Below are 121,896 nucleotides of genomic sequence, written 5' to 3' on the forward strand. Positions count from 1 at the left end.
TTATCCAAAAGGCTCCTATAAAAAAATGCATTCTCCCACAGAAATAACACTAAATCTCAGTTGCTGCTTAGAGCAGACAAAATAAACAATGAAATATCATCATATATTTAAAAGCATTGTGGAAATACTATGTAGCTCTGTATTGCAGCTATGAGGTATAGTGACTTGGTTTGCCTGTTTGGTTTGATGCCATGGGACGAGTTAACCAAAGTAAATAATTTGTTTCAACAGACACTGCCTGCAAGTGGCAAACAGCATGCACAGGTCTGTACACCGTATCATCATATCTGTTCAGGCTGAGAAGATTGTGAGGACTCGCTGTTACGACCCGGTTTAAACCCAGAAAAGCAAAGCAAGTTAAGTCTGTGCATAAACCAGAAAGAATTTAGAAGGTTCAAAATATTCCCAGAAACGAGATTAAAACCAAGCGAGGTTAGATGTTAATGCCAAAAAATGGATGTGTTTTATTTAATAGTAGAGAGGCAAAGAGAAGGAAAGAGAAAAGAATGAAATTGAGAAAGAAGTGGGTGCGGGGGGTGGGGAGAAGGACAGGGGTTAGGTGGAAGCAGATCACCCATCCCAGGGTCCCAACGATGTCTCGTTGCTCCCCTCCATCTGACCTGCTGGTGGTGAGGGTCCCCTGTCACTGCCGTGGCCACGCCACCACACGCCACCAAACACCAGAGAGTGCAGAATCCCGTGGATTAATATACCCTGCGGGCCAGGTGGGAACACCCACGTGTCTCTCCTTGTGGGGGCTGGCTTGACACTGTCCCTTGCAACACTGAGGGTCTGTTGCATCATCTCTGGTGCTCTGGTGCAGGGTCTGGGGACCCCTTTGAGGGGGGCCCCTGTGATGGGCCATGTCACCCCCTTCTGCTGTGGATAAGCTTCCCCCACAGTGAGGACCCCTCAGCTGGGCTCCTCTGCACAGTGGAGGATGGGCAGTCACTGCACCTCTGACCAGAGGCATTTCCAACACACACCCAAAGCCTCTCCTCCCCCTCCCCTTTGGTGGAGGGTCTGTGTGAGCCTGGCATCTGATAGCCCTGGGACTGTGATCTCCACCTTGGAGGTGTTAAGCCTGTGCTTTGTGACTGTCCCCAGCCCTGAGTTGTTACTTTACCTTACCTTCATCAGCGAGCAGTGTCAGGCCTCAGGGCCCCATTCAGGGTGTGTTGGTCTTCTCTGCAGTTTTTGTAATACAGTTTTAGAAGTCCTTTAAGAAAATGTTTAAGCCATAGACTTTAATAGTTCAGTCTCTGACACTAGCACATGTTTCAATATGCCTATCTGTGTAAAACTAGTATATACAAATAAGTAAAGCCAATTCCACTGTTCTTGTCTAAATTTGACTAAAAGATTAAAAGCAGATGAGCTGTGGTAAAATTAAGATCACAGATAATCCACAACACATATTGCATCTGTGTACTAACATATTCTTTTTCTCATTTGAGTAAATTAGTCCTCATTTAGTGATGTGTTTTGCTGCCAAACCACTTCCAAGCAGTTTGTTTTATGTCTACGTAATCCCACAATTTAGACATCCAATAAAAACTAAATATGAGTGCAGACTTTGAAACCACAGAACTGGGAAAGGAATCATAAGAGCCTGCTCTTGTGGCAGAGAGAGTTTGTTTCTATTATTCATTCAGCTAGGAATGAACAAACACAAGGGGACAAATAGGAAAAAAACAAAATAGGGGGGAGGAGGCACTCTGTGAGTTTATACCAGAAAAATAGGGCACACTTAGGAAAAGACACTCCAGAAGTCTTAGACCATATGCCATAGATTATTTCTAAGAGTTGGGTATAACAAGCAATATATATAAGTGGTTTATTTCTTTTTTTACAGACCTACACACTATTTGTGCCATCAAAATTAAAGAGTAATTGTCCTATAAACCTTTTGGCAGTCCTTCTGTTTTGTTGCTGTACTACAAATTGACCATGAAAAGGTTTGCTTGATGACAGATACCCACAGAGCAGCCAGGGTGAGCATTGGAACCAGGCAGTAGGGTAGCTGGATCACAAACTAGAGTGCTGAGAAGACCAGATTTGGAGCCTACAGAGCATGACAGTGAGACCAAAGAAAGGTGAAGTTATGGAACCCACTGGGACCACAGGAACCATGGCAGTCCTCCACAGAGAGAATTACAGCAGACTTGTACATGTTGGAAATTGGGGGATTGCAATTTTAAACAAATCTGTCTGGTTGTGTGAAAGATAAGCTGCAGGGACAAGAATGTTCAGTATACATTTTTCTATACAGATACACAAATACACAGGAACAAATATATTTCTAAAATTAAACCCTCAGGAAAATCAGTGGTCTGTGGGAATACCTGGCAATCACATGATTTTGGTACAATGGTATCAAACACTGAGGAGCATGAACAGCATTTAGCTCTGATATCAGCTCACAGTCCTAGGAGAGAGGACAGCACAGGACTGAGAGTTTAGCTTGCCATGACTGATCGAAATCAGCATAGAAAATGGCTCAAAAGTCATCCTCATACCTGTATTATCTTTCTTCAAATATTCTTTAAAGATTTTCTTTGCCACAATGGCTACAAGAACCTAGAGTGCATGACACCTATAGATGTTCAGGGCTAGCTGGGATTCTTTCATAGTCTTCTGCAGGCCCAGCTTTTCCTGTCTCTCTGCTGACTCCGAATTTTCAATTCTGCAGCTTAAGGTCCTCTGTTCTGTGCCCTATTTGCACGTAGTATCCATTTCACGCATTTGATTCCTCTATATTACAATATTAATGTATTACAGTAGAAAACTAGTCTTTCTTTTCATAATATGGCATATTGCAAAGATTTTTTTCTTTCAAGAGATTCATAGATTTTTTGTTAACTTATGACTACATTTTCTATACCTCTACAAATCTACAAATTTGCTTTTGATACTGTTGCAAGTTCTGGTTTACCAACACCTGCTTTTTCTGTGGTAGACTTATGTAGTAGGTTTATGTGGTAAATTTTACTGTGGATCTTTACCAGAGTCCAAACCCTTTTATAACAATTGAGGTGAAACTAGGCTGCTCGTTGGTTTATTTTGCCTCTTTTAATTAGCTCCAGGGGGTATTCTCTGAGCAGTTGACATAGATGCAGAGTATCTACCAATCAGTTTAAAAAATTAAACAGTTATTCCCCTAACAATACCAATACAAATATTGCATAATCCAAAAATGCATAATCCAATAAAGAACAGAGGAATTAAAGGGTTTTTTTAAAACAAGGGTTCTGTTTCATTGAACAAATATTATATCTTAATGGAGCCTTGAAAGAATGTTCATATGCTTTCTTTAATTTCATTTTAGGCATGTCTAGTGAAGAGAAGAATTAAAATAATTTTAATTATCCTTTAGGAATAAAAAGTCTGAAAAAACATCCATTAAACTTCTGATACCTTTTGAATGTGTTAATAGCTACAGGAATCAAAGACTGAAAAGAAAAAAAAAATGTGAAAAAGCTGGTTTTATTTTTACCACATTTATGTACAATCACTAGATGTAACCCAAGGCTTTTTTATAATATAGGATATTCTTTTAATTTGTCCTTCAGACAGGAAAATACAATTAATTGTAGACACTTGTTTCTACAGCTGTGATATAAATAAATGTCATGATTGCTGTCTTTTGAACATTTCTATAACCCTAGCAACAAGAAGATATTTAGGTGGTGGTGTTTTGTTCAGTAAAATAGTGTCACGCATTTGTTAATTCCCTATTATTGAGTGTGCTATGTACAAACACAGAATATCTGAGGTTGGAAGAGGCTTTAGAAGGTCACCTAGTGTGCAGGCAGGGTCACCTAGACCTTGTTGCCCAGGACCTCTCTGTCTTCGAGGGAGTCAACAGCTTCTCCCAGTTCAGTATGATCAGCAAACCTACTTCATATACCTTGGAGTTCTGTATCCAGGGCCAGTAGACTGCTATGTATGGCATGTAATGAAGCCTGAACTTAACTGGTGGGCACCAGGAACACAAGTTATTTTCAGTAGAAACCAGTGTAAGAAAAATAAAATCTTGGTCAAGTGTTCAAAATATGCCCTTAAAAACAGAGTAAAGGAACATAATTCCATTGTTTTCAATTTACTTACATGCCCTTGAATAGCAGCTTATTGCTTTCTAATTTGGAAGTGGTGATTTTCTTGAACCAATAGTCTGTGAACAACCTTTTAGTGGAGGAGAGAATGAATTGGATGGAGGCCCACTGCTCCTTTTCCCTTACAGAGAGCAAAGCCCTTCTGCTTTGCAAATAACATCTTGAATAACATCAGCCATGCTAGGTTTATGTGAGTGGGATGACACACATCACTCTAAGGGAATGAAAGGGAACACCAGCAGGCAGCCTAAATGGCAGTGTATTTATTTCTACACTATTCATATATTCATAAATTCACACCAGCTGAGGATCTGGCTCCTGAAGCTCCCTAAAAGTCCAAGAAAGCAAAGTGCCTCATCACAGAGCAACAAACTGCTCACAGTTGGTGCCATTCAAGGTGCAGTTTGCAAAAGCAGAAGTACTTTGGAAAGACTGGAAAAATAGAAAGGACAGTAGTTTCATATCCAGTTCACTGAAATACTCTCTTCCCATATTCAGGTGAATGACCAGAACAATATAAGATTTATTGCTAGTTGATGAACTACTGAGAAAACAAAAACCTGAATAGTTACTCATAATTATGTTTGTAAATTAGTAATTCTTCTGTTAACATTTGTACCATATCATAAATATCATAGAGAGTAGTTTGTGGATATGAGATTTTCTTGTTTTCATAATTCAAGAAAGCTCCCTTTCTCAAGCAGGCAACCCACCCAGTCAAGTAAGCATACAAACCTGAAAGAGGCAGATCCCATTAAGAAGGATGTAGTTCAATAGTGCAGAAAATATGCTTTGTTATAGAAAAAATAATTCTCTAGTAAAGTATGTGAACTAGTGAAGAAATTATATTGGATTTCGACATACTTCTTTATCAGAAATTTATTTAATTTACAAGCTAGGGCTACAAAATGCTTACAGAAGTAACATTGATCAGTTGAATACTGCTCAAATTATGCAGTGTATTATTTTTTCAGGATGAGTTAATTACTTTTGCCTCATTTTCTGTGCATTCTTAACATCATGGTGCTAGAAAAGATATTTTGAGACAGGTTAGATTTTGGAAAGATGGCACTGAACAGGGAGTGACTAACTAGTAATAGTGCCTAACAGCAGTTTTGCTGGCTCGAGGAGCAGCTGCGTTTAAGTAACAGCCTGCCCTTATATTACCTCTGCATGGCACATACATGTGGAAGAGAAAAATATGGAAGAGGAAAGAAATCTAGCTGAGGTAAGTCCACATTTCAGTAATACTTTCCCTTTGTGGCAGGACAGTACAGGGACAGTCAGTGAAGAGCTGCAGTATGTGCTGCTGTGACCTGTGCCAGCAAATATTCCTGAACAGCGGAAATGCAGAAAACCACTGAGGTGGTTGACATGGTGCTTGTAACAGTCTGCAGTGGACCAGTGCTCCCTGACACTGAGAAACTTGCATTTGTCTGCACCTCCTCACCTTCCAGCTCTTCTGTATATAAAAATTTGCACTTGATCTACTCAGTTCCTTGGGAAATAGTCTCATTAGCTCTCCTTTCTTTGGTAGAGAAAACAAAAAAAAAAAAAAAAAAGGAAAGAAACAAAACAAAACAAAAAAAAACCAAAAACAAAAAAGAAAAGGAAGAAAAAAAGGTAAATGGATGCAGAGAGAGACCAAGGCAGAGAGCTAATAAAAAGCAACTGAAAGTGAGAGAAGACAGTATGCTAAGATCAGCATTCATTTAATTAGGGAACTTGGTTGTGCATCCTTCTTGTCAGAGATCTTCCTTCTATTCCTGAAAAAGCTTTTCTACAAGCAGGAGAAATTCTAACCTATAATGAACATGATAGAGCTTAAAATATCCAATGGTTCAAGCTACTCATATTTGACTTTTCCTAAGGTAAATTAACATTCAGGTTAGCAAACTCCTTTTCTAAATCACCATCTCTCAAATGAGGGGCTGAGGATGAGAAGAGTAAAATTTACCCCAAAATGGAGAGACTAGTAACTAGTCTGTTAGAAACAGCACAAGTAACATCTTTACTGCATCATTTTCTCTGGCACCCCTTCTACCAGCTGGCAGGCTGAGCTTTATGAGTGAGCAGTCCCAGACATTGTGCAAAAGTTCATGTTCCTGGGCTGCTGATCTTGACCATTACCCTTCTCCTCCATCATCCCATACGTCATTTTCAGCAAGTGCTTTTGTTCCACCCATTTCCCTTGGGTCTGCTTTCATATAACTCCAGACAAGCTTGTATTGGGTAAGAAATTTCTGCAGAGCACATGGAACCTGTTTTATGTGAGAAAGGTTGGAGTACCAAAGCCTTCCCTGGCTGACCTTGTGTCAGGGTCTGCTTGTGCATGGGAGTGGAAATTCAAACAACAGACTTAAAAGAAGGGGAGCAAGCAGGACCTGGGCAAGGGGGGAGGAAGGGTGCAGTGAGTAGTCAGCATTAGGGGAATAGATGTAGGATATTGAGACAAGCAAGCTGGTTTTTTTTAGAAGGCCATTTTTTGTTCAGACTCTACTCTTACCGTGAGCCTAAATTTTACATGTCACCGTTATTGTTATAGTCTCAGCTCTGCTCTGGAATCACCAGTCTGGATACACTTTCAAAAGCCATCTGTACACGATACAGGCGATCAACATGCTTTCTGCACGGCCAAGATCTTTTCTTTATCAGCTGTAAACAGTGGAAATAAAAGTGATTGAATAGCTTGCACTCATCTCTGTAGCCAAAATACTAGACCACTGCCTGTGCATAGCCCATATATTCGCACTTTAAGGTACAAGCACAAATATGACAGATGAAAACTTTCCATGTTCCTTGTTGCCATATGTTCAAAGTATAAAAATCTAGACAGAATCAATCATTTTTTATATAACCCAAGTATTAATTGGAGTGAGACTAATTAGTTGCCTACCTTTGATGAGAAATTAGAAATGAGATCTCCTCCTCCTCTCTTTTTTAAAGTGAAAGATTTACTGCTCAATTTTAATGGCATTTTAAACAGTTCCTTCTCTTTTAATCTGTGGTACAAATCTGCAGCAGAAAAGCTCTCTGCAAACTCTTTCTGATACATCAGGTGAAGCAAGATCATTTTTCAATAAATTCTAGGAGTCAACAGTAAGCTGAATATAATGCTCTGCTGCTGGACTTAATTAATAAATTAGGACTATGGATTTAAAATGTCAACATCTGATGCAAACGCTAATAAATTGTATTATCATTAGTATCTCTGACTATAAAATCTCCATTCCAAACTCTCTTAAAAGTAAACAAACTAATATACATTGCAATTTGGTGTGCTGACCCAATAAAACCATGCTGATTACCACACAGTAATGAATAAATGTGTCATAAATAGTTTCAGTGTCTCAAAACCGCTGTACTGTATGTAAAGTATATATTAATGGCAAAGAGCCTTTCTAGAAAAAATTTACTTGGTTCTGCTCAATGGAAGAAAAAATATCTATCCTTTTCAGTGTCATTTGAGGAATGATACTCTTTATTCTCACTGTCCATGACACTGGCAGTAGTAGTATAGCTACCCTGTATTGAAAGTATAAAATACTCATTATGAAAGTATTCTTCTTCGCTAGAAGGTAATGTAAATGAGAAAGCTGAACCCCCTGAAAACTTTTCTGTCAAGAAAATAAGTATATGACAGTTTTCCCTTACATCTTAGTGGAGTTGAGAGGTTCTAACACAGCTAGCAGTCTGTTAGTACATCTATTTCATTAGTTAACGGATGAAAAATTCAATATAAAATGCTTAATGAAAGCTTCATGAACTACCCCAGGTCTCCTGAGGCTTATGCAGAACAATTCTAATCTTTCATAGCAGGATTTAATAAACTGCAACAGTTCCATACATTTCTAGCACACAATGATTTAGTGAACAACTTAAAAATGAAACAAGGCATCATTATTTTGGATAAGAACATGATAGATAGAATTTTATCAGCAAAAATTTACCAGGATCCAAATGCATCCTCAGGAACTTATCTTGAATGCTCATTTTCTATTGAGGAATTCTCTCTCCCATAATAATACATTCAAAGTTCATCAACCCTGTGGGGCAAGCTTTCCTTACATAAATTTGTATTTACAAGGAGCAAAAGTAATAGCATTTCTCAATCTTTGTCTTTCTTACTATTTTCAGTTTAAATATTGAATAAAAATTATGTTTTTATATGCATAATTTTATTTAATTGGAAAATTTTATAATGTTACATATGGGATGAAAATACTGCACACTAAAAAATACTTTCAAAATAGAACATTCTTTATGGTGCAAAATTGGACCCTTATGCATATAATGTTTTATTAAGAACTAAAAATATTGATTTATGAATTGCAGTTTTGTTCATAATATCAATACTGTAATTTCTGAAATACTCTACCTGGTATATATTACTGCTTAGGGAAATACTGCAATGCTGAGCTTTCTCAGGGAATGTGGTTTCAATGGAGTTGTGTGGGCCTGCGTTAGCTCTGCACCTGGATCTAGACTGTTTTCACAATGTCTAAGTATCAGCTAATTCCTCATCAATGATCTAGCTGCTGCTGAGCCACCCTAAAATATTTGTGAAGGCTTTGCCTTCACAACATCTATACTTACCTAGTAAAGGTCTGGATTAGTATCCAAAGTTTTTTTCACAAAAGAAATTAATTTTTAAGTCTCTGTATGCACTGATACAATAAAGCATAAATGAACTAGAGATAAAACTGAGCAGTGGGTGTGCTTTAATTTTTCTACAGTTACTACTTCACTCGTGTGTGTTCCCACAAGTAAATAATTTTTTCTGTTTGATTTCCCTATCTCCAAATCAAAGATGGCAATGCAGACCTTGTCCAATTTGCAGGAAACTTGGAATTTACCTTACACACTCAGTACCCAGGACAATGTTTCAGCATATGGAAACTGCATTACAGTGAGGAGACATAAATCCTCCTCCTATTGGACTTAAAGTCTGCAGTAAGAAGTAAATATTGGTTTGGTCTGGTAGGATTTTGCAGCTAGAACATACCACCACACTGAGATTGCAAGCAACAGCTCTCCTGCCAACCACCCTGATCATCTCTGTCATTGGTTCCATCCTCCCCCTTCCTCTGTGGGACCAAATTTCACTGCCTGCATTCTTCCTTAAGTGCCTTTCCTAATGGGAAAAAAATGGCACTGGGGGGAAGGACAGGGAAGACAGGGGCAGAGGTTTCCCTAACTGCAAAGACTGCTCATGGTAGGGAAGCTGAAGAACACTGGTGCACATTTCCTGGTCCAACCGTCAGTCTCTCTTGCCTCTCCTGACAGCTGTTCAGTAAAGGCACATCCAAATTCAACTAAAATGCAAAAAATCAAAATGTTGAAAGAGGAAATGGAGGGAAGATAAGTCTTGTGTGTACTTGGAAAACCAAATGGAAAAAACAGGTTATTGATTGCTGAGAAAAAAAAAAGCTTTGCATGATTAGTAATTTACTTGGGGAAAAAAAAAAAAGTCATTTTGATATATACCTACAATAAAAGGCTAACATAAATTTATCACAAAGAAAATATTTAAAATGCACATTGCATTAAGGTCCAAAGGCCACAGATTATATTATTAATGATAAAATAATCAAATTTATCATAGTTTCATTAATGCTTGGATACAGAAGAGATACATGAATGTCAAGAAATTGTCAATTTGCTGAAATCAAAGAGGTAAGTAAAAGCCTCAAATAATACATACCACGAAAATTTCCACCTTCCTCCTCTCATTTACAAACTATTCATTCCAGTGCAAGCACATACAAACTTACATTTCCCCCTGCATAACACACTGCACAGTTGAAACTAACAACAAATTCTTCTTCTCCCAAGAAAAAGGGGACATAGATCCATAAAATGATTTGCTTAGTAACTTTTGAAATATTAACTTAAAAGGCTACTAAAAAGAGCCTTAAATGACTACTGAACAACAGCGATCCATACTGTGGTCCTTGCATCCACCCCAAATCCTGTCCTGCTCAGCTGGGAGTCCAGCTAAGGCATAACTTGCTGAAAGGTGAGTCAGAGCTAGATTTATGGCTTAATTTAGATGCAATCATTTTAAGAAAGGACAAGTAAATTCTCATAAGTATTAATCAGTCTCAGAACTCATCAGGTGCTTTTTAAATGTTAGCTGGGAGACTGACTAAAGTGAACCAGAGGGCTGTGGTCAAGCAGAGAGATTCAGAGAAAATGTTACACCTGAGTGAGCCTGCTAATACAGGAGAAGCTTAAAGCATTACAGATGAAAAGAAACCCAGTTTGAAAAAACTTTGATTGGTAGCAGAAATCAAGCAACTTCAATTAGACTTGCCCTTAAGGAAATGTCTGGAGCTTCAATATGGGTACAAATCACATTGCATTGAGAAAATACAGAAACTGCCTCCTTCAGAAACACAAAAATCTACTTTGAAAAAACAATAGGCCTACTAACATACCAAGTGGAACAAATTAAAACTGTCAACATCACAGAAACTGTTTAAAATTGGTAACTTAGCATGACCCTAAAGCGGAATAGAAATTAGATGTTCTGATAATGTTCAGAAAAATGAAGGCAGAGATCGGCAGCCTGCCCTAGGGAACAGCAAAGTTGTAACCTGCAGAGCCCTTCAATGAAGTGCCGGCTCACCCACACAAAACACAGCTTTAGAAACTTTTACAGGTTGTACAACAATGTCCAACAGAATAATCATCCAAGGAGAAGAAGTCATTAGCACTGAGCAATCATCAGATGAGTGATTTATCACTAGTCTTCTAAATAATCGTTCATACTGGTTGTGAAAATGTTATCAAAAATATTATGGAATCAATATATAATCTCCACTGTAATGTAATGTGTAATCAGTGAGAGCAGGGAGAGTCTAGTAGCATACACCTCCGCTGTCTTCCTAGTGCTGCTGTTTGGTTAAAACAACATGTATGTGCACATGTATGTAAATTCTAGCAAAGCAAACACCTGTCCCTGGCATATTTTTTTCAAATTGACAAGTTGTCAAATTTTTATAACAGATAAGAAAATTAAGACTTTCAAAATATTTCCTGTCAACAGCAACCAGTCCCAGAAGAATTTAGGAATCAAACTCCTAAGCAGTGTTGCACCTAGCCTTTAGGCATCCCAGTGCAAGACAGCTGGACCCACAAGAAACATTATACCAAGCACAGAGCAGCCTAAAGGGAAGAGGTCCTGAAGAAAGGGCTTACACTGAGTTAGTGCCCCAGCACTACCAGACAGCACAGTCTTCCATTTGGGATTTGCAGCCTGGAGAGTTCTTAGACCCTTTTCCTTCTACCCTCAAAACAAGCCAATCAAACAAGTTCTCTCAAGGTACAGCTTTTTGTAGGTGGAATTGTCTAAGATAAGAATCAGTTCTCTGCAAGTACTTTCTGAGGACACAGGAGGAAAAGGCAGAGTTCAGAAGATGCAAGCTTGTCCCAGAAGCTCCCTGTTCCCGCCACAACTATCGTGCTGCCAGGTAACTGTAATGTTCTATTCTAAGTATTTAGCAAATGTAAATGGTGAAGATTAGAGAGAAGCTGGATGAGGGTTTGAGGATCATGAGTTTGGTGTTAGGTGTTTCCACTCAGTCTAAATCCCCCATCAGACGCCATGACCTTTTTCTAATCTTTGAATGAACAGCTTTAGGATGCCCTACAAAAGCTGCTTCATTCATTCAAAGTCAAGGAAAACAAAGCATGAGGCTGCAGCACATTTAATGCTGGCCAGATAAATGTAATAATGTGGTATTATGCTGAACTTATATGCTTGACTGGTTGCTTGCTGACTGGACCACAATATGCTGGAACTGCAGTCTGTGACCTTTCAGGGGTGAAAGTTGTTCCACGGCACTGACATTTACCCAGGCTTTGTGAGTCTCTGTCTCCTAATATAGTGACTGCTTTATGAGAGGTCTTGGCATATTCCGTGGAAAAAAAAAAAAAAGAGAGGAGGGCAGTGTTAAAAGTACTTCAGCAACCTAGGTTACCAGGTTAAGGAGAGGAGAATGTAAGAAATCTAGACATATAAACTTATTGTCATCCCCAGGGAGTGGCAGTTTACCAAAACTCCATTAACTTTACAGCTGTGGCTTAAAGTAAGTGGGTTTTACTGCACAGATGAACAGTGTCTGTTGCTTGCTAGGTTTGTCCTAGTTTCACATGATTCATTTGCTACCTCCAAACTTCTGTTTGCCAGTGCTCCTGGCTGCAGGTGTTTCTTCCTGTTCTTCCACTAAAATAATGTCTGTTTGTCTGTAAAAATTATCTGCAGATGATAAAACCTGAAAATCTTGAAATATATTCAGAAAACCACAAAACGTACAAGGCTTTGACCAAAATTTCCTGCAATATAATAGATAATACTTATCACTAAAAAGCAGGCAGCAGAGCAGGCAGGCAGCCTTCACATGCACTAATAACATCACACTGTGAAAGCTGTAGAGAGGATGCTGTTGCCCTGACAGATAATTTTGTCAATAGCATTGCTTTTCAGTTACCATTTTTACCCAGGTGAATAGTCATTTGATACTATTAAAAGCATTTTCTTGGATCCAAGATACAATTAAAGCAAAATTAGTGTCCATGCTATTACAATAAAGTAGAATGTAAACCAAAAAAATATGCAAAGCAAGGGAAAGTATATCGCCTTGGCTTGTCTCATGCATTCAAGATGACTTGCAGCATTTTTCTGAATTAAGGGCCAGCAGCAATGGAAAGATTATTCAGGGTAGGATAATTTCCTAGTGGGGCAGAAAAAATGCAGCAGCTCCCAGGTTGCCTTCAACCCTACAGCCAGAGTAAGGAAAGAAAAGGAAAAAAAAGGGGTCTATGCTTCAGCATGACACTGACATTACATGTGCCACAGCAGCCACCCAGGATCACTCACAGCAGCAGTTATATGATTGTAACTTATGCCACCAGTCTGATCTGATACACAGCTGGCCCAGGGTCAGGGCACTGGCATCCAAAGTAATTTACAGCATCTGTGCACCTCCCCCAAGCTACACTGTGTGCCCTGCAGCTGCAATGAAGGGTTTGGATCATTAACTTTACAGGCATTTAACTTATGCCTGCATTGTGACTGCTACCTGATGGCATCCTACTCCTCTCTGTTCTCAGGTTGCCATGACAAACTAAAAATTTTGATGCAACGACAAGTTAGTAAATCAGATGAGTTCCATGAGAATTTAGAAGCTAGTAGCTCTGCCTCCAATATCTTAACAGATAATCATTTTCATGGCCACTTGACAGTGGCAACACTTATGACTTCTGCATACTGCCTCATTAGCATTTCTAGGACTCAGCATTTTCCAAAGATGCAGCCATTCTTTGATTCATGAACACTGCAGCACTGCACAGAGGATACACATGGCCAAATATTCATTGGCCTGGATTTAGGCACCTGTGTACATGATCTGCATTTTTTTCATTACTGGTAACATTTAACACATCTCTGACATCGTGAGAGTGTTTCTACTAATATTCTGATAAGAAATTGGGTCCTTTTTCTCCTTTTTGTCTTCACCCTTAAGCTAAAACAACATTTGTTTCATGAAGTTGTAAATGGTCATTTTAGATGCTGATGAATTGGGGTTTTCACCTGTGTGTATGTGTTAAACTGCTTGACTTATGTATCTTTTTAATGAGCACATCCAGAACTAGATACTTCTAAGACCTTAATTTCCCCCTCTAAACAGTAAATACTAAAGATCAATGTGAATTGAATTCCAGATAATGTTCATTTTTATAAAAGTACTTCAATAACATTGGTTTTTTATTCAAAAACTTTGAAGAAGAATGGTTTGTATTGCTCTTGTCAAGAGCAGTGATATTATGTGACAATTATGTAAATAAGCATATAAAAATTTTCTTTAGAGTAGAAAGCTGCAACAATGAAAAGAACAGCATATTTGGTTGTATAAAGAATTTATTTATGAGTTTATAGCTAAAGATAACAGTTCTGTCATTTGAATCTTACATTGCATTATTGTATATTGCAGTAAGTAGACTATTATGTGAATATGACCAGGAAGGCTTCTAGCACAGATAAGCACATTGCTGTACCTGGAAATCAAACTCCCATATGAAGGATTGTTTTGGCGTTGGTTTTATAGTTTCTTTTCTGATAAATCTTGATCCTCACACTGTTTTAATTTCAGGTGACATAAAAATAACCTCATTGTGTTCATACGTTATTATCTATCAGTCTTCAGGTTTATGATAAAATTACAACCTAGGGATGCTCACCTCATACCCAGTGGGACTTTCTGCAGCCCATGGGAAAAAGGAATCCAGTGTATAGCTGCTTTCAACACCCCTTCTCTTCAACCAGTTCAGCAGCAAACAAGGAGTAGGGGTTGATTGTAATAAATTGATTTGCTTCTGTGATGTCATGAGGGAAGGATCACAAGGGAAAATGGTGGTGAGGAGCAGGTTGCAGGTGTAACAAGGACAGTTAGAGTAGCCAGTCTTTCCTGACTCCATGAGACCTCCAAAGAAAGGCACTCCACAGCACACAGTTTGCTGAGTTGCTCCAGTGGCAGCAGCCAACTCCAGGATGGCTTTTTTGGGTGCATCTGGGGAGACCACACTTGTGAATGATGTGGTTAAAGTGGACAGAATAAGCCCAGTTCTCCTGAGAAGTGTTAAATGCACTTGACTTCCCCCCTGGCGCTGAAGGCCAAACTTTTCTATTTGCTGCCTTTTCTAGTTCGGGTTCTCTAGCTTTTCTGCGCAACAATCACCAGACTAGAATTGAATTATTCTGTTTTAAATTAATACTGAGATATTCGCTTCAGTCTAGGACTTTCCGTCTAAATTATGAGGTGATGCAGTAGAAATTCCAGCCATTGGCAATGTTCCATCTCATTGATGGATCTGAGGTTTTTTTTACATCTTCTAGCACCATTCAGCCATGATTCTTAGCAGAAATTTGAATTTTATTGTAATAAAAAATAACGAACATTTGCATTTTTACTTTGATTTTTGGACAGGTTTTATCTGTCCTTTATCACAAACACCACTTGAAAGATAAACCATCCTGCTACTGAAATGCAAAATGATTTAATGAGACAACTACTGTAAACTCTGTCTTGTTCTCATCAGCCTTTTTCATTATCAAGCAAGTGCAATATCAAATTAGTTTAACTTCTTGACTCACAAGAGAATGCAAAGAGCTCACAAATTAAGATTCACCTGCAAGAATGTTTCAGCACCAGGATTAAATGTGAATGCCTAGTTGATTGATAAGCAGAATTAGCACAGGCGAATAAAGTCCTTGAGGACCAAACCTTCCCAGTGCCCAAGAACATGTCACTCAGTATGACCCCATTTATTTCAATAATATAACAAGCCTGAGACTCAAAATTTCAGCCTGATGATATACAAAGGGTTGCATCCAGCCCAAGGTCTTTAATGATCCCCATTTCTGAATGCAAATACAACTGTACTTGTCACATACTTTTTACAGTGATGAAAGCTTCATTTTGCCTCCCCAGTAAGGGAAGATATGCCTCATTGCTGTTGAGTTGTACACCCTTCATAATAACAGGGTCTCATTCTTTTATTCAAGACCTTGTTCCTAAATCCATGATCTGAAGAAAGAATTAAGGTTTCACTTAATATGGCGAGATTACATGGGACTACTGCAATAGCTTTGTAGATTCTACAGCAGGAAGAAAATCAGTGACCAGCCTGGAAAAAAAACCTGCCAGCCTCCCCCTCCCACCCTAGACAAAAAAAAAACAAACAAGCAAACAAAACTGAAGTTGACTAGCAAGTATTAAATAACTTGTAATTTAACTAATCTGTATCTATTCAGAAAGACCCTCTCTCTCAATTGGTACTGAAGCTATGTCCCACATGTTAATTGAATCTCACTGCTGAAAATTAGCAAGTTGATTCCAATTTGTATTCTGTTGCCCTCAAGGAAGGTTACTTCCTCTTAATACCTGGTGTTGAATGCTTATCCATTAGTCATTTTTCAAGCAACAGAAAGATAGCTGGACTATAGCACTGTGCATATTTTCACACATTGCTTTTTTTGCATGCTTTCATGCATGGTGCATCATATAACACACAGCATCAACTATTTTTCTCTAGAGGTATATGTGCTGTAGCCCCTGTGAAAAACTTATCCCTCCAGGGAAGGATACCCCTGAGGGAAATTGAGATTTTTATGGTGGATTAGCCAGTGTGTAGGAGTGCTCAACTTCTCTCAGTTTTTTCCTTTTAAATTCTTTAATTTAAAATCAATTAGGTTGGAGAGGACCTTCAAGATCACCGATTCCAGTCTTTGATCAATTATCACTTTTTTGACTAGACCATGTCACTGAGTGCCACATCCAGCCACATCTTGAACTCTTCCGGGGATGGTGACTCCACCATCTCCTTAGACAGCTCATTCCAACGCTCAATATCCCTTACCATGAAGAAATTCTATCTGACATCCAACCTAAGCCTCCCCTGGTTCTGCTTGAGGTCATGTTCTCTGGAAGAGGATGATCCCCATCTTGCTACAGCCTCTTTTTCAGGTAGTTGTGCTGAGCCACAGGTGGGACAAGCTACAAAACAGCTATTTTTTTCAAATAGTGCTGTCAGAGTTTCCAACATTTCAACTTGCTAAATTTTACTCCAGGTCACAACCTCAATTTTTCAAGAGCCTTGGTTGCCCATGACATTTCTTTCACAATATTTCTTATTCCTGAAGTGCACCTTTACTCTGCTATCCTATCTTATCTTATCTTATCCTATCCTATCCTATCCTATCCTAGTCTCATAATTTTATTTTTCTGTGAAGAGTTTGAACACTGATATATTAAACTTTTTCATTATAAAATGTACTTCCGGTAAATGATAGCTAAGGTGTTGCCATTCTGAGTTGAATAGGAATACTGCAGCAGTTGTTATCAAGCTTCTCCAATATGTTTCATACTGCAAAAGAGTTTATGCACTCAATAAAATCCTTATTAAAAAAAAAAAAAAAAAAAGATGGAGCAATCATATCCCATCTGGAATTAGCCATCAAAAAAAAAATTTATAAAAAGGAAAATAAGAACTATGTGAAACAGCTTCTCCTTGTCTTTTAAATTAGGTGTAGATTCATCATTGAATCACTTATTATAATTCAAAAAAGCAAAGAAAACAGAGCAGAGTTTAAAACTCAGAAAACGGCAGTTAAAATATGTGCTTTGTTTTTTGCAAAAACAAAGTTGATTTGCTCTATCAGCTGCAATTCTTCACAAAATAGCTTATGGCCCCAATGGCAAGGTAATGAAAACAAAAGAGAACTTTGAAAGCAAAGCACTTCTAGAGGTGAGAAAAATATATGCTGTATTCTTGAGGTTTGTTTTGTACCATGCCAGAAGAGCAAGAGAGACATAAACACTGAGGTTATGGCCACGATGAGTCACTGGAGCTGCATACAGAGAACCAGGGACACATAAGTGAAACTGGCAGGTCATGGGATCCCTTATTGTTTTTGCTATTAAAGATTTTGGCTCTGTAAAACCAAAGGAAAAAGCTGTATGTAGCTTGACAGATGAAATCACTGCAGAGAGATACTGATAGCTGTGCAGTTTCTGGTCTACCATATATGTAATCCATCCCACTGCCAGTCAATCAGAAAAGAACATTGAATCAGGTTATGTAGCCCAAACACAATCTTTATTTTGTGGGAGATCTGTTATTGGTATCTGAACAGCTGGTACAGAGAAGAAGCTCTTCAAGCTAAAGAATTCCCAGCTAGCACCTCCTCAGATAGAAGAGAGTGTCCCACTTCTCATCATGAATAACATATTCAGGTCACCCTATATCTTAAGTTTAGCAGGTCCAGTGCTGCACAGAGATCCTGAGAAGGGGACAGCTACCAGAAAATTTTAGGTAGAGATTTAGTAAGTTTTTCTTGAGGATCTCAAGGACTTTCGTTTGTTTATTTAGAACCATGTAGCTGAGACCCTTAGTGAGTTTGTCAGTGTTCACATTTAGAAGAACAGCTCCATGAGGGGATATATCTGTTGTATCTAAAGGAAAAATTGTTATGGTCATCTGACTAGATTGAACCTTCTTGTGCAGCTCAATCACACTGTTTCTGATGGCAGTATATTCTGCCACCTAACTGAAATTCTAACACTACCACTGCATATATCCTCATATGGCCATGAACATAACCACTATCAATCTCCTCAGCTTGCAAGCTTCACTGAGTGTCTTTCTCTTCCTGTCACTCTATTCTACTGCTTAGATCTTTTGATTCATCTGAGTTTCAGCCCTGGTTACCAGACTCACCTGACATAATCTGCTCACTTAGAAGATGCCACCAACAGTAATTTTGGCTAATCAACGGCGGATTTCATAAAATACTGTTCTCAGATACACAGAAGTGCCTATGATCTCAATCTCTGGAGAGAAATACATGTCATCCAGTCCATGACCTTGTGTTTTTGTTTGTACTGCTTTTGGGCCTTCATATCCAGCTGTATTCTGTTTCACTGTTGCCTTGTCCACTTGTGTATCTGGGCGCTCATCTGAGCTTCCCTGCCCATCCCTTCACTGCAGTCTCTTTCCCCTCCACCTCATGCTTCCCCTTGTACTTTTAAAACTCTCCTCACTCCTTGCTATTGCCCACTTCTGCAACCAAGCCAGTATCCCCAGGATCAGTTGCTCTCTGGAGCTGTCATTTGCTCTATCAGCTGCCTTCCAGCAGATCCATGGTCCCCCTTTCCCTCTACTCCCTGGGCTCCCTCCAATCCCAGGCTTTCCACAATCATCTATCATCATCTGCTCTGCAACAGTATCAGATATCTCCCTCTTCCTACCCTGCCTAAATCCCACAGGGAAGCAGAGGGAAGAAATGCTCTTTACTGCAGCAGTTAGGAAGAAAGAAGGTACTGCCTCTGGCATCCCAGAGGGGTCATCTCAGAAAAAAGGCAAGATGCTGTTGGCTAGACTTTGACCTGTGTGCACAGAACCATCAGACACTTTTACCACTAGGAAATATCTACTCATGTGCAAACTAAAATTTACCAACTTGACACATTTACACAGGTTTTGAAGAGGACAGCAAGAGAAAACTTTCATCTGCAGATCCCCTTTCCTGCTCCTTTCCATTCAACCTGTCATGAATTCAGATTGCTTAAAGAACTGCTGTCAAAGTTATTAGCAAAAGCAGTTTTAATATGATGCTGTAAAACTGGTGTAAAAAAGTTCCATGACAAAGTTCACATTTTTACTGTTGAGTACCATCATTTGAACACTGATTCAGAACATATCAAGTCTAAAATCAAAGTTAGCAATTCGAATCAAAGTTACCATACTGCAAGTTTATGCATGATATTGTTTGCTACCAAAGATCAGTCACTTGTAAAGCTCTCTCTGTCACAAGTAGAAACCTTGAGAGATATCCCAACTCCAGGGGAGATTACCATCAGGCAGCCATGCTACTAAGCAGGGAGAGGTCAAAGAGGCTCATTTAAGGTGTGAATATTATGTGAGGGTCTCCACACTGTGGGTCAAGCTTGTTGACATGAGAACCAGATTCAGGTTACACTGCAAATGATTGCTCCTGCAAGAATGATAAGCAATCCTTCAAAGGCTAGCCCAACCTCTAGGGAAAGTGTGCTGGTATTATTCCCAGTATCATTCCTGAAAGGGTAAAACACTACAGTCTTGGTTGCGGTTTTCTGAATGGGTTACCCCTTAGAGGCTCAACTTGTTAAACTGCTCGGACTAAAGACAAAAGTCCCTTTGGCCACTCAGAATATCCCTGCTGTGTCTCTTTAACATCAAAATACAAGATCATCTGAAAGAATAAAGACAAATACAAGCAAGCTGCCAATCCTGAAATGCCTGTGGAGCATCTTTAATTACAGTCTGAGGCCTCAGGAGGAGACCCGAGAGCACAGTTACTGCAAAGTCATTAGCCCATGGCATTTTCAATTAAAGCCTGTCAGGCCCAACGAGATGTGCTCTGATGGAAGGGGAATTATTAGCTATGTTTTTTGGAATGAAATAGTCCTACATTTGGCATGGGACGGACATGAGGCCTGATCAGAGCACATCAGAATGTATTGTGCAGAGCTTGGAAAGTGATGAAAATTTTGTTTCTGAATCTTTGCTACTGTGAGGTAAGGATAAGTTTCTGAGAAGACAAATCATGGTTGATTAAACAGGTTACAATACAGGTGACTTGATGTCCTGATTTCAGCTGGGATAAAGGTAATTTTCTTCTTAAAAGCTTTGAAGTTCTGTGTTTCAGATTTAGTATGAGAATAATGTTGATAACACACTGATGTTTTAGTTGCTAATAGTACCTACTCTAAATAAAGGACTTTTCAGTGTCTCATGCTCTGCCAGTGAGCCGGTGTACAAGAAGCTGGGAAGGAGTGTAGCCAGGAAAGCAACCTGAACCGGACAAAGGGATATTCCACACCAGCAAATGTCATGCTCAGCACATAAACTGGGGGCAGTTGGCTGGGGGTTGCTGACTGCTGCCCAGGAATGGTCTAGACATTGGTTAGATGTGGTGAGTAATTGTATGGAGCACCGCTTGTTTCTCTTGGATTTTATTCCCCCCTCTCTCACCCCTTTTCATTACAATTAGTAGTAGTAGTAGTAGCGGTATTTATTTATTTTAATTATTCAACTGTAATGATCTGAACCCACAAAGTTTTCTTTTCTTTCCTGTTCTCCTCCCCACCAGGGTGAGGAGCTAGGGAAAGCGAGCAAGAAGCTACATGGTGCTTAGTTGCCAGCTGGTGCCAAACCACAACATTTAATGATGTAGAAGACAGAGAGGTCTGAAAGAGATATTCTCTGATTTGTGGCAGGACACTTCAGGCAGTCACAAAAGGATGGACCACAGACTTACTTCATATGAGTAAGGCTGAACAAATAAGATTCATAGGAAATTGGCTGCCTTTCTAATAGGAGAGCTGTGCATTTAAAGCATTATTGTGTTTAAAGAGAACACAAAAGCAGACTAAGACCTCACGACAAAGTGAAACAGGTTTGCATGTCATGCTTAGAGGAAAAGATGCATCTGAGAAAAATTGGAATCCTGTTGACAAGTCATAAATGCCAGACTGCAACAGCAGGGAGTATGCACCAAGATAAGGAAAAAGATCACACAAAAGCCCAACCTGTCCCTGAAAGGTCAGGACATAACCTTTAACAGCCAAAGCTGGCCCACATGTTTACTGTACATGACCTGGAGGTCTGTCCAAAAGCCAAGAAAATAATGAAGTTTAAGGTTTAAGCCTGCAAAGATCTGCATATCTTGCAGATGAGTTCAAGTACAAATGTGCCATTTAATCATAAGACATTTTTCCCTTAAGTTACCTAAAAATTAGTGGGAACACAATCAGTGGTGAATGATAATAAAAAGGCATCATGAAAGGGTCAACATCCAGAAATGCTGGGTTCAGCCATCAACAGTACAAGATTCATAGGCTGCTGAATCAAATATTTCATTTTCATTAGGACAGGCTTGCTCACTGAAAAGTGGTCATTAGAACAGTAGGCCATGTAGCCCCAATTATTTACTTACTAATAAGTCACTAAGTCTTGATGCTATCATACACATTTCATACAGCTACTGGTGCTTGGACATTTCAGTTACAACCTCTGAGAAAATTAACCAGCGCTAAGGCATCAGCACTGAACTAATGAGCTAGTACTTTTATTTGTTTGGACTGACCTTAGCAAAGTTTTGGTGCAGCTCAGCTTGCACACTCCTAAACACCTCTTGATCTGAAGTGAGGGTGGGTAAGTACTGTCTCCAGTAGGCAGTTCAGGTGACATTGCACCTTGTGGTGGGCACTAGAAGAGGTTAGTGTGATGTGTACAGGGTGTTGATCTAGGGACTAGAAAGGTAAGCCTTGTGCTCTTTCATTTCTTGGGACCAATTCTGCCATTAAAGCAGGATCAAATGACAGCAGATGGAATAACAGAGGAAGACAGATCATACCAAGAAATCACAAAACCTAGAGAGTAACAGAGCTGAACAGAAAGACAACTGGAACTAGTCAAACAGAAGACTAAAGCAGACGGATTCCAGCCAGAAGCAGGAGTATTCAGAGCTTTTGCCAGTTACTGAGCTGCCTTGGGCAGAAGAACTTGGACTTACGAGGAGCACAGAACAGTGCTTCTCCAGCCAGAGGGTGTGCTTTGCCAGCACAACAGAGAAACTGCACAAGGTCCATCTTATGGGCTTCACTAAAGGACAGAAACAGACCATGAAAGGTTTATGGCATCCATTGGCTGAGATGTTGCCACAGAGAGACGGCACTGAGAGAGGCAAAGGCAGAAACAATTCCTACACTAACAGCAGCATCACAGACAATCAAAAAGTGGGATGAAGACCTACACATTTAAGACTTGAAGGCCTAACACAGTGTCTTCATAAAGGCCAAATCCTGAGAGTCAGCTACAAGTTGGGACCAAGTGACTGACGGAAGTCAACAAATGCTTGCACAGAGACTTTGAAATAAGATGGATATCACAAAGAAGGCAGCAAATTACAAGAGTTCAGTAGAGGAAGACAACATGTAAAAACACAGCAAAAACTTCAGATGTTAAGAAGGAGCTCTGTAAATAGATTCTTCAACTAAAGAGCTAAATTAGAGAAAGATGGTGCAGAATTTATCACACCTGGCTTCAAACATCAGCCATGCAGATGTCTCCCATCCAACCAGTTCATACTAAATTTCCTTTACAGTTGGTGGAAAAAATATACGATTCATCTCACTTATTTGAGACACCTGCTTTAGAATGACATGACTTGTGCCCCACTGGTACTTGCTTCTCTCCATTTCCAAGAAGGGAGTTTCAGTGATTAGCTCAGATGGAGGCATCTGCATGTGGCCTCATAACTCCCAGCCAGGGAGTCGTCTTGTGTTTTACCTCCCATTAAGCACCATGCAGGAGGTTGATTGCCATTTTCATATGTGGAAGGAATTTTTTTCCCCGGCAGCTAAAGTGGCACATGACTATATGGGCTTCTTTTTCACATACTATGTTGCAATCAGGAGGGCTGGCTTTGGGTTGATTTAAAATTGGATTGGCTTTTAGTGCACTTCTTCATTCAAAATGGTCCAGTGGAGGTCACTAAGCCAGCAGACTAAAATTTTGATCATCGTTTGTACTGTGATTTAAAATGGTAAAGAGCTGCACCAGCTCTCTCTTGAACAGAAGTTGCAGTTCTTTCCATCTGCCTCTCTTCTCCATGCTGTGTGCACCAATGTCATTGGATGGATAATGGCTTCCCACAGAGGCCCTCAGCAAGGTGGAGGCCAAATTCACTCTTGGGATGTGATGGTGCCTGGTGAAATCTGCATTGGATAACCTTGCTGGATAGTTTAGGATACCATGGGAAAGGCTTCAGCTGCAGCTATAAGCCATTATCACTTCTAACTCCAGTAGGGTGTCTAAGTCTCTTTTGCCTATCAATTGTCAGCTGTACAATATGAATGTAACAGAGGAGAAACAATAACATAAATTGAGGTTACTTTAACCTAAAAAATGGCACATATTTATTACACATTAACAGTCCTTTACTGCACCCACACGAAGTTCAAATGTTCACAAACAAAATGACGTGAAGGCAAGTGCTCTACTTTTAAAATACAAGTCTAATAAACCTTGAGCTACCTGAGGACAAAGGTAGTACTGAGTTACATGCACATTCCAATGAGGAATTAAATATTAATCTAGAAGGCTAGTGGTAGTTTCTTACAGGTCTTGACATCACTGAATCTTGCAGTGGCAGTGCTGAGAGCCAGACCTGTGCTCTTTGCTCACACACCTCACGTTAATTTTAAATGGAATCATCCCTCAGTAAAAACTGAATAAAAATTGCAGGGCACGGGTCTTACAGTGTTGGATACAGTGTTTTGGAAATCTGTGGAAGATGCTAAATCTGAGAGGCTTGCATTCAGAGCTCAAACTCAAATCTTCCTTCATAAATATAGTTGATACACTGGGGGTTTCATATCCTAAGGAGAAATTTGATCTAAAATGAGTCTTGCAATATTTTACAAGGCATGCTTAACCTCTTAATGTGTGTCATGCAAAGATTAAGAGGCAGTGTTATTGCTTGCAAAATCACCTGCTATTTCCAGGAAACAGTCATTTGCTGGACCTGTCCTTGTCACTGGCATAAGTATAATGCTTTTAATAATCTCTCATTGCCTAAGTGATGTGTTTGCATCAAAATGATGGATATCCTCTATCTGGCAGAACTTTTAAAGATCTATTTATTTCTATCTTGTTCTTCTGCTGCCATCTAGAGGTTTTATTCTTAGACTGACAAAAAAGAAAATAAGGTGCTTTATTATATTTCAAAGTTGCTTTTAAAAATTGTCTGCACCTTAACATCACTTAGGGTGCTTTTACCACTGAACCTCTGTCTCCATACAAGAGCAGATTAATGAAGTGTGTAGAAGTTTTTGAGCTGTAGGATGCAGGTGAGACTTATGAACTGGAGTAAGATTTATGCTAGAGGCAAACACCGTCATAAAAAAAATCTTTTCCTCATAAAAAGCACCTGCAAACTGGCCTTCGGAGGAATTTTCATAGAACAGTTTTTTCCAGAAAATAAACAGCAACATATCAAAGCATCCTCAAAGTAAGCAGGTGCTTGGAGAAAAGGCAGCCTTGCCAGCCTTGCAGCAGAATGCCAACATGACAGGCACAGCTAGGACTTTGGCCCATCAGCACAACTGGCTGACATCTTATCTGCCTCCCGTGACAAGTCCGCAATGCTCCATTTCACGCTAGCATTGCCCAGAAAAGCACAACATGAAACTCAGACAAGACAAAACTCACCAGTGAGACAGAAAATCATTCTAATAGAAACATTTCTTCTTAAAGGTAACAGAAACAGCTAATTCACTGTAATGGGCTCCTGGTTTTGTAAAAATAATAGATTCACATGCAGTATAAATGAGTCCATCTCCCTTGACCTTAGTGTGAATAGGTTAATTTGGCATCTGACCTTCTCGAGCAAATCTTAACTTCTTGTTTTGCCCCTTCAAATGTTTATTAATTAAACTAATGCTAACACCAGGTCTGTGGAGGGCATGTGCAAATGCTAATATGCCTCACTATGTATGCCTTCTGAATAGATTACCAGAGCACCGTTTTTGACCCTCTAATACCTGTCCTATTTTATTGCCCCTCTGGGCAACTAGGTGTATGTTGACTCTAAAAAGATAGTCCCTTTTAAACAGAGCTGAACCAATTCATTTCCCAGAACCAATAATAAGATTTTAAAATGTGTACAAAGAAACCAAAGGCACACTGAACACTGAAATATATGAAAGAGTTTTTAGGAAGTCCTTAGCCTTTTGAATACAATGTTCCTGTGAATGATAATTTCTCTACTTCAGCAGAGGATTAACTGTCATAATAAATTATTTCTGTTTGCCTGGAAGGAAATAAGTGAAACTTGCTTAACTAAGAGGGCCAGCAAAAGGTACAGCAGAGATGAGACTAACCTTGTCTCCTGTGCCCAAGGATGCCCCTGATAAAGGCAATAAAATTAACCTGTGTAGTGTAGAAGGAGATAAGAATAATATTAAATTCCTGCTGATACTCACTTTGTATGCTATGGAGACTGGCTCTGATGTTTTGTGAGCCTGCCATAGTAAGATTTTGAAAATCTTAAATATCTTTAATAAGAAAATAGAATAGAAAAGAAGAAAATTTGGTTTATTTCATTGACAGACTTGCTGAAGTTCTCGTGATGACGGATTCCTATAAAATTATATTTTCTTATTTTGACAGATACTCAGATGGTAAATCCTTACTTTTCTTTATGTCCTAAAATCTCCTGACTAAACTACTTATGGTAATACCACGTTCTTCAGTCTTTAACCCTCTTGAACACTTTCATTCAATGACCAGATGCAGAATGTAGATACCTAGCCACAAGTTTTCACCCAAAAAAAGTATTTTTCATCACCATGCAGTATAATTCCTGGATGTTTAGATGTACTTAAACATAAACTCACTGTTGATTTGCTATGGGTACAAAAATCTTTCAAAAAGATTTTTATTTAAAATCACAGCATCTAGGTCTAGTTTCTTTTTCTGTCTGTTTACCCAGCCTGGTAAAGGAAAAAAAAAAAAAGATAAAGAGAAGCAACACTTCCAAATACAAACCAAACTCAGCATTAGTGCACTACCCTTGATAGTCAGAGATACTGGTTCAAATCTCCATGGATGGGAAGGAGGAGGGAGGGGATTTCTGCTCTTCTGTATCCCAGATGTGTGCTCCAACCTGCTGCATCTGACAGCTTGTAAATTGGTTTCTCATTTTGTGTGCTTTTCATCTTTCTCCAAAACAAAAAAATATTTCGGTTCAAATGAATTGGTTGCCAGACAAAACAATGAAAGGTCTATGTCACTTAAACTAAATAAAAAAAAAATAAAATAAAAAAGCCCTGAAATTAAATTTTTTCTAAAACTGTCCATTTTCCTGGACATTTTTTTCGGTTTGTCTGCTGCAGGGAGGAGGAGAGAAGTCATAACAACTGTTTCTACATTTCCCATACTTAAGCTCAGAAGTTGAAACTCGTGAAAGACTCAGCATCAGCTTTCAGCAATGACCCCAAACACAAATTTATAGTCTGTATACTTGTGTCAAGCTCTTTCATTCAGTTTCTCCTGTGATGATTTTGCAGTGCCATTTTTTCATGTGACCCCCTCATCCAAGCTCCCGTCTCCCACAATGCTCCCTTTTCATCTCATTTATCCTGGAGACTGGAAGAAGTCACAAGAGAGGAGGGCTGCATTCAATGTGTACCACTAGTATTACTCACCATTAGAACTCTTCCTGGAAGCTGCTTAGCAAAGAACAAAGGTTTTTCCAGATACATAGGTGGTTTTTTATTGAATGAGGAACCTCATCCAAAAAAGCTATCACTGCAAACTCTGTATTATGTATTGCATGAGAGATAGCTGAACAACTAACGCCCATCCTATTTGAATGTTTCACAATAAGAATATATTTATATTTTTGTCTAGAAGAACATCACTTCACCCATGGAAGAGTTCTCTTGTTCTTTTTGGTGAGAGGAGAATCAAAGACATAATTATCTTAAGTGACTGAATTGTATACATATCTTCTGGTGCCAGTTTAAGCTTGACCTGTATTGTAAAAAGTAAAATGAATGTTGCAAGTGCCACCCAGTGACTGTGATTAACCATAATTTGCATTCTTTATTGAAAGTCAATAGTCTGCATGCTACCAGCTGTGAAATTGTGCAATAAGCAATAATTAAACAATGAAGAAGAGTAAATAGAACTAGTTAGGTGTGATCTGGAGCAGTGAGTAGCAAAGGTGACTTTTAAAGTTTTATTAGCACAAAGCAGGAAAAACAAGGTACAACCATGTGACCTATGGTTCAGTGAGAAAACAGTGAACATTTGTAAAAGTTTACTAAAATCACACTGTTGATAGGACAAGAGTATCTCTACTAAAGCAAGACTATTCACTAAACTTACAGGGCCAAAGGTTTCAAAACCAAAAGGACCATCTCTGAATATCTATCTAACTGCAGTTCACTACCTTTACTGATGGGACGTTTGTTCTCAGAGGCTTTTTGGGTTCCTTGGAGTTTTGAGGTTTTTTTACAGAGGATTGAGAAGTGTGAAAATGAAAGTTTACTGTTGGTTTGTAGGCTTTTGAAACTTGCCACTGCATATGGGAACCTCTGGCAGGAATTTGGCTATACACTGTTTGCAAGTCCTACTCTATTAGATGCACTCAAAATGAGATTGTTGCAGATGTGTACAGCACCACAGCACAGCTACCTCCCTACAGCAAATTTAAAAGCTCAGTTTCCCTTTGGACATTACCAATGAATTTTGTGTGGAAATAGCTCAAATACAGTTTACGTATTCTATTCTGTTTGTCAAACATAGTGTGAAGCTTCACTTGTTACTGGATCTTCACTTTGCCTGAGGTTTGAGGACTTCTTCTGATGGTGGTATTGGCCTGGGTTTAGCAAGTTGGCCAGGCTTAATTTCAGGCATTTTTTCACCATGTCTGTACACACTTACAGTGACATCCACTGTTTCCCCTCCATACTTGTTCTTGACATGGATGCTATATTTGCCTGAATCTTCTGAAGTCACTCCCTTGATTGTTAAACTGGCATATTTCCCTTGTTCCAGTGAAATTGCATAGTGCTCATCAATTTCAAAGGTCTTGTCGTTCTTGAACCAAACCACTTCAGGGTCAGGATTTCCAAACACAGTACAGGTCAGATTCAGTGTCTGAGGGAGGAAAACATAAGTAATTTTGAGATCAGTACAATTTGTTTAACTAGAATATTCTCAGTATTGCTTTCAGGCATTTTTTATTCTTAGATAATTAAACTAAGATATAGTATCATGTTCTTGAAGACTGAAAAGTATACTGAAAAGTAGAGTCTCTAATATTTCTTTTTCCCTTGAGTCAGACTTTCGACCATGTCACCGGTGACTGTGATACAGTAATAGCCTCAGGGTTACAGTGTCTGAAGATGGTAAGTTGGACTGTCATTGCAGTCCTGCCTGCAGGAGACTCCTGACAACCCATTAGTCTGACATGAGGTTCAGGCAATGATAGTTTTAAAAACATCCTTGAAGCTTCCCTGTACACAGCAGGGTGGAAAACTGAGCAAATCTTTTCTGACCAAGGCCTCCTGAGGTTATTGCTTGAAATGATTAAAAAAAAAAATCACTTAAAAATAGAATACACAACATGAATCACTGGACATTGACTCCAGGTGCTGCTGACTGGTAAAGTGGAAATATTTTATGAAGAATGAATAATACATAAGTACTGGAAAAGTGCTCCTAGAATCATGGAATGGTTTGGGTTAGAAGGGACCTGAAAGATCATCTACTTCCCATTCCACTGCCATGGGGAGAGACATCTTCCACAGGCAGGGACACCTTCCACTAGACAGGGTTGCTCACAGTCCTATCCACCCTGGCCATGTGTAGCATACTCAGAAAATAGCTGACATTACGTAATGGACCATCCTGGCAGCCTAGGTGTTTTTCAACCACTGAACTGAGACTTAAGGAGCTCATAAAATTTTGATGAGCATTCTTCCAAATTTTTGTAGATGCACTGCTGAACCCCATTTTGACCACCCTCTATGTATGTGTATGTAAACTTAATGTATTTACGTACAGTGATCACAGAAAAAATGAAAGAAACATCTGAGAAGTTGCATTGATTAGTTCCTACTTTTTTCACCTTTGCTGAAAACTCATTCTGTGCAAAATTTGGCCCTAGATAACTAAGACACCTTAAGAATTTAACATATGCAGCATTGTGTTAAGAAAGAAAAAAGAAAAAAAAAAAACAGGAAAAAGTAAAACAAATTAAAAACCCTACTGTTAACAACCCCAAACTGACAATTTCTACCAGAATTCTTCCTTTTATTGCCTCCTCATTCCCCTTCAGGTTTTACCAAATCCTGATCCAGAGGGAGCTGAGAAAGTCCATCTGTGTTCACACTTGCATGTTTCTGAGCAATGTTTTTTATGATTGATGATAACTGAATAGATGTCATATAATTCAGAGTAAAAATAAAACAGGAAGAAATTTTCAGTGATCAAAATCACCATATGTTCACAAATAGAAGTGATCTTGCACAATTCATGCATCCAAAGTCAGAATGCTGAAGGAAGATTTACTCACTCTGGGTACAATCTAGTGGCAAGCTAAGTCTTTGAGTATTCTGGAAGAAGTGATATTGTGTAGAAGGCAAAGTTAACTAATAGCACAGTAGGAAGCTAGGAATAGCAAAGTTAACTAATAGTCTAGTAGGAACTAGACTTACTACAAAATATTTAAAAGAGTAATTATGCAAGCACAAAAATGAAATTTTGGGAAAATAACCTTCTCTCTAATGCCATGAGTTTTATTCTTTCTGTCCTTTTTGTAAGATGGGCAACTTTTAATTACTATTGCTTTCAAAAGCTACCTCATTTAAAAGCAACTAATAAATCATAATAATTAATCAAGTCTTAATAAGTTAATATTAAGAACTTAGCAGAGAACAGATATATTCCAGTCAATTTAGATAACTTGGGTCTGTTCCAATTTATCAAATTATAGATTTGAACTAAAAATCAAATTATTCTCCTTCTGCTTTCAGTTTCTATGAAATCATCTACCTCCCCTCACCTTTAGACATCAAAGTAAACTGCTCAGCATGACAAAAAGCTGTCCTTACCTTTCCCTCCATTATAGTAACAACATCAGGCAAACCACCAATGACTTTACCACGATCTAGGAGTTAAAGAAAAATATGGTGACTGTGTGCAGTTTAGACTTCAAAATTACTCATTTTTAATGATTTTACAACTTTGTGTCATGACTCACAGTTTTGTTTTTTTGTTTTTTTTTAACTTTACAAAAACTATACATTTTTTGTGATATTTTGGGAGTGTTTTAATGTGTTATATAGTTGCCTTAGATTTTCTTCACAGAGATTGTGCCACAGCATTCTAAACTGATACACATAACAACCCTGAAGCTACTGCTGAGATTGACAGTTTGTGCTTTGGGCCCAGAGCAAAGTAAGGAGGGCATTTTTAGCATCCTGGTGGTATCTAAAAACTAAGGAAAATTTGTTCTGCCACTGTCTTTGTTGGCAGAAGCATCATGTCATCACCAGGGAATAGATATCATTTCCAGTACTCCTACAGTCCCTAACAGTAATGAGCTTCCCCATAGTCTGGGTCTCAGCAAGCAGTGCACAACACACAGCAGTAAGCAATCTTAATGGATAGATTTGGTATCCTCAGCAGCTTTCAGTCTCAACACCCCCTTGTATGACACAATTCACACTTCACCAAATCTCTGCAGACACAAGGTACAGTGGAGGCTTGAAAAATATGTAAAGTGTTTAGTGGGTTTCCATAGCAATTAAAGACAACTAAATCCACAAATTACTATTGTTATTGTGATATTTTGTGCTAAGAGAGGATTTCTGCAGCCACAGAACTCAGTAAATTATGGCAGCATATCATGATGGATGCTTTAAAAAGAACACTAGATCACATTGTTAAACACCTGTGATAAAATGTGAAATAAACTTACTTTTCTCAGCAAAAGCAGCTGCCCTAAAGTTGTTGAAAAAGAAAGAGAAACATAAGGTGTTATTGATGAAATTAATAATAAAATATTTTGTGTAAGCAAAGGCACTGTTGTTATGGCATTAAAACACAAAAGATGCAGCACTTACTTGAGTCGCTGGAACTCTGCATATGCATCATCAAAAGCTGTAACAAAACAATTGAGAGGGTTATTTTCCATGAACATGACTTGCACTTGGGGTTCAATACAAACATTTAAACACATACCCATGTTACAGCTTTTTTAAAACCCATGCAGGGTCACACAGTAGCACAAAGAGAAACCAGACTCCTGAAACCTGTGCTGAAAACAGATACAAGACTAAAAAGATGATAACACTTATAAAACTGTACTATAACTGGTTCTGATCAAAGACTATCTGTTTTTACTATAATTCCTCTATTTCCAGTAAAATCTGCATAGTCTATGAAAAGGCACAATATAAATCTGATCTTAGAAATATACCTTGCCCAGACAGATCAAGTGTACGTTTGTAGGATTCCTTGCTACCAAAGATTTCAAAGGTGTAGTTCCCCTTATCCTTTTCAGTGGGTTCTCTTATCTGCAACCAGGCAACATCCTCTCCACCTCCAATCTTCATCTTTTCACCAGAAGAAATCTTAGATTCCCTGAAAAAAAAAAAAAGATTAATAGAGATGAGTTTGAACATTCTTTTCCTGTATATTGTCCATAGGAAATTATCCATAAAAAGTCACAAATGATAACATACTAAAGCTATATGATAACATACTTAAGCTATAAATAGATTGCAACTAATGGGCTCATTTTCTCAGAATAGTCTTTGCTTCCTGATGGGGAGTATGAAACACTTTGAAAACATTTTAAAAATATTAGCTTGAGTTTTCACTCCAAAGCTCCATTTGTTCACCCTTTTCTCTTTCTCCTTCTCTCCTCACACAGAGCTATGCTTACATCTTTATGCACATACACAGCTCTGTGTGAAAGTGTTTAGAGTTCTGTACACTTCATACACAGAAAAATAGAATACATAAGGATTGTAAATTATAGGCATCTTTTTTTGATGAAGGAAGGATATATTTTGTCTTTCATTAACTTCAAAAATCAATTAACAAAAGATTTTTATAAAGTTATTCTTGCATCAAGTTAAAATACACTTTTGTTTTTTGAAAAACAAAAAGACAACACTTCTTAACTGCAGATAAGCAATAAAAACTCTTTAAAAAACCATGGCATTAGCTTGACTTATCATCACTTCTTGGTTAAGAACAAAAGAAATGCTCTGCAGATTCAGATCAGGTGGTTTGTCTGTCCTGAAGAGAGGAAATAGAAGAAACTATTTAATCAGAGTATGTAAACCAGATCACTTTCAATGGCTCAAAGAGAATTTTCCTCTTTCACTCTAACTAAGGAAATACTTCTTTTCATTCTTCCTCCCCAAGCATCTTTAGCTGGAATTTTAATAAATGAAGTCAGTTATAGCTTTTTCTTGATCACTCATTTTATTTGCCCAGACCGAGCTGATTTGACTCCATAGCTGAAGTTATTTTGATAGGGAAAAGGTATTTTTACCATTTCCCTTTCTTTAGGGCAACTTCATTGTGTTCAGCCTACCAAATTAGATTTCTGAATAGAAACTGCTATATATTAGAAAATATTACATATAATGTTTCCCACTGTGGCCTGAGTGGAGGATGAGTACTAGCTCTAGGACTTGTATTGCACTCCATGCTATGCAAGACAGTGGATAATTCAATGCTAGCTAGAAATTTACCTGGTAAAAAAAAAATAAAAATATGGGTTGTGTAGCCTTTCAATTTTTCCAGGAAAAAATTTTGCTGTAGCCCCATTTAAAGGATCAGGGAATTTTGGAGAGATTGGTGCATTGGTTGGTTGGTTTTGGTCTCTGTTTTGACTTTAAAGCTCTGATTATAGTCATTATATTAATATAAGAATAGAAATCTTATTCATGCATAATCTGTGTTCAATGATCTTCTAGACAAAGTGTAAGACATTATAAAATCTGAAATATTTAGGGAGTCCTGTATGTAAAAGCAAAAGAAAATACAAATGTAAATGTAAATGTAAATGTAGATGTAAATGTAGATGTAAATGTAGATGTAAATGTAGATGTAAATATAAATATATATCAGTGTGCACACTGATATTTCCATATTAGCCATGTAGCATTCTTCAGTTTTATACTTCTATGGGATGGATGGTGGAATAGACTGCCACTTTTAAAACTCAAGCATAAAAGGCAGAGGCAATTTTTTTTTTCCTTTTCCTTACCATCATACTGGTATTACTATCATGAAAGAAGAAGAACTTTATAAATACAATGCTTGAGATATAAATACAGTTACACAGCCTTGCAGAAGTGTTCCTGAGCTCCCTGAACATGATGATAATTAACACTTTGTTTGTGTTTCTGTCTTCATAAAAACCATTGCAAATTTTGGACAACATATTGATATTCCTGTCTAAGTCAGACCAGGTCATTGTGTGTAATCTTTGCAAGCCATCAAGAAATGTGGAAGTTGAAATCACTGGAAGAGTTTTAAAATCCTTTCAAATATTACCTGCAGTTTCAAACAAGCGAGGGCTTGACATAACAAAGCATTTGAACAAATATTTAGCTACATTAATACATTATTAGTAGATACACAGATGATTTGACTGTCTCCAAAGTCAAAGATTAATGTAACAAGAGACTGGAAAACTGTTAGGAACTTTAAAGCTCATTTTTGGCCATATTCTCAGCTCTGAGGGTTATTCTCAAGGTGTTCTGTGCCCCATTGAATATCTTTTCAAAGAGAAGTATCAAAATTAAAATATTTTGGGTTACTTAAGACTGTATCAGTTTGGGAAAAAAATCATTCTGTTCTTAACACAGGCTTTTATTAAACTGTGAGAGCAGATCCTTGATATTCACCTAGAACTGGGGGGAGTTTCATCCACTTTAGAAAAAGGCAGCCCTGAATAGGAAACTATGCCCAAATGTTTTGCTATCTTTTAATCAACCAGATAATACAATGGAAGACAAACAGTCTTGTGTGGAATGAGAGAACACAATACTATAGATTCATTTCTTTCTGTGTGTTACAGCCCTCCTGATGGATGTTGGACTAGCCTTATAATATTTCTTTTACCTTATGTACTTTCTATGTTAAAAGAGAATATATTGTTCTGCAAAGAGAAATTCATTAATGTGGTCCAGTTGTTAAATGAATGCCCCAGAATAGTAAATACTAAATTGCAAAGACAGCATATTTTTCTCAAGTAAAATTGAAAAAAATATTCTCATCTACCTGTGGCACCAGGTGACTTTCATTTCTTCATTGTAGTATTTCAAGAAACACTGGAGCCTTATTCCTTCCTCAGTGCAAAGAATCTTCAGTGGAGAAGCTGACTTACCTATATAAAATAGAGTATATGTGGATCAAATAGGAGAGATAGTGGAATGAACAGGAAATAGAGGAATGGATTATTTGTACTGTCTGGACAAAAGAAAATTCAAGACCTGGGTCATGATTCTCAACTATCATAGAGACAATTGTCATACCTCTCACAGAACATCTGCTGATTTATAACAGATGAAAGTTCAGTATCAGTTTATGACTTTATTTTCATATACAAGCATTATGACTGGCAAGATCCATTGTGAAATAATGATCTAGGCATACAATTGCCATGAAAGAGTATTGTAATGATTCTAGTTACATAAAAATTTTATTCTTGTGCAAACCCTGTTCTTTCAGTGGAAAAAACAGCTTCTCACTGGGAACAGATCCAGAACCTCATTCTCTATATCAAGAGAATATATTCACTTACTAATGGGAAGCAGGAAGAAAATTGTTGCTGCAACATTTTCACTGTATCTAAACCAAACAAACCAGGTGGAATAATACTTTGTTCCCTTTTAATAATGTCAATTAGTAAGGTCAACTGCTTGTTCAGAAACTTAATAACATCCATAATAATGTAAGCATCAGGACTCTCAGAGATTTCCCACTTAAAATAAAAATTCTCTGTCTCACCCTCGCATGACTTCAAAATAAAAAACCACTACATGAATATTCAAGACAGCATTTACTTACCACTCACTCCACTCAATGCCAGAATTATATCATCATAAACTGCAGAGAGAAAGAAGAAAAAGGAAGAAAATGTACCATCAAAATTCAATCAGTATATAGCTTTGTTACGTTCAGTTTAATTAAAGCAATATGGGAAATCTTCATATCCTTAAGCAAAGAAAACCATTAAAATTGCAACAGGTGTACAGGACAAATTGGAAACTCTCTGTGTACAGCATATGAATTCTCTGCTGTGTCACTCAGTATCTCGGCCTTTTGTGGAGACAGCTATCTGCTGCCAAACCTTTGTCTCTCTCCCTTAGGCCAGCAAAAAGAAAAAAGTCATTAAAACTGAATAGTTCACATTCAAAGGAGAGTGCAGGTGAAAAAGAAATTATCTCATTCTTGGTGAGGTTTCACCTTCTCCCTGTAGGATGGCATTTTACAAAAGTAGTCTTTTAACAGCAAGTGAAATAAAGCAGGTATCATATCAAGCTTTTGAAATATCACAGAGCTGATTGGTTTGTAGCAGGAGAGAACCCCAGATACAAGGGTACAAGAGTGAGGAACCCTTTCATAGCAGAAGAATCATATTCGGTGACACCATGTAAGATAGAAAGAAAAAGAAGCACCATAGTCTAAATAATGCATAGTCAAGACTGAAGGATTCTTATTCAGTGCTGATGAATTTTTATGAATATGGAAGACAGAGGAATGAGTGAAGTTCAGAAAATACTACTTATATATTTTTTCTGTTTTGATCTGTATATGCACATTTTTGTCTCTGCTAAAATAAATCATGATTCAGTCCCATATCTCTTTGCAATCTCCAGTACACTTCTGCTGATACCTTGCCATAAGGAAATGAATTGCATATTATATATAGCTTACATTTCACTGTCTGAGATGGTAGGGTTATGTTAACCATACTGTCTAAATGAGGGTGGGTTTTTATTCTGAGAGAACAATGGGCAGAATTTATGCAAAATAAATATGCCTGGGAGATTATCAATTGATAATACAGTCTTCTGCAATAAACCATATCTTAAGAACAGCCAGATACTCATTTTTCCTCTTATTACAGGTACTTCCTCCATCTGCTGAAAAGGAAAGCTAAGATCTTTGGTAAACTGGGTTAATTTTTTAACATGTCTTTCTCCTTCTAGTACAAGCCTGCCAAATATACTCATTATTTGGGTCAAATATCTGTCTACATGCAGGTGGAATTAATCTAGATTCACTTTGGCCTAGTTGGTGGGACCTAGGCAAATAAGCCCAGGAAAGCTCTCTTCACCAAAGTTAAGTAAAATTCATTCATGTTGGCAACAGATCAGTGTTTGTTATGGACTCAGAATATTCTGAGTTGTCAGGAACATACAAGAATCATCAAGTCCAAGTCCTTAGTGAATGGCCCCTACAGGGATCAAACCCACCACCTTGGCATTATTAGCACTACACTTTAACCAACTGAGCTAGTCTCAGGGTCAAAGAAAACTGACAGTTTTGACAGAAAAAAAAAAAACATAATTAGAAATAGAATTACAGTATCTCACTGTCATGCCTGATATCATATGAAACCTATTCTAAATGGCTATCATGGGTGTATTTTAGACTATATTGTCTCATTTGCATTTAAATTCATTTGAATACCAGTGCATACTGAACTTAAAGTAACCTGCCCCATAGAATATGCAGTTTTCCCTGCTCCTGCTAAACTTCTCTTTTTATCCTTTATGTTTCAAGGCTAACTCCACCATTTAGGAACCCATTGTGTGGTATTATAGTGCAGTTTTTATGTGTTGCTGGATGACATTTTCAAAGCCTCCTGGACCCACAGAATTAGATACAGTGAATTCTCTAAATAGGCATTTCACTGTACATTTCAAGCACAACAGTCTGCCATACCTGAAGAATAGTCCCTGGAAGCTGGACCCCCGACCATATGATGGAGACCTACTGTATGTTTTGCTTATTCCAGTGGTCAGGATACACATACACAAATCCATAGACTAAGGGAATGCTATCTGTGTATATATCAAAGGACAGGAAGGGAGGAGGTGATTGATGAGAACATATTGCAAAGTGTGGGACCTGAGCACGACATAAAGAGTATGGAATAAGGGACAGAAATTGCACTGGTTTCGGCTGGGAGAGAGTTATTTTTTTCATAGCAGCTTTCTGGTTCTGTGTTTTGGATTTGTGACTAAACTAGTGTTGATAACACAGGGATGTTTTAGCTATTGTTGAGCACTGCTTGTACAATGTGGAAGTCTTTTATTTCTTCTCTTCAGACTGCATCACCAAGGGGAGGCTGGGGGTGCACAAGAAGTCGGGAGGCAAAACAGCCAAGAGAGTTGACCCCAAATGACCCAAAGGACACTTCATACCATATGACATCATACCCAGTATATAAATCTGAGGGGAAAAGGAGAAAGTAAGGAACATTTGGAGTGATGATTTTTGTCTTCCCAAGTCACTGTTATATGTGACAGAGCCTGGCTTTACTGGAGACAGCTGAACACCTGCCTGCCCATGGGAAACAGTGAGTGAATCCCTTGTTTTGCTTTGCCTGTATATACAGCTTTTGGTCTACTTATTAAGCAGTCTTTAGCTCAACCCAGGAGTTTTCTCACTTCTCCCCATTCAACTCTCTTCCCCCATCTCACGGAAAGAGAGTGAGCAAGTGGCTGTGTGGGGCTGAGATGCCAGCTGTCACTAAGCCACAAAACAGTTTTATGATTTAGAATCAAAATCCCAGTCCCCACTGAGGGTCCCACATCAACATAGCACTTAATTGCTTTAGGGTTTTTTGTAGATATTAAAGCTTAACAAACCTGAGAGAGAGCAATCTCACATAAAATGGATTGTCTGTCTCATTAGAAACATACTTGATCTCTTGCCTGTCAAAGTGCTAGAGATTAATCACAGCAATGCCCAGTGTCGCCCCTCCTAAACTGCTGACCTGCAGTTCAGGTCTCTACAACATAAGAGAAATGAAATGCAAAGAATTCCAAAATATATGCTAATTTGCCATTTACAAGGATAGACCTTTGACATCTCTGGACAACAGGCAGAGATCAGTATTCCATTACAGTAAAATGGAATGTTACCTTTTCCTGATAATTCAAGAGAAGATACATCATGACCTCTATCATCTGATAGTGTCGCCTTATAAACTCCTTCATCTTTGCGAGACAGCTACAAGGAAAACACAAGATGTTTACTGACAAACTTGATACTACTAGATAGTACTGGATTTGCTCAACCCCTGCATGATTTTCTAAATAAAACAACATACATTGTACTGTCTTCTGGATAAATAATTTTACCAGTGTGGAGATGGAAACTATAAATGATTTTTTCGTGTTATTTTTATGGAAATGCATTTAGTTCTTAAGCCTAAAACCTATTCTGATTTCAGTTCAATTTCATCTAGACACCATAAGGTTTTTTGTCTTGTTCCAAAAAGACAGGATTTATCTTGGTCAGTAGAAATTACAAGCACTGTAGTAAGACGTAACAGGGCATAACTTCAACCTACACAAACTTTAGAAATGCAATTTTTCTTCAACCAAAATGATTTTTTTTAAATTATGTAAAGCATAACACAAAATCTATATCCTGCAATATCAGCTCCTTCATGCTGCTTTCATTCAAGCAGCAACTGTAGTCAAATTATATCTATGCTAAGTAAATAATTAATTCATTACCCTTGGAGAGTTTACATTCTGCAATCTATCACAGTGATATTGCATTAAAGTCAGTAGGGGTTTTTGAGTTTTGTGGTCTTATTTTAATTTCTTTTAAAACCTGAAGGAAAATATACAGTTATATATGGATTGGAGATGACTTAATACTCAGACTTACACAGATCCACAAGCACATAAACCATAGCATAAGTATCATATAATTGAATGACAAGCAACAAGAGCAATCCAAGACAAGCAGAAACCACCCTCCCAAAAAAACTCTCCTCAACAAAAATTAAGCCACTGGTAAGACAGTATCCTCTTTCAAGGGAAATGAAGGAAGGAAATTAGAAGAATATGAAGCCAATAAATAAAAAAAAATTAGATGGAATGCACATTACTGAAAGTAGAAAATCTCAATCTGGGAGGTTTTGTCACTTCACAAAGGCAGCTACTATATAAGTTAAGGTTTCAGATAGAAGATGGGTTATCCTGTTTTCATAAAGATAAATCTTAAGAAGCCATAAGCTTCAAACTTATTCATTTTAAGCAATAAAACTGAAACACTGTCAAAAACGAGGTGCTTGAACAAATTGAAAAATTAAGGAGTAGTAAGAAAAAATGAGATAGAGTTCACCCAAGGACTCTGAAGCAACTTAAGCATGAGCTCTGAGCTGATAACAAAACCAGATACTCTTTGCTAGCAATAGTAATTCACCAGCTAATTGAAGGGTAGAAAATATGTTTTTTCTTACAACTGTTCAAAGAAATCATGACAGCTGGTTTACTGCTTTGTCTGAAAATCTATAGTGTGTCAGCAGAAGCTGTAATTTGTAATTGGCAGGTGATACAGTACCTTGGGAATACTGAGGTGACACTCTCCCTTCTGCAGATCAGGCAGCTCCTCAACCTCAACCCCAGAACCATCCTTATACCACTTGAAATCGGTCTCCTTCTTTGTATTCGCAACCTGTACAACAGAAAAGGCACATAAGCCTTTTATAAGGCTATGTCCTGAGGAAAGATATTGAACTGTGGGAAGTAACATAGGTACTTTCAACATATGAAACCATTTTTTTATAACACATGTCAAACAAAGTTAAGTAAAAACCAATTTCAACCAAGTCTTACTAAGCAAATCTTAGTCCTAAAGTATTTCTTTGCAGCACAGTATACAGGTTACAACTTCAGAGTCCTGTAAAATCCTTAAAGAAAATCCTGGCAATCTCTTCACTTAAATGGTTTTGCACCCTAGCTCTGTGCTTGTGGTTTGTCTAGAGATAGCTGTGAGAAGAAGTATCTTTGAAATTAGAGCTTCTGAACTCTCCTTTATCTTTTTGTGTTTGCCTTGTGACTTCAGAGAGTTGTAACACAGAACTTAGGCCCCATCTTAGTCTTCAGCCAATTTGGAGATTTATCCTAGCTACCCAAGCAATGTCTCTCATAGCTAAGCTGCAGAAAGCAGCTGAAATTACTATTCTGACAGCATCCAAGACTTCAAAATTGTGAGCTGCACCAAAAATCCTTTTTTATTTAACCTTCTACATTGACTCCCATGGGGCATACAAAGATCTGAGGAATCCTAGAAATTGCAGTCTCTCCCAGCAAAAAGGGGTTTAACAATGTAGTGCATATGTAGAGCAGTAGTTTGAAAGCATGAATTTTGCTCTAGTAGCAGCAGCTCATGAAAACAATGCATAAATAGAGTACAGCTGTACCTCAAACACTTTTCTAATTTTTATATAAAGATTGTGTATTGTATACACTTAAAATATTGCTGGATAAATTACCCCAAACTGAATTCAAAGAAGCTAAAAGTGCAGCTCTTTTTAGCAACCCTGGCAATATATGCATTTTTTCCACTCGCTTTCAAAAACACTATGGTTTATTTGACATCACTATCCCCACACCCTCCTAAAAGTCATAAAAATGCAATGGTATTTTCATGTGTAGCCTGAATTTCAGTCAGTGTGGCTTTGGTAGAAGGACAGAGCTGGCAAGATATTTCTTAGTCCCCAGGCAGTTGCTTTTAAAAGGCTCCTTAAAAAAAAGCAAAAAACTGAACAAATGGCTAGAGGGCAGCCTGGAACTTAATACAGATCTGCAATAGCTTTCAAGTGGCTTGCTTGGAGGAAAAAGCATGAGCCAATTTCTAATCCTTTTACATTAGAGAAGTCATTCCATAGATGAACAGTTCTATGAAAGCTCTCTGTAGAGATGACAGATAGGAGGGTCTTCTATACTGTTTCCTAGACATCTCTATGAAACATGCTCAAATTAATCATATCTATTGTTGCTTAATAACCAGTGTGGTTGCTATGGATCTCTGAGAGTATTTGAGATCACCGCTTGGCCCTAAGCAATGAATTTCTAGAGAAAAGTGAGCAGCATTTTACATTTAGCAGTAACTACAAAGTGGCTGTTCCTGTAGTCCTATGACATGAGTGGCAATTTTATTTGAGCAAAGCCCGAAGGAACAAGCCTTTAATGCTTTTCAACAATTTTTCATCAAAGACTGTTAGCACTCAATCTGACAATAAATAGACTGAGTTTCAGACACATGCAATTTGCAGTGCGGAAGTTATTTCATGTTGACATTTACTATGAAATGTTACTTTTTTCACTGTTTAGCCACACACCAAGAATCTTGCTTTTAACAGACACAGTACAAATAAAGGCCAAAGTTATGCAAGAGCAAGTAGCTTCTGAATGTTCTGAAATTTAGAATTACTTGAAGAAAAATTACAGTATTTGCTGGCATATGAAGAAAAATAAACACAAAACACAAAAAGCAAACACCATCAAATTATCTTTCAAATGCACAACCATGTTCCACTGGCATTGAGGGGCTACAATATCAAGAACATGGTCATCAATCCCAGCTAATTCAGAACTAAATACTAAGTCAATCAAAATTCAGTCAGGTCCAATCACACAGAAAATAAGCGATATGTGAGGTAACATTTGATATACTCTTTTATAGCACAATCCGTACTTGTCCATCATTACTGTTATGGGCCTGGACCATACAGTCAGTCCTCTGCCCTAGACAAGCTTCCAGTTGATGTGGTTTCCTAGCTACCCTATGTCCTGCCACGGCCTTTAAGAAAGTCAAGGTAAAATGCCCTCTCTTACAGATACTTCCTTCGCATTATCCCAGGCTCTTAGAAGAGGTAAAAACTCCCTTGATTTTCAGAGGAGCACTAAAAATAGCCTGAAAGAGACCTGGGTCAAATGTTACGATATGGCCTGGAATGGCAGAGATGATTCCTTGATTGTTCTTATTACCAAAGAAATAGATCAGAGTCGCCACACTTCTGACTTGTTTGTCAGGTACCTGGAGTTTGAAGGACAAATCCAGGCTTTGTTTTTCAAACTCTTCCTATGTACAAATATAAGTCAAACAGCTATAAACAACAGTACCATGTGGACCTAATGGCCAGTCACATACTAACAGTAACAAACATTATAAGGTCAATAGCATAGTTAAAATGATGAGTGTGCAAGCAGCCCACATCCTAGATTTCATTTACATAAAATGTTCTGACCTTGTGAACAAAAAGCACACTGGTGAAAAGCAAATAATCAGATGCTCAGCCTTTCACATCTTCATTGCTATAAATGGGCTCAAGAGTCAATGAAAGAAGGAAAATTTCAGATTAATTTGTAGAGAATTAACACTAGCATAACTGGTTCAGCAACATTTAATTCCCAGTGTGAATGAAAGGATAAGCAGGGCTCATGCCTGAGGACGTGCATGAAGAGATTATAAAGTACTCAGCAATGCAGCTCAGAACCAGCAAAGGTACTGTGTTAGCTAATGAGTGTTGAGCTCTAACATGGGAGCACATGGAATGGCAGCTTCAGCACCAGGTCAGTTCTGCTGGGAATAACTTGAGGTTAAGGGTCTCTTAGTTAATGAGCAGCAAAAAAACAAAACAAAACAAAACAAAAAAAAAAAAAGAAAAAAAAAAAAAAGAAAAAAAATCCCACAAATGTGCATGTAAATTTCTCATAATGAATCATTCAAGATAGTTTAATTATAAGCCAAAAGTTATTCAAAAGATGAGGAGAAAATTAATACAAAAGAGTCCACATTACAGGAAAAGAGAAAGAAGAAGAGTTTGATGCCTTTTGAATTCAATTTACTTAGTTATTCAGACCTCTAATTAGTCACTCTAGAAGAGCAAAACAAATGAAAATTTATCTGTTCAGAAAGGCATATAAAGATGTTAATAGCAGAAGTTACACTGAAATCAATACACATTATCATTACCTAAAATTCAAAAGTCATTAGCCAAAAATAATTTAAAAATCGTGTTTTATAACATTAATTCTAGAAGTCTTTGCTGCACATTTGATTACAGCTGATTAAACAACAGACACTGTTAGAGAAATCAGAAAATGGTAAAGAAGAAACTCTGGCTTTTTGTAGCTATTTTTTGAGGAAGAAGAAGGACCCTTAAGGGATGTATATTTTGTGTAAATTATTCTTATGACTCTCAATTTTTATAAAGAATTGGACCACCTAATAATACATTTAGAAATGTCCTATTTTTTTTTTGTTTTCATTAACCCTACTGCTGAAGAATAGTAAGTCAGAAATGCCCATATTAAAATTTTCTAAATAATAAAAAAGAGTTTTCATATGAAACTTCAGATTTTAAAGGTATCTAAATCCTTCTCCACTTTACCTACCTCAATTTTTCACCAACACTTTCTAAAAGTATATTTCCTTACCTTACAAGAAAGTAAAACTTCACATTCCTCTGTAACCTTCCAATGCAAAAACTCTGAGAAGTGAGGACCTAAGAAACAAAAAAATCTTAAAGCAAAGTTGTAGGACGAAGAATATCAGAAAGATCCACTGAAAGAAAGAAAAAGGATGACAATTACAACATCCTTACACCAGAGCAAGAGGGAACTCCTGGACTACCCATGCACTAGAAGGAAAATCCTGCAAGTTTTTATCATACTGACCCAGTGTCTACATGAGAGGTTAGAAACCTGAGTCTCGTCTCGGTATGAATCACGTAATATTCCAAAATGTAAAATGGTGAGTGAGAGAAATCAGTTTACTGAATACCGTTGTGCCAAATTGCCAACTAAGCAGAGGAAAGAAACAAAGTAGCTACAAACAAATGTACAAATAATGTATTTAATGTAAAAGCAACAACCCCATGACAGACAATGTCTTTCCCAAATAATGTAAAGTTTAAAAATCTATTAAATATTACAAGCAAAACAGAAAATACTCTGTTTCCCCACTAAGGTTCCAATTCTGCAAAGAAAAATATCCTGATGAAAACTTGCTGACATATGTAGCCTTTATAAAATTATTGTGTTTACTTATCTCAATAAATATATATGTCTTTGTGTCAGCAATATCAGGGCCCATAATTCCAATACCCAAACCTAGAAAGTTCAAGACTTTCACTTAAATCATTGAGAATTGAAAGATTTTGTCAGTTTATGCTGTAAGTGGTGTAATTTTTTTCTTCAATCAGTTCTAAACAACCTTAAACAAAAAAATAGAATTACATTACTTTTGTACAGAAGCTTACCTAAGCTATTTAGGAAAATATTTTTAATTATTATTGTTAGTTTCATCCTGAAAGCCATGTGCCAAGTGAAAATTACAAACTAGAACTCAAGCTCGATTTTTTAAGGATTTCACAGGGATAGAATACTGAATTAGGTATCCAATAGTAATTTCTTCGTTCAGCTGCAAGCAAAATAGATAACGAGCATATAACAAACTCTACAGCTGTATAGCAACTATGCAACAAATATACATTTAGTTCCTGGAATTTTGCCTGGATAGAAACTATAGGGTCAAGCTTTTAATCTTCCTTGTCTGGTACCACTTGTCTTGGCTGTCTACTCTTCTGTCAATTGTATTGAACAGACAACTTGTATGCTTAAAACTAAATGTAATTAAATGTTCTGTTGGATCAGAGCCTACATTAGGCACATTTCTCATGAATATTGAGCAAAGATAACCTTTTGTGAGAACTTTCAATTTTTCTCTACTTAGTGAAGGTTCTGTCACAAATTGACAATGTTGGAAAATAAGAACCACCAAGGGATCAGGTGTCTCCTAAAATTGTACAATATACTCATCTTCTAATAAAGAATGGAAACTGTAAGCACTTAGTATTGACCAGGAATAAATCGTTAGCTGTAAACTGCGCCTAAAGTCACCAATCTGCTCTGTCTTACCTTGTTTTCTGAGAAATTCCTTTCGTTGGAGCTCAGACTCAGCCAATACTCCCTTGAAAGCTAAATTTTAGAAGAGGTGAATGAAAAATGAGTTAGTCACAAAATTACTCAAAGAATAATTGAAGTTCATTTCTTCATCAAAGTTTCAATGTTTCAGTGTTTCAATGAACATACCATCTCCAATGAGAACTAATGAAGACTGGTTTTTGGCCTTTCCGTCCTGAATCTGTACTGTGTAGGTACCTTCATTGTCAATTGTAAATTTTTCCATCACCATTTCTATAATGCCATTTGGACGGTCACAATTTATTTTATGCCTCTGAAATAAAGAAATAAGTTCCTTAGTATAGTGCAAATTACTTATAATTCCTATTGAATAAATTATGATTTATATTCCTGCCTCCACAGTCAACCATTTTCATGTCCTTTTAATTGCAAACTAAGGAAAGAGGACTGTGATTTTATTTACTGTTGTACAACAAGATCCCAGTGATGACAGAAACCGCTGTGTGCAGCTGCATTTGGAATCTTCGAGTCATCATAATATGGATGGTTTGTATTTGAAAACAATAGTTTATGGCATTGGGCGTATTTGAAGGAGAGCCTACCAGCCCACCTTTAGCTGCATTACAGCTTCCAGTTCAACAAGGGGGTTTTCTAGGCAGAAGCGCAATTCCTAGCAGAGTCCAGAAACAACTGGAAATATTATGTTTCTCGACACAAATATGGATCTTCAAATAAATCTATCACACCAAATCCAAAAAGTCATCCCTACTAAATATCTGAGACATACGTAGTAGTCAGTAGTGGATCTCATTTTCTTAGTAAAAATAGTTAATCTTGGAAGGGTATGATGATTTTCTCATTTAATGCTAGGTGTAATTTTCAAAGAACCCTAAAGCAAAAGACCATGAGAAAAGTAGCTTGTGCAAACCCAACAGAGCTTCTGGGAACCAAAAAGGATCTGCCAAGTCCAGCAAAAGAGAGGTATAACTCTGTCAGAACATATGGTTACGTATTTAAGTGTTTGCAGAATACACAAAACACCAAATATTGACTTGAATTCAAAGTTAAATATGCTTTTCAGTGTTTGTGTCCTTTATGTGTTTGCTTTCTATTAAATATTCCAGAAAGATTAATTATTGGCAAGCATCATCATGGAAACAGAAAATTGTAGGCAAATATTGGACAATCTTTGCAAAATATGTGTTTTGAATTTGCAGGTTCTGTTTTAGATACAACCATATTTTACTAATATCCTCTTTTATTCAGTGAATTACTAAAAGCCCTGTTACTTTCAAGGGTATTATACATACTGTTAAAAGGAGACATGATGTCTTATAAAGAGAATGTTTTGATAAACCTGTTTATTGGTCTCCAAAAGTAAAAAATGATTCTAAAGTAACAGAGAGATAAAGTTTAGGGGATGAGACGAAAGAAGAAACGTAAAAAAAGCTAGTAAAAATGCCACTTATTAAATTCTCTAGGATCTTACTGAAATTAAAGAACCCCTAAGTTCCCTAAGATCCAAAAGTAGTAGGAATGACGCCACAGAGGTATCTGCTTTAGCTTTAAGGGACATGTCTTGCCCAGCCTCAAAAATAGACTCACTGTTGTATGGATTACACATCTGGAAGAACAGTGTAGACATACTCAAGAAATTTACCATTCAGTACTGGCATTTTCAAATCTATAAATCCTTTAAGTCTTAGCCAGGTAACAGAAGAATGAAGAAAAAGAAAAGATATGTAATTAACAAAGCAGTCAGCCAACAGATTGACCAGGATAATAATTTTTTAAGGGATACACATGTTAATTTGGATACGCAATTTACCATACATAGTGAAAAGAAAGATACAATGTCAAAGAACAAGACAAGATTAAATCAACTGGGAAACTAAGTAGAAAATCTACTTATGTAAGAGTTCATCTGTAAGAGTTACAGTGATAGGTGAGGAAAGTTAAAAAGAGCATTAATAAACCTACCCAAACTATCAAAAAGTGCAAACTTCAATGTGCAAAAGTAAAATTCTTGCTTACAGTCTCTTGCCCACAGAGGTGAAGGACCACACTGGCATTTACTTCATGAGTTCCCAGGGAGAACATTAATTAAATTTTGCCAGAAGCAGAAAAGTTAAAAAAATAAAGCAAGACATATGTTTTAATCTGATTCATTATCACACTTTTTTAAAATTTCCTACTTTTATTAAATGAAATATTAAAATATCAAAATAAAATCTAAGTAAATGGGGCTCAGTTCATTTCATTTTCAGCTTATTTTGAAATCTTACGAAAAACACTCCCTCTTAGGACCTAGCAGGAAAAATTTATCGCTTCAGCCAATGTCAAGAATCAGGCCACAATTCACCAGCATAATGGTCTATTGAACATGTTCAGTGACTGTAGCCCAGTCTCCAGACAGGTTTTAGAGTGCAATTAGGATTCTAACTATTGCCATTATGCAGCAAGATGAAGTTCAATGATTTTATGGGCATCATAAATATTAGGCTTTTATGTGACTTTCCACAAAAATATCATCTGTCTCCAAAAATAAATGTCACCTGTGGGTTACTAATTAAAGAGGTGAAATAATGCAGCTTCATTTCAAGACTTTCTCTGATGTCAACACTTCCAAAACATATGCGAACTAAAAATAGCTCATTCTTTTCCATGATCCTTGCCAAGACAGAGTATTGTCAATTAAATACATCTTAGGCATGAATATTCAGGTTTTCAGTTCTATGGTTTATTACTTCTTAAAGCAAGAAAAAAAGAGAAGTATTTTACTCAGAAATACTACTTCTTCCACTTGTCAATATGTAATTAAAGTAAATGCTCTTTGCTTTTCTATGGTATAAAAATGCTGATAAAACTTCTCTGACCCAAACCAGGATTTGCATTCTCAGGAATAAACTGAATCTTTCAAACAGCTGCACTGGAGATTAATTCTTCACAGGAAAACGTATTTCCAGTGCTGTGCTTATGGCCTGTAGATGAACAATACTCTTCCCCTGCAAAGGTATGACCTTGCTTTCTTTTCAGCCCAATCTGAGAGCTTTTTTATGCCCCTTTATATGAGAGGTCTTCCTAGAGCTATAAAAATGCAGGAAGCTGGTGGCCTACCCTTTCATCTCTATGTAGCTGTTCAATGCCCAGTTTCTAAGCCAAAATTTTAAAAACAAAATAGAAAGTGATGCTGTATAAAAATTTAAAGTCTGTGAACATTGCTGCATTGTCAAGTGCCTTCCACATTATATGTAAAACTAGTAATATGAGCCTCAGAGAACGATGTCTTGTTGGACAGAATCCAAAACTGTACTTGAAGCAGCCTTTTCCTTAAGGCATTTTTCTAAAATATTTGTGCTTAACACCGGTCTGTGTGTAAATTCTCCTGTTTGGCTGTTGATCATCTAGTTACCGAAAATGGATAGAGAGAGTCCAACTCTTTTTCCAGTATGAATAGGCTCACACTGAAACAGGAATTCTGTACTGCAAAAAATATTTGAGTTAAAGATTGGCCTTCCTTTCAGGTATTATCACATCCTAATAACATGACATGAAGGCACTATAGGATCCGGAGAGCTACAGGTCTGTCAGCCTGACCTCAGTGCCAGGGGATATTAAGAAGTGGATACATCTTGAGAGACACCAAGCAACATTCACAGGACAGCCAGGAGGTGAGGCCCAGCCAGCATGAGCTTGTGACAGGCAGGTCCTGCTATACTGACCTGATAACCTTCAGCAACAAGGTGACCCACTTAGTGGATGAGGAAGGGCTGTGGATATTGTCTACCTGGAATTAAGTAAAGCCTTTGACACTGTTTCCCGCAGCATTCTCCTGATTAAACTGGTTGCTCACAGCTTGGATGTGTGCACTGGTTCCTGGCTAGATGGCCAGGGCCTGAGTGGTTGTGAATGGAGTTAAATCCAGTTGGTGGATATCACAAGTGATGTTCTCCTGGGCTCAGCAGTGGGGCCAATCCTATTTAATATCTTTATCAATGATCTAGAGGAAAGTATTGAGCTGGGTGGGAATGTTGATCTGCTGGAGGATAGGAAGATTCTGCAGAGGAATCTTGACCAGTTGAATAGATGGCTCGAGACTAGCTGTGTGAGGTTCTACAAGGCCAAATGCCAAGTCCTGCCCTTGGGTCAAAACAACTGCAGGCAGCACAACAGGTTTGGGGAGGAGTTGCTGGAAAGTGGCCCAGTGGGAAAGGACCTGGGGATGCTGGTCAACAGCAGGTTGAGCATGAGCCACCAGCATATGCCCAGGAGGTCAAGAGGGCCATGGGCATCCTAGCCTTTATCAGCAGTAATGTGGCCAGCAGGACCAGGGCAGTGATTGTACTCTGCACTGATGAGGCCACATCTCAAATCCTGTGCCCAGTTCTGGGCCCCTCAATCAAGAAAGACATTGAGGTGCTGGAGTGTGTCCAGACAAGGGCAATGGAGCTGGTGAAGGTTTGGGAGAACAAGTCTGATGAGAAGCAGCTGAAGGAGGTGAGGTGGTTTATCCTGGAGGAACAGAGGCTCGGGGGGACCATAGTGCTCCCTACAACTGCCTGAAGGAGATTGCAGCCAGGTGGGGATCAGTATCTTTTCCCAAGTAACAAGCAATAGGACAAGAAGAAATGGCCTCAAGCTGTACCAAGGAAGTTTAGATTGGCTATTAGGAAAAATTTCTTCACTGAAAGGGTTTTCAAGCACTGGACCAGGCTGCCCAGGGAAGTGGTTGAGTCACCATCCCTGGAGGTGATGGTGATGGTGACTCAACCATGGTGATGGCAGATGTGGCCCTTAGGGACATGGTTTAGTGGTGGACTTGGCAGTGTTATGTTAACTGTTGGAACCCATGATTTTAAAGGTGTTTTCCAGCTTAAATTACTCTATGATTCTATGATAATAATAGAAACCTGCAGGTTTATTAAATAAAATCACTTATGTCAGTACTCAATATGTACTTACATCACTGTTTTCGACTTCTTTATCATTAATAACAAATCTGAAAGTAGAATCTGGAGATAAGCTTTCAGCCTGAATCCAGAAACGAACTTCTCCTTTATCAAGAACCTCATAAGCTAATTCTGATTTCAGTGGTATTGCTACAAAAAGAAAAGAATCAAAAGTCAATAATGCATGAAACCTTGTGAGAAATAGGAATATCATAGCAAAATGTTAGTAAATTTCCTTATTATTTATGGATTTCTGGATATAGAATAAATTTTAAGCAGGGAAGAGTCCTCTAATGCAACCTTTGACTGATTTTTTAATTAATTTCTCAAAGGGAGAAGAGAATTTACTTACTGTATGTACATTGTGTAAGGATTTGGTAATCCTAGTAACAATCTGTAATCTATTGTCAAAGTTAAAAGACATTTAGGAACAATGATTTTATTGATGTCAACTAATATTCTTCCAAACAAACTAAAAGATAAGGAAGCTAGGTGTTCCGCGGTAAATGAAGCTGCCATGAAAAATGAAGTTGCCATTGTCTCAGGAAGAATCTTTTTGGGACTCCAGTCATTGGTATGTAATTATATTCCTTCTAGAAGTATCCAATAAATTCAGATCAACTTACTTGGATTCTTTATTTCATAGCTTAATGCCATCAAACGTTCAAACTCTGAAAATAAGAAAAATGTCCATGTTTTAATTTATTCTGAAAAAATACAGACAGCAAATGAATGTCAACGAAAGTATAAGCATCAGCAAAGTTATTTCCTTAAAGCTTGTATATGAATACACAATGCTTCATAAAATATTTAAATTCTGATACATGGATTTGGCAAACGCTCCTATTGCATGCATTTTAGTGTATACTCTCTTATGCAAGGGAATCTAAACAAAGCCCAAAATCTATTTTAAACTTTGAAAACAGCAATACAAAAGAAAGATGGGAAACAATAGCTTCCAAGCAGTGTACAAGGTTCCTTTATCTGCTGACTTCCTTTCTCACACTATTCCTAAAACTCTTGTTTTACTGTGGCAGAAAACAAGATCAAGTGCAGGTTAGTCTGAAAACAAAACAGAAAGTTCTAGTGAATGCACTTGATCCTCAAGAGGGCTGTTCGAGAGTCTAGAATTCAGTTTTTTAGATTTTCATACTAATCCTATTTATCATAGTCATTACCAATAAAGATTTGGAAAATGAACATTACTGCCTATTCCAAATTTACAGATAATGTAAAGACCAGAGAAAATTAGCATCGATTTATGACATGATAGAGGATTTTGCAAAATTGCAGAATCTATAGCTGTTGAGAGAGAAAATGGGCAGTGAAATAATGGTTTTCAGTGCTAAGACGCAAAATCTGATACTTGTGCAGGGATCCAGTACAAATAAAATTGTAATTTTGAGTGACATATGATCAGGAAAGACATAGGCAAGTATGGGGTGGGAAACACCTTCAGTGCTCTTATACAAAAAAAACTTCAAAGGTAGATCTGATGGTGACAAGACCTACAGTGTGATTTCAGAGTGATGCTTCAAAACTTAGTCAAATGGCAATTCTCATGATTAAATGCAATGGAAAATTACAAAGCACATATTGGTCATAACTAATGACTAAGAGTCCTCATAAATCTTCCATGTCCTGAAGAATCTTTTTTTTTTTTAATCTGAACATGGATTTCTTCTCAACACCTACTTGGAAAGGGTGGTTTGACATGTTTCTCACTGTGATAATAGTCCTGCCTTCTATCAGACTCCCGCTTAGTCTCATCTCCTCTCCATAAATGGCTTATTAGGATGAGAAGCAGAGGGATTTCAATACTTGAGGAACTGGGCATAGCAATTACAGCTGAGGACTGGGAAACACCAAAGTAATTTTTATTTTGCATAAAATAAACTCTCCTCTTTGCTTTTTATGTCAGCATTTCTCAATGATAGAGCAAAGTCAGACTAAAGCAAATTAATTGCAATGCCAATGAAACAAAATAGCTACAATGAAATACAGCAAAACTAACATAAATGTACACTATATGATAATTTGACCCAATGTATTTAGATCTTTTTAAAGCATCTTCCTTTTTCTCACTAATTTCCTGCATCTTGATTATGAGATACTGCATTTGGAGCCTCAAGCACAACTGAAAGTGTAAGGTATATTTGCAAACATCGTTACAATCCCAGCATAAAGAAAACAATTCTAATTTGCCATGTTTTTTATCTTTATCTAGAAAATATTGCCTGAAGTTACCTCAGCTTTCATTATTATGATAATCAGAAAAATAAGTAATCACACGAAGACTGCAGTGTGTTCTTTTTTGTTTTTTCTTAATGCATAGAAAATAATGTGAGAGTTGTAGGGTTCTTTTTTTTCTTGGGCAATTTTCAGTGCACTTGAGGCAATACAATGAAGAAAGACTTGAAATTATAAGGACCTTACCTTCATCATCCATAACGAAGCTGGAGGAAACCCCATCTGTGTCACTAACTGAGATAGAGTAAGTTCCCACATCTGATTTATCAGGATTTTTGAAGTACAGTTTAGAACTAAAATCATTAATGAAGAAGAATATAATTAGCTCAGTATCCCGTGTCAAGAATTTTAACATGAAAATTTTCTAATATTTTGGTAGACTGGCATGACTTACTGATTTCCTTCTGTTTCAATCTTAAACTTATGAGAATCATCAATCTCCTCATAAGATTTACCCCATGCAAAATGAGATGCATCTGTAGCTTCTTTGCACTCAAAAGCCAGGTAAATATTACCCTCATCATCCACACCTGAATATATTTCTTTTGTTCCTGCAAAATAGGAATCAACTCAAATGTCAAGGCTGCATTTTTCTTTCAAGGTACAAATCATAAATTTATAAAGCCCGCACCTATTTTATCCTAAAAGATACTGATTTTATTAGCAGGTCTTAGAGCAGGTTTATGTCATACGCTGACTAGGCAACACATGCTAGTAAGTTTCTTACTCTACACGCAAGAAAGGAATGTTAATACTAATAAATGCTTATTGAGAAAAAAACCAATAAGATATAACTGAATATGAGAACACACAAAAAGTTTAAATAAATCAATTTTATTATCATTCCTGAAGCTTTAAAAAATGTGTTGTCACACCAAGTTGCACCTTGTTCGAATAAAAACCAAAATACCTGATTATCAAATAACTCCTACAGTAAGGAACAAATTCTTATCACTATATCTGTATCTACATGATTTTTTCTTTAAGTTTTAAGGCTAAGAGCTTCTTAATTCTTGAAATACTTATATGTGATACAATATCAAATTAGATTGATTGAACTCAATTCCAAGTATTATAGTATTTTAGAAGCAGAGGAGATTAAACAGTTCATTTTACCTGGCCGTTCCTCAACAAGCACTGGTTCAGATATCTCAGATGACTTGCCTGCCCCAGCATCATTCACTGCACGAACTTTAAAAACATAGGTATGGCCCTCATGTAAATCAGTGACCTTAAACAAGATAAAGGGCAAAGTCAATTTAAAAAACAATTGAAGTTATTTTGTTTACTTATATGAAGATATTAGCAGAAGCCAAAGTTCAAATACATATCTTTTTTGTTCAAATATATATCCTTTTTGTACTCAATAAGAACTTTTAATACTCAGTTTTATATTAATATTTATATTAATATTAATTAATTAAAATGTTACCTTAAGATAGCGCTTTGAAGTAGGTTTGTCATTAGCAGTGATCCAGTCTTCTGCATCTACTTCTTTATAGTCCACTAAATACCCAGTAATAGGGCTTTTGCCTTCATACACAGGAGCTTTCCACAGAAGAACCACTGATGTATTTCTAACTTCACATATCATGAGACCATAGGCAGGACCTAAAATATTTCAAGTATTGGAAATTCACTTCAATATAATGAAGTTTTGCGTACCACTATAATTTTGACTGTACTTGCTTTCAAAAACTTCAGCCTTTACAATACAGCTGGTGTATGTGGTATTTAGGTCATTTTCCCCTCATGGCTGTATACTGCAGTACCTGCCTTACACAGTGAGTGACATTAGTATTCTGAAGCATACTTGCTTAGCTAGATCTCAGTAGCTCTCTTTTAAGGGAAAGTTAATCATGTGGAAAAATCCATGCAGTTTAAGACTTTCCAACAAGCAAGAGAGGCTTCTTGTCTCTTAGTTAACTCACCAGCCCCACATCAAAGTTGCTTCACTGAGCCTGATTCAGGTTCATAATTTAACATCAGGATTTTTATTTTTTCATTACTATACGTGAGCCATGATCTTTCAAAATAATCCAAAATTCAGTGGCACCAAGGGACTTTGGATCAGGCTTCTTGTTCCCTGACAGAAGAATTTTTTTTTATTGTGAACTAGGTAGCTGCAGCCAAGAGGAACTTCTCAGGATGAATGATACTTGGCAGGAGAAATATTTAAGCCAAAAATATCCTGATACTCTACAAATAAGTGAGAGTTTATATGTTTGCAGGTACTAGGTTTTTCCCTACTATACTTTCCTTCTCCTTCACCTAACTGTTCAAGTGCCATTCAGTCTAACTTATAGTAATTATTTTTTACTATACTCTTGATACTTTTTACACTAGTAAATAAATATCAATGTAAAGGCATAATCATGTCAATTTCCTACCATAGTCAAAATACCCATGACAAAATACTCATATTCAGTCAAATTATGTAGCTTGCTTCTTGTGCTGCAGATGCAGAGCAAGGAAAGATGAAGACTTAAGGATTAACTTGAGACTTAAGGATTTTCTCAGTTTTCAAGATACTGATTTTCCCTATAACACATCTTACCATTTAAAATAATAATAATAATAAAGAGTGGAAAGCCTTACAAATAACTCTGATTACCTTTCCAGCCTACATGATGTTAACCAGTGATGAAAGAACATAAAATCTGTAAAGGATGATATTCAGCAAATATACGGGCGGGGGGAAAAATCCAAACCTTTAGAAAAGTTTTTCTCCGAAGTGGGTAAACACATTTCAGAAAAGCATATTGAATACCTGTTACAGACCTTATAAGGATAAATATTAGATTTCTCATGGAAAGACTGCCATTTTCAAGGCACCTAAAGCCTTCCCTCAGGGCTCTTTAAAAATCCCAATCTAAATGTCTATATATCCACAGATAATTAAAATTCCACTGTCAAATGGACCCAGTAGGAATCTAGACAGTAGAAGGAAAAGGGTAATGAAGCACGTTCTATTCTGAGGATTCTGAGACCCCGTACATTTCTTTTTATTTAAAGCAATGTAAGACAATTCATTAACTATCATTGCTAGCTCACAGAAACTCACAGCGACACGTAAGACTAAAATTCTGCAGAAGGATGAAATAATTATAGACTCTGGGCAAGGAATCCATCACTTATGCTGGAAATCCTGCAAAAGGTTTTGGCCTTTCTAAGGAAACCTTCTTTCTATATCAAAAAGTGGAAGAATATTTTGTTGACACTGGGAGTATTTTGCAGTCACATTACATTAGTCCTCAGTGTCTTTAGTAAGTCACAGAAGAGGGTCAGGCTCTTTCTCCCAGTTTTAAATCTCAATTATTTCTTTTCATTATTGTAAAGCTATTGTTTAAAAATGTATTTTAAGAAAGGCTAGTGAAATATTTAACAGGTTTGGATATTTGGGTTTTTTTAGGGAGAGGACAATGGTCTTGGCTTGTAGTGGTTTTGTTATCTCTTTATCTATCATTTAAAATGAAGGATAATCTTCACTTCTTTACACACTACATAATTCCAATGATGTTTTGAAAACACTGTAGAGACCATAAATCATAGATCACTTCTTTAAGAAAAATAATTGTTCAAATGAGGATGCACTTACACTAAATATTACAAGAGTATAAGAAAATGTAGCTAACATGAAGTGAGTTAAAGTCAGGAGATTAAACATTTTGTTATTGACAATTTTGTCATTAAATCCATATGGTAAGATTTATAACTCTGAAGAATTTAGCTATAAAAAATAAAGACAAACAGCTTTTCAGAAAAAGAATATGGGCATTAAAAAGGACTAAACTTGGAACTTAACTGTGTAATTTTTGTTTTAGAGGGCAAATAGAAGGGGATTTGTAAGCAGGAAAATGCCTTTCAGAAGGTGGAGTTATAGTTTCTCTATTCAGCATTGAAAAATCTTTATTTGGAGTAGTATCTCCAGTCTGTGCACTGCCATTCAAGAAAGAAATGAACCAACTAGAAAAGAAAAAGTTAGAAGAAGAACAAAAAATTCTTTTAAATAGCAATAAGGAATACATGATCTAAAGGGAATGTTGCAGGAAGAAAAATTCAGGAATATAAGAGAAACTTTTAAACTGCAAGCAGCAAGATTAGGAAGATTACTTTGGTTCTTGTCCAAAGTACCTGGACTTTTCATGAGAAGACTTTAAAGGTGCATTAGACAAGCCTCTGTCAAAGAGATAGGTATAGGTAACCTGAAAGTGAGTGAGCAGCTGGACTAGACGACATTTGAGAGTCTCTCCTCATAAACAATTCCATGATCTTACTGAATTCCAGGTAAGAACTACCTTCTACTTATAGCATAGAAAAGAAAACTGAAATTTCCCTGCCACCTCATGCCACCTCACTAGTAATTTTGATAGTTTTACAAATCCAATTTTAGGAGTTTTGTGCGGTTCTTTTCTTTACTGAGAAAATAACTGTTCCGGCATGGAACAGATGCTTTAAGTGTCAGACAGCTCCTGATGACATATACAAGTATTAGAGTGGATTTTTAGGTATATATCAAAGCTCAAAGTCATATATAGAATTCAATATAACAACACAGCAGTATTTTACAGTGTTTGTGGAAAAAGAAAGTAGAACTATTTTAAAGTGGTGGGTCTCTGTGTTTTCACTATGGGCTGTACTTGTAATACACTTTGTTTAAGCAAATCAGCCCAGACATCAGAAATGGCTTTAGAAAATATGTTGCTCAGTATGAGTAACAGCGTTACAGTGTTATAAAATATGCAGAATGGACCTTCAGAAACCCTTTTATGGCTTATTTACGGGCTTTGAGCACTGCTGGGGGGGACTAATTCTTTAGATGTTTAACATTTTTTTTATGTTAAAAATATTATATAATATATATTATGTACAAATATAGCATATAACATATACATAGCATATTATGTATTATATTATGTATTACATAACAAATGTATATGCTTACATGAGGTAGATTACAGTTTAACTTCTTTTTGGTGAGGGTCCTAAATTCAAAGTACTTCTAACTATAATTAATAGTCTTCAGCTACATCTACACTGTTAAACTACAGACAACCCAGACACAGGGTCTGAGTACTAGCACACAGCCATTCCTACTGTATGTTTGTTAGCACAGTTGTCCTAACACCTGGCTAATAATAATCTCTCAGGTAACACCTAGGTACAATCTAGAGGAAACACACATACATGGGCATGTTATTTGAGTCTAGGAGACTAGCTGGGCTACTTGTCTCTATGTCAAGAAACAGGCCCCTCTTTTGTGTTATTTATGACCAAAAGCTAACATAGTTTTGGAGTCTGAAACTCCAGGAATATTCTTAGTAGACTGCATTTATGGTGCAGAGATATTGTACAGGTGGTGAGTGTGAGGTGGAGCTTGTAGGGCTTGAAGAGGTGGTAGAGATACATAGACTAAAGGCTCAACACTGTTCTGAGCTGGTGAGGGCAGTGAAAAAGGGAACTCAACAAGCTAAGTAAAGGTCATCTATTTCCCAGGAGACTCAATGTCATCACTGGAGGTGTGGTGGTAACTTTTAACAGATCTCAGAAGCAAGAGCAATCTCAACAGGTAGTATGGAAGAAATTGAGCAAAAGACACCCTGCAGATTTTGGCTGGCACTCTGTGGCTGTGTTTCAAGGATTTTATACTGAACTGAGATTCATGAAGAACTAATAGACTTACCAGGCTCTGGCATAGTCCAAGCTTTACACTTAAAATGCTCACTGGGATCTGAAGGTTGACCTATTCCAATCAGATTTGCAGCAGCAACTTTGAATTCATAGAAGGCATCTTCAGTCAAATCCTCTACCTTTTTTCATTTGATAAAACAATTCAATATATCAAAAGCCATTATTTATATTCATTTAATAAATACTTGAATATAAACATTGCTTAATTAATTATCAGGCATTACTACCGTGCTGAAGGATGTAATTTGAAAATTTTATCCTTAAACCAAACACACTGCAGAGTTCTATATTATAGAACATAATATATATTCTCCACATTTCAGTCACATCATCCTAGGAATAACAGCACTCATATATTGGCATGAAAAGTTGTAAAAGTTTAGAGCAAAGGTTCAAGGAGCCCAATCAATAAATGACCACTAGCAGACACTTATGGGTGAGTGTTCTGAAATGAAATACCTTCCTGCATTGTTTGTGAATGACTGTTCATAAGTCATTCACTTAACCAAGAGTTCAAATAGTGTTTTGGTTTAAAAGGTCACAGTGGACTGACCAAGGAAGAAAAGGAAACAATAGGAAACTAAAAGAAAAAACAATCCGGTCAGTTCCAACATGTGCTGGTATAACTCCAGGAAAGAGCCTCTCAGTACTATTTCATGGCTTATATTAATCTTTCCCACAATTATATTTAATCATATGTCTCAAGAGAAAGACATAGCTGAGAGTAGAATTTCTAGTGGAGATACCAAACAGTTTTAGATTTTCCTGAATAAGTAGTTCTCTTTGAAAGTGTGAGATAAAAAAAGGATTTTGGTGCAATTTTTTTAATGATAAAAACATGTGAGGGTAACGAACATATGGGGTAGCATCAAATACAAGAACAAAGCAAACAAGGTAACGCTGAAAAGTCAGGCACTAAAATAATTTAGACACAATTTCCTGAAGATAAGGAAATATATACTGTGACCCACAAGACCCAATAACAGCTCAGCCTGTAAAAATTATTTTGAAATCCCAGGTTATTAAGGGAAAGGATACTTGTGGAGTTCCCATAGAATTATTTAATCAGAGAAGGTTAAACCTTCAGTGATTTCCCAGTGCTGCAATGAATATCTCAGGGCATTCTCTGTTTGCAGCATGTCATAAAATATTCTGTGCTACTAAAAGCTGTCTTGGTTTTATTTCCCATCAGTATTTCAGATTCTAGTCATTCAAACTAATGTACAAAGATGCACCTTCAGGCACAAATACAGGTACTGGCAGGACTGACACTTAAATATCCAGTTAAATTCTGAATGGTGGCCCCTAATTTACATTACTCATTTGTTTACAAATGCATTAAAAAAAATATATGTGGAAAGCATTGTAAGCAGTTTGCCCTTTCATGTCTATCCTATCCTACCTGCCCTTTTTTATTTCTCAACGTCCATGCTCCATCTGCTATGTCAGAGATGCCAGTCATAAAATCAGTCACAAGCATGCACACACCTGAGTATTGCTGCCTGCCTTCTGTGACAGAAGCATTCTTCCTCAGCTCATCTCCATCATTATCTTCCACTTTAGTGTCAAATACCTGCAAGACTTACTTCTGCCCTAAAGGGTACAGGAAATTTGCTGACTTGCAGAAATAAAATTTTTATAATTTGTGAATAAAATCTGATTGTTTTACTTAATTTAAAAAGCATCAGATTGATTGATTGATTACTTGCTATATCCTATCTCCCTAACTATTCTTCAGGGAAGCTGACATCCAAATTTTCCTCTTTTAAGAAACATTTAATATGTTGCAAGTGTAACCAGAAGTAATTTATTTCAAAACTGGTACTTTGTAAAGGAGGTGACAAGATATAAGGCTAAGCTTATTAATATACATGATTTTTCAGCTGCAGGCAGATTTTAAGAGTAAGAAAAGGGACAGTTATATTTTTTCTCAATCCATCTCCATTTCGTTTACAAGTCTCCAGTTCCACAAACAGCAGTTAACTGTCCTGCTAAACACTTCCATCCTTTCTCTGTATGCTGTTACAGTGGTGATACTTAAGTGATCACTAATGAAAATAGCTTGTGGAGCATTTTATGGCTATCTTGTTCGTAGTGAAAAATGTGCTTCACACTTTTCCCTCAAAAAATTTCTATTCTGAATGGTCTTATGCACATTAAAATTTCATAGTAGGGGACAGCACTGATTCTCTACCCCAGGTTTAACATTGTTGCATCCAAATGGAAGCGCTTAGTTTTGTTGAAGTATTTAAAGAATTTTTCCATTAAAAAAAAAAAAATCCAAAGAATTAATTCAAATCAACTCCAAAAATATAATGATCAAAAAATACTAACCGTATAAATCGTCCGGGTAATAAGGGAAGAATTGACTTCATGCCAGTTTTGATGGTTGGCTTCCCGTTTATCCATGTAATAACCAAGGATTGGTGAACCTCCACTGTATGTTGGTGCTTTCCAGCCAAGGGTCATTGAATGACCGTCACAGTTCAGAAGTGTGATACCATGAGGATATGAAGGACAAGCTACAAGGAAATTAGCAACCCGAGAGTTAGAACAGAGTCTAAAACACTGCAGTGTAGAAGTTGCTTAGCACTTTTGATATTGCTTCTGTTTTCTGCAGCATACTGCTCTCGGCAGTATAATGATAGCAAAATAGTTGTAAAGCTGCTAACCAGCATTCATTTTATCACTGGATATAAACATGGAAGGTTTTAAAACTCTCAGAAGGTAGCAAGGAGGAATAGATGACCTTTGGTATGGAAATAGTAATACCAGCAAGACTCTCCAGACCAAATATTATGCCAAAAGATTGAAATGAGTCAGAAGATCTCTTCCTACTAAGAAACAAGTAAGCTGCTCAAATACTTCTGGAATACAGTAACAATCATCCAATTAAAAAAAAAAAAAAGATGATGAACTTGAATAAAATTGAGTCGTATGACTGACTGATCTGTGACCAGTTTTCCTGTCCTATCCTGATATTATATGCCTCATTCAGAGTGTGACTGCTTTTTCCTCTAGAAGGATCTTTAGACTTTCAGTAACTTAAGCTGTATTGAGGCAAAAAGTAATGTCCTTCTACTTCCTTCTGTAGCATAAGCAGAAATGTCACCAGGGCACCTTCCTAAGGATGAAGAAAACCCTTTTCCTGAGGTTTTTAATCCCCTCCTACAGGCAAGTACACCTTCTAGCAAGCAGTTTTGCATTTTTCGTACATACTTGAAAGTCTGCCCAAAGATACCCCTTTCTTGACACTGGGGTGCTTCAAACAGTACAGCTGAAGCTGATCTGATACTTTCAGGTGAATTACCAGTATAACTTGAGAGAATGTAACTTACCTCATTCAGAAGAGAATACATTAGCAAAGGCCTTAGTACAGTCCCTGATCTTGTAGCTGTACTAATGATCACCATTTAAAACAGATAGTAATCAGCAGAACTGCCCTTTTGTTCTTTTTTTTTCAAATATGATGCTGTACTCAGAGGTCATAAAATGAGGCCTTTGCTTTTATTGCCACTTCTTGATAAATAAGAATGACCATGGCAAACTCCTGAAAATGGTCTTAAAATAACATTACAGAAAGATTCTGGCCATGCTAAATTTAAACCACCTATAGATAGTCCTGCTAAATTCCTGTTAAGGCTACAAAAATGGATAAAAGCTGTCCACATCCCATTAGTATGCGTAAGATCCACGTGCTCTGTGTTTGGTGATATAACCCATGCAACCCTCATCTTCAAAACACACAGTGACAAATAGGTGTAAGTGCATTTACAACATCGTGGTGATAGATGTGCTAGTGTCAATGTGCCACCTACCCATATGAGACACACTTCCTCCTAAAAAAATCAAATAGAGTAACTTTGTCAGTAACATCCAAATGTACTTTCTATTAACCATCCTGAATTATAAACCTTTTGGAGGATTATTTCTGACAAATATGTCTACTGGTTTTCTTCAAGAGGTAGAGACCACTCTTCTGGGGAAAAGGTGTCCTATTTAAAATTTTTCAGTATGGAATTGAAACCGTCCAGAAATTCAAATTGAACCATGATAGCCCAGATCTGTGTACTCTTTGTTGTAAATAATTATTCAACCTTTCACTCAACATGAATGATTCCCATTGAAGGTTGAACAACTGATCTTACACAGAAATTTTGTTTGTAGGATACTTGAGGAGGTAGATTGTGCTCCAACATGGAGCAGACACAGGGGATTTTCTGTTTGGTTCAACCATACAGTAATAAAGCTTACTGAAACCCTTCTAAATGGAGCAGATTCCAGCTAAACTGTTTTGCACCACTCCAAGTCACTCAGAAACTTATTTTCCAGCTTAATCAGAATTTAAGTTTCTTTGATACCACCTAGGAGCAAAAGACAATCTGGCCATTACAGCACATCTTATCCAATATTTTAACAGTCATTATAAATAACTTTTTTTTATAAAACAATGTATTTTCTCCAGAATAGCCACATGCCAGAGAATAGACATCATTAAGCAGATGTGCATGATGGCTGCAAGCTATACTATTATAGCAAATCAGACCAAAGGAGATGATTGCTGAAAATATGTGACTCATTCGAGAAACAAGAAGCTGAGTTGCACAGAACCACACTTACTAAGGGCTGCCTGCACTGTTACAGCCTCTGACTCCTGTGAGTTTTCACTCAGTCCTACAGCATTTGCAGCTTTCACACGGAAGACATACTTCTCTCCAGTCTCCAAACCATGAACAACAAACCTGAGTTAAAAAGATAGCATCACATATTAGTATATATTTTAAAGGAACCATTCTATGCTGCAACATGAAATTGTTGTGTCCACTAAAAAGCTCAGCTTCATGATTGTTTCACAAAGGAAAATATTTCCAAGAGGCAAACTGCAATAAAATAACATGACGTAGTACAATATAATTGGATGGCACACAGGAGCAAAAATCACAATTCTCATTAGATTGCTAGTACTGATCTAGCAGGTTAACTCAGATAAAATATAATATATTCCTTCTGAACTTTGGCTTACTAAATTCTAATCTGTTCTGGGAAGGAGCTCTATTTTTCACTGTACTTTTATAGTCATTGTCAAAAATAGTTTTCAGTTTTGATCTGAGGTTCTAGGTAATTACTGTACTAAACAAAATACTTAGAGCTATCCTATTGTAAGATATGTTCATGTATGAAGAAATGAAATGTTTTTTCTTATTTTTGTGATTTCCCAACTCCCTTTGACCAAGAATTGGTCTCTAGGTTTTTTTTGATCAAATTCCTTGACTTCTTGAAAAAGGACTCATCACAATACAAAGTCACTCAGTCAATAACTGATCTGATACACTACACAAAATGACATGCTTGTTATAGAAAATACAAAATACATATCTAAACTTTGCATTTGGTGAGTGATTCCAATAAAAATAAGTATGATTTCCACAGAGGAAATTGCTTGAAGAATCCCATAATGAAGTTTGATATGTTCAGGAGGGAGTGAGAAATCATCAGAAATTCAAACAGAGCTAGTGTCATGACAAGGGAATTAGAAACAGGGCTACAGTCTTTTATCCAGAGAGGTAGCAGATCAAGGAGCCCTGATGTTTCTGGAATGGACACTTGGATTTCCTGCATAATTGTGTCAGCTGCCAAAGCATGTTTGCCATCATATTTATAGCAGAAATAGCCTGACCTTTTGCCCTATTATTCATGGACTATGATACAGCTTTAGAATTCCCTCTCCTTTCTCATACTCTTCCTCATGTGAATCAGGTCTGTTTACCCCATAGCATAATTCATGCTTAAAAAGACATATTTTATACTTACTCATGTCCAAGACATTCAGAATCATGTCTCTAGAATCTGCTTTTAAAACTCAAAGTCATGGAATAGAAAAAAGATGTTTCTCCTTGGAGAAAAAAAACAGTGAGGAGAATTGCCTGGCAATTTGGAAAACTTAGCTCTGAGACCCAGCAGAGTGTTTTTCTTCACATCCATTCAATATTCTCCTTCCATTATAACCCTATGGCTTAGCACATAAAATGTCTTAAAAATATCCTATGGCTTTCAAACTTCCCAAAAATACAGAAATATTATCAATACCTGTTATATTTAATAGGTTTATGGTTACTCTGTTCCCAGCGATTTGATCCCACCACAGAATAGTCAATGTAGTAGCCATATAAATCCTCTTCATGTTTTGGTTTATCCCATTGAACTACAACTGATGTTTTTGTATTCCTTGTGGCCACCACCTGTCCAGGTGCAGATGGCAAAACTAAGAAAAAGAGATAAAACATATAGTATTAGGAAATACATAAAAATAAAAGTAATTTGAACTAGATGAAACACTGCATAATTTGGTCATATTTAATCACTACAGCTATGACTACTCCTACCATGTTATTATCGTTATATGACATGTATTTTAATAGATTTCTTTCACTTAAAGTCTGGATACCTATTTATATGTGTGTATAAAAATGTATTTATTTTTCTATTTTTTTCTCAGAATGCTCTAAGCTGTGAGGCTCCCTACCTATATGACTTTATATAGGTTTTATGATAGTCAATTATAGGAGTACATCTTTTCAAATACAAGTGTGGAGAAAAGCATAGAGATAGAAAATGTTCACTCTCAAAAGTTCTCTCTGAAATAAGAGGTTGATGTACAACTTATGTCCCTGTACATTACCATGTCAGTAAGAAATGCATATAAACTATAGAGACATGTTATCACGAGGATTAAGAAATACTGTCTCACAGTTAACTAATGTTAACCCCAATTCAGAAAATATTAACTTTTCAGGACAACTTTAAGCATATATTTGAGTGCAAATAATTTCTCTAAAAGTAGCTAGATGAATGTCAGAAGAATAGGAACATTGGTTGGAAGGGATCTCTGGGGATCATCTAGTTCACCTCATCACTGAGAGTGGGACCATCAACACTAAACTCGTGTGTCAGTCACGGGTTTGTCCAAGTCTTGAAACCTTCTGGCAATGGAGATTTCACAGCTTACCTGTGCAACCTCTTCCAGCACTGCACTCTTGCACCTTGCACCTTTCTAATTAAAAAGTATATCCAGCATGAACTTACTAAGCTACAATTTTTGGCTCTTGCCTCTATTTGTCATTTGTCAATGCTGAGAAGTTTGACACCGTCATCTTTGTAAATCTTCAAACTAAATAAGCTCAGGTACATCCACCTCTCTTCATGAGTCACAATCTCTAATCCCCTGGTCATCTTGGCTACCATCCAGAAGACCTCTCCAATTTACAACCATTCCTCTAGACTAAGGAAGCCAGAACTGGGAACTAATACTCCAGAACCAAGCTCAACACCACCAAGAAAAAGAGGGTAAATCTTCCTTCAACCTGTTGACTACAGTTCTCCCAATGTACCATAGTATGCAGTTTACTTTACATGCAATGAAAGATCATTGTTGGTTTACATTGATCTAAACAGATGAATGTGCATAAATAGAACCAGAAATATTGAGATCTAAATGCAAAAAAAAAATCATAGTAAGAACCAACACAGTCTGTACACTATAAAATATCTACCTGAGGTTTCATAATGTAAGAAACTGAGGCAATGTCTCAACCTAACATGACAGGTTAAGAAAGGCATCCAGTACTCGCCTTTTGAAGGTATTTTAGTTTCCTCAGATTGATACTGCAGAGAACTGCAAGTGGCATGAAACAGGCAGCATGTTTTCCACTTAGTCTTTCAATATTAGAATAAAGATTAATACTTACACACTACCGCACTTTATGCAATAAATCTGTAAGATCAAATTGATTCAGTCTGAGATAAATGTGCCTACATTTAGACTTTAATGTGTGTCTACAAGCACATATTCTTAAGCTGCCATTATAGTCAAAGAGCTAGGGCTAATTCAGTTACACAAATAAATTAATTTAGGGCCATTTTGTCACTTCTTCATGGAGTTGCCAGAGATGACTCAGGAGACAATACCTACAGTCCTCTGAAATGGCAAACTGAAAGCATTTGAAAAGGATGTCTCTTTGGTTGGTTACACTGAGCCTTCCATCAGTGGTTGGCAGGGTCTTGAAAATTATTCATCTCACCCCAGAACAGACACTCTATAGCTGAGTGACATGGGGCAACTCATGGCAACATCAGCCAACTTATCTTCCAGTGCCAATGCTTCCAATTGCCACAGTGAGAGCAGAGACATCTACTGCACCTGCAGACACCTACATGGAAATACCTAAATTTAGATTTTAATCTCAAACTGAATACACTTTTACCACACAATTAAATTGCATCATTTTAAGGGTCATTTAGGATGGCCTAGGATACCCCATCCATTCTTTAGTTTCTGCTCATAAGCTACCCATAGTTGCTGTGCAATGATTGCCATCCCCATGAAGGTGTCTCAGTCACCCTCAAGAATATCAAATGACAGACACTAAGTGCAGGCAACTTAAACGAGCCATGTGTTTCTGCTATATTTTAACTCAGGTGGCACACTCTGTCTCTGAAAATACTCCTGAAGTTTCTCTTTAAAATAGAATCTTCTGCTTTGTGCTTTACTTAAAGCTGTGAGTTATGCAGAAGGTATTGCATTAACCCCTAAGGGATACCTTATTTTCTGTACTAAGTGAAATAAATACAGTGGTTTTATTCCCTACCTTGGGGAAGGTTGAATGGTTTAAATAATTTATATGCATAAATGAGACATCAAATCAAGAATATACAAAAGCAAAAGATGTTTTTCTTTATCATGTAGTTACAGATGGAGCTGAAAGTATGTAGTATAATTTTAACTATGGTTTATCAGATACTGTAAATGTTTTTTATTTTACTAGAAAGTGTACTAGTAAGATATGTGCACTTAAAGTGACAGTTAACAACACATTAAGCTGTTATGTATGGCATCAGCAAAACTGCAAAACCAAAACAAGTATTCGAAAAACAAGATGAATAACCACCCCCTAAATTTTCATTTGTATTTTTGAACGTGGCCCCAAGATAAACACTTCATTTTCATTTGGAAAATCATCACTGATTAGGTAGTTGTATCTTCCCCTTTTCCTGAAATCTACTCATCTGCATTCCACAGGAATAGTGCACCAGCAGTAATTTGCAACTCAGAATACTAAGAAAGAAATTAAAGGCTACCTTATCGAGCTGAAACTGTAGGAAATTAGGTAGTATATAATTACCTGAGCAAGAAAATGTAGTTATCAAAGTTAGTGATTAACCTATTGCTTTGATGTTACATTAATAGAACACTGAAGAGTGAATTTAACATTATACTGATTATTGTTTTCAGTAGGGAGACTTGTGATCTCTAGGCAAATTCAGGGACATCTCTAAAATTTAGCTTCTTGGTCTTTTTTAAATCCATCACAGAACTGAACACAAATAAAGTCGACTGCTATTATCATAGTTATAATAATCTAATGAGACTTGTCTATTTCCAGTTTGTAAAATATCTATTGTTTTTAATATTAATGTCTTACAATTAATACCTTACCAATAGTATCTTGTGGTTGTATAGGTTCTGTGATTTCAGATGGATCACTGATGCCATGTTTGTTTGCTGACAACACTCGGAAAACATACGGTTTTCCTTCTGCAAGGTCAAACACTGCATAGCGAGGAGATTTTACTGCAACCTGTGCATTGACTCTTTGCCAACTTCCACTGCCAACCATGGACTACAAAAAACAACAAAAAAAGCCATGAATCATTTCGGTGAACTGTTAAAAAATGAACATATTGTTGTATTGCACCTTGTCATTAATTCATTTAAGAGCTATGAGAGAAGGATCTCTCTAAAATGCCTGACAAACATATGCAAATTCTCATAGCTCTTGCATTCCATTGCTCTACAAAAAGGTCTGAATAGCTCACTGTCTCCTTGCCTTGACTTCAATATATGCACATGTGAACATACAGTCAGCCTTCTGTCAATTGTGGTTGGTCCCAAAGGAATTACTCTCATGTCCTGCAAAACTCACTTGAACAGCCAAAGGTTTGGAATTAAGCAAACAAGCCCTAATCCAAATTCTGCAGAAAGATAGGGAGGGAAATGTTACTTTACTCACTACTTTATCATTATTTATTCTCTTGAGTAAGATCATATCCCCTAAAAGCATTCATCAAATGAAGTAATTACTTTTGAATGTTCTCAATGCAGCAGCTGAGCTTATCATCACCACAACTGCACATGGAGGAGAGCCAGCAAATCAGTACTCTGAGAGAAGTCTGCTGTCCATTAGATTTCCCACTTAAACTGTTTACTCTAACCAAAAATTAGTCATGGAATCTTTCAGAAATTTAAGTAAAACTCAAGTGCCTAATGAACAGATCGAAGAAAATTTCTTTGGCACATAGATAGGTGCATACAAATTATATGTTTATGAAATTTTGAAACAGTGAGTCTGGGAACAAAACCTGATAGACTGTGAACTTCTTAGAGGAGGAAGAGTGTTTCATGGTTCCTTAGAAACTACCCTGTATATAATGACACCTATGATAGCTAAATAATAAAAATGTAAACAGCTCAAGTCCATATATCAAAATCTTTTTCATAGGTACTGAACCCACCTAGTGTTCTCAACAGAAAAAACAAATATAACATCCATTTTCTTCACAATAAAAAGCTGGAAAATGAAATAAATATTATTTTGCCATATATTTTACTTCCTGCCATGAAAAACATTAATTTCTTCTTTTCACAAAGAATCAGCATCACATTTTGTTCTGCAGTTTGATTTATCTGTTAAAAAAGTATTTCAACAAAAGAACATAAAAACTTATTTCCATTTTGTGTTTCTTGAAGACTTTACAAATATATTTTTGTTCTTCAGGACTGAATCTTCTTTATTTGAAATAAAATAATTAGAAACACTTCCAAATTAACAGATGATGGTAGAAAGCAAAAAACAAACATTCACCTATGAACTGACTAAGATGTTCCTATATATTATTTATGCAAAAGGATTTTAGATTCAGGTATTAATTAGTGTAATGAAATTCTTTTTCCTAATAATAGCCTTTTAGTCCTCATTCTCACTTTCCTTCATTAAGTTTGGAGCTTAATTGAGACTTGTTTTTTCATCCTTGTCACTGCTATGTACTGTTTCTGGAGCTATATAATTTTATTTGTATAAAACAAGCAAATAACATATATTTTCCAACTAATTCTTAGAATGAAATTCAGCTAACAAAGTGTAGGTGTCCACTCAGTGGAAATCTACCTCTGAGCTTTTTATCTGGGTTATTTCTGCATATTCTGGAACTAACAAAGTATTTCCACAACAAGAGCTGGTTCAAAATCCTTACATCAGTATTCCTGAAATTTATAGATAAGAGAAGACATATGTAACTGGGACTAAATGCAAGGGAGGCATTATATTTTACTGCATAGAAAGAAAAACTAGATAATTATTTCTATGAAAATTTTCATTACTTTTTTTGAATGTAAAAGGCAGAGTGAGAGAAACAGACATGCTTGCTAGAAAATTTAACTAGTGAGCAGTCTTCATTTTACACTGATATGTTCAACATCCAGCAGGTAATGGATGATGAAGAATGTATAAAAGGCCTATGGAGTTCTTTTGAAAAGTTTTTTTGTGTGTCTGAGAGGGAAAAGACAAGCTGGGGGCTGCAAAAAGTGGAGTGATATTAACAGGATGGCCAGGAAATGAACTGTGGAGGAACGTGCAGAATTTGACATGTGAGAAGAAAAAAACTTGCATAGTAAGGGCCTGAGAGAAGGCTGTTATAATATTCACAATGAAAATTGAATGTGTGGCAGGTTTAGTGTTTGCTGATTGTTAAGAAGGGGCATATGCTAGAGTCATAATTCATCAAAACTAAGTATAGCTTGACATATAAGTGTTGTAGAGGTCAGGTATGAGGCCAATTTACCTGCTGGGAAAACTTTGTAACAAGTTGCTGTAAACAATATCGTTTAGAAACATGGCTCAGGGACAGACTTATCTGAATTTTATTCACTTAGGTGGGTGAAGAACAAACCTCTCCTGGTGTGAGCACTTAAGTCCCCTTTCCATGCAAAGAGAAGAGGAAGGCAGCCATGAAGAGTACCAGGGAGGAGTGAACCTGAGACAGGCATCTGCCTCTTTGCTGACCTTACAGGGGATAAATTGGAAATGTCAGTGTATAGTAGAGGGTGCTGTAAGCCTGCAAAAATGAGGATCAAATTATGAGTTACAAAAAGTGACGATCAAATTATGAGTTACTGTTTGTTCCTTGCTCTGCCACAGGACTAACAGAAACTTCCCTTTAATACAGAAAGACTGAAAACTTACAACCATGCCTGTAAGACTGTGAAAACTATAAATGTTTCTTTTCTGGTTTTTTTTAGCTGCTACTTTACATAAATAATTTGTTCCCATTAAGACAGTAATAAGCAAATAGCATAGGGAAATCCTTTTCCCTGGACCTTGAATTTCAATGCTCACTATATCTTGCAGTAAGACATTTGATTATCCATGCTTCTCTAATATCCAACTTCTAAATCCTGCAAGACCACAGAAAGTGTTGGTTTTATTGTTCATTCTGCAGCTCTGAGAATGGGTTGACTGTAATCACACAGCAACGAAGCACCTTACAACAGAACACCACTATACAGTACAGTACCTTCTCAATGAAATACGTCAGTGGCTCCCTGCCACGGGGAACAGGTGGATCCCAGCTGAGTACAACATATGTTTTGCTGATTTCTGAAGCGTGTACATTGGTGGGAGGGCCTGGAATCTGAACATGCCCTGTAAGATTAATAAATGTAACAAGTGTTAAACAGCAGATTAACTCCTGGACCAGCATTCATGCTACAGGTCATCTTTCTGATTCAACTTTCCCACCCTGCATTGCAATGCTCAGCTATTAGGAGCTGTGATATCATCTGTGCAGTTCACCTGATCACTTCAATTAAATTTTGATAAATAAAATCTCAGTATCTAGTTACTTATTTTTTCAGTAAAAGTTTAATATGCTCCCTGAAACTCTGTGACTTTGTGACACTTTTTTCTTTGATCACATTTTAATTACTTCAATCTGCTAGTAAAAAGCCTACTCACTATGTGCAAACATTTTTTGATCAAAGACAGAAGTCTAAAGAGATATTATGCGAAATTAGAATTAAAAAAGCAGCTGGAAGGGAAGTACAATGAGAAAAACACCTTTAAAACAAAGAGGAAAGCAGAAAAAGGAGCAGAACCGATCAGAAATATATCATATGACATATTGGTATTACCACCTGTATAGTCTAAAGCACTTCTAAAATCTATGAATCAGAGACTTAAAAATGTAACCAGCCCTGTGATGGCTCCACCATGCCATGATTCATGCTGTGGATCAAACCCATCTCCCCATGCACTCTGCAGAGTTACCAGGAGCATTAGAGAAAACCTCCCTACCCTGGGCCAGGTTGGAAGAATTCAGCTCAAACTTTCATGGTCCTGCTCACTGACCGCAATATGAGAAAAAGCCAGTTCTGCTATCCAAGGAATTACAATGGGGTAAAACTGCACTAGATAGGAGAGTGACCTATGATGGACCTGTGATGGACCTCTATGCAGGAACAGCTACACAGCCCTGAAGAAGCTTTGACTTGGTAATAGGTCAGAAATAGCAACTCAGCAGACACCTAAAAATTTTATCTTTATGGCTTGTGATTGAAAAAGAAAAAAGCTTCTTTCTTTGAAGGTAAATTTTTCCACTTCTCAGGCTAGAAAACAGCATATATCCTCTAAATGTTAAAGATTTGCCTTTAAAAAAGAGAAAAATATTTCAATATGTCCTGTAATCTCTGAATCGTGGCAGTGATGTTTCAACTGGTTATATATCACCTGTAGAATGAACCAGGCTCGAAATGTACGCTGATATTGTTTAATCATATATATTTCCCAAATCAAAACCAAAACTTTTTTAAAGCAAGCTGATATATCCAATGAAACTTTATTTCTCACAATGCTTTCTATATTTTATTTCCTACAATTGTATTTTTTCTTTCAGAAAGGCACATGAATCAGCTGAGTTTAAGATGAAAGACACATAGCCAAGAAAATTACAATAATCCTTCACAGCATGAAGACAGAAGGCTTCCAATTGATTTCAGGTAATGAAATATCAACATGTTTTCTTACATTCTTGAAAAAAAACAAAGCTCCCATGCTTTGTAATGATATAACATGGTGGTACAGTATGGTTCCCAGAATGGAACGTCATCCTGCACTAAAAAGGAAAACCATTTCCGATCTGTGAGATTGCTCTTTCAGAAACAGTCTCCAATCTTGCAGATGAAAGTAATGATCTACATAAAGAGTAATATTTGAATATTCATACTCTATTAATATGCACATTCATGTGACAGAAATCCAAATATCGTTATTTATGCCTATGCCAGTGGCCATATACTGCACCTGATCGTTCTAAGGCAATTCTGAGATTAGAAGAATGTTCTGTGAAGCCAAACAAGACAATTATAATCTGATATTATAATGTGCCTCATATATCTTGACAATACTCATATCAATTCATTTAAGGTACTATTGTAAAAATAGAGAAACTTCATCTATCCTGTCCATGCACTGGGAAAACCATTTAATATCTGATTCTCCTTCAAACTACATCTCTTCTCAGGTGATTTCTCTTTTACTGTGTTATTACTGGAGTTACAACTTTATAACCTTTGTGGAAGAGAGTAGACAGACACTTTTTTTAATTTTGAGCCATTATAGTTAACAATTTTAACAGTTTAAGTGTAAAGAAGGTCATTATTCAAGTCTAAAAAACAAATCATCCCACAGAGAAACAACAAAAAACCAGAAGAAATGCAAACTTTATCTCAAAAGTTGTCAGTGATCTCTCCAATTCTCCGGAGAAAAAATATTATTTAGTCTATAACCTTAACCTTAAGAATAATCTCTGTATTCAGGTAGACTATTAATTAAATAATTGAGATGGATTGTGTAAGTTTTTATGAGAATGGCAATAGCTTGCTCAGATCATTAAAATCAGCCTAAAAAACCCTATACTTAGCTTCCAGAAGGCTAGAAAGAGGGGAAATACGGAAAATCAAATGGGCAGTTAAATGCTCAACCTTTTAAACTCAGCTTAACACTAGTCAAAGTAAAAAGGTAAGAACATTCTGTCAACACATCATAAAGGTTTTGCTGTTGAGAGTGTGATGTTCTCTGTCCTTTTAGACCTCACCTTTCACTTGTGTTCTCTCAACCCTGCAAGCCATAATATGTCTTTATTTATTAATGGAGAGACTTTATCACTAGATGGATTTCTTTTCAAGTCATGTTTCTAATTATAATGCAAAATTCCTGGAGCATAAGCAGATAGACTGAAATTGTAGAAATGCTACATACCTTCAAGGTCATCCTTACTGATCACGATCTTTCTCCCTTCATCCACATGAACAGCTGTTAATCAAAATATTCAATTAGTCCCTCAAACTAGTTCAATATATTTACAAATTTTGCAATTATTGTTTTTCACCTGTTCAAGAGCCTGTATACCTCTGTTTCTATAATATTGTTATTAAATCTTTGCCCAGATAGAGTCAACTCAAAGCCATACACTGGTTTACTAACTTTCATAGAAAAAACAGGGCATGATAAGACAGTACTATTTAAAGCTGTGGTAAAAAGCAAGAGTCATAGTCACAGTAGATGGATTTGATTTTGAGGCAGGTTAGCAAACAATTGTATCATTAACTGTGCTTTTTTTTATACGAATTAATCATAAAGCGTACAGACATACATAAAACATATGTAACGGAAACTGCATATTCAGCTCAGATTTCAACGATGACATTGGGGCAGTACTCTGAAGTATTCATAATTACTTTAATTCCCCTCTGACCAAAAGGAGCACACAAAACAGAAGGTGTGCAAGTACATGATATACAGAATCTGCACAGGAGTTTAGGACAAGGCTAAATCAACAAAACTACTCCCCAGAGCAAGCTGGCTTACTCTATTCATGGAGAAGCTTCCACAGTTCTACTTTGCAGTCTGTAGTGAGATATTCAATCAAAGGAAGAAATAAACTCTACTCCTTAGGTTAATTGGGCAAACATAATCTTAAATAAAATATTTTGCTTTTAAAAAAAGAAGCCTTGAATAACCTACTTTGTGTTCTCTCCAGGTCAACAGGGTCAAGTGCTGCAACTGGATCTGAGGGTCGAGAAGGCCTGCTAATGCCAGCACTGTTCACTGCTCTCACACGGAATATGTAAGACCGTCCCTCATAAAGACCAGTCACAGGATACTTGCAGACTTTTACGGGAGCATCATTGCACTGGACCCAGTTTTCCAAACCTACTTCACATCTTGGAATAGCAGAAGACAGCATTTGTCAGTATCATTTCACAATAAATACACCCCATGCTACACACACCAGGTCAGAACCACGGAAGACACCTTCGCTAAGCTGAGGAGCTAAGCCACACATCTCATTAATGAAAGTCACATGCTTTATACACTCTTCTCTGATCAGAGAACAAATTCCCACCCTTTTCATATTTTTTTCATAATGCAAAGGTCATTTTTCTTCCATGGCTTTTGGCCTTTTCAAATCTCTCTGCTTCCCTTCTGTTTGGCTCTCTTCCTTGCTATATAAAGAATAAATTATTCACTTTCATTTCTAATATTCATCTCCACAGAACATGATGAATTTGCAAGATTCACCTAATCTTTTCCATCTCTTCTTTGTCATATTTTCAAGTAAACTTCTTTGCACATTTCCCTCCCAAAATGGCTGGGACACAGAGTGTAGGAGTCATCAAGAAGCAGAGTGATGTCCTCACTGACTGCTTTGTGTGTACATATATAGTTTGTGTCCTACTACTATAACCTTTTGTGTAGAAGACTCTCTTTTGCCCTGACAGTACCAGAAAAAAGTCGTGTTATGATCGAGGGCTCCTTGGCACTGCAGTGATACAAGCAACATGTCAAATGGCACATCTAACTAGATTATACACAATATAGGTGAAATACTCCTATGATCTATGTGCCACATAAATTGAATATAGATGGCAGAGTCCCCAGGTCTCAAGTTAATTTCCTCATACGGACTGCCATTCATAAACTACTATTTTTCCAGCTATTCCCAGACAGTTATTATTGAATTAGACCAAATGACAGGGTAGCAAATAGCAATGAGCTGCAAATGCTGCTTTTAAGTGCAGAGCCGTAGACATTATGAAATCATTTCAGTAATGATTTGCTGACTGACAGTTTCAGACACTAAGGATCAAATATTCTGCTCTGGCTACAAGGAGCAAGCATTCACTTCAGTGGAAGAGACATGCAAAACAGTGCTTCGATCCACTGCTTGCCAGCTGCCTGCACTGAGCTGAAACCCCAGCAAAGTGCAAAGCTGACTGAAGGACAGAGGCCTGCCAGTCTGATTTAAACTACCAGCTCCCAGGAGACCAGGCCTTGAGATCCTGATGCACTACATTTAAGAAAGAAATAAAAAGATAATGTAATAACTCCTAGGTTTCAGCTTTTGCACTATAGAGATTAAAGAGACTAAATCTAATTCAAGATACCCATGGATTCTAGCTTTTATAAATTAAATACTGTCAGGGCTCATTCTCTGTTGTGCCCACATCCATACTACTGAACATTTTAAGTGTATGATAAAATGTGTCTGCCTGCAAATATTACTTGGAATGGCCTCCAGCCCCTGCTAATTCCCAGACTGTGCCCAGAATTGCCTGTGAAAATACTAAATCATCTGGGCTAAAAGTTTGCCAGGGAGCAATCTAGTAATTTAACACAGTGTGTAACTGAGTTCCAGTGCCAAGTGTCTGTAAAAATATATCTAAAGAATAAACACATTGAAAGGATAGAATGATAATTTTTTTCTCTTCTGGCATTTTATTTCTGGAAATTAAAAAATTAAATAAATGCTAATGTTTACATACTTGTCAACAAAATATCCAATAACTGGGCTCTCACTGGTTGTGTTTGGTGGTTTCCAGGTAACAATAACATAGTCTCTGTTAGCATCATGGCATTTAACATCCATTGGTGCCCCTGGTGCTCCTGCGATCAGTGCATCGGCATCTGGACCACAAATAAAAATAAATTGGTTTTGACCCCAACTCCTCTGAAATACGTCAAAAAGGCAAAAGGAAGACTTCCAGTTCATTGTAATACTTGCTTATATGAATGGAAGCCCAAACATTTCATGACATACTAATTCACTACAGTAATGATTTGGGACCTTATATTTTTACACAGATAAAATGTTCAAGGATATTTTTGAGGAGAGAAAAGCTTTTTAGGAATCAAACACCTATTATTTTTGATGAGAATTAAAAGTGTAACCCACCCATGTGTTTTTGATGCTCTGTCACTGAAAGCTGTAACTCAGAGTGTTACTAGTCAGACCAAGGTACTTAGTAAAGAACATGTAGCCCATGAAAACAAAACTCTTAAAGAATAAAAAATTTGCAAGCTCCTGGTACATTTATAAGGCTATGTTTTATTTACAGTCTTACAATGTCACCTTTAAGATATCCTTTTGTGACTTCATTTTAAGAGATATTGACTAATTCGGACCCTCAAATGAAATCTTGCAACAGGTAAAGTTCTCTCCCTTCAAAGGAAGATGTCTATAACAAAAAAACCACCCTGTACAGAGTCTAAATTTATAGAGTCTGATCCAAACCAGGTGTGAAGTAGTTTGTGCTCAGTATCAGATCACAGCCTACATGAAAAAAGGCAAGAGAATGGGCAGCAGACAACAGTAGAGACTCCAGAGGACATAGCTCAAGGCCAGGGTCCTGGGCATGCAAAGGGATCAAATATAGTATAAAATGGACAAGAGAAGTACAGAAAATTCATCCATCACTACAACAAAGACTTCTAAGAAAGATTTATATATTAGTGGGTGTTTTTCCCCAGAGTACTGTCTTTCTTGGAAGGTAACCTGGACATAAAAAGCTTTAGCAAATTGTTTCTAATGAGATCAGGGTGCCAGAGGGGCTTGTTTGAGACATAGCACAAAGCTGATGAAGCTCTTGCACTAGCCCTGTGAGGAAGTTGGATTTCAAACCCCTGAAAAACACATTCACTCCCTCTATCCCACACAAACTGTCTGGGTGACACTCCCACAAGGCACATACGTTCCAATATGTTTCCAAGAAGAGCAAGGTTTAAAATTAATACAGCTTGAGTGGCTTCAGTGGGACTGTTCCAATTTGCCCCCACCAAGGATGTTGTCTAATGTATTTTAAAGAGTGAAAGAACTGCTCAAACAGAAATATTTTCATCTTTCAGTGAAGAAAATATAAAACTGAATACTAAGTTCTGCTCACAGGTGCATGTAGAAGCTCATTCTCACTTCACTGAGAGCTGTGCATAGAAATGTGATGAAAAGTTCTGACCTTTATTCTATTTTAATACATTTACCTCCTTCTATCTATGTCTCTTGTGAAAACTGTATTTCCTCAGTCAGCTAATTTCTTACTTTTCTTCTTTTCTCTGGATAATGACATGACTATGACTGGTATAGTGGTGGGAATATTTCTTTTGCTTTTTCCTGCACATATCCCTAAGGCAAGGCACAAGATATGAGAATGCCCAACAAGGCTCATTCCCAGTTTCCAATCTCTAAAGCCAAAACCATCACAGTGAGAACTGATTGTACACAAAGGTGTTTATTTCCTACCAGGAAAGGAGATGACAAAGAAACCAGTTGTCTCTTCACAAGAATGGTTTCTCTGGTTCTTCAGGAAACAAAATGTCCTCAGGAACATGCTCCTCTTGAAGCTCCCCATTCATGTAAGGTGACTGTTTTTTAGTACAGACTACTATATACCAATCAAATGCCTATGAAATACCACAGGGCTAAATTTCTTTTGTACTTCAGTTATTACATGGGATTGTTTCATAAAACTAAACTTTATAATGTTTTTTAATTTCTCCTCAAGAAACATTAAAAGTTTACCTCTTACAAACAGGTATGCACTGCATTCACTGATTCCACCTCTTGAAACCATGCGCAGGGTGTATAAACCTTCATCATCTTTGTTCAGATGAGTAAAGGAAAGAGCTGCCTGGCCTTCTCCAAAATACAGTTTTGTCCACTTGGAGTCCTTTATCAGCACGTCTGGAAGAGAAAACCCATCAGGCACGTTACTGTGCTGCTAGGACAACCTGCATCCTAGAGCAGTTCTCTGCTAACCAGGGACACAAACTAATATTTATGCAGTTTTGTTCAGACTGGTAGTGCTTTGATGCTGTGAAAACTTTACAGAGAGCAAGTTGCAGCTCTCTGAAATTATTTGATCAGTGAATTTTAGAGAACATGAGGTCTAATACTACTCCATAAAGTGCCAACAACAAAATTCCCTTCACTGTAATTTTTAATACACTGAGAGACAAAAATGTTATCCACATTTAGAAATATTGACATGAAACCTGCCATACCCTGTAATGAATGCAGGGTGGAACCTTGTTTCACTTTTAATAAGTTTTGCTTCCTGTTCAGGTCAAATGTCAGCTTACTCAATTTTTCCTTCCAAATTTAAAAAATAAATTTCAGTTTAATCTGAAAACTGCTATAAACATACACTAAATTTAAATCTTCAAGGCATGCCTGTTCAGCCTTGAATAAAATTAAATTTAAACCTCTCAAAGGTGGGAGGTGGTGGCCCATGATTAATGCACATTAATCTCATTGCTTAGTGAAACCAGAGGAAAAAAATGAACAGGATATTTTAGGCTAGCCAAGGGACTTTCTCATATTAACCTTTTAAATAGCTGATTGGATTATTTTTGATTTTTACCTCCCTAAGACCTATCACACATGAATTTATTATAATTAATGCAGTAGAAGTATGTTAAAAGATCGGAATATCTATGAATGTTTATCATTCTATTGCTTAAATAGATTTTGGAGCCGACACTCAAACAATTGCAAAGGAATCAGTGTTTTCACATACCTCTGAATTGCTTAAGAAGGTATAAAACATGACACACATTCAGATAATAAAGCATTATATCTATATATATATATAAAGACATACGTTACTAAAACTTACAGCAGTAACTTGCTTAATTAGCCAAGCATGCTGTAGTTTTATGGGAAGCACACAAACTAAATTTAATCACATTCCTTCCCATGAGAACCATAGTCATGAGATCCATACCTAGAAAACCTGAGTGTCCCCTTTCTGTCATCCTGTCAACAATGGTACTCAGACTTTGTGTAGAGAGACATGAAGTACTTTAAATTAAATCATAAAATACCTTCACCTAGAAACTTTAACCAATGCATGAGCCCTGTGGAAAATCCTAAGGAAAAAAACAAAGTTGATTAACCAGCATCTCTGTAAAGCTGGTCGCATATTTAGACTCCAAGTTTCAGTGGATTGGTTGCTATCTTAGTTTGAATACATAGAAACTATAGGCAAGCCTGTAATGCTGCTAAGGCCAGAATCACCCTTTTCTATTCATTATGTGTACCTGACAGAAGAAATTGAGGAGGTAGTTGTGTTTGTAAGAGGAGAAAAGCTTCTCTCCCTCACACAAGACCAAAGATCCACCGGAAATCAACAGAAGCCCTCTTTTTTTAATGCAGTCTGGATGAATGACTTTGTAGGCAAGACAATTAGAGTAAAGTTTGGAGGCCTCAAACATATTTAGAAGTTCTAATAGAACAATATTCATATACCTGCCATCACAATAAAATTACAATTACAAGACTATTCACAGTCTGTTCATGTGTTGTGCTCCATTACTTCTCCCAGAATTTACCGAAGGACAAACCTGCAGGAGACTAACCCTCAGAGGCAGTGTGTCTCAAGCCTCACATGCTGTTTTTAGTACATAAGATAATTTTCCTAATACATGATGAAAATTCAGACAAAGAGTGGGGAACTATTACATATTGAAATTTCTTTTCATCATGTATTTTTATTCCGCTGAAATTTTAGCTAGATTCTTCACTCCATGACTTTTCCTTCTGAAGTCAATTACTTTATTCTAGATTACAGTATAAATGGCTGCAGAACGCTGGTGCACATGGCTTTAGAGTGTTTATATTACATTAGACATTAATAACAGAAAGTTCCTGAAATCAGCTGAACTCATGTCCAGATTAAATATATGTTCCTGAAGTATTATTTTGATTTTGTTCTTTCAATATCTTAAATGGTTCTTTCAGTATCCTAAACTGTTCTAAGTGGGCCATGAATAATAGACATCATATTAGTGTTTGTGAACACCAGATCAGTTCAGAGGATTTGATTAAGCTGACTTAGACCCTAGGAGTCTACTAGGTGCTCTCAATAAGGCTCACTAGTGTGAAGCTTATTTATGCTAGATAAATACAGACTTTTCCTGTGTACAATTATTATAAGTAAATCATACATATCCACCTTGGGGCTTTAGTTGCTATTATTTGATTAACACAAACTGAAAAATTTTAGGAAGAGTATGGTTTGTCTTAATGCTAGAATAGAATTAAATATTACCTCTCTAAAAAACCAGAATGTCTAAAGCACATGATGTTGAACAAATTATTAACTTCTCATTGCTTATATTTATGCATTGCCTCCAGCTCTCAAGGGACTCAACACAGGAAACTGTAGTGCATAACAAAGATTCGTAGTGCATGAATTCCTGCTGTGTTTGAGAAAAAGTTCTGCCAGTTAATGCACCTGTACATCTCTTGGAAATATTGTGATCCATGTACTTGTAACAAAGGACAAATCTAAGCTTGTTTGTAACATCCTATTTCATGTAACATAATTAGAATGATGGGATGAATGCCTACCTGACTCCCTAGCAAAACTCTATTGGCTTTAAACAGACCAAGTTTTCATCTCAGGTTTTCACAAGTAAGGACTTATTAAGTTCAATAAGGGAGAAAACAAAGAACATAGTATTGTTACATATCAAGAAGGAATTATCTTGTCATTATGAAGACACAAAGAGAAAGAGCCACGAAGTTTCGTCCATAGTGCAAGAAAAATTCATGTTTGATGAAAAGTGGAACAATATTGGGAATTCCTTGAAAATTAGAAGTTCTTCTTAGTTGCAGTTTCAAACTCAGAATCTGAGAGATTTGACACCTTGAAAAACTGTACCCAGTAGGAGACAAAGTAAAGGTACCCTTGAAAATGATGGTTCATCTGAGAGGGAAGTGAGCAATTATTTTTAGTTATTAAATATCCTGAAGTGTATAGTAAAATTCCTGTTTGCTTCAGTGGGAATAGAATCTGAATTCAAGGACCAGCCTTAGATTTTAGGTTAGTCACCAAACAGAAAAAGACATTTTTATTATTTCATATTTTTTACTTTATTGACATCTAATAGCACATTACAAGGAAGTATCCACAATGATAGAATGAAAAAGTAGTAGTTTGTTCCCTGAAGGATCAGATGTGAATCTATGTAAAACTATGATGTACGTGAAACAAAAGGCATAACAAGCAGTAACAAAAGCATCCTTTTTCTGATTTTCCTAATCTTGAATTTTCTTGGCTACCTTATTAATCTTACTGTCCTTTCTTAGCTTATTCTTCACATCTTCTCAGCTATGGAAATTTCTGCCAACTTTTTTTGGGACTAGTCCAAACATCAGTCTTGGAAGTCCACCATTCTCAAATGTGGTCCCTTTGGGGAAGGGTCTAACTCTTCACAAATAACCAAGGCTTTCCTTAAATCCTCAGGTAGAATAATTACTTTAGAATCCTACACAGAGATTGTGGTTGGTGAAAAGTGGTGGGCTAAATATCTACAACAGGCTGCTATCCATTAAGCTCTAAGTAGCTAGTTTTATGTTTCAAAACCCTTTTTTGGTGCAATGAACAAACACTACTCATCCAGGGTTTGTGTACCATCCACCCCAGTATATTATAAGCTTAGTGATGCTATTTTGAGCACTTCATGGTAAGACTGCTTCATGGTAAGAGTGGCATAATGTAGGTTTTCACTGACACAAGAGGCAAGGTAAGAAACCTACCAACATGGCACATTAAGAGCAGAGCAGACATATTGTGTATCAGGCCTGGCTTCTGTAAGTATTTCCTAACTATACATTCATGTGATTTTAATACAAAATTCACAATAAATACGGGAGCAAGATTAAAGTGGAGACCCATACCTCAGTACTTCAAACTTCAATTTACTGCCTGTGAGTACCCTTCAGCTCAGTGGTCACAGTATTCAACTATAAATCATTGTGAAATCTGACTCTGGATCTCTACCAAGTAAATGTTCTAACTATTGTGCTATCAGATAATAAAAGGTTACCTCCTGTTGCTATTAACGTATGCTCAAGAAGATGTTGACCAAGTCACTTAATTGAGAGTGCAGGACTATAAATTCTAACTAGAGATATTTTTTTGCTCTATTCCAAATTTCATTCTGAGAATATGGTGCTCTAAACCTGACCTGTGCCCTCAGCATCTCCTCCAGCATTTTCCAGGTAGCTTCTATTCAATGTAATAACTTACCATCTCTATACCACTCAGCACGAGGTCGTAGTCGTTTCAACTCTGGTGTGATCAACATAGAACACTTCAAGGTCAGTGTTTCACCTTCAGTTGCAAAAGTGACTCCGAACTTCTCCAGAAACTGGACATCAATGTGGGTGAAGCAAACGTCATATGACAGGGGCACTATGCATGAGAAAATGAGAGCATTCTTCAGTACAAGTAAATTGTACTTGGCACAGAGTAGTGTCTGATCTGGAGATGGAGCTTTCTGATATACTGTATGCTGATCTAGAAATTCAGATGGCAAAGCAAGAGCATCTGGACAGCTCCTATTGTAACTGAATGCTTAGAAAGCAAAGTCAGAAGAAGCAAGTTGTATTCAGTTTTCTCATCTGTAAAATATTACTCTGACAAGAGGACATAAATTATCTAAGCAAATAGAAAAAAAGGCTTACAGTGGAAGGGCATTATCGCAGCTGGGTGAGGTTCTCCCTCCTCTCTGAACCCTACAAATAAACATACAAGAAATATTCAATGACATGCGCATTATATTTATTTATTGTTTTAAATATAAAGTAGGTCTTACTTCGCACAATCACAGCACAATTTGTTGATGCCTGACCATGGATGTTTGTTGCAACTGCTGAATAGGTAGCAGAATCATCAAAGTCAGCTCTGAAAAGAGGACAGAGAAAAACAGATGTCTCTTTATGCAAATAAAAATTCTCTTAATGATTTATATTACAAGCTAAACTATGCCAACCATAAGGAAAGTGTATAAAGCTCTTCACTGGTGTCACACAGTGCAAGACATCGATGAAAGACAATCAGAAAGCTGCTACTGTTTTTAACTGCAGTTAAAATCACAGCTTAGTGCACAGGCTGCATTAACTTGAGCAAACTGGAAATGACCTTTAGAGAACGATCAAAAGGAGATAGCTGGAGAATGCCAGTCTGACTATTCCCTGTCTGTATGTAACCTTCATTAGTCCATCTTGCCCTTCTGCCTTATTTTAGGACAGAGACATGGAGTAAAAATAGATGTGATTCTTGCTCAAATTCTGCCTTCTATGGCTATTCCCAGCTGGCAGACACTGGTATTTTTTGCCTCTCTCATATCTCAATCCAGGAAAATTATAAAAAATCAGGAACACCAATAAAAATTGTTTATGTGCATACATGGCTTGGTTTGTCATATTTTTTAGTGAGAAAAAAAAATTCATTATGCAAGAAGAGTATAAACAAATATAAAGCAAGAAATAGTTACTTGGTGCAAAACACTGATATATTGTCTCACTTAATCCATCCTTCCTTGAAGTTACATGAGCACATATATGACCAACTGTTAAAATATAGGTGCAAACCTTGATGGCCCAGTTATTTTCTTATTTAAAATTGAGTCCATCAGGAATAGTTCATTTAGTATTATATTTAATGGAGACCACTCAAAAATTTTCAGTTATGAGATACAATACTATGCATGCATGCATTTAGTTTCCTCTCAGAAGAACAAATTTCTGTCTTCTTGGCAACTGCCAAGTGATGAAATTCTGATTGCACTTGTCTTCTAAGAGGTCATATACCGCAGATGTGGAAGAAGGAATATGTAAGGGTGTTTTATGGAAATTGCATAACAGAATGCCAAATTTGGAGTATGTAGCAGCTGTCACAGACACATCAGACACCTATTTTTCACTTCTTGCATATGTTCTGGACAGTGTCAGATCATAAAAACGATACTATCTGTACTGTGATGGCTAAAGCAAAACCTGATGAAAGTTCAATTAAATTGAGATTTCTCTCTCTAAATTTACATGTATAACAGCTCCTCCTGGTGGCAATCCTTTAGCCATATATTTCACAAAATCATGAAATCAGTTACAAAGTTTATCATACAATTAATTACCAAAGTCATAAAACTAGGCTACATAACCTAAAGAACTGCAGCTGGGTAGAAAATCCTAGTACAGTCTGGACAGGAATAGTGAGGTTGAAAAACAGTTTAAAAGAATTGAAATCATAGAACCATAGAATTATTAAGGTTGGAAAAGACCCCTGAGACCATCAAGTCGATCCATCAACTTAGCACTACCACCATGTTAAACCATTAAACCATGGCTTTCATGGCCCATGGCTACATGATTTTTGAAAACTTCCAGGGATGGTGACTCAACCACTTCCCTGGGCAGCTTGGTCCAATGCTTGACAACCCTTCCAGTGAAGAAATTTTTCCTAATATCTAAACTAATCCTCCCCTGGTGTAGTTGATGCCATTTCTTCTTGTCCTGTCACTTGTTACTTGTGAGAAGAACCTGGCCCCACCTGGCTACCACCTCCTTTGAGGCAGTTGTAGGAGCAAGAAGGTCTCCCCTGAGCATCCTTCTCTCCAGGCTAAACACCTCCAGCTCCCTCAGCTGCTCCTCACAGGACTTGTGCTCCAGACCCTTCACCAGCTCCATTGCCCTTCTCTGGACTCACTCTGACCCCTCAATGTTTTTCTTGTAATGAGGGGCCCAGAACTGGACACAGCACTTGAAGAGTAGCCTCACCAGTGCTGAGTACAGGGGTACGATCACTGCCCTGGTCCTGCTGGCCACACTACTGCTGATACAGGCCAGGATGCCATTGGCCTTCTTGGCCATCTGGGCACACACTGGCTCATGTTCAGCCACTGTCATCAGTATGCCCAGTATTTTCCTCTGGGCAGCTTTCCAGCCACTCTGTCCCCAGCCCATAGCACTGCAGGGGGTTGTTGTGACCCAAGTGCAGGACTGTCACTTTGCCTTCTTGAACCTCACACAATTTGCCTCAGCCCACTGATCCAGCCTGTCCAGATCCCTCTGCAGACCCTTCCCACCATCCAGTAGATCAACAATCTCATGCAACTTGGTGACATTTGCAAACTGACTGAGGCTGCACTTGTTCCCCTCATCCAGGTCACTGATGATGTCAAACAGTTCTTACTCCAACACTGAGGGCTGGGGATCACCACTTGTGACCAGCTGCTAGCTGGATGTAACCTCATTCAGCACCATTCTCTGGGCTGGATGCTATTTAACAGATTTTTACATGAAGTATTTTAAAATTACAATACCTGTTCCCAGAGCTAAAAAGCTCCATAAAGCTTAACTGATTCTGGACTTGAGAGATGTCAGACTTGACAACACTTCTTTGCAATGAATTTTAAAAGCAGAACATTTTTTTCACTGTCCCAGTTCCAAACTATTTAACACTTGTGTAATAAAATGCCAAAAAGCAATATAAAACTGTAGCACAGGACGATTTCCTAAGGCATGTTTCTCTATACTGAAATGTACATAATTCAGGTGTTTATCACAGTCTGGTACAGTATCTTACTATAATATAGCAAGTTAACAACAAATGAAAATGCTCAAAAATTTCTTACAAGGGGCTTTGCAGAATTAACTGTTCTGGAAATGTAAGGCATTTTCGTCACTCTGCTATATCCCTAATTTAATAATCTGTATATAGAATACACAGTAAATAGTGTAAATATAGTACATAGTATATTTAATAACATATATTACATATTAACAAATTAAACAGCATTCATCCCCAGAAACTGGATTTTGATTTCCCTAGTGCTGATGTTTTAGAACAGCCCTTGCCATGCCTTGGTGTGCTCCAGCTCACAAAAAGGATTCCCACACACAGCTCAGGAGATAGTAAGGGACCTTTCCCAGAAAGCAGACTGGATGTCTGACAGCCCTGTCCTGAAGGGTGAGAAAATTAGTCTATCTCACACCAGGAGGTCACTGTGGCAGAGAATGTCTTCAATCTGCTGCATCAGGCAGAGCCCAGGAGTGCATTTCCTAGGCACTGGTGGCAGGTACAGGCCACAGTGTGCCCTGCAGTCCTTGTCCCCAGATACCTGCCCCATAAAGTCTTCCTGCCCTTCAGGCCACTACCCAGGCCACTCACCATCCTGACAAAGACCTACAGAGGTGCATAGTGTCTTCCTACCACCTACACGTCCAGGTTTCTTCTAGGTGAGCTAGACCCTCCCAGAGGAGGGTGCACACTTACACCCGGCAGGACATTGCTGGGGGAACCATGCTGTGTTTGCTGATCAGGCCTGATCCCTCCCTGGCCTGGACATGATTTGACAGCACACAGCACCCATGTCATAAATGAGTGATGAACATTACACCAGCTTTGCTGCACTAGGCCATTTCCTCACATAAGCAAAGCATTACTTCAGGCTGCTTCGCTTCTCTCAAATCCAACTTAACTGCTCTAACATTTTGTTGTTGCTACAGAGGGTTAACAAAAAAAGATAAATCTCAGCATTGCTTGACTGAGGTTAACTCTGATTAAATCTCACTGTAAACCAGTCATCATCTGCTCTCAGTGTTGGCTTCATTTTCTAGCAGAACAACAGATAAAATAGTTAAACAGGAACCAATATCTGTAAGAATTACACAGGATTTAGGAACTAAAGAGAGATTTATTGTTAAAAAACAGGTGGCCTAAAAATAATCCTGAAAATAGAGAAACATGTATTGTGGACTAACTTGGGGTCCCAAACTGTGCTAAACCACTCAAAGTTTCAGAAATTTAAAGGCGCAAGTACTGCAAAGTTGTCCCCCTAAAATGAAGAAACAGAATGGCAGATAGCAGATTAACTTCTCAAGTGGATATATATCTGTGCTCTTCTCAATCCCCTCACTACAGTTTTTTCTCTTAAGAAACAGCAAAATACATCTTTTGATGGGATCTTTCTGTTTGTGATGGTGTCCAAGGTAGAGAAAATAGAGTATGATCCTAAATGTCTCTAGAAAAGACAGAAGATTCACAAAAGGGTCATATCTTTAGTGAAAAGAAGCTCAAAATCTGAAAGTAAATATTTGACAAAAGTTAGTGATAGAGTTATAATTCATTTTCTCGAGGGGAACTTAAGAAAGAAGTAACTGACCAAATAGCTGACCACATTCTTACAGCATCCTTTGTTTTTTATGAAGAGAAATGAGGTATTTATGGTTATGGTGAACACACAATTCCCCAGGCTAGGCAATTTTTGCTATTTAAGAGGTCATAACAACTCTACCCATTTTCTGTAGCTTACTGCTTTGAAAGCAACTTAAAATTCTTTGCTATGATCATTCATCTGACACTCCAGGAGACAAATAAACCATCTTAGACAGCCTAGTACTCACTGAAATGCCTTTAAATCTTATATTGGAAATGGAGGATTTTAGTGGCTAGGAGCTAGATAGCACTTTTGTTTCATATCCACTACGAAGAAAGTTGGACAGGATGGCAAGTTACATTAGGTTCTGACTTTCCTTTTGTGCCAGGTAATGCTCAGATGGAGGATTATCCTTGAAATTATCTATTTCCCTGTATGCTAAAAAAATCTTAGATTTCCTAAATTGCACTGTAAAGCGTACTGAGTCAAGACCAGCTAGAAAGTAAAGTACCCAGGAGGCAAGGTGTGGTCTCACAGTTATTCTTGTTTTATGATGGAGAATGTGTTTTTCAGCCTTTACAAAGGTCAGATAAAATATGCATGGAGTACATTTAGATAGCATAAAATGTGAGTGCAGAACTGTATCTGTCCCAAGGTACTAATACTTTTTGTGAAAATTAAATTGCTCTGAATCCACATGAGGTTCTGAAGTGCTAATGCTTGTGTGGGGAATATTCCCCAGGCAGATATATCTATTTAAAATGCATATATTCATCCAACTGCCTAGTGCAGATTTAAACACAGGAGTTAAGAGTGAAATAGCATCTTTTTCTGAATTAGAACACAATTCAGTGCATGTAAAGAACAGGAGGCAGTACGTAGTAAATTACAGAGTTAAAAATTACTCCTTTGAATCCAAATGACACAATTTTCAGTGTTATGGTTATATGACATCAAAATGTGGAAATACTCTGCAGAATTGCCATCTCCTGTGCTGATTCTCCAGTCAGACTGAATCTGACAGATTCTTTCTGTTGGTTGGATTCTGTGTTTAGGGAAGAGGGACCTCTGTTATAAGGTGGCCACTTCCTCAAGCCCCCAGCTAGGGCAGCTTATAGGGGACAGTGACTGACAAGCCAGAAGATCACGTATTTGGGGGCTGTTGTTTGCCTTTCAGCAAGGAGAGGAAAGCAGTACACCATTTTGCTGCCTATACAGCCCCTGGTACTGCATACCTGCAAAACCCAGGGAGCTGCAGTCTATCACCCACCAACCTTGCACAGCTCAAAGGCTCTGCGGGCTACGCCGGAGGATCGCCTTTGTCTCAACACCTCTGTCTCTGCTCTGCTTCCACTCCAGCGGAGAAAGGGCACGCCTCGCTGCCTACCTCTCCAGATTAAATCGTCTCAAGCCTTTTGTGCCTAATCAAACTAAAATAGCACTATAATGACTGCACAGGGTCATTTTTTAAATGAGAATAGCTAGAAGAGATGGTTCGTTCAATTTTTAAGCTTTCCTTTTTGAAGCGGTGCAGGTGGTACTGAGGACTGGAGTGCCAGATCAGAGGCTGGCCCTGCCTGCTGCCAGCAGGTGTTACACTGCACTCTGCTGGCTCTGCCACAGTTCTGCTGATGCAGCTGCAAACCTTCTCCTCAGCGATGATATGCACTTCTTAGGCTGTGACTTTATTAAATAGGAAAGGGAGAGGGTCTTAATAAAAGATAAAATACTGTTAAACCTCGAGCCCTGTAGATATGAAACTGTGTGGCCGCACCACACTGACAGTGCTCTGGAAAGTCAGATGTCCTTCCCTGCTCCTACCATCCGGCTCAGCTCACCCTCCTGCTCACTGAGGGGTGGGAGTCAAGAATACCCCCAGGGAGGAGTATACTGCTGTCTCCTCTACACACCAGCCAACGTAGCTGGGACTGTAACATAGGCATTCACAGCTGAATAAAGCCAAAGCCAAGTGATCCATTTAATAAATCATCACAGTAAACAAAGAAACAAAAAAGCCCAACTCTGTTGCTAAACAAGTATTAGCAACTAAGAACTTAAAAATGTTACAATTTTTAATTACTAATATATTCACTAAGACAGAAAACATTTTTCATCTATGCCATAAAGCAATGGCCACCCTCATCTTGACTACCTCTGATACAGAAGCCTTTTTTTGTACTGTGTGCCTGCCCATAGTTAAATTATGTGGGACAAAAAGTACATTTTAAACAAACCCACACATTCTCAGATATGTATGATCCATTTCAACCACCAGGAGCTTTGCCTCCCAGGATTCCTCACAGTCTCCTCCTAATAACCTATCAGATGTGAGTTGAAAGATGGGATGAACCACTACCCAAATACGTATCACTTCTGCTATAATTACAAGATGTGCAAAAAATAGAATTAAACTACAAACTCCGTTTCTTTACTGCTCAAGGGAGACCTTGATCTCAAACTCCCATTGGAAGAAGTTTAAAAGGAGCTAGAAAGAGACCCTATATGATAGCACTGTGAATGCATGCAGAAAATGTGGTAAATTGAGAATGTAGCATCATAAAAAATATGAGACAGAGAAATTAAAATTATCTGGTTACTGTAGGCTTATGGGTTCTGGATAACAGCAACAGTGGGGGATGAAATTGTGTCCAGTTACTACTTTAAGACAACAAGGTGATGGTAAGGTTTCGGTTCCTCAAGAATGTTTCCACTAGGATCAGGGAATACTCACAGGAATAAATATCCCACTTGCATCAGAAGGAAAAAGTTCACTGCCTGGGCTTCGCTGAAGTGCTAGAAAAGTAGCCAAGAAATTCCAAGGCCATTCTGAGTGGCTGTGGATAAGATTACATTCAGCTCAGCACTTTAGTATGAACAGCTGAGAAGAGCACAGAAGTGGATAGGAAGAAAGTCCCAATGGCTCCACCTCCCAGAAAAACAAATTATTCATAAAATATAAAACATAAGTGCACAAAGATATGTGTGGAAGATACAGAATTAATTTATATATGTTTGTACAAAAGCATGAATAATTTATATATTTTAACCATTATCCATACATCCATTGCTTTCAATACAAGATGCCCTTAATTATGCTCTAACAACATGTTCTTCCATTTCCTGCATGTTCATTTTCTGTGGTTTTGGACAGAAAATACAGCTGATGATCAGGTTTTGAAATAAAATGGATTATCAATAAAGAAAGAAATTTTAAATTAAAAAATTTAATTTAATAAACTGTATAAATCATAACTATCCCCCAGTATTATTTTAAGTGTAGAAGGGAAATCTGTGTGAGAGCAGGCAGGAATCTTTAAGTGGCAGAAAGATCACACTGCCAAACAGAATGAAATAAAAATGGAACAACTGTCTCAGAAGATGGCAGCTTGGCTGAATGTGAGAGAGTCTGCATGAGTACTGCATGAGTCTGCATGAGAGGTCTGGGACTAGTAGACAGGGGGTGGGGAAACCTGAGTGTGTGCCAATAAATGACTCTGTGCTATGTCTGAACTTTTCTGAAATATGGCTAAGTCTGAACACTCCCAAAGCTGGTTGTGCCTACATGACTGATAACCAGCCCATAAAAGAGATAAAAAGCACCAAGGGGATGGAAGCCATTATTACCCTTCAGCCTGATGGTTACAGGTGCTCAGAAAGCAGCATCAGCACTGATTCTCATTTCTTCCAAAAGCTATTTAGTCCCAAAATGTCACAAAGGAACCTGCATGCTACATAACTGGCATCTGGACTCACCAAGAAGTTCTTCAGGAGTGATAACCAAAAGAAATAAGCAGTCAAAGTCACTCACCATCAGGAAGTGACTAAAGTTTCATCTCCTGACTGGCACTCACACATATCCCGACAAAGGAGAGTGTTTTCCATTTCCCTGCTAAAAGGGAGAGGATGGCAAAAGGACAACCTATTTTTATCTTTTAACCTCCTGTTCTTATGGTCAAAAGTAATGTTGGTGGGAAGAAACAGTGGTGCTGACAGATTTCATGGATACAGAGAGCAGTTAGCAAGTTATCCATGGCCTGGGGGCAGAAGACTGAGTGCCTTCGAAGCACCTTAGGGAGCAAAAACCTGGTGATTCTTGCTGCCAGGTTCTGTACAGGGATATGTTTCTCCCATCCTGAGCTATGAAAAGATTGACAGTTGGGCTGGACTTGGCTGCAGGATGGCAAAGGCAAGTAGTCTTTCCCAAAAGCAGAAGGAATGATGCACTTATTTTCTGTACTAATGCCACAAGGCTGTGCTCAGGGCTACTTCCACTGCTGACAGATGGAGACAGGGTAGAAGATTAAATGTTTGGCCAGACAAGTGCTAGCCACAAATATTCCAGCTGTTTGAGCACAGCTGATACTCATGTTCTGGAGAAATTAAAAGAAGGGGTTTGTGTCTCTGTTCTAGGCATTAATTTTGTTTTTAAATATTGCAGTCATGTCTTAATTTTTATTTGGGTTTTTTATATCTTTTAAAAAGCTTCCACTAAGTTATATGCAATATTTCAATTGTTTAGGAAAGCATGGGATTAGTTTATGGGAAGCTGTTCTACCCAGGCATGTTCTCTATCACAAGGTTAACATTTTGAAAAAAATAAAATTAATTAAATTAGAACCTTTAAAAAAAATAATTTACACTTCCTTATTTTTTGGAAAACAAAACAAAACAAAACAAAAAAAAATAAAAAGAAAAGAAGGAAAGGAGATGAAAAACTAAACAGAACCTGACATACAGTAAAACAAATACAGTTGTGTATCCCTACCCTGCCCAGCTATATTTTTGCTTACCTAAAAGAGCTTCATCATGACAAGAACATATGAACATATAATTTTCCACTTCAAAAGCTGAGAAGGTATAATTCTAATAAAAAAGGAGCTACCACTTTTTCAGCTACTTGCCTCTTCTTTTATATCTTGTAGATTGCTGAAGTTAATGAATATAAATGTCTGATTTTTCATTTCATTTTCATAATCTAATAGGCAGGTACTCAGTGAACCTTCTCCAGCCTGAAAGTGAGTACCAACAGAAAAGTGTGCTGAATTTAACAATTCTCTTGCAGCCTTTGTGTGAATTTTTAATTTTATTTGATATAAAATACTTTGTATAGAGCATTAATAACTGTTGTATTCCCCAGAAAGATTTACCTGTTTATATGTAACACATGTACTCCATATTTGCTTTCAATTCTGTACTTTGTTGGATCACTTGCAGGGAAAATCAATTCCTCATTTTTATACCTGACAATCAAAAAAAAAACACAAAACTCATAAATATCAGCAACTATTCATTCTTCTGGTAGATCTTTGGATCAAGATATCATTTACTATCATCTGAACTCTGTCTATTCTCATGCAGTATTTTCCAGTCTGTATGGATAGATACATATTGGGCCATGAAGGCAAAGCAGGACCATCACAGCAGCAAGGAAGTGGAAAGAGAAGATGTACACCCAGTCTAGAAGAGGAGGAGGAAGAGAAGTACAGAGAGGATGGCATGGAGCTTGAACTTTCAAGTCCACTACCCCTGACACAAGATGGGAAGCAAGCTTTATCTTGCACCACAGTAAAACACTTAAGCACTAAAAAGGGGAGCAGCAACAGAACTGTGCCTCGTGTTAGGTCTTCACAGTCCAGCCTGAGGCTTTCACATATACAAGACAGCACCTGTCCAGAGAGGAGGTCAACTGCAAGAACCTTTATGTCCTCCTCAACAGAAGCTAACACAACGTGACCACAGATACAGCCCATGACAACAGCGATGCCGTGCACATTTATCCAGGTCTAGAAAGTAGCTATGAGCTCTGTGTAATTTGTCATTTGTGACTTTGTGTTCAGGAAACTCAATGGCCAGAAAGACTGGAATGCCTTCCACTGTCTGCCTTCTGAAATACTTGAGTTTGCTTCTCACATTGCATGGGGCCACTCAGCAAGTTTTCCTCCCACTCCCTCCACTGCAGTATCAACTGCTGCGATCCAGCACATCTACGAGGATTATAAAGCGGATTTAACAAAGCCATTATATACGTGACACTTATCAGTTACGGCATAACTTTCAAATGCAAAAAGCTTAACAACATTTTTAGAGGGCTAGGAAAGGCCAGTCTCTTACCATTGTACAACAGGGGTTGGAAATCCTTGTACAGTAAAGCAAAGGCTCACAGACATCTTTTCCCAGACAGTGTGAGACCTCAGGCGCACCAGAATTTCAGGGGCTCGACTTATAGTTTCTTCAATGATATGTCTTTCCAGAGCCATATTTTCTTCTACCTATTAAACATGGGAAAAGAAAAGAAGCATCTGGCACTAGACTCAAATAGGGTAGAAGATCTAAACTTAAATCCACAAAAAGATGCTTAATCACTACTCATATTTGAAGCACAGGCCTAAATTTCAGTATATCTTGCAATTATTTTTGCATAGGAGCAAAAAGATTCAGCAGGTACCATTCTTTGCACGGCAAGTCTATCCAGATGCTCTCTAGCACGGTGCCTGGCTGTGTGAATCTCTTTTTCCAAAGCAGACAACTCACTGGCAAAACGGATTCTTTTCTCATCACTTGCATGAGACTTTTGCTCATGACTCCTGTGGGACAAGAAAAAAAATCAGGTAACTAATATGAAGCTTTAAATTTGTCACTCATACACATCTGGCAACCAAAGGCTCTGAAACCATATCAGCAGGATGTAAAATTTAGGTTAGGCATCATTCTTAGCATCTATCTGCATATCCTAATAATGAGTATGTGAAATCATGTGACTTTCTTCATATTCTTTCCCCCTGTATTTGTGGGGCTATAGCTCTAGGTCTTGAATTCTGCTTTGGTCACATTGACTGGTTCCCCCCAGTCCTCTGGTAGCTGATGTCAAGAACCTGCCTGGCCTCTTTCTGGCCCCTGATTTTCCTTCCTATGGACACAAGAAGGCAGAGGAGTGAAGGCAAGTTCTGTGCCTGTTCACAACCTGTTAAAAGTTGTGCCTTTCTTACATAGTAACCTTAGCTTTAGAACCTGGGAGCTCTTGTAGCTCCATGGGCTGTTGTCAGCTGACCTCATCTGAAAGATACAGACCAAGGAGTTCACATGGATTTGATGAACAGTTGCATGCAAAAAAGCTGTCCTTTGAAAATGATGAGCAGAAACTACCAGGAAATTATAGTTTTGAAAAAATTTTGAGCTGTTCCCTGAAAATCTAACTCCACAGATTTTCCAGAATTCTTAAAAAAACCCCAACTCATAAAAGTTTTTAGGAGAAGCTAGCTCCATTTCCTTCATTCATGCTGATTCAATAAACAGTGTATGCCACTCTTTTCCTTCCCAAGAGGACAAAAGAAGGTACTGAATATCAGATATTTCTAACATGTCTGTCAATATAGTCAACATATGGCAAGACTGTGAAAGCATAACCCAAATAAGAAAACTTCCATGAAATTCAGTGAATAGTAGATCAAAATATTATTTGTCTGATATTTAAAAAAAAATCTTTGTACCATTTCAGTGCACTTTAAATACCAGCCATGTTCTGCCATGTCTTTTTTTATATTGATGAAATTAAAAACTAAATTAAAGTATGCAAAATCATTTTATTTTCCTAGAGATTTCTGTTCTGAGGTTATATATTTCAAACCAATCGAAGTACCAGAACCATATGGATGTATATGATTTTCACAGTGTATTTTCTGCAAACATGGCAGAATTCATTCTTATAATATAAATCCTCCATGGTTTTGGTGTAGTAACTGTAGAGCAAAGCAGAGCAGAAACAGCGAAATTCTCTAAGGGGAATATTGTCATCAGCACAGTTACTATGGGATTTCTTATCAAGTCTGTAACTGAGACATGACAGTAAACTCTTCTGATATTCTGGAAAGAATTTAAAACATTTAAATTGATCCAAATTAGAAATTAGGAATAGTGGAGTAGGCCTGTTCAAAATGAGTTCTGGATACCAGGTGGATTCTAATTTATTTTTGTTTTAAAGCTGTTTTCAACAGTCAGAGTGGGGATCAGGGGAACAACTCTGGGATGAAATATGAGACTGAAAGTGACACTCAGTCATTTAGTGTTCCAGCCAAAATAGATTAGTGAAGAACAGTGACAGAGAAGCCTCTAGTCTTGTCAACTCTGAAAAGAGCCCTGGCAAAAGAGTTGGGACCAGAGTCACTACACAGGTAAGACTGCACCGACAAAGCTTTACCTTTTCCTGGATTCCTGCATTGTTTCATGCGCCAAGGTGCGTGCCCTCCTGGCACAGAGTCTACATGTTGTTTTGCCCAAGCCAGATGATTCATAATAAACAGCCTGCCTGGAAGCAGCCCTTCAAATATAAAAGACATTGTTATAACCCAGAAATTCAGGTAAAACATGAACTCACAAACGTCAAAGAAATTACTTTGAGCTGAATGCCACGACTGAGCACTGTTCAGTGAGAAACTTTTGCATCCTCACTGACTGCACTAGGTCCCGATTGACACTTGTCTTTCAAGGGCTTAATGCCCATCATCTGTCACTGGGGATCACTGGGTGTTTTATTTCATTCTATTAAATTTATATTTATTTCAGTCTTCAATCATTCAGGTGCAATGATAGCATTTCAGTGAACCACAAGGGTACCAGCCTCTCCAACGCACAAATCACAAGGATTCCCCATAGCATTGTCTGTTTCTAAGTATTCCTGCCTTTCTATAATTCACAGAACCTGCTGCATAAACTCTCCTCTTTTATAAGGGAATCTGGACCAGCTAGACAGCTAGGTAGGCATGTTAATTATTAAGGAGGGAGAACAGCAACCCCAATACAAAATTTCAGGCTTTGAGATAAAAAGAATGTGTATTTTCTGGCTAAAACTCAGATTTCACATGAAAAGCATTGAGCCTTCATTTAAGTTTAAAAAAGGAAATTGAATTGCAAAAGCTATAATTAGTTATGGCCAGCTTCAGGAGCAGGAATATCATCATGTCATACAGAAGAATGGGTAAAAAGCTATTTCTATGACTTACAACAAATTTCATGGCAATTTTTCTTGAGTCAGAGTTTCAATTTTAGACTAAAAGGAAAAATTTTCAGTTTAGAGGTAGCAAACAGGACAGATCCTAAGCTAAAAGATCTGTGAAGGTATCTTGCAATGTTGTTAGGAAGTGTAGCTATGCTGCTGAGAGACTATAGACAAGGGGCATGCCAATGGAAGGAAGTGGAAAACTATCATTCTGAATAAATCACAATTCTTTTGGGTGGAGGGGAAAGGTGAATATCTTGATTCTAAGAAGTGACTACCCAAAAAGAGACCTGTCTATGCTCAAATACATGGCACTTACTTTCTTGCTGCATATTCCTCAAGTATATATCTTGTCTGAATGTTGCGATAGGACTGATCAAAGTGCTTGTGCCTCCTCTGGTAAAATGGCACTGCTACTGAAGACATGCTTCCTCTTGTTACAACCAGTAACTCCTGCAGAGAGTGAAGTTAGCCACAGATTTAGCCATGCACACATTTAGCCATATATTTCAGACACTTTGGTTTGATATTTTTTGATATGTAGACATGTGTGCGAAAATGTACAAATGTATAAAACTGCACCAATTTGTGACAAATAGAGCCATCAGTCACATACATGGGTACCTCAGGCTGTATCTTATCACTCATACAGTGTGAGCTATAGAATCATAGAGGATAGCCTAAAAGATATCTCACTAGATCATTTTTCCCCTTCTTTGCAGATGTCATTTAACATCTCCATAGAATTTCCCACGGATGGAAATTTGACAGGTTTTTGGCCATTGTTAGATATTTCAGCTCTTCACTCTTCAAACCTTTCACTTTTTCCATTCTGGCAATTTATGCGTACTATTTTTTGTCCAATTCACCATGACAACAAATAGACTGTATTCGCCCACTTTTGTAGCAGCCTGTTGAAGATTTTTTTTACTTTTCTTTCCTGATCTCTTATTTAAACCCTACAAAGCTGGCTCATGCAATCTTTCCTCATGGGTTCCTATCAATCATTCCGGTTTCCTTCTTGTGTACTTTCTCCAAAGCATAGCATAGTTTTTGATCATTATTTGGATAGAAGGTTCTAAGAAACATTCAGGGTGCTCCCACAAGAAGTGTGGGGGACAAAAGCATGTTTCCCACTGAGTTAGAGTTAAGCAGATTCCCAACCACATCATTAAAAGAGCATGGAGGTGCCTACACGCCTTTGTGCTCATTAGAAATATGATGATAACTTCTTGCAGAAGTGGGGAATGTCACCAGCCATGCTGTGAGTAGGTGCCAGCTTGTGTAACTTTAGTCCGGCTTAGATATGGGCTTCTCTACTCCTGGGCCATTTGGCCCAAACTGTGGTGAGGGACCCCAACTGAACAGCCAAAACCTCCCCCACAAGGTACCTACACTTCAGTGACAACAGAAGCAAGCTCCCAATACAAGCATATAAAGCAGATGAAGATTTAGTCAGGTAAATTACTGCAGTAATTTCCAATTCCCTACTAAGAGCTAAGGGGAGTGTCCCTGCTGTTATGCTCTCCTGTAGCATGCAGGCTGCCAGCTCCATGCCAGCACCCAGGGCACAGGCTGAGGCATGGCCTGGGATCCACCTCAGGGCACCCATGGCAAGTGAAGCAGCACCGGCTCACCCAGGGACAACATTAAGAGTGTGTCAGGGTCCTGAGGACAGCAATGGACCTGTCCCGGCCCAGCCTCCTCCAGAGTTCCTTCTACCCTGCCCACAGGCCAGGACCCTATGTCAGCCCCCAGGGCCATCAGTTTCTCCCCAGAAATGACACAGCAGATGCAGTCTCCAGCTCCCCACAGCCTGGCCCTGCCTGGACATGGACCATGCCAAGAAGAACCTGTCTCACACCCACACAAGAAGTCCAAATTTGTAACAAAAAGCCACATAAATAGGCAGCTTCATGATGTATATAAAATGAAAGCTCAAAGGGATTTGGATAGAAATCTTCTAAACTCATTTAGATAAAACATTTAACAAGGTAAAATGACAATATATACCATATTTCCAACATATAGGATTTATCAAAAAAGGGAAATGCTAGTAATAAATTGAGTAGAGTAAAAAACAGCAACAGTGTGTGATTGTTACTTGCAGATAGTCAAGAGCCGAGTCAGGTGCTCCCAAATCATGATGTTCTCATATCAGCTACTTTTACTTTTCCAAGAAAAAGTAAGAGCAAGCAGTAGGTATATTTAATAGAAGTCATATCTTCTTTTAAAAAGTTCTGAGATCTAAAGTGGTTTTTACATTTTATCACTTCATAACTGCATCTTCTGCATAACTTAGAGTTACCTTTTCAACCCTTTTTCAAGAGATATGAGAATGACAAGTCACACGTTCAGGAATGAGAGCTTTAGGCAAAGCACCAAACACTGCAAAACAAAAATGAAAGAGGTTTACCACATTACTATGCAACATTAAAGAAATATAATGCCACATTTCTAGGGAAATAAGAAAGTTAGCATGACCCAAGTTAGCTCAGCACCTTGCAGAGATGCTGGCTTAGTAAGATGCCCTCATACAATGCTGAACTGACATGGACTCCTCATGGACCTATTAACTCATCATATGACACAACGTCTTGGTTATATGAGCAGATTTGCACAGACCCACAAGCAGCCTTGGCTTCTCCTGGTTTTGATATCTGTTCATCATGTGATGTTACATCTGCAGACATCGAATACTGGTTTTCTTCCTGCTAACTGTGTGACTATTGTGTATTTGACATTGGATTTCCACAACAGTTCATATGTCAACTGGACAATTAATGGTATAATGTTCCCTTTTCTCTGTTTTTAATTAGCCTTTTTGCCTAAATGAAGGTGCAGAGGACAAACACATAGATTAAGCTCACTCCACTGTTAAGTGCTACGCATATTTACGTGTGGCCAAGTTAAATAAATCTGCGAGTTTATCAACATGCAATGTACATACTGGTATGTATATAACTCACATTGAGATCCACTTTATAACAATTGCAGAGTAATGCCCATTTATCTGGATAGATCACAGTCTGAGTCATTTTCATTTTTGAGAGAGGAGAAAACACCATTGTCATTTGCAGTCCAGCCTTTTTCACTAAATGTGCAACTTATGTTTTAATTAGCATATCTTTTTCTATTTGTCAGCACCCAGCACTTCTCAAAATTTGGCTTCATATATTTTTCACATTTACCCAAACACGTTTAGTATAGAAACAAGGGTATCCATCCACTCAGAGCCTCCATACAAGCAATTAACTGAGCTTGTTAGCAGACAGACTCACTTTGCCTTCTGCTAATACAGAGGGGAGCTGCCTGGCAACAATTCCAAATGTAATAATAATGATCAGGTAATTACAATAATGTTGCATTTAATACTTAATAGTGCTGTAAAGACAAGTATCAGAAGAGCAAAATCAAAGTCCCAATGTAAAAGCAGCAGGGAAGATACTGAGCTTCTGATGAAAGAAGTTTATACTGTATTCCTAGGGACAATATGTTGACCATTTTACCAGTTTTCCACTGATACACATTTATATGAGATGTTTGAAATATATTCTAATATGTAGACTACCTACCACTAACAGAGTTAGAGAACATGCTATGCGGATGAAAGCTTAACCCCACTGAATTTATTGATTTAGGTGAACCAAAATTTTATTAATGACAGTGTCTGGAGACCTAGTTACACTGGCAAGTGAATTGGTGGAACTGACTCAAAAGTGAGTTGCAGCCACTGGTCTGGCAGAGAAATTGGGGGGAAAATCCCAGTGGAAAACTGAGAGCTCAATAACAACAACAAAAAAGCATAGGTCCAGAGAAAGACAAATTGATTATCTGAATGATTATAACAAATTAAAAAGCAAATCTCAAGTTTTATTCACCAAGTTCTATTGCAAGAATTTTGGAGGCCTTGTTGAAATATATGGTCTGTGTGTCATGAGCAATCCTTGAGTTACATCCATGCAGATCCTATTAATGATCCTGGATTTCAAGAAAAAGACCTAGAATTACAGGAAAAAGATGATCCTAAAACACTTGGTGTCTTATCTGACCCTGTTAGTGCAATGTAGCACCATTGTAATCCTTCCTTTCTAGTATTATTATTCCTATTAATTTCTATGACTATAAATGCTGGGGCCATCGAAAGGACCTAAAGTGCACTAATCTATGTGCTGTATAAACCACTCAGAAGACTATTAAACCCAAAGAAAAATATTATATCAGCCAAAATGTCCTCAAGGATTAATAACATAAACCACAGGTGAATTAGACTGTTCAAGTCAGTTTACATAAACATACATTTCCTCATGCTTTGTAGCACATATATAACAAGCATGTATACAACAGTTTTTACTTGACCATGAGTAAAGGGCCGAGTTCCCAGGTCAGGATATGCACAGTTTCGTGACACAGTAATACTGATCTGAATAGAAAACCATAATCTAGGACCACGTGACAAGGGGCCACATTCTTGAGCAGAGAAGCCACTGGTCTGATATAAACATTGTTAGTCTGATAAGTGAGTTAATTTAAGATTTAAAGGACAAGCAGTAAATTCTAGCATGATCATTTGCATTGCCTCAGAGAGCAGGCACACAACCAACTAAATTGATGGATGTCTTGACAAATGCCATGGGAAGAAGAACATGGCTGCACTCACCATAGATAGACAACTTGCATTTCCAGATTCAGAAGGCTCATGTCATGAGCAATGCACTGTACAGCATGTATTTTCTCGGCCTGACCTGCCAGTGCTATACCATGCAACATGCACTTTCTGTGCTCATCTCTGTTCCTGGCCATCTGGAGAAGTGCCAAAATTATTCATGAATTCTTGCCTGTCCTCACAGAGCCAGAGATTTCTTCAACCATTTGCACTGATTGGAGGGCTTGTCCTGTTTTTCCCACAACTTAGACATTTTTTCCTCTACTTGTCTCTTGTTCTGCTAGCTGCTCCTCACATTTTTCAAAGTTAAGTGTTTTCAGGAAGCTGCTAACTTATACTTCTATGGTGCATAAAAGCCCCCAATACTTAACTGATAAAATAGATTTAAATCCATATCACCTACATACCACAATGAAAGATAGGAAAAAAAAAAGGAAAAAAACCTCACCTTTTATTCATTGACCAGTATAAAAAATTACAACATTGACTCAAAAAATATGTGATCCTTTCTAGATGGTTATATCCATGCTGTACAGAATGTGGACTTAATAACATATTAGCATTTTCCCCCAGAAAGTGACTTTGGTGGAAATCTTGTAAAGCCGTCATAAATTATTATGCAGCTCATAGACACTGCAGTCTAAACAGAATGGGATGTAGAGGATCTGTTTAAATCTTCTCCATTTTAATAATAAACTAGTTTGGTAAAAAACTGATTTGAAAAAATTTCTAATATGTCTCTCCATTCTCTTATCTCTGTACACATGTGTATATTTAGATCTTACACAGAAATGTATGCTTTGTCCATGAAAAAGGATGAACTTTAAAATCTACTCAAATATAATGTCATTTTAAGATGTTTCAGTCCTTCTCATTGAAAATCTTGTTCAGTCTGCATAAGAATTCAATTTTAGCTTTTTTGACAATAGAACACAAATGCTCATCTTTTTAAAAAAAAAAATCATATGGAATTCTCATTTGCTTACTCTGCTGAATTCCAGACAGCATTCAGCAAGCATGAAGACTTCTTGTGTCTTGTTGTCTTTAGCTACCTTGTAGCTGGTCTTATGTTTTACTGATCACACTCCTTTTTGTGGGAATAGTATTTTCCTCATTTCTCCAACTGGTTTTAAACAGATTTGAATAATCTCCAGAAAAGCATGCATTACTTTGGTTATTAAACATAAAGATGGAGTTCTCTCCTCTATTTCTACTTATCTGAATATCCAGCAAAGCAACGTTTTCAAGCAGCTGACAGTACCAGCCATCACAGTTGTGTCTACCATTTTTACTAATTTCATATGTTTTGAATGAGTAGGCTTTCAACTTCTCTCAACATCAAATGATACTCTTTTCAATGACATACAGATAGATTCAGCAATTTAATGCAATCATTTGGCTACAGCACATCTATGATTAGTTAGAATGAACACCTTGACTTTGTAATAGTCCCTGAATGGCTTCCCTCACCCTCTAGCCAGATCAGTTAGTGTGGAGGTAATTTGAAATGTGTCATGGGTGGTCACAGCCATTTCCACAACCCTTGATGAGGAGCTTTGCTTGGTGGAGGTAAGGAGCAGGCAGTCATGGGTACCCTTCCCTCCAGCAAAGTAATTGTCGTGGAGGGGAGCACCAGTTCCTGCATTTTAATAAGTCTAAAAAAGAATGCAATTTTGGATTTTCTGTGACTCTCATGAAGGAAAGGAGTGGAAGCTTCCAAACTGACTTTCTTTCCATATCTCTAATAGAAGCTGAACAGTATATATCCCAGAAAGGGTACTAATGTGGATGTTACCTTATGAATTCATGATCATACAAGACTGGGAATTAAACAAGGCTAAATTTGTCCGCAGTGACTTGAAACCCTGCCACCCTAACATTCCAAATGCACAGAGTTCCAACGTGTTCTGATAAAGTTTGAAGATTTCCCTTCACTTGGCAAGTGTATTATATCCCTTCAACTGGACATCTAAGAATGTTGGACAGTGAGATGATAAAAATCATTTCCCATCATCCCAATGTTCATTTTCCTTCATTATGGTACTTATACTGGCTCATAAGCATTATCAACACACAGGCATAATTTTAAGAGCATGAACTTGATTTCCCAAGGCTCTATCAGCGGTATTTAGATGGAATTTTCACGTGGCACAGAACACATCACATAGCTTAGAGCAATACGGACACCAGAAACTTCTTCTGGAAACATGTACTTGAAAGCATGGCAGACACAAAACAAAAGTAGATTCTCTTTTTTTTTGGCCTAGCTACATCCCATTCTTCATCAGACCAAATCTTTTTCCAGCTACTATAGGATTTTATGCTTAATTATTTAGACACAGACTTCAGAGGAATCATATAGTATAAGCACAAAAGAAAGTGGCATTGCCACCATTTGTGCAATTGGAAAAAAATATATATGAGTAGAGCTATGGATTTCTGTAATGTAGTTCTTAATATGCAGAAAGAGACAGAGGGAATGTAATACACAATAAAATCAAGGTGACTGTGCACAGGACAAAGACAAAAGGTCTTAGTTACTTTTTTGTTTTTCTTTTCATTAATCAATTTGAGTCCTGCTTATTGCTTGTTTTCCCTGAGGAAAGTAAATATTTTTTTTACAAGAAAGCACCCAACCCCCTCCTACAAGCACTCTCATTTGCTCTGTACAAGAAAAATATGGATGGAAAATGGACTTACCAAGGGATATAGAAAAACTGCAAAGCAGAGAGGAAGACCAGCCTTTCCCAGCTTATCAAACACTGCCTGAAGAAAACAAATAATTCCCCTCTCTAAAGGCTACTGCCCCTTCACTCCTATTTAAGAGCAGATGCAGTGCTATATTTAGAACTAACCAAGTGATTCTCCCAAAACTGGGGTCAGCCTAACATGCAATAAGGGAGAGATATAAAGGTAAAAGAAAAGCACTAGCCTATATGCAGTTTAATATTGCATTTTAAAAAAAGATAACCTCATTCCTTAAAGAAGCAGTTGTTTATGTTAAAAGTGGGGTTTCTTTTCCCACCAACAGCAAGCACATTGGAAGCAATTAAATGTCAGAAAACAGTTTAAATTTTTTATTTAGAGTTTGAAGTTTTAAAATAATCAGTAACTTAGAAGACAAGTGAGGAGACGTAAACTCCAGAATATTATTAGTAGAGACATGAGACCCCGTTGGTGCTTCAGGCTGTAAAATGAGCCTCCCCACTGCTTCCTTAAGAGCTCTCTGGCTTTGAGAACGTCTGCAACATATGAAGGCATACCAGTTGTACAAAACCCCTCTTATTTCCATCTCTACTACACCACCGGTCAAACTGAGAGAGATTTTACTATGTCTCATAGGTAAAGTAGGAAGAATTTAATATGCACAGAGGCATAAACATGCAAAGCCAAAGCAGTCAGCTCTGTGAGACCTTGATGGACCCTGGTGGTTCCTGATTATTACTAACTAAAATCGATGTTTGCTGCATGTAGGGCTCCTGGGTTTCGTTCCAGAAGCTACAAGGCTTCTGGACCAAAAACCACTGCAGTGGCTCTAACATGTCCAGATGTCATGGGGTAGCAGCACGGGCTCTGCAGAGCTGGTAGGCTTGGGATCAGTCACTCTGCCCCATTCGGGTGGTAGACAAACCCACAGGGCTTGTACCTGTATGGGGGAAGGAAGGAAGGATAAGACCTCTGACAAGGCTTTGTGACAAGCATGAATAATTAATCACATTCGTCTTACTTTGTCTGGAAATAGGACAACATGCCTGGGAAAACCTGGCTATATGGCAGACCTAATCACTTGTCATGACTTAGCCCATAATGACTCAAATAATCAGTGAGTCAGCAACATACAAAAGGTAGGTAATTCACTGATCTTAAAACAATTTGAAAATAACAAAATCTGTTTTCAATTTACTTTTATAGAAATCCGGTCATTGCCAAAGTCACTCAGTGACAATCTCTTCCATTGCTTGGTATGTGACACTGATACATGAACAATGTTCTTTTTAAGTCTCGTATTCTTCTTATATATGGGAAGCAGAGAAAGACGTGGAAAAGCCTTTAAATAACTGATTCTTATCCCATCTGCAGTGTTCATCCAAGTTTCCTAAATAGCTCTGGTAAGGATCTTTCCTACTTTTGTATCATCTAGGGCTACCATTTGCTTGAAACAGACTTCTCCCTTCCTCCCATTGATCTTGAATTATAACTCAGTCTGACAGAATTAGATCTACAGAGACAGACACAGTAGAATGAGTTCATATGCCCTGAATGTAGATGTTGCTTCAGAAGCAGCTGTCAAAGTAATTAGCATGTAATAATCCAGAGCAAACCTACTTTACTTACCCTGTGCCATCTCTTCTCTCCTACTGAATTATCCTGTGGGAGGGAAAAGGTCATTTTTCAGGAAAACCTTAAAGTTCTCACTACACTCTGCTTTTCATTTCTTGTTATATATTTATTATCTCTACAGAAATGGAGGCATTTATAGCCTGCTGTCTGCCTTTACACTTGAGCACTCTTCTATTTTGAGTTTTCTTCAGGGTGTGGCTGAATGACAAAAATATGGAAGTGCATCCTAAGGACTGTGGGAAAAATGCCAAAGGCAAGACCAAGCCATTTAGGGGGGCCAGTCCCAGGCTTTGTCCAAGAAAGGCAATAAATAAATTCTTCCCTTCATAGATACTACAAAATAGGATAGAAGGGAAAACTGCAATATTGTGTTATTCACTGGTGGTGGAATTTAGACAGCAGAGCACCAAAAATTATCCAGCATTTTAACTATTAAATAATTTACAATATATTCCTACTTCCTCCCTAACACAGAAGGTGCCTTCTCCTGATCCCTCCACTTCCAAAATAGAAGATCTTCCCTAAGAACTTTTCTAAAGCAGAGATTTAACAAGGTATCAAAAGGATTATTCAAGCACTTAAAACTAAGCATGTGCTAAAATCCTTTTGTGAATTTGGTATTTTAGAATTACTTCTGTATCTTATGCCAGTCTCTTGATGTGAGTTGCTTAATAGATAGAGGCCTTAGTAATGGCTCAACTACTCCAGCAAAGGGGAGGACAAAGAACTGAAACAAAGCTCAGGAAAAAGATGTGCTAGCTTTGTAGCCATTGGATTAAACATCAAAACAGTAATGAAATGGAATGCACTGGTGTTAGAAGAAGTATGGTTTTAGCCTATAAGGGCACCTTAATAGCGGCCTTGTGCTTTTATCTTTCTCCAGTTACAAGAAAACCTAATGCATCTTTGTATGGCAGCTTCTGAAGCCCAGCTTTGTTAATATGTTAACTCATGGTTTCTTCAAATGCTTGTTGCATATTTACAGCTTCATATAAATTAAAATGCTGGTAACTAGCAATGAGCTTCCTCATCTCTGCAGCAGTCCTAATCATTCATACAGCCCTATGGTGAAGTTTCTAAAGCCATGCTAGAACGATGGATACTGTGCACTAGTGATCTTAGAACAGCCTCTCTTCACAGTTACCCAGGTCCCAGCATCTCCCTTGGCATTACAAATGAATGACAAAACAGTGCATGCAAATTCAACCACATTAAAAATAAATTATGTTCTTTCCTCAGTTAGTGCCTTTGGTCAGAAGTTCAGGATTGCCAGGTATGGGCTCCATCTATGAACCAATAGAATATGTCTCATTCAGAAGAGAATACCACCACCTGAAGGACTGAATTCAAAACAGCTTCCGAGGGAGTGCACCTGCCCATGAAGATTAGGTAGGAAGAGAGTAGTAACAGATGCACTTGACTGCTGACAGCACTGTAAATGTGCAGCTGAGCACAAATCCCCAAGGGAAATACACCTTACTGCCTCTTTCAGGTGGGGAAAGAACAAACCCATACTGACTTCTAAGAAGCCTATGCACTTCTCTCTCTACCTCCTCTTTTCTGCTTCTTTTCTTTTTTTTTTTCTTGATGCATTTACTCTTCTTCTACTAGAACTTCCTAACTTTCTTGTTCAATGCCCAACTTGCAAGTAATTTAAGGTTGGCTACATGCAGCTGAAAACTGCCAAAAGCTAAAACTACCCTTCCCAGAAATGAGACCAGTCTGTGTGGAGATGAGACCAGTCAAGTAATTTGGAGGAGGAGGAAAATACACTTCCAACTAAGGGAAGGCTGAACAAGTCCCAGGAGAGAGGACAATTGCAGCTGACAGAAAACAAAACAAAACAAAACAAAACAACAACAACAAACCCTCCCCCATTTGCTGGAAGATATTTTAAACAGCCAGACAAGGATTTTCAATCAGCAATTTTTCAGAGGTAGACTGAACTGCATCCAGAACATCAAACAATTTTAGCATAAGACCTTGAACAAGCATTAAAATACCTGAGCATAGAAAATGTTGGAATTTTTTTCCTGCAACAGAAGATAAAGTGAATCTCTTAGTAAGCATCCTCATTTGTATCTAAGAAGACAAACACACCACTGAGTTACAATTCACTGAGTTACAGCAAGTCAATTATTTTTTAAGATATCTAAACAGTAATGTGTTCCCCTGCTGTCTAAGAAGCCACTGTAGAGCACATCAGAGTCAGTGCTAAGGTTTTGCTGACTCAGGAAAGCTCAGATTCATATCCTTCTTGATTTAATATCAGCTCAGTGGCATCTCTTCATTTACCTTTACAATGAGACCTGTGCAAAGACAAGGACCATAAAGATGCTTGTCTTATCTTGGTATATTTATTCCAGTGTCACACAACACACTTGGCAGATACCTGCTGCAGCAACAGTTATCTTTATCAATTAACTCCAGTATCATCAATAGCACATTAAATCTGGAGAGAACCACAGGCTGTAAGAAGGCAGAGACAGGAGCTAACACTGCAGTGGTGTGGTCCAGAGGTTTCACCACACTTGTAAATGAAGGCAAGACAGCTGCAGTCCTGAATCCACCATTGAACAGCACCATTCAAAGCCTATTTTAATGTGTTCAGGCTTCAGTAGCTATCAGCTGTGGGGCTTGCATCTTGTAAGAGCATTTACATACAGGATTTGCATCAGACAAGTACAGACAACTGAGGCACAGAATCACAGAATGTTTGAGGTTGAAAGGGACCTCTGAAGGTTATCTTATCCAGACCATTTCTCAAATAAGGCTGCTAGAGCTGGTTGTCCAGGACCATGTCCAGATTTTGAATATTTCCAAAAATGAAGATTTGTGCTGGTTTTGGCTCTGGTAGAGTTAATTTTCTTCATAGTGGCTAGTATGGAGCTGTGATTTGGATTTTTTCTGAGCATAGGATTGATAATAGATGTTTTTGTTACTGCTGAGCAGGGCTTACACAGAGCCAAGGAATTTTCTGCTCTCCATGCTGCCATGCTGGTGAGGGAACTGGGGGTGCATAGGAGGTTGGGAGGAGACACAGCTGGGACAGGTGACCTAAATTGACCAAGGGGATGTTCCAGATCCTATGACATCATGCTCAGTATATAAAATTGGGGGAAGGAGGAAAGCGGGGACATTTGGAGTAATGATGCTTGTCTTACCAAGTAACTGTTTAGTGTGATGGGGCCCTGCTCTCCTGGAGATGGCTGAACACCTGCCTGCCCTTGGGAAGCAGTGAATTAATTCCTTGGTTTTCTTCGCTTGTGTTTGAAGCTTTTGCATTTCCTGTTAAACTGTCTGTATCTCAACTCAGGAGTTCTCTATGTTTTACCCTTCCTATTCCCTCCCTGATGCCACTGGTGGGAATGAACAAGCTGCTGTGGGGGTTTGGCTGCTGGCTGGGGTTAAACCATGACAAGAATACACTAATTCTCTGGGCAACCTGGGCCAGCTCTTGGGTACCCTCACAGTGGGGAAAAAATAAGTTTCCTTGTGTTCATAACCTCTATGAGTTTGTATGTCTGACGGGAACTGACTCTGTTTCTGTACCCTTCTCCTCTTGGGCTGGCAGAAGCTGAAGGTCACTAGTGAAGGCACACACATGACACCCTCCAGGTTCACAAGCACACACATATTTTCTGTCTAGTTGCCTGCTCTCTCTCTGCATCAGTGCTTGCTGCCAACAACACTCTCATGATGGGTGACCTTGCAGGCACCCCACACCTGTGGGTCCCCCTAGATAGCTACATGTAGAGTGTAAAGGCACCTAAAACGCCCAGTCTGACACCAATAGCTGGCACCCAGTCCCCCCAGTACCTGGCAGTACTCACACATATGGATGAAGAGTGAGATGACAGAGATACATAGTTAAGACCGGTTTGAACAAAGACAGGAGAGACTGTGGTGATCAGGCACAGGGCTCAGTCAGATAAGCATACTTTATATGCAGTCAGCCCATTTCATAGCCCTTTCTAGGTGGTCCTCTGTTTGTCCGATTCCTTCCCCTAAACATTTCTTCATCACTTTATGCAGGTCTACCTATTCTCACACCCCTGGTCCAGCACTCAGGATCTTCATTCACCCCATCCCAACAACTCCAGGTAAAATCATCTCTCACTCCACATATCCTCACACAGATAATGTGGAAATTATCTGCTCCTGTTTCACAGAGGAAAAGGAGAAGGAAAGGAATACATAACAGATCACATGGCAGCGCCTACATGATGAGTCCAACGTGAGAGCTGACGTGAAAACCTCAAACGGTATCAAGTTCAGGCACATCCCTCTATTCAAGGTCATTGAACTTTTTATGGCATATCCAACAGTTCATGTCACTGAAAGCACATAGCTATGCCGTGTATATCCCATGCCACATGATATACTGCCTGACATCTATGATCACTATTGTACTCTAGAATAATGAGCTTTGAGTATAATCCTGGAAGCAGGTAGAAAAATTATATTTTTTTAATTTCAGAACTAAATTACTTACATCCACAACAGCTCCAAGGAATGAAGATCTGACAAGATTTCACTGTAAATGGGCAAGAACTATTGCAAATGCAGATCAGGCACAATTTTCTTAAGGAATTATATCGGCCGGACCCCTTAATTCCTGTTCCTCACTAATGCTGCATATCTTTGATTCCCTAGTTGCTATAAGCAAAAGGAATGAGTTTACCATCGGTAGATATAACGAGAAGTGTGCTAAGACTCGTGGTCTCAGGCAGGCCCCAAATTTACACTGTTTTGATAGATTTTCATATTTTTAGTAAGACCAAAGGAAGAAACCACTGTTTAGCAGAAGTGTTAATAAACTATGCTGATTCTTCAACTGCTCAGTAGTTTCTTCTCTAGGTCTTCAAGGGCAATGCCATAGTGTATAAAAAACAAAGCAGTATTTCATTACAGAAGACATAGCGAAGAGACCTACTTGATTATTCCATCCCAATTTCCATCTACTGTTTCTGTCCATGGTCCATATTCTGGTGCTTCAGATCAAGCCACATTTGGAGGTCAACAGTTCTCTCCATTCCTGCTAGTGTTCCTCCTGTACATCTGTGACTATTCCTAATGGGGAGGTTTTGCTGAAATCTTTGTCCATGCCATTTAACTGATTATTTAATCTTCTCACCCTTTGCCATTCAGTTGTCACTAAATCAGTCATCCACTAGTGTCCTTGACTCATTTGAAATAGCATCAACACTCATTTCGAGGGGTGCTTTTACCCAAATAAAAACTATAGGATTCCCCACACAAACACTATTCACATTAAAACACAACTTAGAAAAGTTATTCTTAATTAGTTTTGAGGGGGGTTTTTTGATAATTCATCTAGCCTATGTCTTCTTTCACATACTGGCCTGTGTATACCTCTGCAACTGTATTTTAATCACAAGGTAATGTTTGTATTACTGATTGAAAAAGTTAGAGGTATAAGTACATATGTTTTGATTTCTATCTTACTGATATCTGAATCAAAAAATTTTTCTATTATTCTTAACTTTAATCTGAGATAATTATGTGTTCCAGATACAGATAACTTGAGATGGCAGTAAAATTTTTGCACCACCTGTTTCTTTTATTCTGATTTTCTACTGCAGTTAGGCAGCATTATGTACCACTCTGGTATCTACTGTAACATATCCTAAATAAAAGGTAGGCAGATTCAGAGAGCTGCAAGACCAAAGCAGGCTTTCGTCCAGCTTAATAAATATCTCGAGGCTCACGTCACATCAGAACGGCACAGAATGTAAAGCTTTGAATGCTTAGGACAGCTGTCCTCCTTCCCTGCCTCCGTGGCCTTTCTGATTACACTTGTACCCAATCCTATCCACTGGCAGTGTTTCCCAAGTGACACAAATACTGCAGCAGTGCAGGAGACGAAAAGATCTTGAGCTGAGTGTGGTCGTCAAGATGTCTGGGTATTTATGACAGGACAACATCAGCAACATCACATCACAGAAACCATTGGGGTTGCCTAGGACATCTCAGTGAGTGATAAATTGTTGTTCTTTCCCTGAAAAAGGGACCCCAATCAGCTGCCTGGAATTACTAATGTGTGGGAACTCTTGACTGGAAACACATAGTTTGAGGCCAGAGTATGATAATCACCATTGTCTTATTTATACCTCAGCATCTATTCAGTTGCATTGGCTCCTTTTGTGAAGTGACACCATGCAATTGATAAAACATATGGTGAAAACACCAGCTGGCTGAAGTACTTGTATTATAAAAGGAAATATGTCTTAATTTGGATATATCGAGGGATTAATTCTTACTTATCGCTCACACTTTTCTCCAACTCTTAATTTTGTTTAGTGTAAAAAAATGTGCCTTTTCTTCTAGAGTTGAAATTTGCCTAATGATGCCATGAAGATTTTTTGCCCTTTCTTTTATACCCCTGTTATACCTTTTTTACAGCTTCTGTATTCTTAGTGCTTTTTGCCTACATTCTTGGACTTGTTTGTCAAGCTGAGACACTAAACATTTTAGAAGCTTCGTAGTTAGGGATCAGTGTGCCCCAGACCCCAAAATCCTCTCCAGAACACATTCTGCAAACTAAGATAGAACCATCCAGGGGAAGGTTCCTTGGGGGGGGAGGGGGATGTCAGTCAAGCCTCTCATTGGGGAATCTTTTGATAGATATGCTAATTAGTAAAACCTATAATGATATACCAGATCTTTTGGGGGTGAGCATTGTGGTGTGCATTTCAGTGCATATGACCTGGACATGTGCACCTAAGGATCCTTAAAATAAATCCCAAGGTAAAATCCCTTTTCCCCTTCTAACCATCTTTGACTCTTGATTTTAACACCAGGAAAAGGCATCATAGTATTACCTTCCACACAGTAGTTTTTGCTGTCTTCTCAGATTTAAAAAAATACTGTATTTTCTTCCTCTGAGGGTGCTTAACTCAAACTTCACCTTCCCACTGCTATTGCAGTGCAATTGCTAGAGAGAATATTGGTTTCTGACTGTATGCTGGCAGTGCAGCCTACTAGCACAAAGCAGTCAGGACTTCTGTAATCAAAGAATTAAAACAAGTTTGGGTTTTAGATGTTTATATAATTGTAATTTTCCAGATGTGGGAAAAAATAGAATGATTCTTTGAAGATATAGCAAGCAGGCAATGAAGTAAGAAGAAAATTGGAGCTATGTATTGACATATAGTGGATAGCCAGAGATGAGAGACAGACATAGATCATGATAAACATTAAGCAATGGAAGAAATATTTTGTGGTGATACCTTACCAGCAGTGTGCTTTGTACCTTTCTCCAACTTTTTGTAATATTTAGTGTAAAAGAATTGTGCTGCTTTTTCTAGACTTGAAATTTGTCTATCATTACCTTCCATGCAGTATTTCATTTCAGAGAAGCAGTATGAACTTGCCAGCAGTGTGTCTTTCTGGCCAAGAAGACCAATAATATCCTGGGGTGTATTAGGAAGAGCATTGCCAGCAGGTCGAGGCAGGTGATCCTGCCCCCGTGCTCAGCACTGGTGAGGCCATGTCTGAAGTGCTGTGTCCAAATCTGGGCTCTTCAGGACAAGAGAATCATGCAGTCCCTGGAGCAGGTCCAGCAGAGGGCCATGAAAATGATTAAGTGTCTGGAACATCTTGTACAAGAAAAGGCTGAGGGAGCTGGGCCTGTTCAGCCTCAAGAAGAGATGACTGAGATGACTACAGGTATCTGAAGGGAGGGTGTCAGAGGAGGTTTCCAGGCTCTTCTCAGTGGTGCCAAGCAGTAGGACAGGAAGCAACAGGCAGAAACTGATCCACAGGAAGTTCCATGGGAACATGAGGAAGAATTTCTTTCCTGTGGGGGTGACCGAGCACTGGAACAGATTGCCCAGAGAGGCTGTGAAGTCTCCCTCACTGGAGATATTCAAGAACCATCTTTACACAATCCTGTGCCATGTGCTCTAGGATGGTCCTCTTTGAGCAGGGAGCTTGGACCAGATGATCCACTGTGGTCCTTTCCAGCCTGACCCATTCTCTGATTCCGTGATTCTGTTACAAAAAAAATTAATATTCCAGAAAGAGGAAATGTGTAGAAAAAGGAACCTTACCAAAAGGACACCTTAGGATGATGATCTTTTCAGAAGTTTTCTGGGAAATGCTAATTGAGCAAACAGCATTACATTCCTATACTGTAATATAAAAGCTTCGACTTGAACTTCAACTTTGTGCCTATAAAAAGACAAATATCCTTTGTAGATATTTGTTTCTGCTCAATCCTATGTAGAATTAGTATAAAAATGTAAAGAGTATCGTACTGATTGTGATAGCTGCTGGTGAAGGGACTGGCTGACAGCTTGAAAGATCGTGTCTTTGCAGGAATCATGAAAGAAGCCAGCAAATAGAGGCCTGTGTAAGGGAAAGTAATTGCCCTGTTCTGGACTTGGTGAGTTTAGATGGGCAACAAAAAATGATGGCTGGCTTTCTGTGCACTTTTGATCAATCACACACTTCAAACTCATGTACGATATATCTGGAACAGAAATCCTGCCTCCATTTTCAGCTGAAAAAAAAATGGCACTGAAAAGAAAACAGACCACTATAGATGCAATCTCTCTAATAGCAGAAAGGAACATACACACAGTGTTACTCCATTTCTAAGGGAAGTATGACAGGAATTTCCTCATGTGTTACATAGCCTGGGAAATAATTGTTCCTCATGACAACCACATAGCAATAGTCCACTAAAGCTCCAGTCTCAGCTAATACAGAGCAGTTGTCTCAATAGTTTGACTTCTGATTTTCTCTGTGCCTGATTCATTATTATTTTTTGCTATTCCACCTCCTCCCCATACCTCCCTTAATAATCCTCAAGAAGAAAGAAAAGGGAGATGTCCAGACGCCCCATTATTAGTGACAGCCCAGGGGATGAGATGATGACCAGGATGACAGTGCCACCATCTCTCACCACTCAGACACATAATAAGCAGGGTAACATAAAACTTACCAACATAACTAATCATGACATCCATCAGTCTTCTGATGGGTCTCTCTACAGCCAGTCAAACCTCCTGCTGATGGAACTCACAGGCATTTGGGACATCGTGGGTTAATTCTGCTTCTGAAAGCAGCCCTCCACTTTTCTGAATTCACAGCTGCAGAGGTGCTATATTCCTCCCACAGAGGACTTGACCTGAAATTGAGTAAGAGGATGTAAACTACTCTGGGGAGCAGCACAACACATACATTTGCTTTGGTCTTTAAATCTTTCCTAGGCACCTGCTATTTGCTGTAGACAGGACAAAGACACCAAAGGTACCTCTAGGCCTGGTATAATAAAGTCATTCTTATGTTAAGACAACACTTAGGAAATATGCACCAGGGATCTTAAGGAGGAAAAGGTCAAAGAATTTATCTGCATTCCAGAAGCTAATGAACATTTTCTTGGTGAATGTAATCTGTTGAAATAAAAGAATAGAGAACAGCAACCAAGTAAGGAGGAAAGATAAATCACTGTGTGTGAAAGACATCTGAAGGGGAACCAAGTATGATGATATCTTTTTAGGTAGATACATTATAGCTAAAGATCAACATCAAACATCAACAACTTCCTCCAGGAAATAACTTAAATAGCAGCTATTCAAAGACAGCTGCCACCTAAAAGTAGTTTAAAATTAATAATATCCAGAATCACTTCATATTTCTTTAAAACATTCAAGGGAGTTTCATGACTTGATAATTCTGGCCACCATTCACAAGACTAACAACTAGTATTTCATTTACCATACGTGGAATAATTGTTATGTGCATTATCAAAATTTGCATACATAAGCATTTACACCAATATACCATGATGATGATTAAGGGATTAGAGCAACTGATATACAGGGAGAGGATAAGAAAGCTTGGCTGTTCATCCTGCAGAAAAGAAGTCTCAGGGGATTGTATGAATGTGTATAGATACCTAAAAGGAGGGTATAAAGAAGACAGAGCCAGGCTCTTTTTAGTGATGCCCAGGGAAGTTTCTCTTACACATAAGATCTATTTCCTAAAAGTCTTATCAGCATTCACCTCTGTCAGACCTTCATGCCTTTCCTGGGGAGCTTAGCTAGGTCAATTGTTGGTCAGTGTAATGGGACTTACGGGACCATTCCAGCTGCTGTAACTCTAGCACTGTGCTTCAGATAATTTATTCTGAAGGTAACTTTTTCCAGGATCATTTATTTCGGAAACTGTTTTAGTCCCTACAGGCTGAGAAACACAGTGAAGGAAAAAAAAATAATTTAGAGCTACTCCAGGATTTGCACAGCTAAAGATCTTGCCCACTCACCACATGACTCCTGAGACATCATAAAACTAACCTAGGCTATCAAAATAGGGAAATGTAAGTGTGTTGTTAAAAGGACTTTGCTTATAGAAGCTAAAGACCAAAAGAAAGAGGATGAAAACAGATAGAAAATAATACAAAAAATATTATGTCAGTAAGAATAAAAGGAGAAATAATTTGTCAATCACTCTTTCAAACTAAAACTCACACATTGTCTTTTAAAACTCTTCCTCCTTTATAAATAGCAAACAGAAGAGCCAGATTTTCAGGGCATGGACAGCTACTTCATTTGTTTTTTTCCCACACACATGCTAAATTTAAAAAGAAAAAGAATAGGACAAGAAAACATAACTAATACAAAGAGATGTTCAAGGTCAACAGACAAAGTACAAAAAGGCTTCTTTCTCAACCATGGTCTTTTTATTTTAGCCAGACTCTCATTTATCTTTCAAAATCTCTACCTTGGGAGTTTCATGCATAGTTTTTAAATAACCTCACTAAGCAGCTTAATAAAAATAATCAGCCTATCCATTATAAAATATCTTTTTTTGTGAAATAACTCTGTTACACAAATGCAGGAGTACCCAGTCTCCATCCCTTATGATGCTCTCTGAAGATACAGATAGCACAGAAACACTTCAGAAAGTGTTTTCATCAGGGTTCATCTTAAACTGAAAGACTACCAGCTATATTACAGACAATGTCTTCAAAACAGCTAGTTCTCTAAAGTACATTTGCCAGAGAGAAACAGCTTTATCCTTAACAGATAGTTTAGATATTTCCTTCTTTCTTTTTATTTTTATTTTGAAAAGTCAAAATATTAGACAGCTCTGGCCATATGTTTTGTCTAGTTATTCATCTTTCTGCCTTGGGTTACTCTGAATGACTTAAGTGCAACTGAAATCCAAATTTGGCTCACTAAATTCATTCGACAGATGAATTAGAAAAATGTCATTTGTAAAAGTAACTTGGATATAGCCATAAAACTTTTTTTCATTTATCAAGACTTTTTTTTTCCTAATACATACATATAACAAACAGTTCCTGCCTGAACATGTTTACCTTTGTAGCATCCGGCATATAAGCATTTCTGTCAAGACAAAATACAGATTTTAAATGTTTGACAGATTTTAAAGGTCTGACAGACCTTTTAGTGTGGCTGGAATGTTTCCTGTTTTCAAGTTTACCTAAGAAGCCTCTCAACTTATGAATAACTTCACAGAGTAGTACTCATATCCTTGCGCCACTTACCAATGACTGCAGCACACTCAGTGAAATAATGCAGCCATTCCAGTAACAAAAGAAATGCAGGGATACAGAGAAGAAATTGATGATTTTTCTTCTCTTCTCTCCTCTTATCGTTTTTTTTTCTTTTTTTCTTTCTTTTTTTTTTCTTTTTTCCCCCATGATTTGGGTATGCTTCCACCATGTTATGAAAATCTTTCAGCACGAAATGCAAAGTAACATTGTCTTTGTTAGACAGAAAGTAAAAAAATGACAGCGGGACAAGAATGAACAAACAGTTATTTCATTTGTGATTATTAAGCACTGTAGGGTGTTTTCGTATCATCTCCTTTTCCTGCCTTTCATTTCCCAGCAACACAAATAAAGTTGCCCTTGTTACAGCTCAGTAGAAGCCACTACCCACTAGATGGGGCCCCAAGGCAAGAAGTTCTCAGCTCACAATGTCAGGCTCACCCTGAGAAGCCGCATTTCCAGAGGAGACTTATTATAAAAAGGGCAAAAAATGATCAGAAATATCAGAACCCCAAGCGTGTTTAAGAGTTTGAGCTGAATTTGTAATTTAGTTCAGAACGGTACTTAAATTCTACTAGCACCTACACCAGAAGGAAAGCACAGACCCTCTACCACACAAATTCTTGGCTACCTAATCCTTAAACCCAACATGCTTAAAAGAAAAAAAAACAACTTTCCTGTATTTAACCAATAAAATTCAGAAGATTTTTACATAACTGGATAGCTTATCCCCACCTATAGTTGTACCTGAACACATTACCATGGACTGCCTTTACTGTCAGTGGAGAAAGCCTCCCCACAAACGCAATTCATCCCATTCCAAATTTGTCCTCCTAGGGTAAGTAGTTCAGACATAGGTGCCAAAGTGGCAGACGTCTTAGAGGTGTGCAAAAACAGCCCCTGCATCTGCTTCTCAAGGAGACATTATTCTTAGCTTTGTGTTTAACAGCACATGCAGTAGCCTTCTGAGTAAGAACATGAGATTTTTTTCTCGGATTCATCAGATTTGTAAAGTAACTTTATTTTTGCATACCATCTCTGCACACCAGCAAGTGCAGTGATGGGCACCAGCCCTTGGCTGGGTGAAGACAACCTAGACTTGTTCATGCCAAAATGGATAACAGCCAAGCTGAGGCTGGCTGAGTTGTTATCCTGTTTATGTCTGCCTGGATCAGACCTTGGAGTGGCAGGCTTTGTCAAAGGCAGCTTCGGAAGGCAGAACACACTGGCTACTCATCAACCTAACAGGATATTCCGAGGCATGGTAATTCAGTCACTAATACTGTAACAGTATTGAAATTCCCCTCTTTTGGACTATAAGACATGGAACTTTCCCAAACAATTCCTGAGTACAGGCAGGATTCAGCCTGAGCAAGGCATCATTGTCTGCGGCGGTCTGGACACAGTCCTTCTGTTCTGCTAAGATAGCTTTACAGTGCAGTATAAAGTAGTTCTAGGGATGCCAGTAGTTCTAGGGATCAATCATGATAGTCATAACTCTGTTAATTTTAATAGTATATATACATATATATGTATGTACGTGCATGTGTATGTGTGTGTGTTTACCTATCTATCTAGTAATACCAGAATCTGGTAGACTTAAAATTGAGCAGTTGCTGATAATGAAAACTGCTAAGCAGTATTGGAGTGAGGGCAAGGCAGAGAGAAGTACCACAGGAGCAGTATGGAGGTGAAGCAGCTTGTGCATATTATGGCAGGGTCACCAACCATCTTGGAAGCCTGTAATTGCAGCAGAGGAGAACAGCATACCATAAGAGAACTGACAAAATTCAAATGAAGGAAAGGAATCATTAAAGTGTAAATTCAGTGTTTGACTGGGGCAAAGAAACTAAAACAGACAAGGCTTGTTTATGTTCACACAGGCTGGCACAGGAGAAGGAACATGAGGTACAGATAACACTGAATGTTTGCGGTGACCAAAATAGAAAAATTGCTTCTGAACAGGCAGGTATGGAAGAGCCACTAGTTTCTGATGGCTACTAAGTCTTCTTCAGGAGCTGTGCAGAGTAGGTTCACACTGAAAAATGCCATCTCTCTGTTTTGCAGTGCTTTCAAAACAGACTCTCCCCCCATCCAGTAATATAAGTAAGGGGGAAGGAGATCTATTACTTCATCCTCGTGTATGTGGCAGCTTTTCTTTGCTGCCTCCTACACTTCATCTGCCACTGCTTTAAATCTGCCCACTCTCCCCCTTTCACATGGCTCTTGTACAGCTCTGTGCCAGATATTCCTTTGTCACCTGCATGCTTAGTTTTGCCAAGGTCACTTTCTCACATGCCATCATGAATTGTTCCTTCTCCTCACACCCGTTTCATGAACCATTTAATCAATCAATCAATCAGTCAGTCATTTTCCATGTTTATGTTATCTCTTTGAGGGTTTTTCATTCTTCAAGTTACTTTTCTCCTATGTTTTATTAGACTACAGCTTGCTGAGCTGTCTCCAAAGCTCAACATGAGATTACATGTGAGAGGGTGAGCCCATAAGCTCTCAGTGCTCTCAAGATAATTAGAACCATATCTTGTTAGAAACACAGCATCTTTGTTCAATTTATCTTGAAATTACTCGATAGTACTGTATGGCCAAAAGACACTTGAAGAACTTACAAAATACAGAGTAATGCATTTCAGGCATTGAGATTTTTATTAATAAACTAATAAAAAATAAGAATGTTGTGCAACTTCAGGTAGATTAATAGGAATATTACTGCCTTAACAAATTTTTCATAGTATCCAGCCTGAACATTTCTAGCTGGAGAGTAAGCAAAAATTAATCTGATTTCTTTCTGCACTTCCTAAACAAGCAAAGAGATCAGCCAGTCATTAATAGTGCCCTTCCACAGAATGAAAGACTTTTCATGTTCCCCACTCAGAGTTTCATTTTCTAAATCAAACAAAGCCAGTGCTCTGAAACTCTTCATTTCCCAAAACTCATGTTGCTGCCCTGTGAACTCTTTCCACTGAGTCCACATTTCCAGTCAAGGACAATGCCTGAAAGTAAGTGCAGTATTTCAGCCAGTCTCACCCATGCAATTAATCCTCATTTTACAAATAATGCTCCTGTTCAGACTTTTACCTAAATGGCAGATTTCTCTTTGGTACATAACAGACTCACACAGTAACCCAATATCCTTTGCTTTCCAATACTATCCTGTGGGACTTGATGGGATTCTGTCACCTGGCCAGATGCACCCTACCTCCATTTCACACTTAATTTCACATCCACAAGAGAAGCATTTAGGGCCATTCATTACTTTTGCTCAAAGTGCTTGTTTTCTCCACTTAGGAATAGCCCACAGTTTTCTTGCTGTACTGCAGGCTTTTTGCAACGTCTGCATGACTTCATCCCCAGAAAAACATGTGTACTGAGACACATTGTGTGATAAAGCACTTCTGAAGAGCAAACTCCTCCTTGTTCTCATGAAGCTGAGTTTTATTGCCAGCCATGGCATATGGGAGAAAAGACACACCCAGCCTCCATGTGGGTGACACAGAAGGTAAAATCTGTGGAGGAAGCAGGAGAAAACCCATACATTTGTTACTACAAGGCAGGGAGCAACATGACACAGACCAAATGACTAAACCAGGAACACATAGTGTGCAGGGCCTTGTCCAGAAAGAAGAGATGAAACAGACTACATTGCATTAAAAAATCACAAAACAAAACAAACCCATAACAAAACAAAAGTAAACAAAACCCATAAAGCTTATTTCAAGCATCGCATTGCCTAAGCAGTCTGGGAATGGCATGGAAAGAAAACCAGCCTTTCATTAAGTCCAGGAGAAGAGTAACGTTGAATTAGAATTTTCCTCCCTGAGACTGCCAGAATAAAGCCTTTCAGAGGAATGACATGTTCAGATCAACAGCTTGAGCTCACCTAGGGCACCTGAAAGCCAAAGGGGTCGTATGAGTTACTTGCTGCCCACCTGGAACGTCATGTACAACATAAAGCAGTCTCAGGTGTGTCTCCCTGAAAACTGCATAACTCAGTCACAGCCTAAGGTAGGAAAAGCAAGCCCTGCATCTACCAATATATTCACACCTTTTGTTACAGTTTTGGACATACTACACTCCCTGGTTAAGAGATTTCACATCCTCTTGTTGCTGCACCTTCCAGTTTTTCTGTGTTTTTTTATTTGCCATCTTTGGGCTACCTCCCTTTGACAGCATTGGACTCAGCTTCTCCAACACCATCCTGCAATTTCCTAAACATTTTCAAAGCTCCTTTTCTTCTGAAAGAGAAAAAAGGTAAAGCTAAGGCATTTCATTCAGTTCTAACCTGTTAGAGCAAAGTCCTCAAGAAAACACACGTTTTTAATACATCTACCAGTCATTGAATGAGATTTTCTCCCTGAGGTATTTCTCTTTCTGTGCTTGTCTGCAAATATGGCACCAATGTGGCACTGACATATGCTTAGTTTCCACACAGAATAATCTCACTGAACCCCACAGGTGAAATTTGATCTAATTACAGTAAAAAAAGACCTGTTCTCAATTGTCTCACCTGGGTACAGCATTTCAGCAGTAAGACTACGCCAGCACAAATTGTTAAGCTAAGCACAAGCATCTGCTGACACAGCAGCTATTCTACTTAAGGTTCAAGGATATTTTATATGTATTTAGGAAGAAAGATAATGCATGTGTACAGTAGTATACAATACCCTCTAAGCATTGTTAAAACTATTCAAATGCCGAAAAAACCCCTCAGTGTTACACAGAATAATGACTTTGATGGATTGGTTAAGGTTTTAAAGAGATAGTGTATTTTATGTAAGATGCAATGACCCCTCTGAACAGCAGAGGACATTTAGTTACT

General features: G+C 37.8%; 1 protein-coding gene across 1 annotated transcript; it reads right to left on the bottom strand.

The window, feature by feature from the left end:
• Positions 1–27,307: 27,307 nt before the first annotated feature.
• Positions 27,308–104,025, bottom strand: MYOM2 (myomesin 2). Its single transcript, XM_082303316.1, has 38 exons — positions 103,871–104,025; positions 98,813–98,892; positions 96,824–96,957; positions 95,707–95,826; positions 93,958–94,096; positions 93,624–93,781; positions 92,660–92,752; positions 83,169–83,257; positions 83,038–83,088; positions 82,601–82,765; positions 78,085–78,246; positions 76,055–76,196; positions 74,253–74,452; positions 73,488–73,541; positions 70,747–70,874; positions 67,613–67,796; positions 64,207–64,381; positions 62,740–62,861; positions 60,454–60,641; positions 58,112–58,238; positions 53,861–54,039; positions 53,545–53,659; positions 52,823–52,979; positions 52,615–52,721; positions 50,805–50,849; positions 50,192–50,328; positions 45,398–45,542; positions 45,224–45,283; positions 43,742–43,809; positions 39,858–39,971; positions 38,423–38,510; positions 35,334–35,372; positions 34,545–34,650; positions 31,720–31,883; positions 31,364–31,400; positions 31,219–31,241; positions 30,350–30,405; positions 27,308–28,391 (listed from the first exon to the last, which is right to left on the bottom strand). The coding sequence occupies exons 3-38, from the start codon at positions 96,928–96,930 to the stop codon at positions 28,065–28,067; spliced, it is 4,371 nt and encodes a 1,456-aa protein (XP_082159442.1). The 5' UTR covers positions 96,931–96,957; positions 98,813–98,892; positions 103,871–104,025; the 3' UTR covers positions 27,308–28,064.
• Between the last annotated feature and the right edge of the window lie 17,871 nt (positions 104,026–121,896).

The sequence above is a fragment of the Coloeus monedula genome, assembly GCF_965178545.1.
Source record: "Coloeus monedula genome assembly, chromosome: 2".
Classification (NCBI taxonomy): Eukaryota; Metazoa; Chordata; class Aves; order Passeriformes; family Corvidae; genus Coloeus; species Coloeus monedula.

Coding starts and splice junctions, on each gene's coding strand:
- MYOM2 (XM_082303316.1), bottom strand. CDS start 96,930: ATGTCTTCAGTAGCAGTGCCATTTTACCAGAGGAGGCACAAGCACTTT. Junction 64,382..67,612: donor ACAACCACAAGATACTATTG/GTAAGGTATTAA, acceptor TCTTTTTCTTAG/TTTTGCCATCTGCACCTGGA. Junction 38,511..39,857: donor GTCACCTCAGTATTCCCAAG/GTACTGTATCAC, acceptor TTTTCCTTGTAG/CTGTCTCGCAAAGATGAAGG.